At 37.0% G+C, this 144179-nt stretch overlaps 1 protein-coding gene across 5 annotated transcripts; it reads right to left on the bottom strand.

The window, feature by feature from the left end:
* Nucleotides 1-30343: 30343 nt before the first annotated feature.
* Nucleotides 30344-107185, bottom strand: TANK (TRAF family member associated NFKB activator). 5 transcript variants are annotated; one of them, XM_082841271.1, is made up of 8 exons: nucleotides 107113-107185; nucleotides 88762-88909; nucleotides 67714-67825; nucleotides 66483-66601; nucleotides 41449-41525; nucleotides 40688-40803; nucleotides 34627-35207; nucleotides 30344-31188 (listed from the first exon to the last, which is right to left on the bottom strand). In XM_082841271.1, exons 2-8 carry the CDS (start codon nucleotides 88858-88860, stop codon nucleotides 31012-31014), a joined length of 1281 nt encoding a protein of 426 aa, XP_082697397.1. In that variant the 5' UTR covers nucleotides 88861-88909; nucleotides 107113-107185; the 3' UTR covers nucleotides 30344-31011. The 5 variants fall into 5 exon arrangements, with proteins under 5 accessions (XP_082697397.1, XP_082697398.1, XP_082697399.1 ...); XM_082841272.1 differs by having other exon boundaries at nucleotides 67714-67822; XM_082841273.1 differs by lacking the exon at nucleotides 107113-107185 and adding an exon at nucleotides 70939-71043 and having other exon boundaries at nucleotides 88762-88777.
* Nucleotides 107186-144179: the final 36994 nt, after the last annotated feature.

Raw genomic sequence — 144179 nt, 5'->3', positions numbered from 1 at the left:
TTCAATTGAGCCTGAACATATATCAGGTGAAAATAAGATGATCCAGATCTGTCAGTATTGGTGTATATGTAGATGGTTCATTTGTTATAATTTGTGGAATGCTTGCAAGCGCTCTTGGTGAGCATTCTCACATGGAGAGAGATAAGAAAGATACAAGATGGCAAAGGTCAGTCAAGTTGTGCAGTTTCGTGAAGTGATCAAATACAATAAGTTTTAAACAAACAAGGCAAATTGTTGGCTTATTCAAAGGCAAGGTGCTATAGTACAGTATTTGAGTGCAAATTATTTGATATCTTAAAAGCTATTTCTTATTATTTCTTTTCAGTCTAAAGTGACTGACAACACTTCTGAAGTCACTTGCTTCCATTTGAGTGGCATTTCATTAAAAATCCCAAGCTAGGATCCCTCTTATTCCTTTATTAAGTATTGCAGTCTACATCAAAACTGTCTACAACCATGAGTCGTTTGTGTTTACGTCTTTGCATTAACTGCCTTTCGATTATATTGAGAAAATCACTTTTGTTTTTCAATTACTTATTAGATTCCAAAAGAAACAGTTGTCAGAAATAAGTTTACAGTGGCGAATGCTGCATCAATAGGTGTAAAATCAGATTCTGTAATTTTTATTTAAGAAAAGGGACCTGCCACACTATCCACTGTTCCTTTGCTTACCGATTTTTGGTAGTGATGGCATACCTAATTCCAAAGAGAAAGTTTTGTTTTTTAAAAAACAAGATAGTGTACTTTACCGAGCATATCATGAGCTACCTTGACATTTTTCAGGAAATGAGTTTTTTTCAGCCTTCCTTCTTTATATGTCTTAATTTTCTCTCTGAAATGATACGAGCATCTCTTCATCCTACAAGTAAATCTATTTCAGAATCAAAGTGCACAGCGGAGAGCCAATGATTGAACATATTTAGTGTAAAAATGGAGAAATGACAAAGACTGCAGAGAAAACTAAAGGTCCACCAATGCAAGTAGATGTTATGCTAAAATAAAGTTTATAATTTTGGGTTTTTTTCTACCCTTTACATTTCTCTTAAGGTCAACTTCTGCACTTCAAAATCAATGACTAAAGTAGCATAAGCAAGAACAGTAGGTAGATATGTTGTCTGATAGGGTTATGTTGATGCCAATCCTCATTTGCGGTAAAAGAACCACTGCTGATTTGCACATATGAAAACAAGGCCACAGAAGACATTTAGGTTCTTGCTCAAACCCATCAAACCTTGCCATGAAATTGCCACGTGGAAGAGTTTGATGCAAATAATGACTACAGAAGTATAGTGCTTGCAAATACTCAGAAGCTAATTTAAAATTACGAAAGGCAAAGAACGAACGGCCTGGCTTTGAAAACAAAACTGTTGCGTTGAAGTGTAGCCAACTAGGCAAAAACAAATGGTTGCTGGAGACCCCGTCAAGTGGATAAGTTATTTTGGGTGTACCTGAGGAGGGACAAAGATGAGAGAAGCCATTTCAGAGCAGTTCTGCTTTCTGCCTCTTTTGTTCTTGCCAGGGTGCCCATTTTTAAAGTATTCAAACAAAGAACCACAAACCGCCAGTCACACCATAATACCAGCTTGTGTTTACATTTTCAGCTCTCCGGATCGTGATCCTATTCAGTGCACACAGAGCGAGTGCTCGTGTACACGCGCCCATCCGCCATCAGGAGGAATGAAACTGTAAACACAAGCTGGTATTTTGGTGTGATCACGCTAATATGGCGGCTTGCGAGGTCAAGGGGTGGAAGGTGAATTATGGATCCAGAATTTCCTTGCTTTTGTCAGTTTAAGTCAGGCTGCTTACGTAGTAGCTGCTTTTCCAACTTGAATAACTCGGCTCTTTTAAAGAAATGAAGACCTACCTTAAATAATTAGAGGGACTGCACTGGAGAACTGTCTTCCCAGGAAAGTAGTGGAAGTCCCATTCCTCAGAACCTATAAAATTAGACCATGAAAGGCGTGTAACAGTCTAGTTCAGAAAGTAACCGTGTGTTGGTCACGGCAAAAAGTGTTGGGTAAAATATACAATGCCTCCTAGAGAATGGCCTTGAGGACACAGGGAGGGGGAAGGGTAAGCTGGGATGAAGTGAGAGAGCGGCATGGACATACATACACTACCAAATGTAAAATAGGTAGCTAGTGGGAAGCAACCGCATAGCACAGGGAGATCAGCTCGGTGCTCTGTGACCACCTAGAGGGGTGGGATAGGGAGGGTGGGAGGGAGATGCAAGAGGGAGAGGATATGGGGATATATGTATACATATAGCTGATTCACTTTGTTATAAAGCAGAAACTAACACAACATTGTGAAGCAATTATACTCCAATAAAGATGTTTAAAAAAAATAATCCAATGCCTCTGCAGGACTTCATATCTCAAAAGAAAACCATTTAGGTGGCTTATTTTACTGTGAGAAGTTCACTTAACCAAGAAAATTGGGGGGAAAAAAGTCGTTTAATTGTTCAGTCAGTGTACCCTATAGAGAAATGGACCAAGTTTGAGACGTAGCTCAGCATACTTTTCCCACCTTATTCCTGAACAAAAATTTATTTTTGCCATTCAGTTACAGGTAGATAATATATCCTTAACCAAAGTTATGCTAGATGGGATCTTCAAGATTATTTGGACTTTGAAGTACTACAGAAGTATCATCAGTACAAAAAATATCAGAAGGGTTTCCCAACTCACCCCAACAAGGACAAGAAAAAAGATCATTAAGACCAGATTTGTTGGAGCTCAATTCCTATAGAAACATATGCTAGCTAATAAATAAAATTATTTTTATAGTCTCATTAATTTCTTCATACAGGTACAGGGAAATATAATCCTTTCAGTCTGTTACTTTTTTTTAAAGTATAAAATTACTAAAATCATCAATGTTAGAAAGACGAATGGTGGCTTCAATACATGGGATGCATTTATCTTGCTCTTGGCTCTTTTGAGTGAAGGTTACATGAGGACTGGTTACATTTTAGTAAAACAATTTAAAATTTCCATTCCAGCTGACAACAGACATTTCTTTCAATGTGTATTATTTTGATTTGTGTGAAAAACAGTCCTAAAGTAGAATTCAGTTATCAAACTGTGTTTGTCTGTTGTCTATGTCTGTTGTGCATGTTTGTTGTTCTGTGTACAGAAATGGAAAACAAAGAAAATTTTCTTCTTTATATGTGAAGTTATTTCCAGTTCATTAGAAACAAAACTTTGAAAAAAAGCTCAAGGAAGGGAGACTTTTCATCTTAAGGTGAACACGCCAATAATAATAATTGTATATAATAATAATTTTCTATACATTCAATATATATTTTTTAGTTGTTCCATAAGGAACAATCATTCCTGTGACAACACTGCAATTTCTAGAAGTAAAAAGTTCAGGTAGTCCTTTGGTCCATTATAATCTTAGAGCTTTCCATAAGCATGAAATTATCAGCCAACCGTACGTTGAGATATGTGGAGCTCCCTTCTCTTAAAACCCATTTCTGATTAATGCATAACAATTGACCACTTCCTCCTTTCATGTGCATGTGTTCATATGTAATAGTATTTGTAATGGATGTATATAAATAGCTATATAAGAAGCAAACCTATAAAAATAACTAGAATAACTAAATAATCCATACTAGCTTATTTTAAGTAAATTCATTTTGGGCTTATCTTGTCTATCCTGTTACACCATCAACTGTTTCAAAATCTGAACTACATTTAAATGAAAGTTATAGTTCCCACAGTATCACTTATTCTGCTGGCCTTGGTCAGTAATGATTAAAAATGGAGGTGGAAGGAGGTAAGAAAATAGAATGTAAGGAGAGGCCAACGTCCTGAAGGACTGTAAAGATCTCAGTAGGATTTTCCATATTTTTAGAAATCACTAACATATCTCTTATTACCTGGTCTACAACAACGTCTTCAGTTTTCCATTGATTGTAGACAACTGGTTTTTTTTTTCGGCCGTGCCTCACGTCAAGTGGGAACACCAGACAGAGAAGTCCCAACATACAACTCTTTTAGGAGGAGAGGAGAGAGAAGTAGATTTAAAGAATAACGAAAATAAGGGGCTTCCCTGGTGGCGCAGTGGTTGAGAGTCCGCCTGCTGATGCTAGGGGACACGGGTTTGTACCCCGGTCCGGGAAGATCCCACATGCCGCGGAGTGGCTGGGCCCGTGAGCCATGGCCGCTGAGCCTGCGCGTCCGGAGCCTGCGCGTCCGGAGCCTGCGCGTCCGAAGCCTGTGCTCCGCAACGGGAGAGGCTACAGCAGTGAGAGGCCCACATACCGCAAAAAAAAAAAAGAAAATAATATGAATGATGAAAAACAAGCAAAAAGCCACACTATTTCTTGCTGTATTTTCCTGCTTTAAGGGTTTTACCTGCCTCTTTCTTCCTTGGAATGTTTTAATAGAAAAATGTATGAAAGTAGCTTATTTTCTACTTATTTAGTTAAAATTCTTATCTTCTTGATAAAGTGGGTGGCTATTTCTTAATTTGAATAGTTAGAGCAGAAGAGGGTAGCCATCATTAGATTTTGTATCATTTTACTACCCTAATGCCTTTTAATTTGAAAAACAGTGATACGTTTTATGAAATGATTATTTGGCTAGTGGTTCTTCTACTGACTAGATCAGATTCTGTAGAAGCTAAGGGGACAGGTGATGCCTAAATTTGCTTCTTAATAATGTTAGAAGTCAGCTCAAAAGATCATTGAATGAGACAACCTCAGGCCTCAATCATGAAAAAATTTTCATCTTTTCAAGACAGAAATCTGTTCAGATTAAGTTAGGCTTCAGAGAAAATAATGAATGACTTGGTTTAGATATTAGAAGTTTTAAAAAGTGGAGATCAAAGCCTGTAGCTGAAATCTAAGTGAGAGTTTACATACAGCAAGCATAAGTTTAAGCATTTATAACGTTTAAAAAGTTTACCTTCTTTCTAAGGCAATTTCTCATATGTGAGAATTTCTCTTCCTTATTCATTATTTAAAATATTTCTCATATGATAATATAGAAATAGGAAAATAATTTTATAACAAAACATTAGATTGTATACAAGTATATGTAAAAGTAGAGAATAAGAAATGACAAGAGATAAGTAATGCTTTTGTATTTGAATTACAAAGGCATGGACAAGACTTAGTCTCAGCAATAAATACCATGTGTGAGGCAAATAAATAGGAAATAATATATCACAATGGAATATACATTAATAAATATTAATACCTAGTGGGATTAAAGCAAAGTAAGATAGACTTAAAGAAAAATATTAATCTACTCAGATATTAATCAATATAAGACAATCAGATAAAATCCTAACATGAGATGTATCTACTCATTCAAAGAACTATTCTATCTTTAAGTCTTGGTAGAAATGACCAGCTGCATCTCCCTAGAAGTTTACCAGGAGGGACCAACACTCTAGGTTCACGGTAGTCTCAACACCACATGTATGAATAGTATCCATTGGATTAAATAGAAATTTGTTACTTTGCCTCTAAACAAAGAGGGGAACATAATCTGTACAAGGCATTTTCTAGGCATATCTTGATTTATTTCCCTTTTTTATTTTTAAGAGATTGTTCTTTGTTTACTGTTTGTAGCCTTGTAATGGGTGGGATGTGTGAAGAGAGGAATGGCAGAAAAGACAGAGCTGTAGAGAATAATTATAAATACATCATACTTTAACCATTGTTTAAGAAGGAAAAGTTTCTTTCTGTAAAAGAGTATTGTTTAAAAAATCACAGGTTTTATTCAATTATTGAATATACAAGTGCATGCTCATTGTTAAAATTTAAAACAATATACCAATACATTAGAGTAAAAAGTGAAAGCACTTCTCAGCACCTTTAAAACTTACCATTTTATTATCACTATACCTCCCTATCCCAGAGGGAAATAAGATTAAAAGTGTGGTGTCTATCATTTCAGAACATATTCTTATGTATTTGCATCACATAAATTGTTTGGAGAGTTTTACTTGTTTGGTTTTTTAACTCTCAACAATACATCTTGTAGATTTTTCCATGTACTTATATATAGATATACCTCCTTCTTTCAAAACTGCTGCATAGTTTTCCAAAGTAAAGCTGTACCCCAATTTATTTAACCCTGCCAATGATGAACTTTCAGTTTCTTTCAAGTATTTTCTATTGAAAACAATGATTCAGTGAGTAGCCTTGTATACCTATCTTTGTGGGTATGCTTGAGTATTTTATAAGATAGATTCACAGAACTGGAAATGCTGGATCAAATGCATGAGTATTAAATTTTGATAAACACTGCCAATTGTTGACCATAATGAATGAAAATGCCAGCTAAACACTTTTAAATGCTAGCTTTAAAAACAACAAAGTTGTGTAGACGTTCAAAGAACCAAAGGGCCAGTTTTGACTATTATATTACATCGTTAGTTCATCCAAGCAACAACTATGTATTGAGTGCTGCCATACCTCAGGTGCAGGCTAGTGGCGGGACAGTAAGTTACAAGGCAGAATAAACATTATCTTCACCCTTAAGATCACAGTCAGTTCTGACAGTGGAGTCCTATGACGCAATTTTCCCTCTGTCTTACAAAAAAGGAACGAATGTTTGAATAAAATAGAAAATAATATAAAACTAAATTCATTTTTAAAATTGAAGTAGGCATCCTACATTATTTCCAACTTATGCATATACATATGCATTGGCAATTCTATGACCAAGAGAGAAAGGCTATCACTTTTGAACATACTGTCCTCCAAATGGGTTGATCTGTCTATATCGAATGCAGAGAAAACTTTAAGGGATATTCAGAACTAACACAGACATCAACACACTTTGACAGCCTATTAGTTATGCAAATATGAAGTTATCAATAGTTGGAAAAATGCAGTGAAAAACAACATGGAACCCACTGGAAGGCTTTCAAGGTTGTTTAATCAGACAGAGATGAGTAAAGTGGTAAAACATGAAAGCAGGCCTTCACTTGGGCCAGAATAAAATCATGGCAAATAATATCAGTAGTTTGGAAAGAATATTTTTTAAAAATTGAGCAAGATTAACTGACCCATTTATAATATGCAAATACACTGCTTTCTTACACAAAGGTTGCACCACTGAGCTGAGACCTGGGAATAAACTAGTATGCTTTCCACGTACATATACACTTTTCTCAGAATCATTGGCATATGATTAAATGAAAACAAAACAACTTTACTTCATTCTTGCTTTCTACCAAAACACATTTCTTATGATTGGATCTAAATTAATTGACAGGTTTGTGTTATATTTTTGAAAAATGACATTTATTCTTCCTTAAAAATTCTCAACTCATATATATATCACACACACACACACACAAGAAACAGTCAGTGCCTCGTAAGACTAAAAGCAAAGGATGTTTCATCTCCTCCCAATCGCCTTTTTACTGGGAATTTCTTCGGTTTTATATTACATACCCCTTTTTAAATACTTTGAAGATGCCCCCTTTCAAACTTCAGTATTTCAGGACTAGCAAATAACATTTAAGAGGGCATTTTATTTTCAAAACTTGGGTCTTTGGAGGACAACTTTGAATATATGGCTCTAAGCCTCAAAGTGCTGCTTAAAAGTACATTTAAAACCCTGTATTTCTATGTTATAATCAAGAATGAATGGGTATAGTTTTAGCAGCATTTTATTGGATGCTTGTGTATAATAGCCCAAAATGATCCACATAGCATAACTGATGTATTTCTAATATATTCATTGCTATTTATTAAGAGGAAATAAGAGTAAATTAGACAACTGTGCTATTTTGTTTTATGTTCAAAATGTACATAAATGTGTCAGTTTATTGCTATGATGAAACCAATAATAAATATTTGTGTTAATTCATTAATGAATAATACAGATTAAAGTGTTAGGCAACTTGGGACTTACCTGGTGGCCCAGTGGTTGAGACTCCGCGCTTCCAGTGCAGGGGGTACGGGTTCGATTCCTAGACGGGGAACTAAGATCCCACATGCCATGCGGTGTGGCCAAAAAAAAAAAACCTGAAAACAACAACCTCTCAAATGACGTCTTGCTTTAAAAAAAAAATCTTTCTCTTTAAAACAAAAAGAAGTGTTAGGCAACTTGAGATAAATTCATAGGCTCACACTGTCAGAAGAGTTCATTTGGTTTGTCACTGACCTTCAAATGACAGTTTTAACCAGACTGATAATTGCTTATTCTCTTACTTATAAAATAGAATACTTGTCTTTCCAGAAATAGAAATTTTAAAATCTTTCTTGGTATTTATCTGTAGTGTTTCCTTGACCTAAAAAACAATACTTCCTTATAAAAGTCACATAAAACTGTCTGTTTTAATAAACATCTTTTTCTTATTTAGACATGAAGAACCCCTGCTCAGCATCTTTTCTCTGAAAATAAATCTTACAGTTGAATACCAAGCAAGTCACACCTTAGCCTTTTAAGACTGACTAATGGCAATTCCTTAGCTTTCCTGAAGGACCTGAATTAGATCTTCAGCTATTTTTGTTGTTGTTATTCTTTCGACTCTCATAAATTTCCCCACATCCTTTAAAAATGTGATCGAGGGCTTCCCTGGTGGTGCAGTGGTTGAGAGTCCGCCTGCCGATGCAGGGGACATGGGTTCGTGTCCCGGTCCGGGAAGATCCCACATGCCGCGGAGCGGCTGGGCCCGTGAGCCATGGCCGCTGAGCCTGCGCGTCCCGAGCCTGTGCTCCGCAACGGGAGAGGCCACAACAGTGAGAGGCCCGCGTACCACACACACACACACAAAATGTGATCTAAAACAGGAAGTAATTTTCAAACAAAAGTATAACTAATACTTGACAATAGGAGAAACTGTCCCTTGCCTATTTAAGATTATTTAGGAAATCATAAAAATTACGTTTGTTTTATCCCACATTGTTGACTATTTGTACTTTGTCGATTAACATTAAAGTTTTTTCTTCTGTCCTTTTTGCCTAGACACTGTTGTAAATCATATACTGCACTGAACATTTATGGCCATTTGCTTCTTCTGAGCATCATTTGTTATACGATTATTATCCTAAATTCAATTTTATTTTTTCAGGATACTAACCACCACAATTAATTTAATATCATTTGAAAATTTGTGCAGTATAGTTTTGACTTTTTAGAATAAACAGAAAATATGTTGATTACTATGGGTCCCAAGAATAACCCCTCAGCCCTCTCTTGGTAAGGCCTTGAAACAACTTGCTCATCATTCTAAAAGTAGTATGATTGAGAAGATATTTTCCTCAGTTATTAATGAGATGAATATATGTGATGGAATCAAAAGTCTGTTTATTCATTTGGAAAAAAAATGGTAGAGAATAGTCAAAAAAATCCTGTAAAAGAAAGAGTGATGAGATAGGAGCTATTATGCTTTTCCACATATTAAAGTATCTTGCAGAGCTATAGTAAGTATACTGTGAAGAAGCAGATATACATTTTTTGAATTAGCGATTGCCAGGTGCAATGTGTTTGACATTTATCATCTATATCATTGAATCTCCACATTAACCACATTTTAACAGTGAGGAACCAGAGACCTAAAAAACATAACTAGCCCAATCTGGTAGATAGTATCATTTGTTTACAAGTCATCAATTTCCCCCAAGTCCTTGAGCTGTGAAGGCAATATACTTTCCTTTTCTACTCACTTAGAGCTTGGCCAGGTGATTTTTCTCAGACCAATGGAGTGTGGATGGAAAAGAGAATGTGCTGAGTTGAGATTTAAGAAGTGTGGCTAAGTTTTCACCAGCCTTCTTGAACTCCTGCCACTTAATCATGAGAAGAAAATGTTCTAGCGAGCTGTTGTTACTTCAGCTCAAAAAAAGTGGCACGTGAATGTCATAAACCTGACCTGGAGCCAAGCAAAGTCCATTTGTGTCCAGCAGAACCCTGCAATGTCACAGTTGGCCCAGATACCCATGAGAGAGGAATAAATGTTTGTTGTAAGCCATAGAGATTTGGGGGAGTGTTTGTTACACAGCACTATTGCAGCAAAACCTGAACAATATTCTCAGAATCTCACTAATACAGACCATGCTAATACAGATGAATAAAACAGAAGATAAAATCTGGACCTAGATTACAATATATCCAAGAACTTAGTGGAGAAAATGTAGGTTGCTCAAAAATGGTGTGGAGCGCTTCCCTGGTGGCGCAGTGGTTAAGAATCCGCCTGCCAATGCAGGGGACACAGGTTCGAACCCTGGTCCGGGAAGATCCCACATGCCGCGGAGCAACTAAGCCTGTGCATCACAACTACTGAGCCTGCACTCTAGAGCCCATGAGCCACAACTACTGAAGCCCGTGTGCCACAACTACTGAAGCCCGCACGCCTAGAGCCTGTGCTCTGCAACAGGAGAAGCCACCACAATGAGAAGCCTGCGCCCCACAACAAAGAGTAGCCCCTGCTCACTGCAACTAGAGAAAGCCTGCGTGCAGCAGCGAAGACCCAATGCAGCCAAAAATTAAATAAATGAATAAATAAATAAATTTTTAAAAATGAGAGGTAAGAGAAATTATTTAAAAAATGGTGTGGAAATATTAACTAACCATTTGGGAAAAAATATGGTTAGATCTCTACTTACATCATGGAGAAGAAAGTCTAGATAGGTTAAAGATACAAGTGCAAAATATGAAAACATAAATACAGTTAGAGTAAAACACAGGAGAATTTTTTCTTACTAATGTTGTCATAGGAAATGTCTTTGATACCAAAGACATTGAATTCAGTGATACCTTGTAAATTTGATTACTTAAAAAAACTTCGGCAAAAATGACACAAACAGGATAAAAAGACTAAAGACATACTGAAAGAAATACATATCACAAACAAAAGATTAATATTTTCAATCTTTAAGGAACTACTTACAAGTCAAAACAGTGAGATATGGGCTTCCCTGGTGGCGCAGTGGCTGAGAGTCCGCCTGCCGATGCAGGGGACACGGGTTCGTGCCCCGGTCCGGGAAGATCCCACATGCGGTGGAGCGGCTGGGCCCGTGAGCCATGGTTGCTGAGCCTGAGCGTCCGTAGCCTGTGCTCCGTAACGGGAGAGGCCACAACAGTGAGAGGCCTGCGTACCGCAAACAAACAAACAAACAAAAAACAAAAAAATACAGTGAGATATATATACTCCAGAAGAAAAAGAGGAATCAGATAGGATAGTTAATTCACAAATATAGAAATAATAATAGACCACAAAACATATGAAAACATGATAAAACAGACCATAAATGTATGAGAAAATGATAAACCTCATTGCTAATCAAATTCTGGAAATTAAAAGAACAAAGAAATACCATTCCCCAGCTATCAGATTATAAAAGATATTTTAAATAATATTAACACTCAGTATTGGGAAGGCTTGAGATAAAGTCACTATGACTTTCTGGAGGAAACAGAGGCAGTATGAAATCAAAAGTCTTAAAATTATGCATACTCGTTGATCTAGCATTTCTGTTTCTTAAGGAAATAATGTGTCAAATGTAAAAAGATGTTTTAGAATGTTCATTGTAAAATACTGAAAACTAAACGTTGCTCAATAGAGGATTGATCAAATAAATTATGGAACGTCATGAAATAAAATATACATTTCAATGGTAACCACTAAGAATTATGAAGATCTGCATTTATGGACATTAAAAGGCAGCAGTGATTATACATTAAAAGAAAAAAAGAGGCTATAATACAGTAGATATAGTGTGGTCTCATTTATAAATATATGAAATATATATGAATAGAATTAAGTTTTGAAGAGTAGGCAAAATATATATATTTTTTAATTAATGAATTAATTTTTGGCTGCATTGGGTCTTTGTTGCTGCGTGCAGGCTTTCTGTAGTTGCGGCGAGTGGGGGCTACTCTTCGTTGGGGTGCACGGGCTTCTTATTGCAGTGGCCTCTCTTGTTGTGGAGCACAGGCTCTAGAGCACAGCTTCAGTAGTTGTGGCACACAGGCCCAGTTGCTCCGAGGCATGTGGGATCTTCCCGGACCAGGGCTCGAACCCACGTCCCCTGCGTTGGCAGGTGGATTCTTAACCACTGCGCCACCAGGGAAGTCCCTAGGGAAAATATTGACAGTAGTTTTTTTCTGGATGATAGGGTTATGGTTGATCTTCAAAAAAAGAAAGTATTTTTTCTATGATATTTGAATGCTTTTTACAATGAGAATATTAAATATTTATAGTTAGTAATAACGAATAAAATACTGTACTTTTGGAAAGAAAATATATGAAAAATAGCAGTATCTTCTACTACAAATAGGGCAAAAAGTCTACAGGACTCAAAATAGGTCATATCTATAGTTTCTTCCTTGTCTAGGTTCTCATAAATTATTCATAGAAATCCTATCTATACTCTAATAATCATTTTTGTTCATTACTTCTTTGCATTTCTTTTCAGAAAATGACAGGTATTATATTCTGCAGTCGTTTATATTTCAAGGGATTCTTCATAATTGGTATTTTCTCAAGCCATGTTTCTATGACTCAAAAAATCATATAAATGAAAACAATTATATTAAGTAAAATTAGAATATTTCTACCTAAACCAATAATTTTAGCCTGAACTTGAACTGACCCATTACTTTAGGATTATTTTTAAAGTCAAGAAAATTAAAAATCAACCATTTCTTTCATTTAAAGAAAAAACAATTAGAAAATAGTCTTCCATGAGACAAATTAACTTTACAAATAATGGCAATAATGTAATATTATTTATGAAACATATCTTTATATTTCTATATATCAATCAATAGTTATAGATACATAATTTACATATAGTTATAGATATATAACTAATAAACTACAGGGCTTGTGTAGTACCCATCTGAAGAAAATTACAAAACTTTTACTGAGGAACATAAAATTTTTTGAAAAGTGTTCTTATATGGGAAAATGATGATATTATAAGGATGTCCCACTTCATTTATAAATTTAATGTATTATAATTCTGTTTAGAATTTCAGGTAAATTTTTGAATACAAACTGCTTAGAAAAGACTACTTTATAGTAAAAAACAAAAGTTCTGCTTTCCCACAATGTCCATTACCATTCGTCAAAGGTAATCACCGTTAACAATTTTTTTGTCTATTCTTCCAGAAATTTTGTACATATCTATAAGGCATGTACTCACATACACATGAGCATGCAGACACACTTCTATGCTCTTTCTTATTTTTTTTTTAATTCTAGGAGGGATAATACTATATACACTGTTTTACAACTTGCTTTTTTCACTTAATATATCCTGAGCATTTTTCCATAGCAAAACATATGTTCTCAAGTGAATTTTTAAACTTAATAAAGTAATTATGAAGGATATAAAGAATAAACAGGCAAGGATGACAAAGAAAACTTTCAGGAAAAAAAAAAACTACTTAAGAGGGACCTGCAATTCCAGATGTAAAAATGTATAAAATATTATGGGAATTCCCTGGCGGTCCAGTGGTTAAGGATCTGCGCTTTCACTGTCAGAGGCGTGGGTTCCATCCCTGGTTGGGGAACTAAGATCCCACAAGCTGCGCGGCTTGGCTAAAAAAAATAAAGAAAGAAAGAAACATACTATTAAATACATCCACAGCACAATGTGGTCCCTCAGATAAAATAATCAAACAATACATACACACACACACACACATACACAAACAGTATGGTAAATTAAAAAAATAAACAAATAAAATAAAATATTGTGATAAAAGTGGAAGATAATCAGTGGAGCAGAAATTAATCTAAGGATTGGACCCTGGAACATAAAAGTTTTCATCTTGATTCAAAAAGTCTTTTTAAATCAGTAGGAAAGAAGTATTATTCAATAGATATCCAGAGACAATTGCTTAACAACTGGAAAAAATGATCAAATCCTAACTTTACATGATAAACTAAAATAAATTGCAGATTGATTAAAGCATTAAATGCATGAAATGAAAGCAAATAACAAAACATATATAAAACAAAGTAATCAAATGTATCAGAGAAACATATAAGTGAATAATCTTTGTGAGGAATATTATTTAAAGGTAATAAGCAAGGATAGAAATTTTAATAAAAACATTTGAATGAGAATTTTAAAATAAAGTCAGTAACAAAATATGATATTAGCTTAGAAAACTACTTGTAAAATGTATGGAACAGGGTCAGTGTATCCTTATTATATGAAGAACTATCATAAATTAATTTAAAAATATAAACATCCCAAGAGAAAAAAAAATGGGTGAGGTTTAGGAAAAAGCAAGCCCTAATGAAACAATATAAATGGCAAATAAACATATGAAATATATTAAATTTTTCAAGTAACCAAAGTAACAAAAACTAAAAGAACAAAATGTTTTTCAAACATTGAATTAAAGAAGATTAAAAACCTGGTAACATTTAGTGCTGGTGAAGGTATGGATGAGTAGACACTCTCATACATTTCCATTTTGAAGGACACTTTGAACGTAAGTATCAAAACTTGTAAACAAAAACAACAACAACAAACTTTTAGACCCTGAAATTCTTCTTTAGGAAATTTATCTGTAGGAAATAATTATAGATGTATGCAAATATTGTCTACAGAGATGTTCATCATAGCATTGTTTATAATGCAGGAAAATTAGAAACCACCAAGTACAGTGTCTGAGAACTTAGATAAATTATGGTGCACTAGTTAGGCATTCAAAATAACTCTGTTGACAAATATTTAATGACGTGGGAAAATATTTATGATATATTTTAAGTGAAAAGTGTACCTCATGTATCCTAGTTATTTTAAACATATGTTAGTGCATAGGAAAATATGCTGTAAGGATATACTCTAAAAAGTTAACAGTGGTTCTCTCTCTAACTGGCTAAGTTATGGGTGATTTTATTTCATTATATTAATTTTCCATAATTGCCAAAATAAACACTTACTAGTTTTATAATCAGAAGCAATGTTACACAAATAAGATACATTAAACAATTATTGAAGATGTAGACATTGAAATTTATGTTTTTCCTCAAGAGACTGGTGGTTTTGGGTTGCTTTGTGTTGTTTAGGCATGATCTGACGCCAGCTTCTAGGCATTTCATTGAAAAAAAATCAAATAAATCATTATAATAAAATTATATGCTGATTTTGTAAAAAATAGGAATCTTTTTTTTCAGAGGTAAAATATATTTTCAAATTAGTATAATTAAAAGAATTCAATTAGCATTATATGCCTTTAAATAAAGATTAAATGGTTCTCCCTCAAATTATATTATGTAATTCAGCTTCATTTTTTAGCTAGTGGGAACACAAATAAGTATAATTTTATAATTTGACAGTAGCAGATCATTTTTTAAATAAAAAATTTCTAACTATTTTTCCATTACTATCGCTAGAGAACAAGTCACACCATAAAATATGGCAAATAACTTCTAGGAAAAGTCTTCATTTGTTCTTTCTAGAAACTGCTGACAACTGATTTTGTGACAAGCATATGTACATATATTATACTGAAAATAAAATTAATGTAAACTTAATGAAATATTGAAATTATGAAGGGCAAAGCACTTGATAGTTAAAACTTCATAGTTAAAACGACCCATTCTTGCTCATATACCCTTTCATTTTCTACTTATGTTAATAAAACAAACTTTGCACAATCCTCAAATGACAAATTAATATAGACTCCCAAATAGCAAATACTGTGCATGATCTTCTTTTAGGCTCTGATTTTTAGGTATGACTAATTTGGCTGGCAGTACGATAAGCAACAACCTGAATGACAGGTAAATAGGAGGGGGTAAATTCCAAGCACTGTCTGAATGAGAAGTGCAACTCATTTTCCATAACCCAGACGCCTTTTTAACACATCAATGCATTCTCCATCTGAAAACTGGTGTTGGTCCCAAAGGAGAAAACACTGCCCTCCAGTGGTCTTCACTGGAAAAATGGAAATAGTTTCAGGTACCATGACTGCAGCATGTATGTAAAACATTGTGAATATTTATCCAGTCTCATCTCTGGCTATATTTCTTAAGCTGAAGCCTATGTCTACAACCGAGCATAAGGACAAAACCTCCAAAGTAAATTCTAATATATAGGTAGTTACTCTAGTTAAATAGAAATATTAACTAGGATGAATGATTGTGGCATATGATCGCCAAAGCTGACCATTTATTTGACTATCACAATTGGATTCTGTTAGCCACCTATAGCTTCTCACTTCCCAGATAAGGGAGAAGAGATTTCATCTCTATGTTTCCCTTGTTGGCCAATTTTTTAGCTAAAAGACATTTAAAATTGTACAGCAGGCAGAACCCCAGGGGACCGAACAGTGTTCCAACATCCTTAAAGGCTTCCCATCACTTGAAAAACCAAATTCTTCCTCCTGTTTCTTAAACTAACCAAAGTAGGCAAAAGCAATTTTAAAAAGTCTTTGTGTCTAGCATTGGAACTTTCTCATATTTCACACCATTATATAAATGTCACTCTAACCTATATGTATCACAAATGCTACGCTAAATTAGGGCCAAATTTGCAACCTAGTTTAACTGGGTTTCCTCTTTTTGCAAATGCAGTTTTTGTGTCTGCATTTAGCAATGCATACAAAACTGTCCGTGTAGCTAACTGCTTCGAATTGCTAAATTTGAGGATGGATGTGTAGATCGCCTGAGTCTTTATGCATGTGCCAAAGCAATCCTGTTCCTAGTCATATAAAGACTTCCCAATCAGATGGACCTTGACTACACTGCTAAATTCTTGAACTACTTCATTGACTTTCTTTGATTTAGTAAAGGAAAAATGGAATTTTAAGAGGGGAGAGATGGTTTTCTACCCTCCACGCCTCTATCTTTCAGACATCAGAATGGAAGTGCCTTACATGATGAGAGTGCAGACTTGAGGGTTCCACGGTCATAGGGGCTCATCCACTACTAGCTATCTGATTTAAACTTAGCCTCATTTTCCTCATCAGTAAAATAATAATGCTTGTCTCATAAAGTGGTTATTATGATTGAATGAGGAAATGGATGTAAAGTACCTAGCACAGAGAACCAAGAAATTATTATTATTCTATCACCATAATTTCCTAGACTATTAATCCAATGGCCAAGTAGATTACCTAGAGGCATGATTTTCTAAAAATATTATTCTTTTAGCACGTTGAGTAAAGGCTCCTCATTCAGTTTATTATATAGAGTCCTCCAGATAGATTCTTCAAAACAAATACCCTGTGCTGAGATAAAATATTTTAGCATCATAGTGTTCAAATATAGCACCTTTAAATGTGAATCAAGTTTTTCTTCCTTTCACTCCCACAGAAGGTGGTGTCTATTATATATTCACCTGGATTCACAAAGTGCTTTAGAGTTAAAAAAAAAAGTCAAACATAAAACATAATTATTATGAAGGTGGTATAGGAATTAGACATATCTGGGTATATTGTAGTAAATTATAAAGTTTCTGGGCTTGAGAATATAGAATTCCACAACCATGCCCATTCTGGTTATTTAACTCAACTGAGAAAATATACACTTCAGAAAGAAATACTGCTTTCTTTCAGAGATTAATGCACTTTCCTTTAAGATGAAGAAAAACCTACAGACACATTTTAATAAGACTTCTCACTGGCTGTTGTAAAGAGTTTTTACTGAGCCGTGGTCCCACATCTCCATCTCCTCCCACTGTGCACACCTGAAGCATTAGAAAACAGGATTTCTATCTGGAGAAACTAATTGAGTGCTGTCTTCACTGTACATGACATCTCACCAATCATCTCATGATGCTCTGTCAACATAGAATTTTGATTAATAAATATAGCTCTTATAATGCAAATTGTTTATGATTTAAAATAGTAGGATATATTGAATGGAGAATACAGTGACTTAATAAGTATTTTATATTTATCAAACTCAGAAAATTTTGAGATGAAGTTTCGTTTAAAGATGCAGCGAAGTAAGTACAGCTAGATATTGCAATAGTGTATATGTGTTACACTGAAGCCCATATATGAGCTTTATCTGTATATCAATAAATGCAAAGAAAATAAACTTTGGTTAAAACAGTTATAGCTAATCTAAATTAATCTCAAAATTTGACAATGAAACATGAATTTGTGACAAACATCCTGAATTTTTAAAAATCCATCATATTTGTAACAGTATGAAAATAATCTAAAGTCAGAACACTTTTTCTGGGTATAATTATATAATTATTATAATTCTCTACCTTAACAGATGACAATTTTAGAAAACTCTAAGTACAGTTTCTAGTATATGTACTAAAATAAAATGTAACAGATAGACAACTCATCATAGTATAAGTAACACATTCAAATTTAGTAATTTATTTTCCAGGTGGAAACCAGGCTTCTTGGAAGACTTCAAACTATGCCAAATGGTCTGATTTACCATAGAGGTACGCACTAGAGGACTAAATTTACTTCTGTGTAATTTTTGTTAACTACATTTTACATGCAAATGTCTATACAACCATGTTAATGAAGTTATGGAGAAGGAAAGAAAGTTGGCATTCCCATTGTTCTGTTTTATTCAAAAGCAACTTGTCAATTGACTATATATCATTTTAAACTAGTTTTCATTTAGTCATAAGAAAACAGAAAAGTCTAAGAATGCATTCTAATTGGATCACAAGTCAAGAAAAATAATACTTATGAATAGAATTTAGACTTGATAATTTTTCTCCTATACCTTATAATCTTCAGAACACAGGATACTTTTATTGAAATCAGACCAAAAAAGTTCTGTTAACCATAAACATTTAGAAAAGTGCAATCTACCGACCCAGAGGAAAGGAGTTGTGTGCTTTCTTATTAAGGGCTAAAAATTTTCTGTACCCGAAATGGGATTGGTTGTTTAATTGACTGTTATCCAAAAATTGTATCCAAGTAGTATAAACAAACATATTTAAATTCCACATGAGTGAAGTTCCTATTAAAAATTTGATATTCAAACTTCCAAGAGTTAATAATCCAAAACTTGCCTCAGATTATAAAAGAAGTGTTTCCAGGGTGTAAGAAAAAGAGTGTTTTTAAGCTAAAGGCACACTTGATTGGCAGTAAAACTGAAAGTACTAATGCCAGAAGCATAGGTGATAGGAGAAAAAGGCAGAAATAATGGTCGCAATTCTGCATTTATGGTACATGTTACAGCTAGGACTGTATCTCCAACTGAGACATCTTGAAAATAAAGCAAAATAAAACCTACTTCACCCTTACACACTGAAGGGAATCAGGATCCTGACCCAAATTTCAAACTCCCAGAACTTGGAAATATCGGTAAAACCCCCAACACCAACATTTCTGAAACCTGCCACATCCCAGAAAGAGGCAGATCTTCAACCATGGAAATATGACTATTAAGAATTCACAGATTATCTGAAACATTTGCTAATCACCCCACCCCCGTGCTAGAGAGAAAGGCTCAAAGCACTGGGAAAAGCCTGCTGTGAAAACGTCAGGCCCTTCTTGGGGTTTAGGTTGTCAACCTATTCCCAGCCACAGCTATTGTATGACTGTATCAGGGGAAACAGAGTACTTGTGTGTGAGAATTGGGGTGCAGTGGGGGGACCAGAATGTTAAGAAATTTAACAAATTCATACGATTTTTTTTCTTTAAACATTTGAGAGTGTTGTGTTTATACATGCTGGGCAACATAAACCATAAATCTTGCTGGATTTCTGCAAACTGCTGCGTGAAGCCCACAAACGGCATTCCTGTCAATGGGAGGAAGAGACAGACAGAAATCAAGACACAGACAGGCAGCACCCCCAGGATGTGAAGCCTGCTCCTACTGCAAGCTGTAGTGGAAAGGGATGATGACATCCAGAACAAAATGTCTTTTCCACGAGGATGCTAAAGCTCTTGCTTTGTGTTCTCTGTGCAGAGAAAGAATGATCAGTGGAAAGGGCTTCCTTTCCACCCTTTTCTGGAATCACAATATAAGGGGTTTTAGTTATTTTTAAACTTCTTCCTTTAGAGTCTATTGTTATGTTCCATAAAACAGACAAAACTCAGCAAGACAACAAAGACTTGATCTGTAGGAGAAAAAGTAATACAGGGCAAGTCCTCTCCAGAGGGTAATTAAACCTTAGTCATTCATCCTAGAAGTCCCAGTTACAGTTAAGGTTAATGTTCAGGTAGCTTCTTTCCATTTTCTTAAAAAAATTTTTTTAAACATTTTTTTTTTTTTTTTTTTTTGCAGAATGTTATACTATTAATTGCCAATTTGCATATGTGTGCAGCTGCTGTTTTGGCTCTGAACTCAATCCGATAAGCTTGCTGGAGGTATCGCAGAGCACTTGGCAGCTTTCCTATTTGAAAAGAAAGCCTCTCTCCACTACAGAACAGCTGATCGTCTATCAGCGATAGACCCTGATGGCGTGAATTACAATTACACTACTTTTCACACTAAATCTGGGTGATAGCTACTTGGAAAGAAGTTTCATCATTTTTTACCACAAACTGGAAAAAGAATTACATGGTCATGCTGTGCTTTTAAAGGCAGTTTGGTTCACTTTTGTCTATTTAACACCTAATTCCAAGAAGTCCATAGGCATCCAGATATCTGAATGGCGCGTAATGAATTCACTGTTTAGATGGAAGATTTAAAAAATCTACCTCAAATTACATTTATTAACAGGGCGACCAGGAAGTGTTAAAGTTGTTAGACGCTTCATTTATTAAATAATTTGTGGGTATTTTCAGTTGTCATATCTAGAGTCATGGGGTTTGCTTATTTTTTTTTAATTAGCAATCCAAAACAATGCTACTGCAATTTAACAATTCATCACATAATCTTGGGCTCTTCAGTTCTGCTGTCAATGTTAGATAATTCAGATGGTTATTTTGATCTGTTTATAAATGATTTGGGTTGCACTGTGCTGTGAGGGGGCTGCAGCCAGGCAAGTCTTTCTCGTCTTCCTTGCATTGCTCAGGGTAGCTGAGGGGCCTTCTCAAAATGCATTTGGGGAGTTTAGCGTCTAGCAGGAGGAAACCAGGAATGGGGGCAGAGGACACTAAAATAACTGGATTTATTATCATTACTAAACTTCTTTATTAATTTACATTCCCTGTCTGCTTGGAAAACTGAGGAAAGACCTCTTTGCCAAAGTGTGTCTTATCAGATGCAAAGTGCGTGTCTCTCGTTTCCTGGGAGGTTAGAAAGTCCCTTCTTCCCTCTTGCCAGAAGAACCCAATCATCAGAAAATGTAAGAAGCCCCCAAACATCCCTCTTCTTCTCAGTCTCCCCTCAAATCTTTTCCCCTCCCATCTGACATTTAACTCCATTTGTTTAAAGCAAACGCCCGCCCGCCCCCCCAAAAATGGAGTTAAACCCACCTCAAGCAGCAGAAGTGGAACACACTCATCCTGACGTAGTGAACCTAAGAGAAAAATAGATTTTGTTTTCCTTTTTTAGTCGCTAGCTTTATTAGATTTCTCACTCTCACAGATTATCCGAAGACTACCCATTGATTGATCGCCCGTAGAGCTGCATTTGGTGTAAAGAAAAAACTCACAGCTTTATTGGCTCCCAGGAGACAAAACAAACAGAACAAGATATTCATATTAATGCAAACAATGCAACAAATGAGGGGAAGAAACGCCCGGCTGAAGCGAGGCGTCGAGCGGCCGACCGGGCCGGGAAGCGCGGGGCTGGGGGGCCGAGGGTTCCGGGCGCCCCCAGCCGTCGGTGCCCGCGTCGCCCTCGGCCCACAGGGGCCACGGGGCCAGGCGCCCGGCTCCAGGCCTCGCGGGCCCGGGCAGGCCCCGGGCGGCGAGAGAAGGCCTCCAGGCCGGGCCTCCGGAAGGGCCTGCTCGGGCCCTCACCGCTTCCCGGGGCGGGCCTGGAAGGACATAGCGCTCCTGGCTCCTCTCCCTTCCCTTCTTCCCGACGCTTCTAGGGGTCCAATTCCCGAGTCTCAGTTTCCCTTGGCACCTGGGTCAGAGGTTGAAGTGAAGAATTCCCGCTGCGCCTCCTCGCCCACCTGGGCAGCCTGGAAGGAGAGGTTAGCAAGACTCCAGAGAACCCAGGAGTTAGGGAGGAAGCCAAGCAATACGCGCCGTCTCTCCCTTTGAAAAGCTCACATTATGCTGGAGGAGACTAGATCAACACACACGTTTCGACACAACGCAAAACATTGTATAATCAAAAGCGAGGAGAGCAGTGTGTACAGCAAAGCCTGAGAGCTATTTAAGAGGCACCGAGACTCTCCCTGTGGAATGAGAAAGGAAGAAAGAAAATTCCGGGCACAATAGGGGTATTTGCTCTACCCCTAATTCCCTACCCCCAACCATGCACAGAAAAGCGAAAAAGTACGGGAAAATCTGTTAGGTAAGACTTGACTTCACATCTTTTTAGTCAACAAGATATTACAAATAGGGGTGCATAGGGCATACTTACGGTAAAAAAAATTATTTGTTGTTTATCTAAAATTCAGATTTAACTGGGCATCCTGTATTTTTATTTGCTAAACCGGGCAATCTTAACTAAAAATACTTTAGTGAGGAAAACTGTATGAGAAGCAAGGCTCTTTCTCCGATGTATATTAATCAGGATATTCGGGACATTTTTAATGGGACTTTGCCTTGGAGAGGAAATGAGTCATCCCCACAGCACACTTTCCCAAGCACATGGTGGGGTGGAAGAGGATGAAATGACTGAAACACTTGGAAACGTCCTTATTTTTGGAGGAAGTGGCAGAGTTTTTTGACTCTTGTTGACTCTTATCTGGACAATGGACCAGTGTCCTTTCCCTGAGGCTGGCTCCTTTCCAGGCCAGTCCAAGGTACCATAGCATCACCTAGAAGTGGAGTGTCACTTACAATGGCACTCCCATATTGGGATCGTGTATTTTTTTCTAACTCTTACTAGAGAGCCACATTACTCCTTGGTATTAATTGTACTTCGAAAGAAACTAAGTTGGGACTTGACAACTTTAAAGATGCCAGGGTGGAGCAAAATCTGCTTTGAAATTTATCAAGCATTCTAACCTACAAGTAGATCTTATCCAGGCCTTGCCCCGTAGATGCTGAAGGAAAAGACTTTCAAAATGCCAGTGGTAAAACCTCAGGATACTGGAGTGAGTGTGTGTGTGTGTGTGTGTGTGTGTGAGAGAGAGAGAGAGAGAAAGTGTGTGTTTAAGTGTGTCACAAAGCTGCTTAGCAGAGGAAGCCTGCTGCTTGCATTTCTTCCTCAGTCCTGGTTGGAGAGAGCTTTTTCAAGGAAGCTGTATCACCCTTACTGATACTTCGGATTCCTAGTGAGCTTGCCTTCCTTTTAAGCCAGTTGCTTGAAGTTGTATGAATACACCCACACAGGATGCCCCTTTCTTGCTAGCAATTAGTGCTATTTAACAACTGCAAACGGAGAAACTATTTGTCTAATGAGAGCTGTTTTCAGTGTTGATTCACCAACACTCTAGGGAAGACAGTGTAAAGCTGAGACCTCCTGGTGAGTCTCGGGTCCATCAAGACAAGTGAAGGCCACCTCTTGAAGAAAATGAAGTCTCTGCTTTAGAGAATGTTTTAGTTCCAGATTAATAGTTTTAGAAAATATATAGGCTCGCTTCCAGTTCATACTGGTTTACTTTTTTTTTTCTTTCCCATACAAACTATAACCTTTGATTTAGAATTTGGATTATTAAATGGTTAGCATTGTGGTTTGGGTGTCACGGTGAGGTTTTAACCCCATACCTTAGAGGTACAAATCCTTTTTACCTTCTCTCCTACCTCAGATTGTGTCTCACGCTGCAAAATACATTCCAACACTTGCTGTTTGTTCATTGGAGCAGGCATGAGGTATCTCAACACTCAGTTCGCTAAGATGCTTCTTCTCCCAGCAGACACGTTCTGGGGCCCTGCGTTAGGGTGGTGATAAATTGATAATCCCCCTATAGTACACCCCATCCCATTGTCAGGGAACCTACTGTCTCTGTGGTTTAGCATAATGGGTAGTATCTTTGTGTACAAAAGATTCCAGATATAAGGTAATTTAAGCGTCCTATGAAGTCAAGTACAAAGCCAATGAAAAAGTATATCTTTTTTGAGGTAAAGGATTATTATGGGAAAAAGTGGATTGAAATGCAGGAGAGCTTGAGCTGGGTTCTAGCTTTCTGAGTGGGTTTGAAGGACTCATTCATTCTCTCTAGACACAGCTTTGTTTTGCTGTTTTCTGGGTTGGTTTTTTTTCTTTTGGTCCACACAAAAAGAAAGTTGGATTAGGCAATCTATAAGATTTTATTTCTAAAATAATTATTCCTTGAATTAATAAGCAATAACTCATCTTTTGTACACTGTTTCCAAAAGATATAAGCAAGGTATTTTAAAAATTTATTCATGATATAGCCCTAAACAACAAAGAAAGCATGGGCAGACTCCAGGTTATCCGGGCATTCCAGATCCCAAGGGGATATTCAAATGAGGGAGACCAGTTCAACATCAAGGGCTTGCATAATCAGGTGCAAATACTCTAGAAAAGTGTGAGTGACTTAAAGACAAACAACCCTGTACAGACAAGACAAAGGGATAACATGTTTGAGAACTTATACTTCAGTCCTATTTGGGAAGCTTGACCTCAGAAAGAAGAGAACTGCAATAAAGCAAAAGCTAAAGTTATTTAATAAATATACGCAGCATCCTCATTCCAAATATTCTAGTGCTCGCTGCGCTTTAAGTGTATGAATTCACTCTGAGACAGGAGGAAATTAGCAATCTAATTGTAACTGGTTCTAGAAATGACCTACAAGACTAGCTTCCTTATATATTATCAGTGTCATTAGGTGAAGTGTCTTTTAATTTGAGGCCCTCCTTGAACTGTAAGCTCCAACAAGCTTTCGCTAAACAGACTTCATTCACATTCTGAGTCAGGTTTTTGTCTCACACATATTAACTTTTACAAAACAGAAAGAAACAATAGAGCTTATTAGGAAAAACTTGTTTTGAATAGTAAATTAAGCATAATGGAAATAGGCACATGTTTTAGCACGGTTCCCCCCCCTCCCTTTATACCAATTGAACATTTACATCTTTTTCAAAGTGCTGTGATTTTCCCCTTAAGTCTTAAGCTGGCATCACACACTTTCAATAAATGAAACTTAACATCACTTGTATTTACTGAGAGTAATCATTGTAATACTGTGATTCCAAATGCACAGCCTTCCCTAAAAAGAGTTTTAAGTAGTCACCCCTAAACTGTATTAATCAAGTCATTGTGGCATTCTAAGAATACAAAGAACTACCTAATTTCAAAGACAGTGTAAAATCAACTGTCAGTTTTGACTAGATTCAAATGATGCCCTGTTCTTGAGACTGGACACCTGTACATTCAGAGGTACACCTGACTACATGGTTTGTTATTGAGAGATATGTCCCAGGTGGAGGCACTTTCAAAGCCAATATATTTTCTTTATAACTGGTGTCAAATTGATGTATATATTAAAAAATCTTGGAAAATGATCTCAAAAAGGAAGTAACAGCCCAATGAGCCATATGTTCAGGGAACCTAACAGGTTTCCATTGGGACCAAATTTCACTTCACCTTTTTGTCCTTATGTGCAAATAAAAACTTATCTGTAAATACACCATTAAAACAATCATGCAAATTTGTGAAGTCTATAGACTGAGAAGAAATTACACTAAATCCATAATAACCAAGTTGTTGGAAGGTAAAGGATTTGATTATATATTAGAAATATATAACACAACATGGAATTGAACTAAATTTATTTGTACTTTATAGGTTTACCACATCAGAGAGAGACACTTTGCTTACCCAGAATTGGTTAATGGAGAAAAGGCTGATGAATAGTTAATAAATTGCTTAATTTTGATGCTGATGGAGCATCTGAATCTCCAAGTTTACATTAAGAAATGTAAAGTTAATTTTTTTTTCTGTTAGATAGGTTGATATTTTAACAGACTGAGATGCCAGGGAATTTTCCAAATGCCAGCTAATACTCTAGCACTAAAAAGTCTGTGATGTACTAAGCGCAGAGAGGCCTACTTAGTGGTTTTCCCAAGAGTGGAAACCAAAAAGCATTAACATTTATTTACACACAATTCTTTATACAACACTTTTTAAGAATTTTCAGTTTTAAAACTTTTAAACATTCTGTATGATTTCAGTAGATCCTAACAATTTTGCATTCAGCTATTGTATTGGTATGCCTGGGCATATTCTAAAAGGAAAAATTATTCACTCTCTGTGTTTGTGTAGTTTTTCATAGGACTAGGTCAGGGATGAAGATAGAAAATACCAAAATTTACTCAGGTCATTTTATTTTTTGTGTTGTACTTTCGTTATGAAACATTTCAAACAGAGAAGGGTAGAGAAAGTAATATAAATGAAACCGTCATATATATATGACAGTTTTATCAAACTTTCACATTTTATACTGATTTTTTTAAAGAAACAATTGTGTGTGAAGTTATGCAATGGTAAAGGTCAGCAGAACAAAAATTATACTGCATGGATTACCTTTCAACTGCTTTCCTTTTCCATGTCTGGCTTGAGGGAAGGAAGTTTTATTATGTTAATTTAGGCACCTGGTTAACCAAATAGTACGGAACAAGTTAGAAGAAATTACATTCTCCTTCAGTCCAAATTCCTACCAGTTCTCTGTAGCTGTGTTTCACTTAACCTACGTAAGCCATAAGAACGTCAATGTTTCAATGATTTTTATTCTCTAAGGGTAGTTTATGTAAATCTGTAGTAGTAAAAACGTACGAACAAAAGTGTATTTTAAGCAAAAGCTCAACAATCAGCTTTTAAATTCAAAAAGTAGACAGAACCTCAGGTCCTGGGCCTGCCTCAACAGGTATAAAGAGACCTTTTCCAGCAGAGACTCAGGTTCTGGTGGATTATCTGTACAGGGGCAGCCACGGCCCTGCGGTTTTGACCAGCTTTCCCAAGGCAAGAACGCGGAGCGGAACATTCAGGCGGGGAGCTGGGCTGCCAGAGATGCCCCGGCCCGGTCCTGCCTCTGGTCACCGCGGCGGAGGGCGCGGGTGGCCTGTTTCTTAAAGGCTTTCTTTGCCCCGCAACGACTGAATAGTATGATCTCCGGGGGTCCGGAAGCCCCTTAGTCTAGTCTTAGGGTCAGGAGGTCAAGCCTTGGAAGCACAACGAACGCTCAGGCCCTGTATTTGTCTTCCTCTCGGTGCTTACTAAACCGTGTAAGTCCAGTTGGGGCCTGGCTGGCGAGGGGAGGTTGCTGGGGTCTGCGGGGCTCGACCCGGGAGACTCTGCCGGCGGTGACCTCGCCCGCGGCCAGCGACGCTGCTCGGGGCGGCGGCGGCGCTGGGGCTGAGTCGGGGGGCCTGCCGTCGGTCCGGGGGACCTTTTCCGCCTTCCTGGCTCCGACTCTCTTCCCACCCCTCGCCCTTCCTGACTTCGCCTGGCTTCCCACTCGCTGCCCACCGCGTTCAATTCACCAGCTGAAAGCGGTGGGCGCGAGAATGCAGGCTCCCCGGCCTCTCCTCCAAGACCCACTCTCAAGAGGCGCGCGGGGAGCGGGCCGGCCCTCGGAGCACCGCGCGGGGCAGCGCTCCCCAGCGGCTCGCGAGCGGCCCGGACCCCGGAGGGCGCCCGTGGGGGGCAGCGCAGGGGCTCCCGGGCCGTGGTGGACGCGGTGGCCCGGCCCAGGTTCCACTTGCCAGCGGCGGGAAGGACGCGCGGGAAAGAGAGGGAGCAGGAAGCGGGTGGCGGCGGCGGCGGCGGGCCCGCTGGAAAGGAGGGAGCGCCGCAGGCGGGAGGGGGAGCGCGGAGGAGGGAGGCCGGGAGAAAGGAGGGAGCGCGGCAGGCAGGCGGAGGGAGGGCTGATTAGCATGCAGCAGCGCTCGCGCGCCCGGCTCCATTGTTTTAACACCTCCCCTCTCCTCCGCGCCAATCTGTCACCGTTCAGCAGGCGAACGCTGCTGCCTCAAATGCTGCTCTTCTCAAATGAGACGGATAATTAGTTGCCCCGCACGAATGCCGCACTCTTCTCACCCCTGATTGCTATCACCTTCTTGCTCCTGGCAGTTTTGACACCTCGTAATCAGCCTGCTGCTTTTCTCTTTTCTTCCCGACTTCTGCTTCCCTCCCCCCCTTTCCGTCCTAGTTTATTTATTTATTTATTTATTTATTTATTTATTATTTTAAATGCAATCCTGGTTCCTATTTGGACGAGGCCTCTGCCGAGTTAACCTTCTGCGTATACATGTGTGCATATAGATGTATATATAAAATAGTGTGCGTGTGCGTGAGTCGGGGGCGGGCTTGCAGTTTTGCGGGAAACACTGCTTCCACGCGGAGAGAATTCTCTTCCCCTAAAGATATTTTTGGGAAGGGAGGAGTTGGGGAGAGGAGAGGGACGGGGGGGGGAGAGTTAGGGAGACCTCAATTAATGCTTTAAAGATCTCTTAGAAATTAACAAACTGGGGAGTCTCGGAATCTGCTGTCATAAGCGTGTTTCCCCCCTCTCCTCTAACAAGCACTGACAGTCTAATTACTGTAGCTACAAGCAGCTGTCGAGGCAGCAGCCCGGGAGAGAAGGCGCCACCGGCTGAGCGCACCCGGCCTGCCCCTGCGCCCGGCGAAACCACCGAAACCCGGGCCGCCTCCGGGGAGGCTGGAGAGGAGGGCAAGGCCCCGCACCCGAGAGCCCCGCGAGCAGGAGGCGGGCCTGGGAGCCAGCGGACACGCTTATCGTTTCATATTTATAGTCTTTACTTTGAAGGTTAAAAGATGTGAAGAAAAAAGGAGGGGACGTGGGGGAGTGGGAAGAACATCTCCCGAGCTTCCATCCACCCCTTCTCTACCTCCTCGAGCTCTCCCTCCCCCCGTGTTGGTAAAATAACCACGCAACCCGGGGCTGAGGGGGCGGGGTGAGCCAGGCTGGAGAGTAAGAAAGCAGATGTCCCCGCTGGCAGCAGCCTCAGCCTCCGGGGAAAGCTGCACCGGGGGGGCCCTCCCGAGGACATTCACCTCCCACTTCTCAGGCATCCCGCTCACAACTGCCTCGCCTCGGCGGGGGTGGTTTTTTCAGACTCAGCGTTTCGCGTGTGCAGCTTTTTTACCTGGAAACTGTTCTTACCCGGCCACGCGTAGCAGATGCCAAGATGCAGCCCCTACACGACTCGGAACTAAGAGCCAGAGGGAAGACCCAGCGGGTGCCCAACTCCACTTTCCAAGCTGCAGCCAGCACCACCTCTGCAGTGCGGGCCCGGAGCCTGTTCTCCAGGCTGCCTGTCCCTTGGCCCGAGAGGGCCTCTGTCCCTCGGAAGCCGGAGCTTGGGGTAGCACTGGAACCCAATAGAAAACAAGAGTTCCCCGCTTACTAAAAGTGGTGGAGGTGTCAAAAGGGTGGACTGGAGAAGAGGAGTCAGTGATCCACTTCGAGTCACTTTCTGGGCCACAATTTCCTTTGGTTGTCAGCAGGCTAGTAGATGTCAACTGTGTGAGAGGAACTCTTCCTCACCTAGAAAAGAGAAGGAAAAAGAATCCCCTTTCATGAGATAGGTACAGTGGTATATTCTGGCTGGAACACGCTGGGAAGTTTTTATGTTTAATTTTGCGTGTGTGTGGGAGGAGTGAGCGAGAGGGGAGGCTGGCTGGGCGGGAGGTAGGGGGGAAGGGAAGAGACTTGGATAATTGTCTAGGCATTTCCATTCAGCCCCAGCGGCAATGAAAGAAAGATGTACATGCCTCAGAACCCTTCACAGTGAATGCCTAATAATGGCTATGTCACCTTGGTGAGGAAGATGTCAGTGTGATGTGCTTGGCACCCTGAGAAGTCGAAGCACCACTCTCATTCTTCCACAAGTTAAGGCTCTTCACTGTGGCACAGGTGATACCTGAACAAATTGTTCCAATCCCTTACCTGAAACCCTCCAGCTTTCTACAACACTCGTTCCCAAGAAGGCTTAAATTTCTGTTTTGAGAGTTGCAAATCAGTGTTTACTTCATAAAATGGAAGCCATGCCTCGACCATTTTTAAAAATTAAGTGTGGGGTGGGGGAGGGAAGAGAAACCTAAAAGACAAGAATCATAGGGAAGAAAAATGAAAGGGAAGTCTCATTTTAAAATTCTGCAACCCTCTGAATTTGGTATCCTCTTTCTTAAATATCTTCCTCTCGTCATCAGGCAGGATGCTACCAATGAATTAACAAATTTCTCAAGAATGTGAACATTTCTAATATAAATTAATTAATATGGATAATCCTTACAGGGTTTTAGATTTGCTCCCATTAAAGACAAATGTGTTTCTTTAGTAAGTTTAGTTTGAAAAATAATTTTAAAATTCAAAGTGATCTACTAGTTATAATAAAATGTCACCAGATCTGGTATCACCCTTCTATCAGATTACTGGAAAGAAACATGAATTTTATGAATTTCCCCCAAATGTGATTTATTTATTTATTTAAGAACAAAGAACACATTAATTATCACAACATAAGTAACTCTTTTAATATTTAATTTCATCATGTTGCTATACGTATAGTAAAAATTAAAACCATGTCTATTATTTAAAAAAAAATAATAAAGTGTTTAAATAATCCTACCAGTGATCTTATCACTGAGCAACAAATGTCTTAGGTTTGGTATTTACTCAGATGTTTATCTTGTCTGCTATTCTCTATTATTGGTTTATTCAAAAAGAACACCCACAGCATAAATAATCTAAACTTTTAAATGAAAACAAGTGAAAAAAACCCTATAAACATTTGACATCACCAAATTCAATAGATCTAACTAGAAATCCAAGCAATAAGCTTAGACATTTGAAAAAAACATAACTTATTGTTATACAATTCCATAAGTCACATACATAATTTTGAATTATGGCAATAAACACTGTAAACATGAATACAATGAATTACAGTTTTGTACAGAATGATCTTTTAAAAGGTAATAAAAGAAAGTTACAACGTAAGTTTAGAAAAAAATTCAAATAGCTGTGACACTGGATTTTTCAACAAATGATTTTGAGCTAAGTTTGCAATCAAGTACATAATATTACAAACCCAGAATCATCACATAGAACTTGATATGTCTGTTTTCAAATGCGTCTTAAGTCTCCCCATTAAAGTGTGAATTAAGATGCCGGAGGAAATCCCCCCTGGATGTAATGGATGGTGGGAAAACTGCTTGACAGAATTCACATACTCGAGGTATATGCAGTTCTGAGCCTGTGCCACTTAGTACCGATAAGTCACTGTCTTGATTAGGAAAGGGCTTCCAAACGGGCTGCAGGAAACAAATAAAAACATCTTCTGTTATTTGTATTTAAAATCAACTTGCACTGAATTTCAAATTCAAATTTTTTGAACGGGTTATGTGCGTATATATGAAATTCCCTAATATGAAAGCGAATTACCTTTCCTTTAGAATTGGCATGAGGACATGACTCAATTCTCTTTTTCATAAAGGGCATAATTTAACTTCAGGAATCACTTAAAATACACATTCATGCACTTTATCTTCACACATTAAAACATCTTTCAGCTTTAACACCAGCATGTTTTAATACCCGTTATCCCAACGGGTTTTGGAGTTTTGGAACAATAGTCAATAATTGGGACTTTAAAAAAATTAAATTCTATCTCTTCTATTTTATATTGGAACTTTAAGTTATAGGACCTTTATTAATACACAGCATACTAGACATGATGTGTGTGTACATGCATTTTGATCAAGAGCAATGTAATTTCGCTACTATTTATAAGCAAATACACAATGAATAAATCATATAGAAATAAGTGTTCTAATTTTTGAAAATAATTTTTTTAAAGTATGAAACAAATTCTACTGATCAGTTGTTTTTTGAAACCTCAAATATTTAATCGTTCAACAAAGTCCAACATTGGATGCATTCTTTTGACTTCTTATTTTGCTCCTGTTACAAGCGCATACTTTGGCCTTCTTACCCTTTCTTGTGGCTAACTAAAGTGAAGCCTGTCAACAGTTGCCAGTTAAAGGATTATGGGAAGCATAATTCTACAGAGCTACCTCCATTACTATAAGCAACACCTACATACTCTTAACTGTACTTATTAAAAAATATCTAGAAGGGCCAGAAAAAGCATTTAGTTCAAGAGTAGGTGCTCAATATATGTTTGTTGGCTGGAATATCTTATTTTCCTGAAATGTTGTAAACCAAATTACTTCTAAAATTTGCTTTCTTATCTTGACATATCTAAATTCTGGCACTTTGAGGGAAATCACCTCGAAATGCCAACTGAAAGAGACCCCTTTGTATTCCTGTTACTAATATGCTTTTAAAATAACAACCTAGTTCAACTCCTGACATAGTGTTAGTTTTCATTCCCTTAACCAATCTCTTTCATCCTAGTTAACCAATCATTACATAAACAGTATATTACTAATTGAAGCATTTGGGTTTCACTACATCACTGTCTTCTTATAAACATTTTAGTGGACAGCTGTGTACGGTTGATGTAAATATACAAAGTCTGTCTAAGCACCAAGATAACATTCAAATATCAGTACAGAGGGTGTATAATAACACTGACTCAAATACTTTTGTGAGAAGTGGCAATTTTATTACAAAAAACAGTAATATTAAAATACATATTTGAAATCTGGAGTAAAATAATTTCCTCTCTTGCATGATAAAAGAAAAGCAGTAATAATTATGAGTATATGACAGAGTTAACTAGATTTCAATTTTAGTGTTGGCAGTTTAAACAAAAAGTACAATTGATTAATATGCACCACTCTAATGGGAAATTGATACGGATATAAATAAAAGATTGTTATGTTAAAGATACTTTAAATTAAGATCTATAAAATAGTAATAGACTCAGAAGCAATTTAGCTTCTAAATTGGATGAGCCAATCTTCTACTGCCAATTTATTTTCAAAGTCCATACTTATCCTTCTCTATTAGGAGCTATTAGTTCGGATTTGAGCTTTTCATAGAATTCAGTTGGGACCCCAATCACTGACTCAGCAAAAGTAGGAAAAAAAGAAAATCACATAGAGCAAAAATAAGCAGGTATATTTTAGACTTTATTATGATAGCTGAATGTATAAAAAAAGGTGCTAAGTAGTAATGATTGAGATAAAGGTAAAAATTTGAAATATGCAACCAAAATTTCACTTCCCTTTGTTATTACTGACAACTCAAGAATTTTGTATTTCTCATAGCTTTATTAAAACAAATAAAACAACAAAATGTTTTTAAAAACCCATTTTAAGAAATATCCTTTGAATCCTCAACTGTAACATGGCCTTCAAAACAAACAAATTTCTTTGCCTTTCTGCCAAAATATCAATTATCTAACCTTATGCCCCACGTCTTGTGACAGCTCAACACCAATTCTCCTGCATTTTTTAAGCTGAATACTTTTCCATCAAGTTGTAATCACATACCAGCTGTTTCCCTTGCTGTAGCCTAGAAAGCAAATGCACAATGCAGGGTGCCATCTACTGAAACATGAATGCACAGACTAGTAAAAGAACAAGCAAGAGATGTAATGGAGAAAAAAATAACAAGCATTAGAACTGATGCACTTCACAGCTCCACAGGAATTCTACTTGAAATAAATAAAATTGTTTAATCTGTTTCATTAAGTAGTAACTATAACTGTGACTATGATGTGAAATAAGGTACAATGTAGAACATAAGTGAGTTTACAATTAAAGCTTATTGTCAGAGATGCCTAGTTTTCTCCACTACTAAAATATACCACAGCTTGACTACTGCCTTCTTTGTATGCTGATTTAAAAGTCTATAACCTATAAAAGTACTTATAAAGCCAAAGGGTATTAATCAAGTTGTTGGTGTTTTTTGGTTTTTGGTAAATTAAGTATCTCAAGGCAAAGAGAAATCAAACAAATGTCTGCAAGTTATATTAGACACTTTTACCAATCTGCATTTTTATGAGCTTCTGTTTATTGTAACAATTACATATTTTCATTTGCCTTTAGGCATTAAACACCTTTTTTTTTTTTAAACTTAAAGAATCATTTTGTAATAGGACCTGAATAAAAGGGAGGGTAGGAGTGGATTGGGGTGGGGGGCTGTAAGTAGTCTGCAAGCTTTAGAAACATGAAAGTATTTGATTAGAATCATACATATGTAGAGACTGTTTAAAAAATGTATTAGGCTGCAGATTAGAAACCAAAACCAAAACCAAACCCTACAGATCTACGTACTGTATAACTGAGAATGTAATAGAAGTATTATTTGAAAGACAGTTCGCTTATTTTCAGAAATAGAAACATACAATGTGATTATTTACTTATAAAAAAAACATGCATTCTTGTAAAGATAAGTATGATACACACAAACTTTTTGATAAAAAAATGCCACCTGCTTCACAGAATGAAATTTAATAAAGAATCCTAACAATGATCCCGAGTTAAAAGCTTTGAATAAGGGACTAAGTAAGAAAATGACACACACTAGATATGGATAAGGTTTACATGTATTTTAAAATGTGCCATAAATTTTAAGGTACTTTATACTAGAGCTTCACCATATTCATCTTTTAAATTTCATGTCATTTATTACAGGACTTGGATATTTTTATTGAAAGCTTAACTTCGGCTAGTCATTAGTTTAAAAAAGGTGTCTGATAATCTGAAAGCTACATATCTGTGCATGCATGGCAAAATGTGTGTTCACACTTAATATATTTGTTAATGCAAAACAGTTACCTGCTGTGGTCCTCGGATAGCTTTTCCTGGGTAATCGAGTGAAGGAAAAGGTGCATCAGATGGGTCCTGAAGTGGGAATGTATTTACATATAATGCATTATGGTCTCCAGGTGGCAAACACGGAGCTCTATCCAGAGTTGTCCTGATACAAGTATTTACAAGATTTGAGGGTTTTGTTTTGTCAGTTGTTTTAAGGTTTTGTATAGCTGAAGCTATGGGGTCAATTCCCTGAATTTCAAATAAAGTTTCTTCTGTTTTGACAAAGTTTCCCGGGTTGTCTCTGGGCTCCATATTAAATTTATCCTGGCACATAGCCTCACATGAGGCAGGACCAAGGACACTGGGTCTTTCTGGACTGCTATGTAAGAAAGTAGAGTCACTGTCCGTAGGTGGAAACTTGACATTGAATTTAGAAAGTGATTCAAAAGAGGTGTCTTCCTCATCTTGGCCCAATCCTCTTGGTGCGACAGATGTGATGCATGGTGCACCTCTATTTATATCATCTTTTGCCTGAGGCTTAAATAGCACTTCTTGTTTATCTGTTTTATCCGTACACTGTATAGGCACAGAGCACTGTGTCTCTGCAGGGGAAAAAAAACAAAAGGAAAACAGTCGCATTTCAATCCTTCTTAAAAATCTGAACGTTCAATTAGCTTTGGATAGATGAGTATTATTTTTTCTACTGGTTTTTACAGCAACTGAAGACAACTGGGATTTTTTTACATTTGCTACCACCTTACACAGAAATATTAGCAGTCTCCAGTGGGTGAATTGGAACGTAGCTTATTAGTCACAGTTTAACTACTTTGTCTTTTCCTAGGTCCTTGTGCTGTAAGCCTTGCATCTTGTTCACAGTTATACTGCTCTATACTTAAAAAACATTTGCTTGTAGTGTATACATCTAAACATTTTATCAGTAATGGAAGCTGCAACTGTGAGCTTGCTTAGACAAGTAAGTTATTAAAAGGAAAAACCCTTACCAGGCACATATATAGTATACAGGTTATGAATCTATATGAATTAGGTCATTTACTCCCCCTAATATCTCTGTGTGACAAAGTGTATCACCAATCAGCTTAGCCATTGTCTACTCTTAATACTATGTGAGGGTGTGGTGGTGGCGGGTGCTGGGAGAGAGAAGACTGGAGGCAAAAGAAGGATGAAATTTTAGGATGCATGTTCAGAAAGCTCTATGTGAATATATGATTTTCTCATCTTATTAGAAAAAGGCCTCTGTAGATAACAGGTAGATATCAGGTAGATACCAGGACCTCTGTAGCTCATTTATCTAGAAGCCACTTATCCAACAAATTCAGCTCTCTAGGACATAGGCAAAAGCTAGAAAGTAAATAGTGCTTTTCAGGAGTCAGGCTAAGAGCCACAAGGCCCACAGATGAATTTTGCTCTTATTCTCATTTTAGATTTATTCTAACAAGCTTGATGATGTCTCCCTAGTTCATAGCTGGTAACAAGCAACAAACTACAAGGTATGGATATGAATTGTTGAAAGCAGATATAGATATCAGTAAGAGCTGAAAGCACGAGAGGAGACAAGAGAAACAAAAAAGCAGATATAAGAACTCAGAAAACACTACAGTCTAGTGTAGAGCGAACAAGGGCTACATTTTTCAATGCAAAAAAATCAATGATCAAAGCACTCTCCATGTTGATGATACCGAGACATTAGAAAAAGCTAGATTATATTCCACAATGTTACTTCAAGAAGTCAGTGAGGGACTTCCCTGGTGTTGCAGTGGTTAAGAATCCGCCTGCCAATGCAGGGGACATGGGTTCGAGCCCTGGTCCAGGAAGATCCCACATCTGTGGAGCAACTAAGCCCGTGTACCACAACTACTAAGCCTGTGCTCTAGAGCCCTCGAGCCACATCTACTGAGCCCGCGTGCCCTAGAGCCTGTGTGCTGCAACTACTGAAGCCCACGCACTCTAGGGCCCACGTGCCGCAACGACTGAGCCCGCGTGCCACAACTACTGAAGCCCACGTGCCTAGTGCTCTGCAACAAGAGAAGCCACTGTAATAAGAAGCCTGCGCACTGCAACAAAGGGTAGCCCCCTCTCACCGCAACTAGAGAAAGCCTGCAGGCAGCAACGAAGACCCAACACAGCCAAAAAAAAAAGAAAAAAAAAAAGAAGACAGGTAATGTGTATATTTTCATTAAATGGACAAAGGGTAAACATTTTATTTTAAACTAGCACTTTAAAAAAGTAGTCATCAGTGAAGTTATACATTAACCAACGATGCCTATTTGAGCAGACGGGGTATACAGAGCACTGCGCACAGTGTCTGTCCAGATTCGTAGGCACTTAACAAATGTCAGTTCTTTTCCCTTCCTTTGGTCTTTGCAGACTTGTGACACTTTTCTCTCTTTTGCCACAGCACATTTCAACACAGATGTTTTCTGTTTGGACATGATTGTAGTACAATGCTTCTTGGTTCGCCCTGTTATATGCCTACTAACCTCTCTTTAGTATGTACCATCTTCTCTTACTGGATTACAGCAGCCTTTGAACCACTTCCTTGCCTCTAAATTTTTCCCATATCCACTCTATTGTTTACACTGCTTTCCCCAACCCTCTCTTAGTTTTTCTAAAATACAAATCTGGTCATGTTACCTTCTTAATAAAACCTTTTCATGGTTCTCCAAGACCTTCAGCCCTAAAACTCACATAAAGCTGTGCATGATTGGCCCTTTGTCACCTCTCCATGCTGTCACCTTTCACCACATCTGCTCTACTCCGTACTCCAGCTATAATGAACTTTGGTACAGTTGTCCAAACAGCCATGCTCTCTTGTCTTTGGGCCTTTGCACATGCTGTGCAGACTGCCTGAACTTCCCCCTTCCATTACTCTTTGCCTGACTCTTATTTGTGCTTCATGTCTTGGCTTAGGCATTAATTTCTCTGGATGGTTCTCTCTGGTTTCCCAAGACTGGTTTAGTCATGACTCTTGGGTGCTCTGAGGACTATACACTGCATTGTATTTGCAAATATACCTCTTTCTCCCATTGAAGTAGGTTTCTTGAGGTCCTAAACTATGTTTTGTTTCCCACTTATCTCCAGTACGCTGCCCAGTGCCTGCACATAGTATGCCTTCAATAAATGCCTTCTGAATGAATCTGTGTTCTCTTTCCCACAGAGCCTAGCATAATAATGTATATTTACTAGATAATCTGTCTGTAACTAGGAGTGGTACAGTAATTGAGACCAAGCTCAATTGCTGTCATTTTTCCTGGTAGTAGACATAAGAGTGGCAGGAAATTCTAGGAAACAGTATTTTCTTTGTAGATTACAACACCTGAGAAGGAGGAAACACTTATCAAAATGTTCTTCAGTAGAACAGGAGAATAAAGAATCTGCTGCTGCTGATAATGACAACTATTAACATATACAGTACTTCTATGTGCCACACACTTATAACCATTGTTTGTGCATTAATTTAGGGGTTACACAGGGCTACACAGCTAATGAATGAGTGACAGATCTGGAACTGGAACCCAGGCAGCCTAGAGCCTGTGCTCTGAACCATTATGATAAATTGAACATGCTGGTTTCTAAATTATAGAGAAGAGTCTCCAAAATGACAGAAATGTGCTTTGAATTTCTTTTCCAGTAGTAGATATCCCCTTTGTGAACAAAACATGGAAAACCCAAACAGGTGTAATTAAGCATATATTTTCTTTTAGTATAGCTAGCTGGCATACCTCAGCACATTAAAGTAATCTTTTGAATTAATCTGTTCAAGCAATGAGCGTTACTATTCACACACACAAAATTTTTTTTTAAATGTTAAGATTTCTAAGGTTACTAGAAATCCAAGCTTAGAAAACTTAAAAATCAAACAAGGTGCATGAAAGCACTTGTCATTCTGACACTATACTAAGAAACATGATCAGGTGAGCTAATTGTCTTTCTATTTTGTTTTGTTTTGTCAAGACGTGTATTCCTGCAAGGAAAAAAAAGTAAAATGAGAAAATTTTTTCGGTTTCTAAATTTTAAGTATAGGCTGTCCATTTGGATGACTTTTCAGTTTAATTACCTTGTATACTGACAAAAGAAAGAGATCTGAGGGTTGTTTTAACCTCTAGTCCTATATCCTTGACTCCTGATCGCCACTGAAATATGATCCTACTTCATGGACCAAACAGTACTTTTTTTTGAAGCCACAATTACTTAAACATACATTTTACCTTTGTCCTTTCTCAAGGCTACTGTCATGTGGATGAGAAGCAAAAAAATAAAAAGTACAATTCTACTAACTCAGCAATTTATGAATTATATCTGTTTACTTAAAAGTAAAAATCAAATTTTAACAAAAAAATAACACAGGGGCCAATAATGTCAAATAAACTCTTTCCAGCTGTATTATGCAAATCACATTTAAAATAGTTCCTTTCCATTTGTATTCAATGCAGTGTTCACTCTTAAAAAACCTGAATAGGCATCTTTTTCCAAAACATTTCTTTTTCTTTCTTTCCCCCTTTGATCTACTACTGTCAGAAGCATAATATTTGATATTGTGGTTTGTTTGGAGCCAGCAAAACTCCACTGGAGTCTGTAGCACAAAAGACCTAAAACATTTCAAGAATAATGTTGTATTTATTATTTGTGACACAGTTAATATAAAACATAAGAATAATGTTAGGAAGCAGTTTTAGTGGGAAGGAAATTGAAGTTAAACACTCAGTATTCTAGTTGACAAATACATACTCAGATTTAGACTTGTGCAATTTAAAAATGGTCAAAGTATTAAGCCATTGATAACGGGGTAGGTTCTTTGTGTAACAATGAATACGTCACCATTACAATGTTTTGATACTACGCTGATGTTCAAAAAAGCATGATTAATTGTAGGTACTACATCTCTATAGCTAGTAGATTTTAAATAAAGATAATTCTTTTATTGGTACTTCAGAAGTACCTAGTGTCTTCAGTCTGCACAAAAGATCAAATTCTCAAGAAAATGACAAAAATTAAGGTGGAAACATTAGAGTTCCTTTTGGGGAAGCAGAGGGAAGGGAGGGGAAGAAGTAAATTATGTTTGTCTACAAAGATTGTTTTGCTTCTCCAACAGCATACTGTGTACCTTTTCTGAAAATAAAATGGTAGTAGTAAGCAAAAAGTGAATTTACCCTATAAAATGATTTTTTAAATAGCCTAGCTATAAGAGCTGTAAGAAATGGAAAGTGATCTTTAATTAAAGGAGTGTTAGCACTGCTGCAACATCTTTCAGAGTAAAAACTGTAAATCACAGCTCTTGGGAACTGTAGGTAGAATATCTCAAATCACAAGGGTAAAGGAGAATTTATCATTATAAACCATCAGTTTACCTTCCTTTTGTGTACAGGGGTACATGGTAGCCAGATTCAATCCCTGGTATTTTGCTATTCATATCGAACTACTGAGGCAAATACCAGGAAGCCGGTCTGGGGTTTTAGGGAAGGGTGGAGCTTCTAAAAAACATACTGCAATATATCTGTGAAACAGATATTCCTTTTAAGTTATATTTTATACTTAATTTGTACTTTGTACGTCCAACAGAACTGGCCTCATGAAATGTGAAATGTTTATTTCTTCAATCAAATTACAAGAATCTATCCATGGTGTCCAATTAACTTTTAGGCAGAAGTTAAAAACAAACCTAATACTATAATTTTTCTTAGCTCATATGTGATAGTGTAGCTTCAAGGTTGCTTACTAATATATCAATTAATGTTTAATAAGACCCCTAAATAGCAACTGAAGACTTTGAGAGATATACTCTATATTTATTTTTCCAAGGTGGGACTTCTCATTAAGATGATTAGTAATTATGTCATTCAGTTCAATCTACATAGTGCCACATAAAATAGAGAGGGAAAAGGCCAATAATTATATAATGCAATACATTACAGAATTTAAACAGTACTTACCCATTATAAGTGGTGAGAAGCGCAAGTTATAGATCCTCAGCACTTAATAAGGATTTAGAAATATTTTCACAATCAAAAATAAATCAGTTTCAACCAATAAAATTAATATTACTGTACATTACATCAAACCTTACCAGTTACAGTGGCTGGTACATTAAGTTTGCTTAAGTGGTCTTTTTGTGCTTTGGCTAGCATGCATATTCTATGAAATTCTTCTTTCAGATCCCGGAAAGTCTTCTCTATATAACCTCTAAAAATAAATCAACATTTTAAAATGTAAGGCTATATCTTCAAATTTTAAAAATCATGATTGAATTTACATAGTACTTTTTAATGTACCACAAAATAATTACTGAAAGGTTAAAGTTAAAGAAAAATCATTTAAAATTCCTAGAAAATGTTTCCTAAAACAACTTTAATATTTGGAGAGCCAGGTACAAAGTAAGTGATAAATTAAAGTTCTAATACATAAATGTAGCAAAGACTAGCATACCTACTTATTCATATATCACACTTATGCTGGCTGTCTCATTCTTACATTAGAAATTTCAGTGTATTGACTTTTTGTCCTCTGTGAACATCTTAAATAGAAAAAATTAAATATTCCTCACTTTGATAAGGTTAACATTAAGAGCCATCCATATAAAACAATGTGGCCATAGTACTTGTTCTATTGAAATAGGAGAACTTCAGAGAATTCAGTTTTTAGACCCATCTTTGCTATTAACTGTATGACTTATTTAGGTCATTTTAACATGGAGGAGCCTTGAGTTGGTCTCTTCTAGTTTTGAAAGGCTGCTTTTTCTTACAATTGCTAAAAATTTAAAATATGTACATAAAAATATATTTCAATATTTATAATTTGTAGGGTTGGCAAAAAAGGATATAGAACTACCTTTCATGGAATAAGGGAATGCCAAGACTCCTTGGTGAAGTTTCTTTTCTTGGAGAAGAAAACTCTTGTCTTCTTACCTTAAAGATATAAAATGATTACCACTTTAAATTGCTTCTAAACTCAAATGAAAATGGGTTACCAGAAAACACAATAGAAAATTTATCTTCCTCAATGAAAAATAAGTTTTGTTAGCTTACAGATATATATATATATATGGTACAATAGATTTTTTTTTTCCAACGAGAACATTCAGGGAAAAAGGAAAATGAAAGTAGAAAAATAAGATGAAGACATGAAGTATTTCTGGTAACTTCTTCAATTACTATTTCCAGTATTGCTAATTCAAGAAATTTCCTCAAATTCATATCTTGATGAAATTGCTACTCTGATCACCAAGCATCTGACATGACTAGAAACTTTAAGAAAAAATATCCGTGTGAGTTTACTTTTTTTTCCATTGTTGGCCTATACATTTAAATCAATGTCTTTGTATTTTGTTATAGATTCTTTGCTGAGAAATGCGGCTGTATTAGAGGAATAAAGAAAACCAAGCTACAGCTCCTTAGCATTTAACAAACATTTTAAAGATAGTGCATTTATGTATTTAAGCTCCTTTAACACAAGTTCCTGCCACCACCCTGTGGCTTCTACTGGTATTACATTCATCATGACACAAAAGTCAACATTTAGATTTTTAAAAAATCTTCAGTCATACCTAGGGAACTTTGTGTACCTTTTAAAACTACAAATTGATAAATCCAAATATTTGAAGAAGTCCTAATATTATTCAATCATTTATAATTCGGCCAAAACTGTGTAGGGTCTTATTTAAGTTCAAATTCAAACCAGTGTTTTTTATATTAGGTGACGTTTTAGATTTTATTCAGTTAAGGTAATTAAGCTCTTACTAAAATGGATGATTTTACTTCATTGTTTCTTATCATCTGAGTACATCTCCCTTATAATCTTGCTTTTTAAAAGGTTCTTTCAATTTCTTAAGAGTCTTATTTGTTCTTTAGGGAAAAAACCTGATTCTAGTTTGTTTCTCTTAAAATTAGTATCTTCTCCAATTTCTTCAGTTTATTGCTCTATTTTTCAGCTTTTTCTAAATGCTAGTGTTTGCTTACCATTTCTAAAATAGTGTATTACTTTACAGTAATTAGTAAAATATAATCTTAGCAACCCAAACAATTATTTTTATATATTATGTCATTAGACTTAGGTAAAATAAAGATCATTTGCTGCTGCATACTTTCTGTCTGACAAATATTTAAGCCATGTCTTCTTCTGGATTAAAAGAGCTTTATTGAGCTTTATAAAGCAGTCATATCAAAAGACATTTTCACATTCACAGTTTGTTTTTAAAAGTGGTAGACAAGGCTTTTCTTTAGTGTTATGTGCAATTAGAACACTCAATGGATTTTAGTGTGGACTAGGAAAAAAGGCAACATTTTAAAGCTAACCAATCATTCAGGATGCTACAAGTATAAAAACAAACTCTTAAAAGGTTATATTAATCTATAGCAACAAAATCAGAGAAGAAGTAATATTAAGAGAACAGAAACATTTGACAATTTAAGATATTAAATAATAAAACAAGTGATTAATAGAGTAATTAATCTCCTTTTAAAATTTACTATTTGAAATTCTCAACATGAAATAAAAATATTCTATTAGGAGCTAGAAAGAACCAAAAAGAAGTGCTTCTGTAATTTTAGTCTGAAAATGAAGATAGTTACAGAAAACAGTAATGAAGACTACTCCGATTTTCAAAGTACTGATTTTGACATAAAGTAGGAATGATTGCTTCTGAAGTTAAAGAAGCCTAAAAACTAAGGGGTGGGGGGGGGGAAAGAGGTGAAGGAAAAGGCAGGAGAAGAATGATAACTTTTAGCTGGCTCGCCAAATAACGTATTGACTTACTTCTGCGATGTTAAGATTTGATAACCGGTGTGGGTGAATTTATCTGGAAAAGATTTCTTTCTTGTGTTGGCAGGGGGTAAAAGGAGGACTGACTTATTGAGGAATTTCTATGAAGTATCTAAACTAAGGACTTCAAGCTTCTTTGGGGTTAGGAACAGTTCTGCTTACTATCATTTTTGTTATCATTATTGAAGAGACATATTACTGATTGTACTGAGCAATGCATTGCACCTTCTATCATTTGCACCAAATAAGTCTATTGATATATTTCAAATGAAAGTTTTATGTCCCCACAACCTAAGAAAAAATTTCGAAAGAGACCATAACATGTTAGTTCAAGAAAAAGCAAAGCAGTTCTCTGACATTTTGAAGTAGGGTTTATCTAAAATGGGTATAGAATGTTAATATTATTTTCCACTGTAGCAATCGAACACAACTTTCTGAAAAAGATCATTTATTTTTTTCAAAGGATTTAGGATTAGTATAGCTAACAGCAACTCCAACACTTTCCCCAGAAACTCAGACTTTCTTTTAAATGCTAAATGATCTTACCTAATGAAGACTACTCAGTTTGCTGAGCATCCCAGAGAGTAAGTAAACGTTAAAAGAGATAATTTGTATTTTTCTATTTTCAAATATTATCCAGGTGGACCCCGCAATGCAGGAAGTTGAAGTTATTACAACTTCAAATAAGAAAGCAAGAGAATTCTGAACATTATATTTTAGGAGATTTTAACATTAAATCATTCAACAAATGAATTTATTTTGAGGTACTAAAACTTAAAATACTTAACATTATAAACTGTTCCAAGTACTAGTTTGGAAATGGCGAACTTGTGGAATGAATACTGAAATAAGAGTTTTACACGTCGTACTTTTCATTTACACTTCCAGTATGGCACTGGATAAGTCATTCAACTAAATCATTAAGATAAACCCATTTGAAGCAGTTGGAAGACGTTGTGAAATGATTCCTTAAATTTCCTCTTATGTAAATTGGGAGAATTTGTTTTAGTGTAAATCAATTTAAGCTTCTCATAGATGTGTATTATATATAAAAAAGGTTCTGTTCAAGACTTAGTTGAATATGCAATGATATTTAAGAAGGAGAAAAAACAAAAAGTGGCTAATATTTAATTAGTCCAAAACCTTCTTATTCTTAATGCAGCGATAATGGGAAATGTTTTTGTGTTGGAATCCAAGATCTGTTAGATACCAACATTTCTAAGAAAGAAATGTATATTTTCCCCAATGCCTGCCTTTTTAATATTTGGTACTAAAAGTGAAAGTTTTTTTTTTTTTTTATAAATCAATGTGAAAAATACAGAGATGATTCACAATAGCCAAGATATGAATTCAATCTAAGGGTCAGTTGATGATGGATGAGTAGATAAAGAAAACGTGGTATATATACAATAGAATATTGTGTGTGTATACACACACACACACACACACACACACACACATTTTAAGGCCGAACACATCAGCTTTAAAAAAGAAGGAAATCCTGTCGTTCGAGACAATATGGATGAACCTGAAGGACATTATGTTATGTAAAATAAGATAAGGCAGGCACAGAAAAACAAGTATAGCATGATCTCACTTATATGTGGAACCTAAAGAAGTCAAACTCATAGAAGCAAAGTAGAACGGTGGTTGCCAGGGTTTGGGGGGTAGGGCAAGTGGGAAGATGTTGAGTACAAAGTTTCAGTCATGCAGATGGATAAATTCTGGAGATCTAGTGCATAGCATGGCAACTACAGTTAATACTACTGTATTGTATACTTGAAATTTGCTAAGAGTATAAATCTTAAATGTTTTTACCACAATAAAAAAGAAAAATAACCATGTGAAGTGATGGATATGCTAATTAGATTGACTGTGGTAATCATTTCATAATGTATACATACATCAAAACATCATGCTATACATTGTAAATATATAATATTTTTATTTGTCAATTTATAGCTCCAAAAAGCTAGGGGAGAAGAAGAAATGCAATAAAAATTTTTAATCAGAATCATGTTTTTTCTTAAAAATTTTAAGCAACTAAAGTCAGCAAAATTAAATTGAGTTATGGAACTTTTAAAGATGATTCAATTCAAATTCATTAATACCTCTCATATGGAAGGAATCTAAACTTTATTTATTTATTTATTTTGACATTGTACCAATTTATTTGATTGCCTGAAGCCATATACTTCAAAAGGAAATTAAAAACAGAAACGTTCTCTTCTTTATGGTATATAAGATAAAACAACCTCTTAGTTATTTTTTCCATTTTTTTTTTCCGGAATCTAAACTTTAAAAGGCTAATACTGAATAAAGGTGGTAAGTCTTCAATGATACATATTTAACCTATAGCAATGACTATCGCTTTATTCCAGGGTTCATATCAAAGATTCTCTCTAAAATTTAGTTGAGATCCTTTCATGCAAAAGGAATATTTATTTTCAGGTGGCTCAGGCAACTGAGTGTAGCCAATATTTGATTTCATTTCTGAGATTACGCTTTTAAAACAGAAAAGAGCTATGTTCTTACTTGGAACAATGTCAACCAAGAAGTTAGCCCAGGTGAGATGGCATGGATTAGTAAAGGTAATATAAACTGTGGAATAGTTATAAATACTAACTTAATAAAATTTATTACAGAAAAAGAAAAAATGAGTAGTGGAAAAAGAAAGTGAAAATAAGGTATCACTTAGATTTCTGAAACTAAGAATGAAATGTTAAAGGAGAAACTGAGGTTGAATTTACCAGTTTTAGATATATTGAAACAAAATGTTACAGTGAAGTCAAGCATTGAATATGGCTGAATTAGGGAGAAAGTGAAAAAAGGGCTGAGAAAGTGAAGAGCTTAAGGTAGAAAATAGGAACAGAAAAAAGTTACAAGAGATTTGATAAGAATATAAAAGCATATTAAAAAAGAAGTTTGAGGACAAAAGGTAATTTAAAAAAATACACAGAAATTGTATTTATACGAACTTATGGCCATATGAAATCTGTGGTTCTGTCACCCTCAATAATATTACTGAAAATCTAGAAAAGCAAGAGGAACACAAATCCTAGGAGCCTTGTCTGTTCCGCATGACACAGTGTGCTAGGCAAATCCACTGCCAGTGCGGGAACAATTCCAGGGCAAAATGGGATCCATCCCAGAGTTCTGAAGGAAGAGGCAAGAAAATAAACAATATAAAAATAAAATTAAATATCCCAATTACTTCCAAGTTCTTTACAAGGTTTTGGTTTAACGTAAATCCCCCAAAACTTCTATCAATTCAATGTTACAATAAAACATTTAAAAAAAAGTTATCTTTCTGATTGATTTTCTTAATAGGAAGAAGTATCTAATTGTGGGAATGCCTTTTCATGCCAAATAGAGAAATAACGTAAGTGACTAATTTTAAAAAGTAAGGTTTCCCATACTTCCTTCACCCCTTCTCTGAACACTACTTTAAAATGAAATGATTTGGGAAAATCCTCTTCATTAACTACTACTTTTTTGTCATATCACTACCATGGTGAACAGCAAATATCTTCATGAAAATAGTTGTTATTTAAGCAATTTGCACATATTAATTATTTAACTAAATCCACATAATCTTGTGAATTAAGTACTTTAATTTGATTTTAAAGTTCACTATAGTTACTAAGGGTCTGGAGAGATCAAATATTTGTCTACAGTCTAGTAGGTGGAGTAGCTGCCACTGGAACCCAAGCCTTACCGCCTCAGGCTCTTAACCTCTCAGTTTACAGGTCCCGACTGCTAGAGAAGTGAAGTAGTAGGGTTACCTAGCATGGTGAGGAAGATACAGAAGGGTAACATTTACACATTGCACCAATGCAAACTACTTTTAAGACTCTAAAACCTGTCTGTAATACAACAAATATATTTCTCAGTGAGGCATAGTTATAAGCCAAGTTTTGATGTTTAAATACTGCCTGGGGAATGGCCTTTGGTATGGCCCTTTTTGTGCTCAAGAATGTCCAAGAAGAAATTTACACCCCAAAATCACCCTAGATAGACTTACTCAAGTTCTGCCAAACCAGTTTACGTGTTAACAGAGGCAATTTGGCAATAGCTTCTTAACCAGAATTTCACAGTTTAAGTATTTCTCAGACTTGTCATTAAAAGTTAACCATTTGACAAAGCATGACAGTGGAGTACCTTACTGTTAATGCTGTCCTCTCGAAACCTTAATTCTCTTCCTGCCTTCCTAACTACCTCCTAATAGATGACTGGGCATAGTTATAGTAGCTGACTTAAAATCTTTGATAATCTCAATATCTGCATCATCTCAGGGTTGGTATCTGTTCCCTTGAAACTGGGTCATATTTTCTTGACTTGCCATATGTTGAATAATTTTGGACTGTACCCAGAACATTGTGAATATTATGTTGGGGAGATATTCGGTTATATGGTGCCAAAGAGTGTTGATGTTTTTGTTTTTGCAGGAAATTAAGTTGGTTAGACTCAGACTCCAAACTGTCACTCCTCTGAAGAGCAGCAGCTCAGATCTCAGTTCATTCCTTTATGCTTCAGCTGCAAACTGCTTTCAGTTTGCCCACACATCCTTGGTTTTAGGGAGAGCCAGAGACGGGCTGAGTTTAAACACAGAACTTCAGGTTTACTTTCTCTGGCTCTCTCCTTTATGGGGCTCCTTCCTTCTCTGGTGACTGTGGTTATTCTGGGACCATTTTCCTTTCTGCTTCTTCCAGCCAGAATGGTGGTGGGCTTTCAATTGGAATTTTAGCCACTGGAATTGTGGCCACCCTCAGGACAAAACCACAGAAAACTCGGAATCTCCCATTAGTGACAGTACTTCACAGTAGTGAGCAGCTCCTCCTTCTTGATACCTTTTTGGCTACCAGTATAATATTTAGGTTTTCTTTTTGAGTTTTGGTGTTTTCATTGGTCCCTGTTCTTCTTAGACTAAAAATGTAGGCATTCTCTAAGGTTCACACATGGGTACACTGTTCTTCCCTCATTATACACCTTTCTCTTATTGTTCATTCTCGTGTTAAGTCTATTGAGTATTCATTTCCTAAAGTCTGTATCATTAGGCCCACCCTCTCTCTTGATAGCCACTCTCAATTCTCTTTCAATCCAATATATTTTCACTTGTTCTGCTGTCTATTGTAGAGCACCACATTTTAAAATATAACATAATCAGGGGCTTCCCGAGTGGTCCAGTGGTAAAGAATCCGCCTTACAATGCAGGGGAAGTGGGTTTGATCCCTGGTCAGGGAACTAAGATCCCACATGCCGCGGGGCAAATATCCCACGTACCACAACTACTAAGCTCATGCGCCTCAACTAGAGAGCCTGCGTGACGAAAACTATGGAGCCCATGCACCCTGGAGCCTGCGTGCCACAACTACAGGGCCCACGCACCCTGGAACCTGCGCGCCACAACTAGACAGAAGCCCACACACCGCAACAAAGAGCCCGTGCCACAACGAAGACCTGATGCAGCCATAAATAAATAAAAATAAATATTAAAAAAAATTAAAAAAAAACCCAATCACCTTTTCCTCAAATCTGGTTCACACTTCTAATCTTCATTTTCCTTTGTTAATGCAAGGCCATTCTCCTTAAAATAAAAAAATCTTAGGGAAAGATAAAACCTTAAAGAAACTGAGATTAAGCATTCCTAGCATAGCAAAATTCAAAACAAAACTAGGGGTCTGATAAAGGGCTACCAACTTTTTACTTTGCCAAGAAAAAACTTAGTAAAAACAACTAACTATAAAGATCTATTATCTTCTTCATGTAAAAGAGAAATGGACATTTATCAAAAAAGTAGAAGGGAGAGTTTTGTTTTTTTTTTTTTTGCGGTACGCGGGCCTCTCACTGCTGCGGCCTCTCCCGTTGCGGAGCACAGGCTCCGGACGCGCAGGCTCAGCGGCCAGGGCTCACGGGCCCAGCCGCTCCACGGCATGTGGGATCTTCCCGGACCGGGGCACGAACCCGTGTCCCCTGCATTGGCAGGCGGACTCTCAACCACTGCGCCACCAGGGAAGTCCCGAAGGGAGAGTTTTAGATTCAGCTTTATTAAAAAGTTTTCACTCTGTCCTCAGGACAAGATGAGAAACAAGAGCCGGGGACAAGGACAGGGATTCTGTGGCTGCAGCATGGGGAAAGAGGAGGAAGAGAAAATGTTCAAATCAGCAGGAGCAAGAAGGAAAGCAACATTTACTGTGGCCACTGGCCATCCAGCAGGAATACATTCTAGGTGACACTTTCAGGGAATCTGGACAAGTCAGTGACCTCCTGCACATCATTATTTGGATGAAATGTAGAGGGAAACATGCTGCCTTTATGTTAAATAGTTAAGAGCAATTAGAGGTAGTAATAACGGTGGGTAAACCCATCCAATAAGGAATATAAAAATCACACCACTATTGATAAGCATAACAGGAGAGAGAAAACAAAAGATACCCATCTTGGAATTATTTGGTTTTCCAAAAGGGACTTATCAGAGAAGAAAAAAAAATCATAGTTTAATGACTTACAGAATGCCTGGGAACTACCTTACAATAGTTTTATCAGGATTCTAGGATCTATCTATTTATCTTAGAGCCGAGTATCAAGTGTATGGAAAGATGTCTAATTGGCAAAGAAAAAAAATCTTTCAGGTAAAAAAGCTTTCATAACATGGCAAGAGTGCCTTAAGCAAGCAACAAAGACACTGAAAGAACACAGCATATTACGTGCAAATGATAAATTAGGTGTGCCCTCCCCATCTCTCCCCCATCAAATTCTAGCAATATCTTAAAGGGGACTACAAATTCAATAAGAGTTGTTAAAATACAATATTGGGAAAAGTGCTAGCTAGAGATTCTATGGTAAAATGAAGCTAAGTAGTTTTTTTTTTTTTTTTTTTTTTTTTTTTTGGCCACGTTACGTAGCTTGCGGTATCTTAGTTCCCCAACCAGGATTGAACCTGGGCCCTCAGCAGTGAAAGTGTGGAGTCCTAACCACTGGACCACCAGGGAATTCCCGCTAAGTAGTTTTCTTACTGTTGATTTTGGATCCTATAATACATTCTTGTGCCTTTAAAAATTACCACGAAGAATACATACTATGCAACATTTCACAAGTCTAGGGTTCTGTGGAATAGCTCAAGAAATGCATCAGGCACCACACCAGCTTTTAACAGCATAATGCAACCCTTTGCATGCACAGGCATCCATGTGGGTCCACCCTGTGTCCCCCACCATGAGACCAATGCAAATATAATGCTCTAGCTGCTTGCTGTTCTATAAATAACAGAGATCTTTTTTACTCTGATCCAGGAGCCTCATGTCTTCTTCCACCATCCATGAAGTTATATCTTATTAGCTTGTAGGTAGGGTAAAATCAAACCCCAGACCCTGAAACTCATGGGGTCAACAACTGTCACAGTAGTATTAAATATTATTTCCCTTTTTTTTTTTTTTTACTGTGTTGGCATTTATACTGATGATACAAAAGCAATGGTGAGTAAAACTGCTGGTGCCTGAGTATGACCAAGGCCATGTTACCAAACTATACTCATTGTATTCTTCAATGCCGTATACTCGATCAAAAAGGAAGCCAGTTTCACCTAAGAATATCCTTGATGATGACACAGTAAAAACTATTAACTTTATTGAATTTTGATCCCAAGCTAACAAAATGTGAAATATACACAAAGGACTTCTATTTCATACTGAAGTACAGGGGGAAAAACACTTGTGCAAGTGTTCGAGCTGCAAGTTGAACTAGTCACTTTTTTAGTGGAATGCCATTTTCACTTGAAAGCATGATTATCATGCAAGCTATGGTTATTCAGACATTTTCTCAAAAGCAAATGAAGCTAGCTTCCCACTTTAAGGAAAACAACTGAAAAGATTTGTTGTTTACGAAAAAATTTAAGTTTTCAAGTGCAAATTTTGGAAAACTTCTGTTATAATAATCTTGACAGCTGCCCAGTATAAAGACTTTTCTGATGAGATCAGTGATGATGTTAAATGTGAGTTAAAATATTATATCATGAAATAAGTCAATATTTGGAAGTTGTGCATAGCTCCCTGAACTGGTATTTTCCAAATGACCAATTCATGATGCTACAAAATCATACATAAGTAAAAGACGCATTCGAAGTACAAGACAGACCAATGGCTTTTAATGTACCAGAAGAGTTCACTGGTTTCAGCTTTCATACTGCAGCTAACATTAAGAAATTACCACTTGCCAAGTTTTGGTATAGTATCAAAGGAAAATATCTACAATTTCTAAAAAGGTTATTAAAATACTCTTCCCTTTCCCAACTACGTATCTGTGTGAAGCTGGATTTTCTTCATGTAATTCAACCAACCAAACAAACAAAAAAAACCCCCCACAACAAGCCCCCCTCCAAACTACCCACCACAACATATCACAACAGATCAAATGCAAAAAGCATTTCTAACCAAAAAACAAATTTTTTTTTTTTTGGCCATGCCATGCGGCATGTGGGATCTTAGTTTCCTGACCAGGGATCAAAACTTCACCCCCTGCATTGGAAGCGCAGAGTCTTAACCACTGGACCGCCAGGGAAGTATGAAGAAACAAATATCTTTAAAACAGATTTGGAGAACTTTTAGGATGACAGATTATAATATATTAATAAGAGAAACTAGATTGATTTGGAGGGCTAGCCCCAACCTACTGAGGTTGAAAAAACAGCCTTTCAGGCCTTGGTCAAGATAAATCACGGAAGAACAGAATACAGTAACTCTGTTTAGTGGGCTCTGGAGAAGAGTAGAAAAAAGAAAAATAGGAAATGTGAGAAAGGGTACAGAAAGGGGAAATAAGGGGAGAAATACCATATTAGAGCTATTTAAATCTTCTTAGAAGCCAGGGAAGAGGATTTAAAAAGTGATATGCCACTTCTCGTTTTCTTCTCCCCTCAAAAATTATTTCTAGTGTAATAACAAAGCAAAAACTAAAATTATGTATTAAATTAAAAAACAGAGACTCACCAAGATTAACATACAGAAATCTGTTGCATTTCTTTACACTAACAATGAAGTATCAGAAATGGAAAGTAAAAGAACAATCCCTTTTAAAATCCCATCAAGGGGACTTGCCTGGTGGCGCAGTGGTTAAGAATCTGCCTGCCAATGCAGGGGACACGGGTTCAAGCTCTGGTCCAGGAAGATCCCACATGCCATGGAGCAACTAAGCCCGTGTGCCACAATTACTGAGCCTGCACTCTAGAGCCCATGAGCCACAACTACTGAGCCCGCGTGTCACAACTACTGCAGCCCGTGTGCCTAGAGACTGTGCTCTGCAGCAAAGAGAAGCCACTGAAATAAGAAGCCCACACACCGCAACAAAGAGTAGCCCCTGCTCGCCGCAACTAGAGAAAGCCCACACACAGCAACGAAGACCCAACACAGCCAATAAATAAATAAATTTATTTTTAAAAAAACTGCATCCAAAAATAAATAAAATACTTAGAAATAAATCTGAGCAAGGAGGTGAAAAGACTGACAGCTGAGAACTACAAAACACTGATAAAGGACACTGTAGATGATTCAAGGAAATGGAAGGATATTCCATGCTCTTGGATTAGAAAAATTAATATTGTTAAAGTGGCCATACTACTCAAAGCAATCTACAGATTTAATGTGATCCCTATCAAATTATCCACGATATTTTTCACAGAACTAGAACAAACAATCCTAAAATTTATATGGAAACATAAAAGACCCAAAATTGCCAACACTATCCTGAGGAAAAAGACCAAACCTGGAGGTATAACCCTCCCAGACTTCAGACAATACTACAAAGCTACAGTAATTAAAACAGCATGGTATTGGCACAAAAACAGACATATGGAACGGAACAGAGAGCCCATAAATAAACCCACACACTACAGTCAATTTATCTTTGACAAAGGAGGCAAGAATATACAATGGAGAAAAGACAGTTTCTTCAGTAAGTGGTGCTGGGAAAGCTAGATAGAAATCAATGAAGTTAGAACACACCCTCACACCATACACAAAAATAAACTCAAAATGGCTTAAAGACTTAAATATAAGACATGACACCATAAAACTCCTAGAAGAGAACATAGGTAAAACATTCGCCAACATAAATCATACCAATGTTTTCTTAGGTCAGTCTCCCAAGGAAATAGAAATAAGAGCAAAAATAAACAAATGGGGCCTAATCAAACTTATAAGCTTTTGCAAAGCAAAGGAAAGTATAAAATAAATGAAAAGACAACCTACAGACTGGGAGAAAATCTTTGCAAATGATGCAACCAACAAGGGCTTAATTTCCAAAATATACGAATAGCTCATACAACTCAGTAACAGAAAAAAAAAAAAAAAACCCAATCAAAATATGGGCAGAAGACCTAAATAGACATTTAACCAAAGAAGAGGTAAGATGGCCACCAGGCACATGAAAAGATGCTCAACATTGCTAATTATTAGAGAAATGCAATTCAAAACTACAGTGAGGTACCACCTCAAACTGATGAGAATGGCCATCATTAAAAAGTCTACAAGTAACAAATGCTGGAGAGGGTGTGGAGAAAAGGGAACCCTTTTACACTGTTGGTGGGAATGTAAATTGCTGCAGCCACTACGGAAAACAGTATGGAGGTTACTTAAAAAGCTAAAAGAGAGAGAGATGCCATATGATCCAGCAATCCCACTCCTGGGCATATATCCAGAGAGAACCATAATTCAAAAAGATACATGCACCCCAATGTTCACTGTGGCACTATTTACAATAACCAAGACATGGAAGCAACCTAAATGTCCATCAACAGATGAATGCATAAAGAAAATGTGGTATATATACACAATGGAATATTACTCAGCCATAAAAACGAATGAAATAATGTCATTTGCAGGAACATGGATGGACCTAGAGATTATCATACTAAGTGAAGTAAGTCTGAAAGAGAAAGACAAATACCATATAACATTTATATGTGGAATCTAAAATATGACACAAATGAACTTATTTATGAAACAGACTCACAGACATAGCAAACAAACTTATGGTTACCAAAGGGGAGAGGGGGTGGGGGAGGGATAAATTAGGTATTTGGGAATAACAGATACAAATTACTATATAAAAAATAGATAAATAACAAAGTCCTACTGTATAGCACAGGGAACTATATTCAATATCCTGTAATAAACCATAATGGAAAAGAACATGAAAAAGAATATGTATATATACCTGAATCACTTTGCTATGCACCAGAAACTAACACAACATTGTAAATCAACAATACTTCAATAAAAAAAACAAAAACAAAACCAGAGACTCAAAACAGGAAAGAGTTAGGATGAATTAATAATTCAGATTTGGAAACAATTTCTACAACAGAAGCTTCAATGTAAACATTAAAATGATTTAGATATCAATTTTCTTAGAGTTTGTGATATATTTATTATGACACCTTGGGGAAAACTATGAATTTTAATGAATAAACTTGTTGAATAACTTTTTTCCTTCTAATTATTATTCTACCAGAGAGTCTATAAACAAAGACTAATCTCCAGAGAAAAGTAATATAGAAGTGTTACATATAAAAAGAAGGTATATTTGATCCAATCTCTAAAAACAAAACCAGGGGGAATGGGACATTTGCTCTGAACAAGAAGGTAAGTTGCTACATACACACGTTTTCTCCAATCCTCTGTAATCCCCAGGCTAGGCTGTCACGTGCCATTGTATAATGGGCATTTCTATTTAATAAGAGATGATGAAAAGAAAGAATCGAGCCTTAAAGGAATATAGGGATAAATTTTTTTTGTTGTTTTTTACAAAGGTGAGTAATACAAAGGTGAGAACATAAGCAGTCATATTTTTTTTAAAGTTCCTCTCTCAGGAAAGGTACTATGTGTTTTGGTAATGTAAACCATATTTTACCTTGCCAAGGAAATCACTTGATAGTTACATATCTTGACTAATAATATAATTTCTAACTTCTGTTCAAATAATAAAAACATATTTAAAAACAGGTGTTTTTATCATATACCTGTATATGATACTCTATTTTAAAGCATTTACAATGTATATAAAACCAGGTACCTGACAATAAACCTAACCTATAAATAAACATAGTTTAAGAGACTTGCAATAGAGAAAGTATCTAGATGTTGAAAGAAGCTATGGGGGCCTGAAACTCAGATGGAGATCCCTAAGTGGGTGGTGCTCCTGAAGTCCAGAGTATATGAGATATGAACAGTTCAAGGATGGAGATGTCATCCAAGACCTAGATTTGTGAGGCTAGGATTTTATAAGCTACAGAAGGCCAGACAGCAGAACAACTTAAAGTTCATACAGTGTCTGCCAAAACTGTCATATATAATAACTGGAGGAATACACCATGGGCAAATGCCTTTCACTGAAGAACCGTCTACAGAATAAAGAAACAAAAATAAAGAATAAGGAAACAAAAAGAAGCACTCTCTCCTCTGAAGTCATGATTATGTAATTTTAAAAAGTTATAGTAAATGAAATTGCTCTTTCAAAACCCTCAGTTTTATTCTTATTTTTTATTTTTTGCCGTACACGGGCCTCTCACTGTTGTGGCCTCTCCCGTTGCGGAGCACAGGCTCCGGACGCGCAGGCTCAGCGGCCATGGCTCACAGGCCCAGCTGCTCCGTGGCATGTGGGATCTTCCCGGACCAGGGCACGAACCCGTGTCCCCTGCATTGGCAGGCGGACTCTCAACCACTGTGCCACCAGGGAAGCCCCCAAAACCCTCAGTTGTAGCTTTCAGTTTATTTAATGTTCTCCAAAGTAGCCTGGAATAATATGGGTTCTTGCCTAGAGATTATTCTTTTTCTATTAAAATGCTGCACAAAATTTAAGTTTACATATCTATGCACATACTACCACATAAGCAAGTTAAGAATTTGTTTTCTTTCCCCTACTTAAACTAAATGTTGAGTGCCTGATCAAGCCTACCTTCAGCTCACTGGGAATTTTTATTTTTAAATTAAGGTCCTATATGTTTTATCTGTACCATAAAATGATAATTAGGATTTCATTTTGTCATGTAATTAGGACTTCACATTGTCTTTTAATTTGCTTGCTAATTGCTTTGGGTCTCCAAATTTTGTTTCCCCAACCAGATTGTAGCTCCTTAAAGGGGAAAGATCTTACTCTTTTTTTTTTTTTTTTTTTTGTATTCCTATCAAGGACTAGCAAGACTGGGAAAATAGAAGGAGTTCAATAAATACTTCTTGTCCACTCAGCCATAAAAAGAAATGAAATTGAGTAATTTGTAATGAGGTGGATGGACCTAGAGTCTGTCATACAGAGTGAAGCCAGAAAAAGAAAAACAAATACCACATGCTAACACATATATATGGAATCTAAAAAAACAAACAAACAAAAAATGGTTCTGAAGAACCTAGGGGCAGGACAGGAATAAAGACGCAGATGTAGAGAATGGACTTGAGGACACGGGGAGCAGGAAAGGTAAGCTGGGACGAAGTGAGAGAGTGGCATGGACTTATATATACTACCAAATGTAAAATAGATAGCTAGTGGGAAGCAGCCGCATAGCACAGGGAGATCAGTTCGGTGTTTTGTGACCACCTAGAGGGGTGGGACAGGGAGGGTGGGAGGGAGGTGCAAGAGGGAGGGGATATGGGGATATATGTATATGCACAGCTGATTCACTTTGTTATAAAGCAGAAACTAACACACCATTGTAAAGCAGTTATACTCCAATAAAGATGTTAAAAAAAACCCCAAAAACTTCTTGTCTGATTGACAAGTGAATTTTTAGACATCAGCTTTCTTCAAACATATCAGAGCTTCTATGTTTACTTGCAATTGACAGGTACAGCACATCCTACTTCCTTAATGTTAGCACTGATGGCAGCTCCACAGCTCCATTACTGTTTTACTATTCTAAACCTATAAAATCTTTCCTGCTCCTCAAAGCTACCATGTATCTGCTGATCTAATCACAATGATAGCTATATTAGAAATTTGCCAACTGTCTAACTGGCATCTTTCAGTAACAACTGCATTCTTTGTTGTTTTTTTTTTTTTTTTTTGCGGTACGCGAGCCTCTCACTGTTGTGGCCTCTCCCATTGCGGAGCACAGGCTCCGGATGCGCAGGCTCAGCAACCATGGCTCACGGGCTCAGCCGCTCCGCGGCATGTGGGATCTTCCCGGACCAGGGCACGAACCTGTGTCCCCTGCATCGGCAGGCAGACTCTCAACCACTGTGCCACCAGGGAAGCCCCATTCTTTGTACTTTTAAACTTTTGTTTAAAGCGTATAACTCAGATGAAAAAAGATGTATAAAGAATAAATTATATATAGAAAATCAGAAATAAAGCATAAAAACATCTCTATACACATGGTCTCTGAATAATTAAAAGTTCAAATAAACTCATATAATATATACTTTGTATCTCGGATCCTAGAATCTGAAAAAACTTTATAACATTCAATAACGTCTATATTGGTTATTAAATCAGAGGGCAGTTTAGAGTTATTGAATGAATGAGTGAAGAAAATTTACCAACATCACTAAATTCTTTTATGTAGTCTACATTTTTGCTCTCTATATTTTCTTGTGTCAAAACACTCTAGACTTTTGTATAACTTCCACACAAAAAAAGGCATAGAAAGATGACAAAAGCTTTTGTCACACCCTACACACCTAGGGTAGCATTTAGTTTGCAACTGAAGTGGTTCCCAGAGCCGTATTATAAAAAAATCTCATTTCCAAGATCATAAAAATGATCCAGGGGAACTCCCCGGCGTTCCAGTGGTTAGGAGTCTGCGCTTCCACTGCAGGGGGGCCTGGGTTCGATCCCTTCTCAGAATTTGTATTTATATTAAAATATAAAATTTGCTAAATAATAACTGCTATCATGACATATGTTACTATGTCTGACAATGGTGTCCTGCAAACAAGATAGTAGTCTTTGCCAAGAATAAGTGTATGCATTTTTGTGTTATTTGATTTCTTACAATTTTTAACTTTTAAAGTAATAACATGCGACAGTTTCTTGGTGCTCTAAAGCACTGCTCAGCTAATCTCCTCTGGAAAGTCTATATTCATATTAGAATTTTTGAAATTATTCTCAAGATAATAAGCTATGATTATTTCTTTCCTCTGAGATGAATAACAATAGGATTCAGGTGAGTCAAATTCATTATTAAATTCTGCCAGGTTCCTTTAACTCTCATCAATATTTATCATATGGTAAATGATGTACTATGCTGCCCCCACGCACACCCTTGATCTTTTGGTACCCTCTTCTGTATACCACAATCAACAATCCCTGTGATGCTTTTATTTTTATTTTTAAAAATATTTATTTATTTAGGCTGTGCTGGGTCTTAGTTGTGGCATGCGGGCTCTTTTAGTTGTGGCATGTGGGATCTAGTTCCCTGATCAGGGATCAAACCCGGGCCCCCTGCATTGGGAGCACGGAGTCTTAACCACTGGACCACCAGGGAAGTCCCCCTGTGATGCTTTTAAATACAGTAGGTCTACAAAATCTTTGATAATCTTTTTTTTTTTAAAGAAGAACTTATTTTATCTCTGGAGCACTTAGTGACTTGTTTCTAATGAACAGAATAAAGTGGAAGCAGAGGTGTGATTTTAGAGACTAGCTTGTAGAAAGCACTGTGGCTTCCTCCTTGCTCTCTTGGATCTCTTTCTTTGTTACTCTGAGGAAGATAGCTGGCACACTGTGATGAGAGGCCCATGTGGTGAGGTATCTTGCCAACAGCCATCTTGGAGTGAGCCATCTTGGAAGTGGATCCTCCAACCACCGTTAAGCTTTCAGGTGACTGGAAGCCCTTGGCCACATTCTGACTTCAATCACATAAGATCCTGAATTAGAACTACCCAGCTAAGCCACTTCTGAATTTCTGACCCACAAAAAGTGATTAATAAATAGTTGTTGCTATATATTGGGGTAAATTTGGGGTACTTTGTTTTGTTTGTTTTGTTTTTGCAGTATGCAGGCCTCTCACTGTTGTGGCCTCTCCCGTTGCGGAGCACAGGCTCCGGACGCGCAGGCTCAGCGGCCATGGCTCACAGGCCCAGCTGCTCCGTGGCATGTGGGATCTTCCCGGACCAGGGCACGAACCCGTGTCCCCTGCATTGGCAGGCGGACTCTCAACCACTGTGCCACCAGGGAAGCCCCCAAAACCCTCAGTTGTAGCTTTCAGTTTATTTAATGTTCTCCAAAGTAGCCTGGAATAATATGGGTTCTTGCCTAGAGATTATTCTTTTTCTATTAAAATGCTGCACAAAATTTAAGTTTACATATCTATGCACATACTACCACATAAGCAAGTTAAGAATTTGTTTTCTTTCCCCTACTTAAACTAAATGTTGAGTGCCTGATCAAGCCTACCTTCAGCTCACTGGGAATTTTTATTTTTAAATTAAGGTCCTATATGTTTTATCTGTACCATAAAATGATAATTAGGATTTCATTTTGTCATGTAATTAGGACTTCACATTGTCTTTTAATTTGCTTGCTAATTGCTTTGGGTCTCCAAATTTTGTTTCCCCAACCAGATTGTAGCTCCTTAAAGGGGAAAGATCTTACTCTTTTTTTTTTTTTTTTTTTTGTATTCCTATCAAGGACTAGCAAGACTGGGAAAATAGAAGGAGTTCAATAAATACTTCTTGTCCACTCAGCCATAAAAAGAAATGAAATTGAGTAATTTGTAATGAGGTGGATGGACCTAGAGTCTGTCATACAGAGTGAAGCCAGAAAAAGAAAAACAAATACCACATGCTAACACATATATATGGAATCTAAAAAAACAAACAAACAAAAAATGGTTCTGAAGAACCTAGGGGCAGGACAGGAATAAAGACGCAGATGTAGAGAATGGACTTGAGGACACGGGGAGCAGGAAAGGTAAGCTGGGACGAAGTGAGAGAGTGGCATGGACTTATATATACTACCAAATGTAAAATAGATAGCTAGTGGGAAGCAGCCGCATAGCACAGGGAGATCAGTTCGGTGTTTTGTGACCACCTAGAGGGGTGGGACAGGGAGGGTGGGAGGGAGGTGCAAGAGGGAGGGGATATGGGGATATATGTATATGCACAGCTGATTCACTTTGTTATAAAGCAGAAACTAACACACCATTGTAAAGCAGTTATACTCCAATAAAGATGTTAAAAAAAACCCCAAAAACTTCTTGTCTGATTGACAAGTGAATTTTTAGACATCAGCTTTCTTCAAACATATCAGAGCTTCTATGTTTACTTGCAATTGACAGGTACAGCACATCCTACTTCCTTAATGTTAGCACTGATGGCAGCTCCACAGCTCCATTACTGTTTTACTATTCTAAACCTATAAAATCTTTCCTGCTCCTCAAAGCTACCATGTATCTGCTGATCTAATCACAATGATAGCTATATTAGAAATTTGCCAACTGTCTAACTGGCATCTTTCAGTAACAACTGCATTCTTTGTTGTTTTTTTTTTTTTTTTTTGCGGTACGCGAGCCTCTCACTGTTGTGGCCTCTCCCATTGCGGAGCACAGGCTCCGGATGCGCAGGCTCAGCAACCATGGCTCACGGGCTCAGCCGCTCCGCGGCATGTGGGATCTTCCCGGACCAGGGCACGAACCTGTGTCCCCTGCATCGGCAGGCAGACTCTCAACCACTGTGCCACCAGGGAAGCCCCATTCTTTGTACTTTTAAACTTTTGTTTAAAGCGTATAACTCAGATGAAAAAAGATGTATAAAGAATAAATTATATATAGAAAATCAGAAATAAAGCATAAAAACATCTCTATACACATGGTCTCTGAATAATTAAAAGTTCAAATAAACTCATATAATATATACTTTGTATCTCGGATCCTAGAATCTGAAAAAACTTTATAACATTCAATAACGTCTATATTGGTTATTAAATCAGAGGGCAGTTTAGAGTTATTGAATGAATGAGTGAAGAAAATTTACCAACATCACTAAATTCTTTTATGTAGTCTACATTTTTGCTCTCTATATTTTCTTGTGTCAAAACACTCTAGACTTTTGTATAACTTCCACACAAAAAAAGGCATAGAAAGATGACAAAAGCTTTTGTCACACCCTACACACCTAGGGTAGCATTTAGTTTGCAACTGAAGTGGTTCCCAGAGCCGTATTATAAAAAAATCTCATTTCCAAGATCATAAAAATGATCCAGGGGAACTCCCCGGCGTTCCAGTGGTTAGGAGTCTGCGCTTCCACTGCAGGGGGGCCTGGGTTCGATCCCTTCTCAGAATTTGTATTTATATTAAAATATAAAATTTGCTAAATAATAACTGCTATCATGACATATGTTACTATGTCTGACAATGGTGTCCTGCAAACAAGATAGTAGTCTTTGCCAAGAATAAGTGTATGCATTTTTGTGTTATTTGATTTCTTACAATTTTTAACTTTTAAAGTAATAACATGCGACAGTTTCTTGGTGCTCTAAAGCACTGCTCAGCTAATCTCCTCTGGAAAGTCTATATTCATATTAGAATTTTTGAAATTATTCTCAAGATAATAAGCTATGATTATTTCTTTCCTCTGAGATGAATAACAATAGGATTCAGGTGAGTCAAATTCATTATTAAATTCTGCCAGGTTCCTTTAACTCTCATCAATATTTATCATATGGTAAATGATGTACTATGCTGCCCCCACGCACACCCTTGATCTTTTGGTACCCTCTTCTGTATACCACAATCAACAATCCCTGTGATGCTTTTATTTTTATTTTTAAAAATATTTATTTATTTAGGCTGTGCTGGGTCTTAGTTGTGGCATGCGGGCTCTTTTAGTTGTGGCATGTGGGATCTAGTTCCCTGATCAGGGATCAAACCCGGGCCCCCTGCATTGGGAGCACGGAGTCTTAACCACTGGACCACCAGGGAAGTCCCCCTGTGATGCTTTTAAATACAGTAGGTCTACAAAATCTTTGATAATCTTTTTTTTTTTAAAGAAGAACTTATTTTATCTCTGGAGCACTTAGTGACTTGTTTCTAATGAACAGAATAAAGTGGAAGCAGAGGTGTGATTTTAGAGACTAGCTTGTAGAAAGCACTGTGGCTTCCTCCTTGCTCTCTTGGATCTCTTTCTTTGTTACTCTGAGGAAGATAGCTGGCACACTGTGATGAGAGGCCCATGTGGTGAGGTATCTTGCCAACAGCCATCTTGGAGTGAGCCATCTTGGAAGTGGATCCTCCAACCACCGTTAAGCTTTCAGGTGACTGGAAGCCCTTGGCCACATTCTGACTTCAATCACATAAGATCCTGAATTAGAACTACCCAGCTAAGCCACTTCTGAATTTCTGACCCACAAAAAGTGATTAATAAATAGTTGTTGCTATATATTGGGGTAAATTTGGGGTACTTTGTTTTGTTTGTTTTGTTTTTGCAGTATGCAGGCCTCTCACTGTTGTGGCCTCTCCCGTTGCGGAGCACAGGCTCCAGACGCGCAGGCTCAGCAGCCATGGCTCACGGGCCTAGCCGCTCTGCGGCATGTGGGATCTTCCTGGACCGAGGCACGAACCCGTTTCCCCTGCATCGGCAGGCGGACTCTCAGCTACTGCACCACCAGGGAAGCCCGGTACTTTGTTATATGATAGATAATACAATGAATCCTATCTCAACAAGAAATACTGTACAAACTACAGTGGTGTACAAGAGGTGACACTCAAGTTTTCCATTAAACTGAGTACTTCTCCTCTAATGTCACTAAACTATAAGCAGAATACTAAGGGTCATCCAATGACACAGGTTCTGCGACCTTGACTTTTTTATGTCCTTTTAGAAATCAAAGGACTCTTGCATGCTCTTTGTGTAGGATTTCTATGAACAGACTAAACTATACGTTTCATGTTTCTCAAATACAATTTTCTAAAAGGTCCTCTTTTCCCTCAACATATTCCTTTCTCCTCCACTCTATGTGTCTCATTTTCCAAGGCAGCCATAGTTGCCATTTGCCATAATGTCTGGGGGTCTTTTCCTTTTCAAATAACCTATCCAAGTCCCAAACAAGGTAAACAGTCCTCAAACTACCCACCAAATAGGAGGAGGAAAGGACTGTGAGTGGTTAGCAGTAGCCTCCTTCTGTTGTTGGTTCAAAACATTTCTATTAACTCACTAATTCATTACAGAGGCTAGGCCAACTGATTGGGAATGTAATTTCTAAAATCAGTTAAGTTTTTCATGACACAGAGAACTATATTCAGTATGATAAACCATAATGGAAAAGAATATATATATATGTATAACTGAGTCACTTTGCTGTACAGCAGAAATTAACATAATGTTGTAAATTAACTATACTTCAGTAAAAAAAAAATCAATTAGTTTTTGAGAAGGCTAATAAAAGCATATTGAAAAAGAAAATTGTGCCATTATCTTAGCCATTTCTGCATACTACCTTCTAGGTTTTGTCTTGTGTATACATGCATACTTTGGCAAAATTGCAAGCAACCAATATGGAATTTTTTCATTTTGGAAAAACCTTAATGATATCCATGCCAATCAAACTCCTTCAGGAAAGGATTTCAATTGTATTACCTAAAAGTGTATTTAATTATAACTTAATTAGCTCAGATCAACATATATGCCAATGGAAAAGATTTTAATTTCAGTTGGCCAGTATTTTTCTAAATTAGGACTAATTTTTGTAACGCATATATAGCCAGCTCTTAAATACTCAATAAATCCAATTTATCCATTCTTTTAGAATATATTTCTTCTCTTTAATCCTTTATATGTTTAGTGCTCATTAGCACTTTGGCTCTAGATATATAAAGGAAGATTAGAAAACTGAAACATAAAACTGCTAATTTTTATTATAGTACAAAAAGATTGAGTTGATGAGCTATTCAAAGAGTTAAATACGTAGCTGTCAAATAAATCTTTCCCCTGTTAGTAAAGATAATTAAGAGAACTCACTGAATTTAGATTTATTTCCTACTTGGAGCTTTATATTTTTCCCTCTTATGGTCTGTCAACAAATAAGGTTATAATTGATGCAACATTATTAATTTTTTGGAAATAAGCTACCTTTGACATGATTTCTGTTACTTACACTTAATTTCAGCCCAGCTGTTCAGATATATATATATTTGAGACATAAAGACATCTTACAAAATTAAAACAAACATAATTTAAAAAAGAAATCTGTTTGAAGGTTCTCTTTGAACACTAATTGACAAACTCTAAAACTTTCATAATGACAAATTATCCAAATTCAAAATAAACTAAATTATTAATATATCTTAGAGCCTTTCACATTATCCCCTTTGTTCTAATCAAGACTGCTACTTTCAAAAATACTTTCTATGTACTTGAACTGCAGATATTTTATTATTTTCAGAGAAATGTTATAATTGGAATAAATATAAGAATTTTGACTAAAAATTGATGATAAATCATGACATTTAGAAGTCTCTGAAACAGGAAAATGGTCTGCAAATATTATTTACTTAAGCACTATATTTATGTCAGCATTTTATAGTAGTTCAATGATTTTAAAATATACTATAACAGGCTCTATCACAAAATTGTATTCTAAAACTCAGAATCACTGTTTCTGAATTTTGTCTTTTGCAAAATAAACCTGAACATGTTCCAGTGGCACAGTTTCTTGTGTTTACTAGCAGTTTTAGATAAACGGAAATTGGAGTGGGGGTGAAGAGAGCTGAATGATTCAAATAAAAAAACCAATAATGATTCTAAATAAAGAAATATGAACTGGGAGATACTGTAGGGAATTTTTCATTCTAAAATTTTTATTTATAGGGAACTGTCAAACTGGATTTCTCAGATTTGATGTTAAATAAAAACAAGTTAAGATAGTCTTAGTTATGGGATAAGTAACTGAATAACCTTGACACACAAAGTTAAAATCTCCTACCTGATTTAGAAGGGAATAAATAAATAAATATAGCACTCTTGACTTAATTGTCTTGTGGTTGTTAAGTGTCCTCATTTGTTAGGAGATATTATTTCACTCAAGAGCTGTTTCATCTCACTAAAACACAACTCATCTCATTAAAAAAATTCATTTTTAAACATAAAATTCCAATGATATAGAAAAGCATGGAGAATAATACAATATACATCTATATCTCGACCACCTGATTTAACGAGCATTAAGATTCTGCCATATTTTCTTCAGAACTTCTCTTTAAAAACAGAAAAGTTACAGATATACCTGAAGCCCTCTTTATTCCTTTCCCAGAATCAGTCTCTTTTCTCCCCACCTTCATTTTTCTAAAGAATACCCTTCCTGCATACGTTTTTATACTTCTACTACACATTTATATTTTTATAAATGATGTCATAATGTTTTATATTTTTAAAAAATCTAAATAAATTATTCCCATTTTTTCATTTTGAAATTTCCATTTTTTACTCAACATTGCTTTTGAAATCTAGGTATATTAATATATAAATATTTAGTTTAATTTTTCTAAAATGTTTAATTGTAAAGATATACCATTCTGCTACTGACGGATGTTTAGGTTGTTTCTAACCAATGTACCATGAACATCTTTGTACACATCTCTCTGCAGATATGCAATATTCCTTTTTATATTGCTTCAATGAAGACTTTTGCTTAAGCTAGTTAGGCGGATTTTGTTTTTTAATTAAACACAGGCAAATGAAAAAACTAGAATGCTATTTTCTAGCCCAGAATCATCTGTGTCTTACTATCTTATTTCTTTCTATGTAAAATCTTTTATTTCATTGGTAAACACCTGTGAGATAGAAAAGAGAATACTAGGAAATAGGAAATTTAAGTCTTTATTTTACTTGGAAATAGTGCTTCAAATATATTTATTAGGAACATGTAAGTTACTTGTTTGTATATAGAGAACTTCTGTTTAGAATTCCAGTGGTGGATCCATTTCAGGAAAATAAAATGGGGAAGATGTGTTATGTACCACCATTTAAATTTTGATTCTTGCAATAGCAGTGTTAGGGTTGAAAAGAATCTTATCCACTTTCTCCACCATTACTTCCCATCCCGAATGTGACAGAATACTGACTAAATAATTCAAGAAGCCCGATTTCTCATTTATTTCCTTTAGGGAATAAACTGGCAGCGCAGTCTACCTTTGATTCTTTTTCTTTTGGTATTCGTGATTTTACGTTATCATGTGGCTGATCCAGAGTGAAATTATTCCTCCTTGCTTCACTGTCTTCAAGCAGGGGAACACAGCCATAACTGTTATCTGTAAGACAAAAACCTCTTAGACATAAGTGGGAAATCCTTGTTTTTGGTACCACCTGGAAAAGTAAAAAGAATACAAACCCAAATCCTTAATTTTAAAGAGTAGAGATTTTAAACTATGAATTTAAAAAATTCTTTAGATAATAGCTACTTTGACAATTTGCCCATTTAGATTTTGGCATATTTGATTCATATTTTTTTACTTTCATTCCCACTAAACGCACAAAACCCCTACTCTTCCAATATCAGTAGTATATAAAATATGTAGAATTTAGAAAGCTAGAAGTATGTTCTTTGTATCTTATCATCAGCAATGTAATTAAACTTTTATTTAAGTCATATTTTCAGGTATGCATTTCTTGTTTATGATAATTATTTGCATAATACTCTATGCTTATTATTAAAAAATGAGAAAATGCAGACATGCTGAAAAGAATAAAAAAAATAAAAGCTACCCACAGTTTTTATTATCTGTGAATTATTCCTGTTAACATTTTGGTTTATATTTTATCAGAATTTTTCTTTTCCAATACATATAAATTCACAAAAGAATCTTTTTTTTGCATAGATAAAATTACATTTATTTTTTATCTTGCTTTGCTCAGTTTGCCGTATGTCATGAATATGTCTCATGTTTGTAACTGAACACCTATTATCACTTTTCTTGGCTACATAGCTGTTCACTACACAAATGACTGTAATTTAACTGTTGAACATTTATTTCTAGTTTTCCATTATTAGAAATTATACTGTGATGAGCATCCTTGCATATATACCTTGAGTACTTAAAGAAATATCTTCTTATGATATATTCTTAGGACTTGAATTTTTGGTTTAAAAGGCACAGACATTTTAAAAGCTTTTGCTATTTATTGACAAATTGTCTTCTAGGAAGTTTTATCAACTTAAGAGTTCCACCAGATAATATATGTGAATGTCCATTTTCCCATTTCCTGCAACTGTTCATTTCTTAAATAAACGTAACTGTACCACAGTTATTAAAATATCAGAACTACTGTAAAACAATGGAGAAATAAAATAGAAAAACTTAACTTCCATCTTTCTTTTCTCCCAGAGGTTTAAGAAATAAATAAAAATTTAACATGAACATACCTCGACTGGAATTCACAAGAAGTAACTGTGATTTTAGCTTGTCAATAATAGTTTGTTGAAGTGACAGCTGTTCCTGTTGCTCACGTATTCTCTGCTCATAGTTCTCAGTCTGCTGACATAAAAACCAGTTAGCCTGATATTTACTGACAGACATGTACATACATTTACTGCCCCTTAATAATTACATATAGATATGAGTTACCCATATTGCCATTTCCCAGGTACTGGAGCATTTATTTATGAGCTAAAAATAGGATCCAACAATGCATTTATAATCATTACACATAAGTGATTTAAAATGCTTTAAACACTGTAAAATTTTAAAAATCTTCTTAAAGAAATTTCAGTTAGGAGTTCAACGTATAGTTTCTTGGATAAAAATTATAGTTTAGAATTTAATCCTTAATAATAACAAAAAAAGCATGAATGACAAAATGGATATTAAAGTTATTCTATAAAAATACCCACTAACTTTAAAAAGTGAAGATTTCATGTCTTTTAAATAAACACACTTTTGAATTTACTTTTAGAGTACAAAAACACAAAGGAAGTAGCTATAGCTAAAACACTATGAAAATCAAAGGGACATGTACAAATTATAAAATATATTGATCAGAAACTTCTAAGATTAAGTTTTAAGAAGTCAACAGAACACATGGTTAATCTCTAGTGGATATCTTAAATACCACAATTTCCCTTATATTTTTAATCCATTCACCTTACTATTTCATTGCAGTGGCTGTGAGAATTAAGCAATGAAAGAAGAACACGAGTTTGCATTAGAGAATACAAATGTTGCAAACCCGAAATTTGAAAACGTTCCATTACAATTATCAAATTAACACGAAGTCTGAAAAATATATGACCAAAGAATAATAGAGAATTCTTTAACAATATCTATCACTAGAAGAACATATAAATGACTAAACTGTAAATTCCTTGAAATATGAAATGGGGTTCTAATAATCTTGGACTGTCCTTCAATAGATACTAAATATATTATTTTGAATTGATACTTAATCAAAGTTCAAAATTAATGAAGCTCTATTATTTTCAGAGATCTATAAACCTAAAGTTCTTTATATACACAGCTGTTCCTAGATTCCCAAAGTAAATTAGCTTAAGAAATGAAAGCAAAATACCACATTTTCCCAAATAAAAGGTGAAATTTTATAAGTATTACACTTCAAACATGAGTAACTGACAAAGCTGGTAAATAACCCAACTGGTGTGTTGTCTTTGCATGTTGCCTGAGGGTAGTATCATATAACTTGATACTCCCATAGAACTCTGCAAAGTAACTTACACATAGGAGGAATTCAGTACATGCTTATTGAAAAAATAAAATAAAAGAAATAAAGAATCCAATTAAAAGAAAATCCAAGTAAATTTTATTATAATGAATAAAAGAATGAGTCTTTTGAATCTGTCTGAACCATATGTCCTATGACTAGGAGTCTGAGAACAGAACCTTGGATACCAAATTCCAGTTGAGGGCCAGGCTTCCCCAAATAAGACTTCTTATTCCTACATAAACTTACACACATCCAAGCCCCTAGAAAGAGTGGGTAGGTAGACTGTAAGAAGGGTTTAAACCTCTAATCCAAATTCTGTAATACTTTAAATTTACCTGGCTACACAGAGCCACCAGGGCTGAGGAATCAGCAAACACACTGATATTACAGTCTGTACTACCTACTTCTGTGTATTTAGAATTTTCTCTAAAGAACTCAAAGCTTTTCATAAATATCAACGAAAAATTACCCATTCTTTCACTATTCTTTGAGAGCTATATATATTCTACTATCCAGCATTAAGTAACCAGTACAAAAAACTTAGTAAGTTAGAGACGGGCCCAGAATAAATGTATAAGTTATTCAAGCCTCAGTCCATTCTCCATGTACTATATATTTTCCCCCAACCTTAATGAAAAAACAAATGACTTGTATTTTCTTTTGGAACCAACTCAGAAAGCCTCTGCCAGGTAATTTTCATCTTCTAGTTTCTGGCTTAAAAATATACTTTAGCACATCTGCATATAACATATTACAATAAATGAATAATGCTGAAAATGTTTTCATTAGCTGGAAAAAAATCTATAGATCAACAATAATTTCAAGTTGAAGTTTTGAACTATTTCTTAAACAACTTAACAAAGTACTTTATAAACTTAAGCAAATTCTGTAATAATTTAAAAACCAATACTCTGGAAGTATAGCAGGGGAAATAGAACAGCAATGACCCATGTTCTTTTACTGTTCTTTCCACATACTTACATTATATCAATTACAGTAGTCTAGCCTAAATGTTTATATGTATGATTTCCCTTTAGACTATGACCTCCTCAAGGGCAGAGACTATTTTCTCCTGAGTACCCCATCTCCAGAGTACAGCAGAGTACTTAGCACACACTGAGATGCTCAATAAATATTAGTCAAATAAATAAACTAAGTTTTATAAGGAAATATAAGAGAAATAGATATGCCTTCAGAAGTAACCTGAAGGAATGGAGATAAGGTTTTGCTTACATTTCTATAAGGAAAATAGGAAAAATAGAGACAGTAGGTCAGTAGGTAAATAAGACAAAAGGAAATTAAGTTTCAGAAGATGGATGCAAAAAAAATAGGCCATGTCTGAAGATTTTCTTTTTCTGGAAAAAAAGGGAAGCTTATACTATCAGAAAAAAACGTACTAATTTGAGAAGAGAAAATACATATTTAGAAAATAGTATAAAGCTTCTGACCACAAGGCTATGAGAGGGGAAGTCCAGAAGAGGATACTGTATCAAACTGGGAAATAACCAGCAGAATTCAGTTTACTTGCTATGTTTGGAAACTAACAGGAACAAGAAGTTTGGTTTTTTTTTCTTTTTAGTAAATGCTTTTGTTCACTGAACAGATGTTAACAAACTTACTATCTGAAAAGTCTTTTTAAAAGGTCAGATAATTGTTGTACTGTCACAGTATTTTTTTTAAAAAAACAGTACAATTAAAAAGCAAGTACATTCCAGCACTACCAAAGACCCAACAAAACAGAAAAATCACTAACAACCACATTGAAAATGTACAACAGCAATGTCTTGTCAACACTTCTGTACAGAGCACAGACATGACAGCTAAAACAGACAGAAGAGAAGATGCTTTTGACAGCCAGTGTGTGTGAATGATTCTTTGAGTCAGATGGCAGCAACAAGTTACCAACTAGGAGATCTGCATGACAACTAACCATCCATCTGTATCAAACACCATCTGGCCGAGATGACTCTGGCTTCTGTGTATTTGACACTCCTTCCAGTTCCAAAGACTAGCAAAACAAGTGGTCTATCAGCATCTAAAGAGGTAAACAGGTACTTAGGTACTTGGTGCCAGAATGTACTTTGTATTCTTTCTCAGTGTTCAAAAGCAAAACTTAAAACAATGGTGATTAAATACAGTACACATCTTGAATTTACTAAAAATGGTTGTCCATACATACTCTCGACTATCATAAATAAAGCAAAAAGCTTATCTTAAGAAATGTCCCTTTATCCAGGCAAAATTTCAATCCATCTTCAAAACTAAGGCAGCATATTCTCTATAATTTTGGACATACAGCTGCTCAAGTTTTCATGGGTTTCATAAATATTAATATAGAGTTCTATAAATTGAATTTTTTCCTACTGCTGATACTGAAAATTCTCATTTTTCATAGTTTCCAAAGCACGTATTTCCTAAATGGGAAAAAAAGTTCAAGTGTCCTTAAGTCATCCATAATTCTCTAAATAGGTCAAACATTATCTCTTCTCATCCTCAAGAACTAATCCCAATATTCTGAGACATACCATTCTTTTCCTCTAAGTATAGAAAGAATAAAAATTTTAGTAAATATTGAATGGATTAAAAGAAAAAGCCTTGGTTGAAAAACCTTTCAAACTGTTCCAAGATTAACAAAGAGGACAAAAGCTTTATTGAAGGATTTGCTTGGCTACCACAAAAGCTCTCAATAGGGAGCTCCACAGTTCATGAAGGAAGATAATTAAATATTAATTATTCCAATACATAACACTTCAGACACAAACTAATTGTCTTATCTTGAAACTTTGGTAAACTAAAAACCAACTTCAATTTTAGGTTAAAAATAAAGACGGTATAGGATTAAAAACTCGGAGATATGGTTTACACGGCTCATTGCTAAACCATTCTCTGCTATATTCTCCTATAACTAAGAAGTTATAAACCCTGCCCTCTCCCACCTTCCTGATACCAAGACTCACCTGCGACATCTGCAATTTGACAGATCAGATTATCAATCTGATTATCTACTATTAAGTGACAGTGCTGTCACCAATTTCTCTGCATGCCAAATGGTAAACTATTTTTATTTTATAATATTGCATTTTGGTCCTGATTAATTTATTCAGCTTCTTTGAGCCTTGGTTTCTTTCACTTTGAAATGAAAATAATATTTACTTACAGGATTGAAGGAGATTGCTTATTATGGTACATAATAAGCTCTTTGCAAATATTAGTTACTTTCCTGTAATAATGAACAACGTTTCCACATAATATCTATTACTATAGCATGTAATGCATATGTCCATTAACTAAAGCTCTGATTATCACTGTACATAGGCAATTTGTCACCAGACTTACCACACAACCACCCCATTCTCTAAGCCAGTTTCTCAGTCCTTCTAGTTCACTGTAATCTAGGACTCAGAAGCTTCTCTTCAAGAAATCAGTGTGGTATCTCCATTGAATCAAAAACATTCTGTCAAGCAAAAAAACAAACTCTGGTTGTTCAAAGTTTACAAAGAGACAAAATAGGCTCAGAAATGATTAAGAAACAAAATTGTCGTTAAAAACTACAAAAGTAGCACGTTTGTTGAAAACAATGCAAAAAACAACAAAATGTCCACCATTACCACCATAACAAAACCCCAGATACGTACAAAGTAAAAGTGACAGTCTCTTCCTTTACTTTGCTCTCCTTTCCTCCTCAGAGGTAATTACTACTGACACGTGGGCATTTGCCCTTTCAAAACTTCCATGTACATGTGTATGTATCTTTTTTTAAAAATGTGAACTGTTTTGCAACCAAATTTTTCATCAACACATCATCATCATATGATCATTTCACTGACTACTATGCTCTAGAAATTAGAGAGCTTTATTTTCTCTATCTCACTTAATCCTTAAACTAACCTTCTGAGATTATTTCCCACATGTTATAGATGAGAAAACTGAGGCACAAAGAGTTACAAAATAACCTGCTCAAGGTTTCTCAGTAGGTAGTAGAGCTGGGATTTGAATACAGGTTTGCCTGACCACAATGCCCAAGACCCTAAATAAGCACCATGGCTAGACTCATGTGAGTCTATCTAGCTCTACCAAGGTCCTCTTTTTGCTATATATTCTCCCTTCGGGCAATCTCATTCCCTGTGGTTGGTTATTTCGCAGACTTCCAAATTCTCCTTCTAGCAGAACCCTCCTTTGAACTCTATATCTATGTGGTCAAGTGCTCCTGAAAAAGCATTTCAAATTATACTTACTCAAATCTGATGATCTCCTCCCTCCAACTAACAAACCCCTCAAACCCCCCACAACCCCACCAAATCGGTCCTTTTCTAGCATTCCTTCTCTCAATACATGGCACCGCTATTTATCCAGAAAGCTACAACCATCCTTGACATTTACTCGTTCTATTGCCAATCCACCACCAAGTGTCAATTTTAATCTTAAATACTCTCAAATCTATCCACTTGTTCATTTCCAATGTAGACATAACAGTTCAAGCATCCAACATTAATGAACTACTGCAACAGCCTAACTGCTCTTCTTAAATCTATCAGCCAATCCACTCTCTACACTGTAGCCATAGTGTTCTTTGCAAAATGTAAATCTAATCATAAGACCCACTCTTTCCTCCTCCCACCCCTCCCCCCAAAAAACCTTAAATGGCTCCCTACTGATTATAGAATAAAAACCCAAAAATCTTCAATATGGCCTCTAAAACTCTACAAAGTCTTGCCCTTGACTCTTCTCATTGCATTATTTCCCTTATACTTTCAGTTCTTTAGGCCAATGGGGCTTGTACCTGGAAAGCCCCCCAAACTTGTCCTTCCACAATCACTTCATAAAAATTGTCTTCTCTAAATTAGGTCAAATCCCTAACAGACATTTTAAAAGCAGTTTACTTTTCTTCCTAATACTTATCAGAGTTTGAAACTTTACATTCACAGGATTGTTTGACTAGTCGCTGCTTAACTAGTCTGTGCCACCATTTCATGAAGTAGGGAGCATTTCTGCTGCTCATTGTAGACCCAGTAACTTAGAGCAGTTCCTGATACAATACATTGAGTAGGTGCTCAAAATAATCTTTGAATGGGTATCATAATTTAAATATTCCTAATTATTAATGAATCTTCTTGAATATATATCCTAGCATACCTGCCTAAAAGTTTTAACAGGACATATTTCTGAAAATTAAGGCCTGGAACAAAGGATACAAACATTTTAAGTTCTAATAGGTGGAAAACAAGTTTATGGCAAAGTACTCACAATGTACAATAGAAGAAATAAGGCTTCGATCAGAAACAGCCAGAAGCACCTTTATTCTAATACCAGTAGCTTCAGTAGAAAAAAAAAAAGAGTGAACTACTTTATTCCTACCGACACTTTACACCAAGATAAACGTTTTGAGGAGCAAAGAAAGGTAAAAAGGAAGAGTAGTAAATAATAATGAGGCCATTCACATCTTAAGTGAAAGTAAAGGCATTTTAAAATAAAGTAGTACATAAAATAAAGGCATGTTACGCCTTTATGCATTCCTTTAAAACATGTTTTACAAGCTTTTATAGGTAACATAAGCCTTGAGAGTTTACATTTCACATGGGTCAAGACTAGCTCTAGAATAAAGCAATCTGACAGCACAATCCTTATGGCTTTACACTTATTGTCAGAAAAACATTTAGAACTGTAATTTATGATAAAAAGACAGCATAAATTTAGTCTTATTTGAGGTTTTCACCCTATACCCACTGGTTAGTCAATAAGGCTCTTTGCTTAGCACACAGGATGATTTGAAATATTTTATATCCTTCAACTTACTTATCAGTACAAAGAAAAAGCAGTTTATAGCACAGCATCTGAACTATTTTAGAATTAAGAAAATTTCATCCTTTAGATACAAGTTATTGTAGATATTTCTCTTTTAATCAAGAACTGGGCAAGAAGAGACAAATACTTCTTTTCTCAACAAGAAGATATTTTCTGATTACATAATACAAAGGCTCTGGGGACAAGCAGATCAAACGCAGGAAGTTTTCTGTAACTTAATCATTTATGAATATGGTAATCTGACTTTTAAATTGGCAATCAGTTTTTAAATTTTCAGATGTTTTTATTACTTTATTAAGATTCTTCTCTTGGTCAAAGAAACAATAGAGGGTACTTACGTCTTTTAAAAATATATTTGGTTTCTCCCACAGGACAGTGGCAGAAATGAGTGATAAGCAACTTGGTATAATAAAACTGATTTAATATTTAATTCCACACTGTGGAATCTTGTGATATTTGAAACTCCCTAGGCAACTTAACTAGTCAGTCACAAGATATGGCAAAGACTGCTAATTATTACCACATACGCATTCTCATTCTTTCTTTTAGTAATATAGACTTTTTTTGTGTGGCTTCTCCCGTTGCAGAGCACAGGCTACAGACGCACAGGCTCAGCAGCCATGGCTCATGGGCCCAGCCGCTCTGCGGTATGTGGGATCTTCCCGGACTGGGGCACGAACCTGTGTCCCCTGCATCAGCAGGCGGACTCTCAACCACTGTGCCACCAGGGAAGCCCAGTAATATAGACCTTTAAGTGGGCACATGATCATCCAGCTAGAGAATATATTTACTGGCCTTCCCCACTACTAGGTGTGACCATGTAACTAAGTTCTGGCTAACAGGGTATGAACAGAAGTGACCTGTCCAAATTCTGGACTACATCATTAAAAGGAAGTTGTTTGCTCTTCCCCACTTCTCTCTCTTCTTACTGGCAGGGAAATGATAACAAGTAGAGCAGCCACTGTGACTCCAGAGAGGGAAACTGTAATTTAGGGGTGAATGAGCTGCCTAACTAGCCCTGGCTACTCACTTCTGGACTGTTACATGGGAGAGAAATAAACTTCTACCTTATTTAAGCATGGTATTTCCTGATCTCTTTGTAACAATAGCTTATTCTGTCTGCACAAAATTCAGAGGCCAAGCCAACTCTATCACTGCCCTATATAATAATCTCTTCTCTTATCCTTCAAGCACATTAAAAGTTGTTTATGTCAGGGGCTACCGTGATTAAAATATTCCTCTACTTTGCAACAGTCAGAAGACCTTTTAGTCTGGGTATACCTAAGTGCTTATACAAAGCAAGAAACAGAATAAGCCATATTAGACTGTGAATCCTTTAAAAGGTACATTTTATGTTTTATGTATCTTTGAATCCCTAGCATTTATTATGTTCCTGGAACATCATAAATTATTTGTAGGATGAATAAAAGAAATATGAATGGCAAACTTTATACTCTAGGCTCTCTTAGTAAGAGATGTATAAATCACAAAGTAAGGATTTATCCAAGGATAGGGAAGATTATATTTGGTTATTTATAGCAATGGGAAGAAAACGGTTTGAAAACCTGGAATGGGCTGTGATTTAACTAGGTTAGTATAATGAATATGGACTTTTGAGTCAGATAAACTGTTTCAGTATAGATTCTGCCACTTATGTTAAAAAATTAACTTATTTCTGAGAGTGTCAGTTTCTTCATTTGAAAACGGGGCTAACAATGCCAACTTTGTAGGGCTGGGAGTATTTACATATAAAGTATGTGACTCTTGTAAAATATACTCATTCATAAAAAGTTAATTCTCCTTTCTGCTTTCTGAAGTAATATGAATTTAAGGATTGAAGGAGGGAAAAGGATACAATTGGTTCAGTATTTTCTGGCATTACCTGCCATTTTAATATGGTCTAGAATAAAGGCTAAACTGTAAGGAAGAGCTAAAAATAGTCATGTTTTCTTATAGACTAGAGGTTCTAAGACAAACAATTTAATGCCATGGTGGTAGGAGTGCCTAGATGTAACAATGGAAAATTTGGTATAGAGAAGAACACCTCTTAGGGGCCAGGGAAAGTAAATATACTTGACGATCAATAGTAGGATATTAGTAGCCGTATGAAGGATCATCCTTTGAAATTCAACTGAGGTAACTTAGGATAAATAAAAGGCAGTATTATTCCACACGGTACCTTATAAAACTCATTACTCTATTAATATGGTATAGGTGGGAAAAAAATAGTGGATATATAAGTTCAGGTCTGACATTCAGTTTAATGTGCCTTCCAAGTGACAATAAGATATATGAGTCTAGAGCTCAGAGAGTAAATCTGGAGTAGGGAGATAAATTTAAGAGTCACTGTCATAGGTATTTGAAGCCATAGGAGAAGATGAAATAGCTCATACAAGAATATAAAGTAAGATGCAAAGAAGGCCTTGAATAAGTCTAATGTTTAGTGACCTGGTAGTAGAGAATAAACCTACAGAGAAGAATGAGGAAATGCAACCCAAAAAGGAATGAGAAAAATCAAATATGGTATCTGAAGTGTTAAAGAAAAATAGTGCTTTAAGTAAGAGGTAGTACAAGAGAGATGATCAGTTATTAGATGGAATGAGGTAGTTCTGTATGTGTGAACTTGAAAGACTATGGATGATTTTAGGCAAAGAAGTCATAGACATGAAATCTGTGGTCAAGCAATTTTTTTTTTCAAATCATAGTTCTACTACTTATTAGTGATGTGGTTGTGGGCAAGTTATTTCACCCTTTTTGTACTTCAGTTTCCTCATATGAAAGATAATTCTTCCTCATAAGAGCTGTAAAATGATTAAATCAGATGACTGTGAAGCACTTTGGCAAACGTAAGCCTCAATAAATCTTAGTGATGATGATGGTGAAGATAAAGATATTTTAAAAAATTTAAAACCTTTTTCAAATTAGCATAACTCCATTTTTGAAAAAACATGATTCACATATTTTGGAAGGATATACATATATTACTAACAATGATTACCTCTGGGAAGTGAGGGAGAGGACCATCACTTTATATTCTGTGTATCTTGGATTATTTGCATTTTTTTCAATAAGCATGTGCTGCTTTTGTAATTTTGGCCAATAGTATTTTAAAAAAATCACTTACCTGCCTTATTTGTCTTTGTCTCCTTTATTGATTTGGAATACTCAGATGTCTTTGCTTGACAGAATGTTCTTAAATGGATGTAGCACACTGACTTTTCAAAGAGGAGCTTCTGAGTCTTAAACTGCAGTGAACTAGAAGAAATCCCGTGAGAAGAACTGACTTGGAGTATGGACAGCTAAGTGGTAAAAGGCAGGCGAGTCTGTACAAACTGATGAATGACAGGTGAACAGCAATAAAACATAGATAGCAGGAGAATCTAGGCTACACTGATTTTTGTTTTTTGGTAATAGATTTTTTGAAAGTTGTGGTAAAATATATGTAACATAAAATTTGCTATTTTAACCATTTTTACGTGTACAGTTCTGCGGCATTAAGTACACTTACATTGTTGTGCAACCATCACCACCATCCACCTCCAGAACTTTTTCATCTTCCCCAACTGAAAATCTGTCCTTTGAAACACTAATTCCCCACTCCTTTCCCCCAGCCTCTAGGAACCACCCTACTACTTTCTGTCTCTCTGAATCCAACTAGTCTATCCATTGTATGTATATACCACATTTTGTTTATCTATTCATCCATTGAGGGGCACTTGGGTTGCTTCCACCTTTTGGCCACTAAATAAGGCTGCTATGAACATGGGCATACAAATATCTCTTTGAATCCCTGCTTTCAGTTCATTTGGGTATGTACCCAGAAGTGGAATTGCTAGATTATATGGTAATCCTATGTTTTGTTTTGAAGAAACATCATTTATTTTCCACAGTGGATACACTATTTTACATTCCCATCAGCAATGTACAAGAGTTCTAATTTCCCCATATCCTCACCAACACTGATTTTTTTTTTTTTAATTTTTTTTTTGCGGTATGCGGGCCTCTCACTGTTGTGGCCTCTCCCGTTGCGGAGCACAGGCTCCGGACGCACAGGCCCAGCGGCCATGGCTCACGGGCCCAGCCGCTCCGCGGCACACGGGATCCTCCCGGACCGGGGCACAAACCCATGTCCCCTGCATCGGCAGGCGGACTCTCAACCACTGCGCCACCACGGAAGCCCCTTAATTTAATTTTCTGTAATAGCCATCCCAATGGTGGTGTCTTACTGTGGTTTTAACTTGCATTTCCCTAATGATGTCGAGCATCTTTTCATGTGCTTATTGGTCATTTGTGTAACTTCTTTGGAGAATGTCTATTCAAGTCCTTTCCCTATTTTTTTATCAAGTTGTTTTTTGTTGTTGAGAGTAGGAGCTCTTTATATATTCTAAATATCAATCCTTTATCAGATAAATGATTTGCAATTATCTTCGCTCATTCCTTGGGTTGCCTTTCACTCTGTTGATAGCGTCCTTTGATGCACAAAAGTTTTAATTTTGATAAGTCCAACTTACCTAATTTTTCTTTTGTTGTCTGTGTTTTTGGTGTCATATCTAAGAAGTCATTGCCAAACCCAATGTCATGAAGCTCTCCCTCTATGATTTCTTCTAAGAGTTTTATAGTAGCTCTTGCATTTAGGTCTTTGATCAGGTTTAAGTTAATTTGTATATGGTGAAAGGTAAGGGTCCAACCCAAGAACACAGACTTTCCCCCATATGTTTCTTCTTTTAATTTTTTTTTCTTCTGGCTGCTCTGTGCAACTTGCAGGATCTCAGTTCCCCGACCAGGGATTGAACTGGGCCACGGCAGTGAAAGCCTGGAATCCTAACCACTAAGCCACCAGGGAACTCCCTATTCTTTTAATTTCTTTCAGCAACATTTTGTAGTTTTCAGTGTGTAAGTCTGTCGCCTACTTGGTTAAATTTATTGTTAAGTATATTATTCATTTTGATACTATTGTAAATTGAATTTTCTTAATTTCCTTTTCAGTTTGTTTAATGTTAATGATTTCTGAGTGTTGACTTTGTACCCTACAACTTTGCTGAATTTGTTTATTAGTTCTACTAGTTTATTTGATGGAATCTTTCGGGTTTTCTACACACAGGATCAAGTAATCTGGAAACAAATGGAAATAATTTTTCTTCTCCCTTTCCAATTTGGATATTGCTTTTCTTGCCTAATTACTTTGGGTAGGACTTACAGTGCTATGTTGAATAGAAGTAGTGAAAGTGGACATCCTTGTCTTGTTCCTGATCTCAGAGAAAAAGCTTTCAGTCTTTCGCCATGGAGTATTATGTTAGCTGTGGGTTTTTCGTATATGGCCTTTATTATGTTGCAATAGTTTCCTTCTAGTCCTAGTTTGTTGAGCGCTTTTATTAAAAAAAAAGGTGTTATTTTATCAACTCTTCTGCATCAATTGAGATGATCCTGTGGTTTTTGTCCCCCTCTTCATTCTGTTAAAGTGGTGTATTACATTGACTGATTTTTTTTTTTGCGGCACGCGGGCCTCTCACTGCTGTGGCCTCTCCCGTTGTGGAGCACAGGCTCTGGACGTACAGGCTCAGCAGCCATGGCTCACGGGCCCAGCCACTCCACAGCACGTGGGATCCTCCCGGGCCGGGGCACGAACCCATGTCCCCTGCATCGGCAGGAGGACTCTCAACCACTGTGCCACCGGGGAAGCCCACACTGACTAATTTTGATTACACTGATTGACTTGACCATCCTTGCACTGCAGGAATAAATCGCACTTGGTCAAAGTGTATAATCCTTTTAAAATGCTGTTGAATTTCGTTTGCTAGTATTTTGTTGAGGATTTTTGTATTAATATTCATAAGACATATCAGCCTGTAGTTTTCTTGTAGTGCCTTTGTCTGGCTTTGGGATTAGGGTTGCTGGCTTCATAGAACTGAGTTAGGAAAGTGTTCCATCTTGATCAATATTTTGGAAGAGTGTGGGAAGGACTGGTGTTAATTCTTCTTTGAATGTTTGGTAGAAATCACCAGGGAAGACATTAAGTTCTGGGCTTTCTTTGTTGTAAACTTTTTGGTTACTGTTTCAACATCTTTACTAGATATAGGTCTATTCAGATTTTCTATTTCTCCATGTTCCAGTCTTGGTAGGTTGTGTGTTTCTAGGAATTTGTCAATTTTATCTAGGTTATCCAATTTGGTAGTATTGTCCCCTCTTTCATTTCTGATTTTAGTTATTTGAGTCTTCTTTTTCTTAATCAATTTGGCTAAAGATTGGTCAATTTTGTTGATCTTTTAGAAGAACCAATTCTTGGTTTCATTGGCTTTATTAGTTTCTAGTCTCTATTTTGTTTATCATTGCTCAAATCTTTACTATTTCCTTCTTTCTGGTAGCTCTGGGTTTATTTTGTTCTTTTTTTAATTTCTTAAGGTGTAAAGTTAGGTTACTGATTTGTGATCTTTCTTCACCCTTTCAGCACGCTTTCACTGCATCCCATAAGTTTTGGTATGTTGTGCTTTCATTTTCATTTGTCTCCAAGATATTTTCTTATTTCCCTTATGGTTTTTTTTCTGAACCATTGGTTATTTAAGAGTGTGTTATTTAATTTCCACATACTTGTGAATTTCTTAGTTTTCCTTCTGCCATTGATTTCTAGTTTCATTCCACTGTGATTAGAAAAGACACTTTGTATGATTTCAATCTTTTTAAATTTATGGTGCCTTTTTAATGGCTTAAAATATGGTCTTAGAGAATGTTTCATGTAAACTTGAAAAACATGTCAATTCTGCTACTGCTGGGTGGAATATTCTGTATATGTCTGCTATTTCCAATTGGTCCATGATGTTGTTCAAGTCTTCTATTTCCTTATTGATCATCTTTGTCTGGTTGTTCTATCCATTAATGGAAGTGTTGAAAGTGAGATATTGAAGCTGCCTACTGTTACTGTAGAGTCATCTATTTCTTCCCTTAAATACTATAAATGTTTGCTTCGTATATTTTTGAGTTTTGATGTTCAGTGCATATATGTTTATAACTGTTATATCTTCTTGATACCGTCCTTTTATCACTATGTAATGTCCCTCCTTTTTTTTGTAACAATTTTTGACATAAAGTCTACTTTGTCTGATATTAGTATAGCCACACTTGCTCTCTTTTGGTTACTATTTGCACGGAGTCTTTTCCCATCCTTTCATTTTCAATCTATGCATGTTTTAAAATCTAAAGTGAGTCTTATAGACAGCACATAGTGGAATCCAGTTTTTTTATCCATTATGCTAATCTATGTCTTTTGAGTAGGGTGGGACCATTTATACTTAAAGTAATTACCCATAGGGAAGTACTTACTTTTGTCATTTTGTTCTTTATTTTTTGTATGTCTTATAGCATTTTGTTCCTCATTTATTCTGCTACTGCCTTCCTCTGTATTTAGTTGGTTTTTTGTAGTGACACACTTTGATTCCCTTCTCCTTTCCTTTTGTGCATATTTTATATTTTCTTTGTGGTTATCACTGAGATTACATACAATATCCTGAAGTTATGACAATCTATCTCAAATCGACAACAACTTAACTTCAGCTGCATACAAAAACCTTATGCCTTTATAGCTCTGCCCCCCACTTTGCTATTGATGTCACAAATTTCACCTTTATATACTGTGTACCCATTAATATAGACTTAAAATTATTTTTTATACATTTGTCTTTTAAATCCTGTAGAAAATAAAAATCAGAGTTACAAACCAAAATTATAATAATACTGATTTTTATATTTGTCTATGTATTTACCTTTCCCAGAGGACTTTATATTTTTACTTGGCTTCAAGTTACCCTCTAGCACTCTTTCACTTCAACTTGGACACTCCTTAGCAGTTCTTGTAAGTCAGGTCTAGGGGTAATGAACTCCTTCCACTTTTGTGTGTCTGGGAATCTTTTAATTTCTCCCTCATTTCTGAAGGACAGATATAAAATTCTTGGTTAACAGTTTTTTTCTTCAATACTTTAAATACATCATCCCATTGTCTTCTGGTCTGCAAGGTTTTTCCTGAGAAATCCACTGACAGCCTAATTGGGGCTCCCTTGTACATGATGAGTCACTTTCCTCCTGCTGCTTTCCAGATTCTACCTTTGTGTTTCAACAGTTTGATTATAATTTGTCTTGATGTACGACTCTTGGATTTATCCTACATGAAGTGTGTTGAGCTTCCTGGATTTGTATATCCATGTTATTCCTCAAACTTGAGAAGTTTTATTATTTATTCAAATAATCTATTTCTTCAAAAGAATTTCTCTCTTCTCCTTCCCCCTTGATGCATATATTGCTGCACTTGATAGTGTCCTATAAGTCCCTTAGGTTCTGTTAACTTTTCTTTCATTTTTCTTTTTGTACCTCAGGCTCCATTTTTTCAAATGACCTGTCTTTAAGTTCACTGATTATGTACTCTGCCTGTTCAAGTGTATTCTTGAACCCCTCTAGTAAAATTTTTATTTTGTTCATATTATTGCTTTCCCGATTTCCTTTAGTTCTTTGAGTCTGGCTTCATTTAGCTCTTTGAGCATATTTACAACAGTTATTTTAAAGTCTTTGTCTATTAAGTCTGATGCATGTTTTCTTCAGGAGCTGTTTCTGGAAATTTATTTTGTTCTTTTGAAAGGGCCATGTTACTTCCCTGGTGGTCCAGTGGTTAAGAATGTGCATTTCAGCAAGCCTGGCATCTCACATTAAAATGGGAATAATTATGTTGTCTCTTGAGGATACAGATGCCTCTGTAACCCCCTCATATGAAGCTGTCTAGTGTCATATCAAACCACAGGGGTTGGGTGATGGAGTTAGATGTGGGAGAACAAAAAGATAAGTATGATCTTGCTTCATTATTGCCACTTCTGGGCCATTACTCATTTAAACTTAAGCAAAAGACCATTCACAAGGCATTCAATTATACCAGTCTCTCCTCAAAACAGTTATCTTCCAAGATACTAGTCATTTCCTCACATTCAAGAATTTTTGCTCTTCCTTTCACAACAGTCTCTCTAAATGCTCCTAAAACTACCACCATTCTAGGAGAATTGCTCTAGTCTTAAGAGTTTCTTGAATTCCTCAATCTCATTCCAGCTACCCACTTTTATGACTCATTATGAAGACAGAAGATCCTAAACATCAATATTTACTCATTGACAATAACCTATCCTTTGAACTCTCACATTCTTCTACTCCCTCTATATCTGTTCTCTCACTTCATGAACACTTCAGCCATAAACCCTCTTTTTGTTCTTAGTCTGTTATATTCCTCCTAGATTAGCTTCTTTCTGATTTTAGCTTATATCGCAAAGCACATAATTTCAATTGCTTTAGTATGCACTTTCTGGCCACCTAACCAGAAATTCTTCTACTCTTAACTCTACAATCTCTTAATCCTGGATTTGGCCGCCCACTTGTTCTACTTCTATATCAAGAAACTTGATGAAAAAATAACCAGCAAACATGGATTGACACCACCAAAAATTCATGGTGAAGGCTGGATGCAAAATTTTTCTTCTTTCTTTTCTTAACTGAAGCTTTCAAGTCTTTATTACCACTTTCAGAATATTCTAAAATCATTTCACTCAGTAGATGACCTTATCTTGTATTTCACAGGGAAAAAATGGACTCTCATATGATAACCCTACTATTTTTTGTTCATTTGATTTTTTTAAATTGAATGAATTTGACATATAACATTTTGTAAGTTTAAGGTGTACAGTGTGTTACTTTGATACATTTATATATTGTAATAGGATTGTTGTAGTCATATTTATCACATTAAATAATTATAGTACAATATTATTATCTATATTTGTCATACCGTACATTGGATCTCTAGCTTTACTACTTGTTACAAATTTAAACACCGTCAGTCTTATCTGCCCCCCTCCAATTCCTTAGTAACCACCATTTTACTCTGTTTTCTACAGGTTTGACTTTTTTTGGATTCCAGATATAAGTGATTCATGATAACCCTTTTAACTTCCTGCCACCTCCACCTCTTATCTGCAAACTTATTTTCACTTGCAGCTATTTCTCTTCTTGTTCCCTCCAATTCTTAGAGGAATGGGTGTTTCTCCTCTGTTCATAGTAAATGCCTTAACCTATTTCTGAATCTCCAGCAACCAACTGGTTTTCCTTATTTTCTCCCTCTTATCCTCCTGTCCTTCATATATTCCTTCACCCCATACATATAACTCAGAAATGTTATAAACATTCAAGGCTATGATGAAATCTGTTGTTCTACAACCTATATCTAGAATCTCCAATTCAGAACTCTACCTAGGCTTTTAGGTCCATATTTGCAACCATCCATTGGACATTTTCACCTGCATGTCCCATAGGTAACCAAACCTAATAACTAAAATCTAATTATACATCTTATTTCCCAACCCCTTAAATCTGAACCTTCTTCTCCATTCTTGGTTTCAGTTCATCAGCACCACTATTAATCCAGTCTTCTCTTCCAGATACATGGGTATCATCTTAGAATCTATGCCATCACCCTCAGAAGTGGCCTACATTCATATGCCACCTGCTTTTCATTCTATCTCCTAAATAAATCTTAGATTTATTCCCAAATTTATTCCCAATGCTTAATTTAAGTCCTCATTTTGATCGCTTGAAATGATTGCATTCATTCTTTCTTTTGTAAATTGAAGCATATGTACATATGTATTTAATATATGTATATTAATAGAAATATATATATATATTAAAATGCAACTTGATTTGCCACTTATTTTTATATTCCTGGATCTTAGACCATTGCTTAGCATCAATGTATGTTTGTTGAGTGAATTCTCTATCCTATTTATCCCCTATCCCACTGTCAGGAAGATCCTTCTAAAGCATATATTAAATCCTTCAATAAATTTTGAATGAATAAGAATACGTACAAACTACATAATCATAATCATAGAGATAGGGCTCTAATCTACCTTCACAGCTTCTTTTCCTATATTGCCCTATAGTTCCTTTTGGAGCCATAGGATCACCTTATGGTACATAAAACATACCATACATTCCTCACTTCCAAGATTTTATTATATAATATTCTCTCTCTGCTTGCAGGATCCATCTTCCCTAATTTACCCAACTCCTCCTAATCTTAGCTAAAGGCTTGGGCTTTAGCTAAGTAGTGGGCTTATGACCTGATCCTTCCAGACTGAGATAGATGCCTCTTCTCTGTGCTCACATATTATCCTGTACAGATCTCTACTGTAGCACTTAGTATGCTATGGTAATAACTTGATCTTCCTTTTTTACTTATCGAAAATTCCTTAAGGACATAAACTATATTTTATTTCAGTATTCTTAGAACCTCATTAAGGACCCAGTACACAGCAGACACTCAATAATGTTTCTTAAATAAATCAAAATATTTAGAGTTTAACATATAAGAATATATAGTATATATTTTTTCTTCCCCTGTTCTTGAGAAATGTAAAAAAATATTTCCCTTTCCCCTCTTTAAGATAATTGCTGCTGTGAGTGAAGGTTTCTTCCATGGCAGATAAGAGATTAAATTACAAAAGTTTTCAATTGCTTACCACTGGCCAGTGCAGAAATAAGAGGAAACAGAGAAATTCCTGTGTCTGCCTTAACCCAAGAATATCTCAATATTCCTTTTCCCTAATTCTGTGTTTCCTAACTTTCCTAGAGCAAGTACAGTATTGCTGAAGTTTCTTAATGAACCTAATGGGAAAATAAGAAGAATAAAAGCTGGGAGTTTTTGTTTTGTTTTTTAAAAAGTGATTATGCCTTATACATGAACTGGAAAGGAAAAGAAATCCAAACTTCATTTCAATAATTGAGAAAGAGCTTCCCTGGTGGCGCAGTGGTTGAGAGTCTGCCTGCTGATGAAGGTGACACGGGTTCTTGCCCCGGTCTGGGAAGATCCCACATGCCGCGGAGCGGCTAGGCCCGTGAGCCATGGCTGCTGAGCCTGCGCGTCCGGAGCCTGTGCTCCGCAACAGGAGAGGCCACAACAGTGAGAGGCCTGCGTACTGCAAAAAAAAAAAAAAAAATTGAGAAAGTGCCTGTCATTATCCCATCTCTGTTTCTCTTGTGCACCCCTAATGAAGACATCTAGCCCATTAAGTTTACCTATATAACTGTGAGTATTCTTTAGTAAATCAAAAGGAGAATCACAAAGAATAATGATAATTTCTGAGGAATGCAGTGAAGTATGTATAACAGCTAGTTTTATAGTAGATGTATCAAACGGAAAGGAGGAACGGAATTGTGTAGTTCCTATATTTATGGAAGAAACTAAGAACCGCATGGCTAGCATATTTCTTAGACTTCAGAATTTCACAGGCTAGTAAATTTTTTTTTTAATTGAGGGAACCAACATAAGATCCTCCACTTTCAACTGCCCGTGCAGGAATAATTTAACATAGCAGGCCTTAGGCTGTTTATCTTCAGAAAGGCCTATTTGCAAGGCTGGCCCTTGACAGCATCTGGAAACTTGATTTTTGAAAACCTTTAAGTGATAAGATTCTAAATGCTGTGCCAGCCTACTTAGACTGTACCATGAGATTTATGGTGAATAACTACTTTCCTTCTGAGAATCTGAAATTTTGGTTGACAGAGGGTGCCTATGTAACCAGCCCTTAAAAAAAACCCAAGCTCTTGAGTCTCAAATGGAGTTCCCCATGCCAAAACACTGCAAGTGTGTTGAGTGAATTTTTGAAGCTGGAGAGGGTGCACTCTGTGTGACCTCTCACGGGAGGGAAAGAGTGTAGGAAGCCTGCACACAGATTCCTCTAGACTCCACCTGATGTCTTTTTCCATTAGTGATCTGGCTGTGTATCTTTACAATGTCTCTGTAATAAACCTTAGCTCTGAGTATGACAGTATACTAAGTCCTGTGAGTCCTTCTAGAGAATCGCAGAATGTGTGGGTGGCATTGGGGACCCCCAAAACACTAAGTAATGATATTAAACAAGCAAACAAAAAACTCTATGATCATCATTCAATGAATATATATGTTAATAAAATTTTGCTCTTTATTCTGACAGTACAGAAACATGGAAACAATATCAGAATAAAGGACAGAATTTTAAACGGAATAAATTTAGCATTGTAAGAAGTTCATTACATTATTCTCATTTTGCTGTAGACCAGTGAAAACCTTATAATGGACAAATAACAGACATGTGCCTGGTAACTACCAGACCAAGTAATTTTTGCCTGGGTATACCTTTCTTCCAATTTACTTTCTCTTGAAACTGAAAGCACTAAACAGAAGTTTTATGTGTACAGGAGTAATTTTAAAAAGCTGAACATTCTGGTAAGTCACTAAAGATTTCACTGAAATAGTTGATTTTTAACTGTTACATTTAAAGAATGGAAGACTATTATAAATTAATAACAAATTTAGTTCCAGGATATTTTAAGATTTGTACAGTCCTCGCACCAGCCAAATAACCATGTTAAAAAAAAACACAAAAAGGGCTTCCCTGGTGGCGCAGTGGTTGAGAGTCGGCCTGCCGATGCAGGGTACACGAGTTCGTGCCCTGGCCCGGGAAGATCCCACATGCCATGGAGCAGCTGGCTGGGCCTGTGTGCCATGGCTGCTGAGGCTGCGCGTCCGGAGCCTGTGCTCCACAACAGTGAGAGGCCCGCGTATCGGAAAAAAAAACAAAAAAAACACAAAAAAATAAAACTAGCTGAGATAATAATACTTCTGACTTTCAGTTTGTCATTTTATTTAAAAATTATTTATGGAAGATAACATTCTTATCTTTCCTCAATACAATCACCTTAAAATGAATTCTTCCCACAGGTCACAATGTTTTTAAAAAAGATAACAAATAAAAATCTCAAATTTCATCCATTAATATATCACTGTGTTTTAGTTCTTCAAGGCACTTTCTAACAATATAATATTTTCCATTGCACAAGACTCAAATTCCATTTACCAGGGTAAATAACTTTCAAAACCAAAACCACATACCTTTTGCTGTAGTTCTTTTACTGCTGAATCTCTATCCATGCATGCCTGTCGAAAGGCTTCATAAGCTTTATTGAGTTGCTCGCCAATGTTTTTATCCATTCCTCTCTGTCCTGTAGCATCACTATAAATGATGGAGTAAATGACAGGTCTGGAAAATAATTGAAAAATTTAGATAGCTATTAACTTATATAAATCTCACTTTAAAAATGTACCTCAGGGCTTCCCTGGTGGTGCAGTGGTTGGGAGTCCGCCTGCCAATGCAGGGGACACGGGTTCGTGCCCCGGTCCCGGAAGATCCCACATGCCGCAGAGCGGCTGGGCCCGTGAGCCATGGCCGCTGAGCCTGCGTGTCCAGAGCCTGTGCTCCGCAATGGGAGAGGCCACAACAGTGAGAGGCCCGCGTACCGAAAAAAAAAAAAAAAAAAAAGTACCTCAAAGACAGTTCTATATGGTTTATCATGAACATTATAGCACCAAGTACTATCAAGTTTTATAAAGGCAAAAAAGCCTCATTTAAAATCCTGATCAGAAATATTGTGAAACCTTAACTTCTACAATTTTTAAATATTTTTTACTAATGTTTAAGGAGTAATTAGGGTTCCAGTTCATAAAGATCCTACTTTGCACATGGTATTCTACAAATACAAGCTAAAAATGGAAAAATATAAAAGGCCATTTGTTATTACTCTTTATTACAGAAATGCACAACAGGATTAGCAATGTGAGAAGGGACTTCTTTTTACTAAATGGACAGTTATTCCCACTTACAAGGTAAATGCTTGCTACACTGAAATTAGAGCAAAATTAAGTAGATAAATGTTTGTGGATGGAGTTCACACTGTTGTTATCACAGAGCAATTAAAATGTGTGAAAATGCTCTTATTTTAGCACAAAATCTAGGGAGAGCTGCCGTTGGACTCTACATTAAAAAAGAAAAATCACATCCCATCAGTCCTACCCCTATGCTCTATTAGTTTGCCAACTTTTTTGCTATTTCTGAACTACAGGTGATTTACTCAGTGGAGGTAATTTATTTTTATCATCTCAACTTGCATAACATCTCTAACGACATTCCCTGACTCTGAGCAGAGGGTCATCTAATGACTGATTCTTCCTGTCAAGCTGTAAAAACCACACGACAGAGCCTTTCTCTTAATCCTCTGAAAGCCAGAGTAGACAAAGTTCTCTATCAGTCATAGGGGATTTTGGGGGTACCAAATTATTTCACTCCCTTATGATTAGAAATCCTTCATAACCGTCTCTAACCTTTTATAACACCTTTATTTTATTGTCGGGTATACATGCTTTCAAAAACTTTCAGTATTTTACATTAAGATATTCATATAACATAAATTAACCATTCTAAAGTATACACTTCTGTGGTTTTCAGTATATTCACAATGTTGTGTAACCATCACCAATATCTAATCACAGAACATTTTTATCACCTCAGAAAGAAAGCCTGTACCTATTAGCAGTTAGTCCCAATTCACATCTCCCCTCTATCCCCTGACAACCACTAATCTACTTTCTGACTCTATGGATTTGCCTACTTTGGACGTTTGGAGTCATAAAATACATGGCCTTTGTCTCTGGCTTTTTTCATGTAGCATAAAATTTCCAACCTTTATCCATGTTGTAGCATGTAACAGTACTTCATTGCTTTTTATGTCTGAATAATATTTCATTTTATGAATATACTACATTTTGTTTATTCATTTCTCAGTTAATGGACATTTGGGTTGTTTCCACTTTTGGGTTATTTTGAATAAAGCTACAATTTGTGTATACATATCTGTGTGAACATATGTTTTTAATCTCTTAGATATGTGCTTGGGAGCAGAATTCCTGGGTCAGATGACAATTATGTTTAACTTTTTGAGGAACTGCCACAAAAGTTCCAGACGTTTCCACAGAAGCTGTACCATTTTATATTTCCACTAGCAACGTACAAGAGTTCCAATTTCTCCACATCTTCACCAATAATTGTTGTCCATTTTAAAATTATATGCTAGGATCCTAGTGGGTATGAAGTGATACCTCATCACAGTTTTGATGTTGAGCATCTTTACAGTGCTTATTGATCATTTGTATATCTTCTTTGGAGAAATCTCTAGTCAAGTCCTTTGCCCACTTTTCATATATACATACATATATATATAATTTGTAATATTTTCTCCCATTCTATAGATTATCTTTTCATTTCTTTGATAGTGCCCTTTGACAAAGTTTTTAGTTTGATGAAGTCCAATTTATCTTTTTTTGTTCTTGTGCTTTTCATATCATATCTAAGAAACCATTGCCTAACCCAAGATTACATGGATTTTCACCTGCATTTCCTTTTAGAAATTTTATAATTTTAGCTTTTACATTTAGATCTTTGATCCATATTGAATTAATTTGTATAATATGGTATGAGGTAGGGCTCCAGATTCATTCCTCTGCATGTGGCTAGCCAGTTGTCCTGGTATCATTTGTTGAAAAGGCTTTTCTTTTCCCACTGAATGCCCTTGGCAGCCTTGTTGAAAATCAGTTTACCATAAATCACAATGCCCTTTTAAATACCTAGGTAATATTTCAATCCCATCAGCCAGTCTTTCATTTTAAGATACTAAATACACTCCTAAGTTATTTTCTAGGCTTGATAAAAACAATTTCAAGGATTTTATTATGGGGATTACAGTGTCTTTACCTTGTGAAGCAATGAAAGAATGATATATTTTTTAGGCACTCCACTTGAAATTTGTTTTTATTGCTACTTCTGATAGATGGAAAAGATGAAATACTGTTAGGATAATTAACATTGCCAGGATCTCTGACATACCGTAGACACTATGGAAACATGAGTAATTAGCATGAACACAAAGCATCACTTCGAGTATTTATTTAGATATTATCATTCAAAAAATTGATTTAGGGTGGCTTAAAAAAACACAAGATTAAAAATAAGTATATAAGCAGGAAAAGAAAAATAAGGGTAGGTAGCTAAAGGGACTATAGTATACTGTAATATGCTCATGCAGAAATTAGATGATTTAAGTAGCTAAGTGGCTAGGTTGTCTATCACTGTCTTAATAAGCTGCAGATGTCATAACAAATTGTCAATGTAAACCACACCTATATTTATCTGGGACAAACAAGAGGCTTGAATTGGGAACCCATCTAGTTTCTTGTTTTGTTCTATCACTGGCTGACCCTGTGAGCTTAGTTCAGGGCCACTAAATCTTTTGGGACTCAAGTTTCTACCTCTTCAAAACAAAAAGAGATGTCTGGATTCAATTTCTAAGAAACTTCTTTGTTCTACGGTTCTTGAGTCTGTGAATCTAAAAATGCATGTCTGTTCCATCAAGAAGGTGCATTCTTGCTTTTAAAAATGTAAATACAGTACTAAAAACAGCTGCATCATATGCAAGTAAATCATGTGCAGCCTTCATTTCAGTTCCTTGAATTAGATCACACAAATGTCACTAGGAAGAGTTACTGAGTAAATTCCACATGGATGCATCCGATTTCCTGAAATAAGAATGTATGCTGGGGAGATATGATTCAGGTCAATACAACTAAATAAATGATGCATTTAATTCCTTTCTCACAACAAAGAAGAAAATTGGGTGTTAGATCAGTGACACTGACCAGAGAAAAAGGAAACAGTCTCTGGGATGCAGTTAATTAAATTGGACAGATTTCAAATATTAACACTCTGAACTTTAAAGCCACTTGTTCCTCTATTTTTTAAAGCATTTGTTAAGTGTAAAATTAATTTCACAATTTAAGAGGCAGTCACAATTCAATTACATTTCGGTATGCCTTCTGCAAAACTTGCCAGGCTCCAGGGAAATGGTTTTATTTACAATAAACATGCTCAAACTCAAATCAAATGGCCACTCTCATCCCCTAAACCCAGGAGGTCCAAGCTAGAGCCAGCTCTGCCTTGGAAACATTCTTCTAGTTATGGCTTCACTCTTTTAAATGTATTTTAAGGAAAGCCTTCCGTGGTAATTTCTTTATTTCTGGGTTTGGTTTACTAGTTTCCTCATACCACACAAGGAAAAACTTAACTCACTGATGCCCAAGACAGTATAGCCGGGTGGGCAGAATACAAAGCATCCCACCCCCAGGGTAATCCTGGCTTCAGGATAGTCCTATCACACGTACCTCTATTCCTCTGACAGAAGTCCCTTTTTTCCTTTGGTTTGTTCCTGTAAGATGGAAAATGGAGGGTGGCAAGTTCCTATTCTGCCTCCCAGGTCCAGCATGTGCTTGCACAGGAAGAAGTACTAAGAAAATCCCTGGGCATCAGGCTGCTTCCTCTTTCATTGATCCTTGGTTCATAACGAAACTGTTCTAGGATAGGAGAATCAGCCTGCATGAGGGCAATAATTTTATTTTCCCTTGGTAAAATTTCCCAGCTCCAACAAAGCTGTGTCAACTACTAGGGCCAAACTTTGATTTCAATAAAATATAAACCATTATGATTCAATTAAATTGGAAAAACTGAAGTAGTTGTTTGCTTAATACATGTAAGGCACTATGTGGGATGCAGCAAGGGGCTTTAGGGGTAGTGCCACCTTAATGTTGTGTTCCTTTTACAAAGTTTTTCACCAGCTCTTCATTTCCTGTTACTCGTATTCCAATCTGACTGATAAGGCTCAGAGGAGTTAAATGACCTGCATACAGCTACAAAGCTATAAGCAAGTGACTGGGACTAAATCTTTGAAACTCTTAGTTCAAGAATTGTTTATTAAAGCCAGCTGCAAAGTATTCTCCTAAAATGCCATGATGGATATTTCATTCCATAAAACATTTACTGAGTGCCAACAAAAAACAAAGCCTGGGCTGGGCGCCACTGATGTAGTGAAAACAAAACAGACATGAAACCTACCCTGACGACAGCACCATTAGCTGTAACTTAAAGCATATATATGAGTACCTGGAGCTATTTAAAGGCTAGAGTTTGGAAAGGAAAGTGCTCACATCAATTTACAAGGTTTAGGAAAGGCTTTGAGAGGTAGATGGCATTTGACTTGGGTTTTGAATTATGGGTAGGAATGACCTCACCCATTCCTTTTATTTGACTGTCAAATAGCAGTCATCCTTTCTAAAACAGGTTCCTGACAATTATAAAGATTTTTTTTTGTGCTAGATAATATCCATTCTTCACTAAAACAGCCCAGGATTACACACACATTTCTTATGCATTGTTCAGTTTGAATTTCCAGATCAGGACAACTCTGCAAACCTGAGACAATTCTTAAGTATAACAATTATGGTTACTTATAGAAGTGATTAATTAGGCTAGTCCTTGTCCATGATGCTCGAAAAGAAGCAAGGGTAGTAATGGAATACAGGACAAGTCCTATATCTGCTCTGGACCTCGATTTTCCTTGCTTTTAAAGTGAAGGGGTTACAAGACAATCTCCTTCAACTTTATGACTAGACAGCATTTCTAAACAAATACAGAGTATAGAAGCTTTTGCTTGGCAAATATAGTGATTTATTTTTCCTCATAAATGATATCATAGATTTAAAAGTTACAAGCAAGTTGATATGGTAATTCATTTAAAGATAATGAGAAGTATGGAATAAAGTTATATGGGATGTCCTAGAAGAGATATGATATTGTGAAAATATGTGATATGAAAATACATGATGTAACACTGTGAAAATTAATGACTTTCTTTATTTCATAACAATTATATAGTCCCTCCTAACACTTTACTAGGTAGAATGAAAAAAAAGTACAGGCTTTGAATTCAGATCTCAGATCTGCAGTTTTCTAGCCATTTACTTAGCTTCTCTGAGTATTAGTTTTCTTATACATAGTTTGTAGGTTTATTGTGAAGATTGAGATCATATATGAAGCAATATCTGTTAACTGTTCCTCAATATCCATTCTCTCCTCTTCGAGTATTCCTGATTTTTAGCTGATGTGGTCATGTGACTGTGTTCTGGTCATCAGCAAGTAAGTGTAACTTCCAAGACAAGCTCTCTTCTTTTTCCCTTTCCCAGCTGGATGGAATATTGTGGTTAGTCACCCGAAACACTGTGGTGAGGGCAACACTTCCAGGATGGTGGAACAAGGAGATGTGGAACAACAAGAATGAAGAAGCCCAGGTCCTTGACACTGTGGAACTGCCAGATCAGCTCTGGACATCTTATACTTTGAATTGTAATAGAGCTGCCAGATCAGCTCTGGACATCTTATACTTTGAATTGTAATACGTGAGAGAAATAAAATATCTGTCTTATTTGTTTAAGCCAGTGTCTTTGGGGGTCTCTTAAGAGAGGAGCTGAGCTGTATCCTAACTGGTACAATATTCAAGACTGGTTCAGTGCTGAACACACAGTAGGTTCTCCTTTTTCCATGGGAAAGAGACAAACTCATAGTCTTTGCCTTATAAGCTCTCATTAGAGCTTATAATTTAGTAAGGCAGAAACACATGGAAATGATTAACCATATTAACAGATCAATTATAAATGTGTAAAAATGTATAAGCATATCTTGATAGGTATCTGGGAAACACAGGTAGAAGCATTTGTAGGAACTGACCCAAAGGCTCACTCAAGATTTGTACATTTCATTGTATTTAAGTTTTATCTCAAAAGAAGAAGAAAAGAAAGAACTGTTAAATAAAGAGTATAAGCAGGAAAAAGGCTCAACAGAAGGAACAATTAACATGAGAGGAACTGTGGAAGGCTTCACAGAGGATCTGATGCTTATATTGGGACCTGAAATATGAGAAGGATTTCAACAAGTAGAGAATGAGAGGGGAAAGAACATTCACTCTGAAGGAGCTGAGGCTCTGAGAAATCACTAGTATAGTGCATTTAGGGACTGGTGGTGAGTATTGTATTTATGAAAGTAAGGTATATGTACAGACAGGATGGAGAGGTCAGGGTGCTAAGACAGGTGCATAGTCAGGGCCACCATGTGTGATTGTGCTGCACTGAAAGAACCCTACAGGTACCGTTCATGTAGACCATAATTGGAAAGAGTTACACCCTAGAGTTACAGAGTGCACTAACTACATAAACTATACTACACAGCAGATTAGATACGGCCAGATTGCAGTAGACGTTGAATGTCACTCTTAAGAAATTTAGACTTTAACTTGCTAACATTAAGGAATAATGGAGGATTGTCAAGCAGGAGATGGATATGTTTTAGAAAGATTAACTGGATACCAGCTGGGAATATAAACAAATGAGGGAGACGAAGTGAGGATATCCATAAGAAACTACTGCTGTATTCTGAGTGAAAGATGAGGGCTTAAACTAGAGTAGGGAAAATGAAAGATGAATGAATTCAAGAGACATTTTAAGGGTAGAATCAATAGGATTTGTTGGCCAACTGGATCTGTACAACAGACAAGAAGGAAGCGTTCAGGGCCCAGCAATTCTGAATCAGTTGGCCTGGGAAGGAGTCCTATAATCTATATTTTAATAAGTAAAGTAATCAGGTTATTTTGTTAAAGATAGTTCACCAGCCATATTCTTCAAAAATGAGGCAAACAGTGATGCTAGTCAGCCACAGAGAAACAGGAAGAAATACTGAGGGGGAGAGGAGAGGATATTGAATTCAATTTTGAACAAAAGTGCTAACAGAGACATAATTAACAACAGTCAGGAAAAATGTACCAATTGAGTGATAATGAAATCTAAAGGAAGAAATGATGGCTAAGTATGCCTTCCCTCCTGCTTATAGTCTTAAAGTTTTTAATGTCCTCTGATACTGACTGACAGTCAACCACGCCAAAATCTTTTTACCAAAAAAGAAACAAACAAACAAAACCCTTACATTTTTTAAAAGAAAACAGTGGAGGGAGAAAGAAGCAATACTTGTTATTGTACCACTTTGTGTCACAAGATGCACACTTTTTTTCTCCCAAATATAAACCAAAAAAGAGGATAGGCCCACTGGACAACGTCAGAAGGAAAACTAGGATATGCATAAAATAGTAAGGCATTTTAGTATAAGTCTGTTACCTTATATGAAGAGATTATTAGCCAAACAGGTAGGAATGTTATCTAACGTTCTGTTCTGTTAACATTTATACAGTGTTAAATAATAAGAAAAATAACTTTCTGGTAGAGTGAATGTGTTATTTTTCTTAAGTCTCTCTCTTCTACTCTACCAAATTTATGATAATGAAATAGTATTATTAATGATCTTTCACAAGAGTAGAACATTTGTACCTATCTTCTGGTTTTAATTTAAAAAGTGTGAAAAAATATTTTCAGTAATCTTAAAAAGGTCCCGCCAACCAGAAGAGATGACACAGGTTGCACCAGATTCATAAAGGGCAAAGTTGTTTTTGAAAAAGAAGTAGTTAAAATCTCATGAGTTAACAGATTAGGGGCCCTTCCAGCATCTCTGAGTCATTTACTAAATCATAACCACTACGAAAGGAGAGAGCTCTTCTATGAAAAGAGAATGAAACTTCAGGAGACAGAGGACCTTTTCACAAAAAGGTCTATTTTCTCTTAAATCGCAGTTGAAATCGCTGAACAGTCATTTAGCCTTGAGAATATTACCAATGATAAATGGGAACAGGCAAAAGCCTACATAATTATAAGCTGTACTCTGTGCTCTTAATTACCAGCACAGAACTCTACGGCTCTTCATACCGCTGCTTTTAATTTCCCTGAGGACACCTAGAGGCTGCTGGGCAAATGTTTGCAAGTCACAACTTGTCTTATTAGAAGTAACTGAGAGAACTCCAGTGAGAAAATAAATAAGGTTTCAGAGATATCCAGATCTCCATTCCTAGTCATTCCCAAGATGTTTAGGTTGTGACTTTAAATGTATAATATGATAGAAGTTTAAAACCAGATACAGTATTTTTATACCATGCAACACACTTTCTTACTCCTACTGTTGAATACTCCTGAAGACAGGACTAAAAATCCCTGGGTAGCCTGACAAACCAACTTCTCAAACCTGCCTCTGTGCCAAAATTACCCAAATTTCTACTCTTTTCAGGGCCACTCCAGTTTTCCTCAAACGTGAATATTCAGATCTAGTTAAGTCCCAGATCCCAAATGTGAATATTCAGATCTAGTTAAGTCTAGCTTGTTATGCTACCCTACTGTGGAGGAGCAAGAGTTTATTAAAAAATTTGATTCTGTTTCATTTCCTTTTGCATCTGGAAAAAATTAAAAAGATGCTATAAAATAAGATTCCAAATCTTATTTTTAACTGAGACCACATCTTGTGTAAAATGTGTTAATTTCTCTCTTAATACAAGTTAGAGGATCAAAATTAAAAAGTCTAGTCAACCAAAGATAGAATCAGAGTTGAAGTGCAGAAAACATGTCCAGTCTAGATATGCTTGTTGATGGGTGAGAGTAAATAAGCTGTAACCTTTCTGTGGACCTCGGTTCCCTCATCTGTCCCAGTTTAGAATGTCTGGGGTACAGCATGCTGTAGGACATGGGTTCCCAACCTGTCAGTACATTAGAATAATCCAGGGCAGTTTCAAAAAACAGATCAGCCACCCCTGTCCAAGACTTCTTGGATCATAATTTTTTTTGGTGGAGAGGGGGCGGTGAGGGGAGGAAGAGGGAGAAGCAAGTGTGAAAGATTTAGAATCACTGCCATAGGGGATCAAGTCATAACTGGGAAAGCACTGTACTCTGTAAAACACTACACAAATATGCACCAAGGTGGGGAAATAGGCTTTCATAAAGTGTCCTTTTGTTCCACAGTGATCTGCTTTATGAACTGTTCCAAAAGAAGTGTATAGAATTGAGAACCAAAAATAGCAGTTGCTAAGGTAGATGTTCTTAAAAAAAAAAAAAGGGTATTTTGATACTTTGGCAGATGGTCCAGAGCAACAGCACTCTTGTTGATCTTAGTTCCATGAAATTTCCACAGTTCATCAGTCTATGTGACAACTGTTTTCTCTATTAATGGAAGAGACACCATTAATGGCATTTGCACTGAAGTTCATGCTGAAAGAGAAATCTGAGTGTGACCAGAGTTCTCCCACCAAGCAGTCCTTATAACTTGATTCTACCCCTACCAATACTCTAAATCATCTCAATTCTATTTAAATTCTCTAACTATCTACAGATAGTTTAGAAAGGGCACAGATCCCAGTGCCATGCCTTCAATCTGAATAGGCACACAGCTATGAACCAGAAGGACATGGGAAGCTTCCCAACAGTGGTGGTGGTTCCCTATTTCCTCCTGGGAAACCTTAGGGACAGGGGTAGAGACTGACACCTGCTGAGGTAAAAACTGCTTGCTACTTTATATAAACTACCTTATTTTAATGTTCCCTTTCCAGATAAGGAAACTGAGCTTCAAAAGGTTAAATACGTTGCCTGAGTTCAACGAATTAGAAAATGGAAGACCCAGATAAATCCAGGTCTCTTTGATGTGAAAGTCCAACATCCTAGCTCTTTTCACCCTAGTTTAGTTTTTATTTTATTTTTAATCAAAGCATAACACATCTACATTTTAATGAGTAAAATAACTTTATAAGGTTTAAGAAAAACAGTAGTACCTTACTCTCCTCCCTTCCCATTTCCTGCTTCACCTTGGCAACAATTTTCAGCTCTTTTGGTTGATTCCTCTTTTTTTTTTAATATTTTTATTTTATTTTTAATTTTTGGCTGTGTCAGCTCTTCGTTGCTGCACACGGGCTTTCTCTAGTTGCAGCGAGCAGGGGCTACTCTTCGTTGTGGTGAACGGGCTTCTCATTGCAGTGGCTTCTCTTGTTGTGGAGCACGGGCTCTAGGAGTGTGGGCTTCAGTAGTTGTGGCACGTGGGCTTCCATAGTTGTGGCACGTGGGCTCAGTAGTTGTGGCACGCGGGCTCTAGAGTGCAGGCTCAGTAGTTGTGGTGCACGGGCTTAGTTGCTCCGCGGCATGTGGGATCTTCCCTGACCAGGGCTCGAACCCGTGTCCCCTGCATTGGGAGGCGGATTCTTAACCACTGTGCCACCAGTGAAGTCCCTTTTGGTTGATTCTTTTTGGTATTATCTCTGTATCTCTAAATAACATGCTAATATTGCCACTACTGAGTTTTCAGTTTTACTTGTCTTCCCACTATGCAAAATAAGGATTCAGCTCTCTTTAAAATCTCCCCTCCCTTTATATCCTCTCCATTCTCCTCATATAGTTACATCTTATTTTTTGGTTAGATTTGCATTCTACTTTAACTTTCTTATGACTACGTAATGCTATTCACTGCTGAGCCATATAATATACTACGGCTCCTTTTCCTTTCCTGAAAAACATTTTTCCTGAAAAAATTTCTTGTTTGTTTCATTTCTTATTATCATTACTACAACTCCTCAATCCATTGAGACACTTCAATTATTCTATCAATTTCATCTTCCTAGAAGAATCTCTCCTTGAGCTTTCTGACTTGTTCAAGTCTAGATTTGTTGATTTCTATGCTTAGAGGAAAGCCTTCATCTTGAGACCTTCTTTCAACTTGAATTTGATGATTCCCTTTATTCACCTCTCTCTCTAGCTGAATCCCTCATTTTCAGTATCCCAAATCTTCATCCTTCTTGTTTCACTCCCCAGTTTGGTGGAGTAAACCCTCTAGTAGCTTCCTGATAAAGTGCCTGCAAAGTAAATTTTTTGAGACCCTGCATAACGGAAAATATCTTTACCCTCAGATTTAAATGACAGTTTGCCAGGTTAAGAGTTCTAGGTTGGAAGTAATTTTTTCTCAGAATTTTGTAAGTTTTACTATGCTCCCTTTTGTTTTTGTTGAAGTCCAGAGCCATTTTGATTTCTGATCTTGTACTTAACCCACATGGAAGTTCACCCTTCAGTTCTTGCAAATTTTCTTGAATAACTTTTTGAGCAATTTCATTCCTTCTGTGTCCCTTTCTATGACTCCTACTATCTGGATGTTAAATTTTCTGAAGTGGTACTCTAACTCCTCCCACCCTCCTTCTTCTTGTTTGTTTATTTATTTATTTTTAGCTGCATTGGGTCTTCGTTGCTGCGCGCGGGTTTTCTCTAGCTGTGGCGAGCGGGGGCTACTCTTTGTTGAGGTGCACAGGCTTCTCATTGTGGTGGCTTCTCTTGTTGTGGAGCATGGGCTCTAGGTACCCGGGCTTCAGTAGTTGTGGCATGCGGGCTCAGTAGTTGTGGCTCGTGAGCTCTAGAGCACAGGCTCAGTAGTTGTGGCACATGGGCTTAGCTGCTCTGTGGCATGTGGGATTTTCCCGGACCAGGGCTTGAACCCATGTCCCCTGCATTGGCAGGCGGATTCTTAAGCACTGTGCCACCAGGGAAGTCCCCCTCCTTCTTTTTAAACAAACATTTCTTCCCTTATTTTATAGATAAAAATATCTTAAGCCTGTTGTCTTTGACAACCAGCATTATGATACCAAATGATATCTAACCAATCCTGAATAAAAAGTAATAATCAAAGAAAGTAGTGGCGCTTTTGGAGCTCCATTGAGGCTGCAGGTGTATGAGCCAAACAATGGTCTACCACCAATTGCCCAGTTCAACCAGAGCAGCTCAACTGTGATTAGTTATATACATTGGGATTTCAAGTTTGAAAAGAATCACAGGCCTAAAGGTAGATTTCCACCACCTCCACCCCTAAAATGATTTATAAATCTTTAACAAGTCTACTTTTTGTGGACAAGTAGAGACAAGTGTGGGTGATTTAGTAAGTAGAAAAAGGTCCTCTGCTGGGTTTCCCCCACTGCTGAGACTATTCTGCTTCTGGGTAAGTATTCTACCAGGGTTCACACTTGTGGTAAGATGCCAGTTCAAATCTACAGAAGCTTCAGGATGGGGGAAGGATCACATAGAGTAAATATGACGTCTTCCACTCTGCCCTAGAAAAGAAAGTCACCTGCTTTTCCCAACCCCTCGGGCTATGAATAATAATAAGAGTTCATATTCTATCTCAGAAAAGTTGCCATCTTAGCAAACGAAGAGGTGAGTAAGTGAGATACATCCTGTCTTTTCTCTATCTTAGCTCTATGTTTGCCTCCTCACTCACACAAAGCAACAGAAGCAAAAAGCAGAAAAAAAGTCAACAATGTAGTATATACACATAAATAAAATAACATCCTCTGTCTTAGATGGTTAAGGTAAACCTTTAAAGACACTTACAAAGTATGTATGTTTTCCTTGCCTGAAGAGAGGAAATGGAAGAGAACTGTCACTCCTGACATTTACTTACGATCATTTCCCACTTTTAGGAAAGTTCCATAACACAAGCAGCCAATTCCCCAAAATGACAGCTTGCATTTCTGTTCTCACTTTCCAGGTTGTAAACTTCGGTTATGGATATACCCATAGCACACTGCACTACACTGTTACTATGTTCCAATCAGGCAGCTAAAATAATAGAAACTTAAATATAATAGATCCAGTAGTGTCAGAATTTGGATTTTGTATTTTTTTCATAAGCTGGATTGCTAAATGCATCAGGATAAACAAGGTAAGACAATCCCACTGATCAAACCAAAAGCTCCCCAGACCAGGTTCTCCACTTTGCTGGATGTTAAAACTTGGTGAAACTTTTTGTGCTATCTTCTAAGAGTTAAAAGAAGACTTTATAGCCAAAGACCACACCCATGAGTCTCAGCTTTGCCTCATTTCCTTTTTTATCTCCAGTAGGACCTCTCTCAAACTGTTTATCAAATTCTATGGGTTGAAGTGCAAAACTAAATAGTATTAACACCAAAAAGGAAATTAGGCATGTGATGTTCTACCCATCTAAGGTAAACATAAACACTGCATTGCTCAGTTGTGGTTGGTTGAATCCCTGAATGTGGAACTGCCAGTACGGTGGAACCACAGATACGGATGAACCTTAGATACAGAAGGCTGACTGTAAAATATATGCAGATTTTCAACTGAGCAGAGGGTTGGCATGCCTAACCCCTGTGTTGTTCAAGGATCAACTGTAGTTAGAATAGTGAAGTTTTACATCAACAGGCTATCTATTTTTTACCATTTCCTTACAGATAATAGGTATGCTTTTAAAAAACATGCAAGTCTTTATTTATTTAGGGCATGCCCCCCAAATTATGCCAATAATTATCTGTTCTAGATTAATAGATGATAATTTAAGATACTCAAATATCCAAGCATTGACATAATGCCTGTATTCTTCTGTAAATAACACGAGTGTCTTGAAGTCTCCACAGTTCACAGATGTACACTGCTAAACTCCATTATCTAAGGTAATAGTCTTGAAAGTAATCAAAAAATATTTAAAATAATCATTTATAAAAGTTAGTAACTCTACCAAAGATTACATAATACAATACTATCCACATATTAACAGTAAACCATTAGCTGAGTAAAACGGTGGGCTTTGGTTGGATGGTTTGTATTCCTTAGAAGCCAGCCCTGTTCTTACGTGTGTGCAGAGGCCATGTACATGCCTAGACGGTGCTACTGATTTTCACTTCAAATTAAATAAGTAAAAGCATGCTGAGCTTGCATATGTTCTCAACCACTCCTTTTGAAACTCCCCTATGGGATTTGGCTAGAGTAGAATGTCAGCTTGGTTACTACCTCTAAAGCAAGAAATTTCCTGGCAAAATTGGGAAGCTGATGACAACAAAGTGAAACTGATGCTTTCTCAGTTGAGTATCCCTCCTGGTTTCTTTCAGGGCATAGGAGAGCTTGCCCATGTAGAAGCAACACTCTTTCCTTCATAAACTGGAGTAGAGAAGAGAAAAAACAGTAAAACACTTTATTATCAGCCTCAGTCTACCTACAGCATTTTCCCAGAACGGGGGGGGGGGGGGGGGAAAGGTGGGGGACAAAAATAACCAGGATCAGTACAGCAGTTCTTCTTTCTTGACATTATTGGTGTTTCACACCCTTTCTTTTATAAGGATTTACTCTAAGGAGTTTTTGTTTGTTCGCCTTTTAAAGTTCTGGACCTTTTAAAGTTCTGGACCTTTTTGCTGAATATTACTGCTGTTTTTAAGAACAATGTACAATTGACCCTTGAACAACATGGGTTTTAACTGCATGGATACACTTACAGGTGAATTTTTTTCCCACTAAATATATACTACAGTACTATACTATCTGAAGTTGGTTGAATCTGAGGATGCAGAACCTCAGACACGGAGGGCTGACTATAAATTACATGCAGATTTTCAACTGTTGGTAGGCTTGGCACCCCTAACCCCCAAGTGTTATTCAAGGGTCCACTGTACTTTCAGATGGGTTCATGAGTGAATTCTTTCGGACCTTCAAATAGAGAGCTCTTAAGCTGTATTTAAACTACCTCAGAGCAGAGAAAGAAGGAACTCTTCTCAATTCTTTTTAGAAAATCAGCATAGCCTTGCTATCAAACTCTGCCAAAGATAACAGTAAAAAGATAACTACAGATGAAACTCAATTACTGATTTTAAATAAAAATGTGACCGAAAAGAAACCTATATGCTTAAATATTACACAATGACCAAGTGTAAGGTTGGTTCAAAAAGTAGAAATCAAGGGTAAAAATGAACTTATTTACAAAACAGAAGTAGAGTCACAGATGCAGAAAACAAACTTATGGTTACCAAGGGGGAAAGGGGGGGAGGGATAAATTGGGAGATTGGGATTCACATATACACACTACTATATATAAAATACATAACTAATAAGAACTTGCTGTATAGCACAGGGAACTCTACTCAGTACTCTGTAATGGCCCATATGGGAAAAGAATCTAAAAAAAAAAAAAAGTGGATATATGTATAACTGATTCACTTTGCTGCACACCTGAAGCTAACATAACATTGTAAATCAACTATACTCTAATAAAAATTAAAAAACAAACAAACAAAACAACAACAACAACAAAAACCCCAAAAATCTACTAAAACAATTTTCCATTCTAATAGGTCAAGGAAGAAAAGCACATGATAGGCCATGATAGATGCCAAAATGCCGTATGACAAAACTCAACTTCTACTCCTGACAAAAATGTTTAGTAAGTAGTAATGAAAAGACATCATCCTGACAACAAGAAATATACAGACCAAATGAACATTCAATATCTGTTAGTTAAAACTGTTCTCCAAGTGCTAGCCAATGCAAACAGACCAAAAGAAAAAACAAAAACAAAAAAACCCAACTTCAGACACAATCCAAAATCCATTCCCTGCAAAAATCCCAGTAGCTAGAAATATTAAAGACACTTCCTTGATAAATAAAATTATTTGAAATTTACTCTAAAATTCATATTTAATGATGACACAGTAAAAACATCCACAAACTAAGAAATATGATAAGGATGGCCTGAATCAATGTTATTATACACCACTGTTCTGGAGAAGCTAGAAATTTATTAAACCAAAGAAAGAAAGAAGTATAAGGAAGGAGATAAGATTATATTTAGATGACTGTTTTCCTAGAAAATTCAAGAGAAAAAATTTATTACAATAAGTTTAGAAAGTTGGCCAGATATATAAATTATCTACATACCAGTCACAAAATATTACTGGATGGCTAAAATCCCCCCCAGAAGTTATGTTTTAATGAAACATAAACAGTTTATTTTAAATTTTACCTGAGAAGAGAACGCAATCACCAAGGATATTTTGAAAAAGGCAAATGAAGAGGGACTTGCTTTATGAATTACTAAAAAGTGCCTAATCAAAGAGATTGGTATTTGTATAGGAAGAGGCAAATAGAACACAGCAACAGAAGAATCCAAAAAAAAAACACTCATGTACAGGTGGAAATTTACTATATTAAGGTAGTATTTCTAGTCAGTTGGGAAAGAATTGATTTCAGCAAATGATTTCAGGGAAAATGGCTAAACCCTATCTTATACAATGTACAAAAATAATTTTCATATGTTTTAATGAGTAAAGCATACAAAACTATAAAAAGAATTAACAGACAATACAGGAAAATATTTTAATAATTTTTGAGTAAGGACAGCATTCTTAAGCGATACAAAACCTGGGCATTTAAACCAAAGACTGATAGTTCTTGAAAATATTTGCCATATAGTTCACAGAGGATTAATATATCTGTATCCTAATGAAATACAGATAATTTTGTAGAACAAGAGCAAAATATATAGACAGGCAATATCAAGAAATGGTTAACTACATATGGTACATCCAGGCAAAGGAATACCATGCTGACATTAAGATAAAGTAGAGCTACATGTGGTAAGATTTCCACTATATATTTTTCATCTGAAAAACCAGATAATAGAACTGTATGCATACATAATCTCATTTTCATAAGAAAGCGAAACAACATGTTTACATACACATGAGAGATGTGGAAGACGTTGGAGTACCTGTGGTTGGGGAGAGGGCTGTGAAGGAGTTACATTTTCTGCTTTATGCATGACTATCACTTTAGGGTTCTCCTCCCCTCCCTAATTAGAGGGGCAAAATAATTTTTCAGCAGAATACAGAGCTTGCTCCTCTGCTACCTCTCATTTGAAATGTGTATTCCAACCGTGGTAGGGAAGCAGATCACGTTATTTTCCTTCACTTTCATGTCATTTCACTTCCTTTACTACCGTTTCTCTCTTAAGATATAACTTGTCAAATGAATCTGTGAGATAAATGACACTTGACATAGCAAAGGCTGCTCTACTTCTGCTTGTTACAGCATAATAAGAGACACAAAGACTCTTTGGTTTGAGTGTCTTCCCCCTTCTTTCTTCACTTCGTGACAAGCACAGCTTGTGACACCCGTAACTCGTCGCTAGTCAGTTTACGCCGCGCTGGGGATTCCACCTAACGCCCGGTTCCCACTGGGGGCAGGGTTTGCTTCTGCTCTTTCCGCCTCAGCCATCTATTCTCTCCGTGACCCTCGGGGAAGTTACCCAACTTCTCATTGACAAGGCTATGATAACACCCCACAGGAAAGCTGAGAGAGAAACTGTGCAATAATCTTGGGGAAAAAACAACAGAAAGAACCGACGAAGTTTTCGGAAGAGTAACACGATAGTACTAGCTTCTGCAAGGCAGCCCGCGTCCTCAAAGGAGGCTGGGACCTCCAGGCGGGGTCCACTGCTCACCCTGATATCGCAAGGCCTGCCTCCCCGGTGGCTAGCCAAGAAGTCAAGTCACCGAGAGCAGCCGACGCGGAGTCGGGCAGGATCCCTCCCCTGCTGCCGTCGCAGCGGGGTCCGTCGTTGCTGCGCTAACGTCGCGGGCCCGGAAAGCCCCTCCCTGGTCCGCTCAGGGATGGGGACCCAGGTGGTTTCTCTCGCACTAAGTCCCTCCCCACTCTGAGAACTGGTTGTCTCTGCAGCTCCTCGGCTTCTCTCCCTGCGGCGCCCATACGGCCAGCGTCGCTCACACACACAAGTTCTCTGTCGCCGTGCCCGACGGCTTCGGACACACCAACTAGCTCACGAAGTTTCTTACTCACAGTTCAGGGCTTCCGCGCCTCTCTCTCACACCTCGGGTCGCCGGCGCCCGGCGGAGTGACTCCAACCGGAAGTTGTTTTCCGTTCCAGTTCAGAGGGCAGCGCCTGCGCGCGGAGCATTAACCCTTCACCCTCTACCACTCCGGGCCTGGCCTCTCCGGCCCCGCCCCTCCCCGCCCCGCCCACTCTCGCCCCTCATCCAAGCCAAGCCCCGCTCATCCAAGCCCCGCCCAGCGCAGCCCCGCCCCTCCTCGCAGGGAAAACCACAGCCACGGAAAGGCATACAATGTCAAGTTTAAAGGTCACCTGAGTGTGTTGGCTAGCTTTTTTGCCAAACAACAAATAACAGGGTCTAGCATCACCCAGTGTGTGAGCTGAGAATCACCTGAGAATTACGCAAGAATCACCTGAGAGGCTTGTTAAAGACGTAGATTCACCCCTAGAGATTCCCAGAGTTCAGAGCAACTGGGGTGAAGCCCAGGAACCCGAATTTTCAACATATCCCTATATGAATGTGATTAAGGTGATTAAACTCCACACTCTGAGAAAAATTACACACACACACACACATACACACACACACACACACATTTGGTTTTCCCCCAACTAGTAACACCTTTCATTAAAAGTACTTGCTAAAGTTGAATGATTGCTACATGCAAGTAGACCTTTAACATTTCCCATGACTTACGATTCCCCATTATTCCGTTTCCTAACCATGCTTGAATATTCTCCAAGATAGAAAGTTTAGACAGATAACTCAAGAAAAGTTTTAGCTCGAATACCTACTACCTCAGGCAAGTTGCTTAACCTATTGAACATTGATACTCTAAAATCTGACAAATGACAATGATAACCTACATCACTGGATGGATGGTTGCAGAATCAATCCATAATGTAAGCAAAAGTCGTGGTAAAGTTCAGAATGCTCTGTAAATGAAAGGTGTTGTCTGGAATCACTCATGTCATGCTGGCTCCTTCCCACCACCAAGGTCATCCCGAGGACTCCTTTCAGGAAAAGAGCAGTCAAATCCACAGCACATGTGGAAGCTTCCTGAGAGCACTGAAGGCTGGGACTCTCTACATGGACTGGAGCATAACTGTTCTGGGTGAATGCATGTAGCACTTTCAGAAGCTTCCATGGTGATGACCTACTATTTATTTAATTAAACATTATTTTTAAAACTCACTATTTTTGCATATATCTGACAAGGGTTAATGGTGTTTGAAAAAGACTTTATCACCAAGCACAAGCATACTAAGGGTGCTGAAATAGTGATTTCATAGTAAAGATTAAAATGACCATGAGTACTGTATATTGTTGTCAGGCAGAGCCTGCTCTAGAGCATAGCTCTGTATCCATAGACTTGATGAAATTTCCAAAGTTGAGAACACTCCTGAACACTCCTGTAACACTCCTGTCCTAGTGGTCTTGGCTAAGCCATACCTTGACAGGTCTTCAGTCCATCCAAGAATCTTTATTCATCCTGAAAGTTGCAAGGCTAGCCCTGGAATCTTGAGCTCCTTTTTTCTAGTCATGCTGTCCCATATAACTTAGAAGCTACTATCTCCCAGGGGAGTCCAGGATCTTGCTCCTCCTAGGATAGTATCTTTTCTCTGTTAGAGCAGAAGGATGGGGTTCTGACTGCCTCAGTTTCTCCCTACATTTCTGAATCATGGATGTTTATACTTCTTTCCTTAGGCCAGTAAGTCCAAGAATTTAAAAACTTGCCAAATTGCAGTGTATTCTACTTGGTTAACTTGAATATTGGGCTTATTTTTTAAAGTCAAAGCCAAAACATAATTTAAAAACCTTTTTAAAAAAAAACAACAGAAACTTCTTGTGTATAGCATTATGACCAGTTGAACAGTTTTCTTGTAATAAGTAATTGAGTTAAACATGACAGTACAGCACATTTTAAAAAAGAATTTTTAAGAGTAATTTTAAGTTCACGGTAAATGTGAGAGGAAGATACAGAGATTTACCACATACTCCCTACCCTGAAACATGCATAAGACTGTTTCATCATCAACACTTCCCATCAGGGTGATACGTTTGTCACAATTGATGAACCTACATTGACATACTATTATCATTCAAAGTCCATAGTTTCCATTAGGGTTCACTCTTGGTGTTGTACATTTGATGGGTGTGGACAGAAGCATAATGCCATGTATCTATCATTACAGTATTATACTACAGTATACTGGAGGATACTAGTATACTCTATACACTCTGACATGTATCCATCATTATAGTATCATACTATACAAGAATAATTTCATTGCCCTAAAAATCTTCTATGATCCACCTATTCATCTCTCCCTCTCCCTAATCTCTGACAACCACTGGTCTTTTTACTGTCTCCATAGTTTTGCCTTTCCCAGATTGTCATATTGTTGGAATCATACAGTAGATAGCCTTTTCAGATTGGCTTCTTTCACTTAGTAATATGCATTTGAGTTTCTTCCATGCCTTTTCATGGCTTGATAGATCATTTCTTTTTAGCACTGAATAATATTCCATTGTCTGGATGTACCACAGTTTATTTATCCATTTGCCTACTGAAGGACACCTTGGTTGCTTCAACTTTTGGCAAGTTGAATAAAGCTGCTATAAACATTAGTGCACAGGTTTTTGTGTGCACATATTTTCAACTACTTTGGGTAAATACCAAGGAGCGTGATTGTTGGGCTGTAGAGCAAGAGTATATTTAGTTTTGTAACAAGCTGCCAAAGTGTCTTCCAAAGTGGCTGTACCATTTTGCATTCCCACCAGCAATGAATGGGAGTTGCTTTTGCTCCACATCCTCATCAGCATTTGGTGTTGTCAGTGTTCTGGCTTTTGACCATTCAAATAGGAGTGTAGTGGTATCTCATTGTGTTTTAATTTTCATTTCCCTGATGACATATAATGTGGAGCATCTATTCACATGGTTATTTGCAATCTGTATATCTTCTTTTGTGAACTATCTGTTAAGGTATTTGACCTATTTTAAAATTGGGTTGTTTGTTTTCTTATTGTTGAATTTTAAGAGTTCTTTTTATGTTTTGTATAACAGTCCTTTATCAGATGTATCTTTTGAAAATATTTTCTCCCAGTCTGTGGCTTGTCTTTTCATTCTTTTTACAGTGTCTTTTGCAGAGCGGAAAAATTTAATTTTAACAAAGTCTAACTTATCCAGCACTGCTTTTGAGCAAATTGAAGGAGCTACTTTGACTATTTCTAATTTAAATAGTAGAATTTAATAATACACTCAGAATCTAAAACTGAATTCATGAGCATTTTGAAATATGAAAGTGCTAAACACTTTAAATAAGGAAAGAAAAAATTAAACACACATTTCTTAACTATATATTTTTATCTCTTTCCACTCCCATGATGTTGTAGTCATGAAGAGAAGTGGCTGCATACTGCTCCAATGTCTGAAACATGCATAAATGCTGGGGTAAGTGGATGAGTTTGTGCTAAAACAGTGTCAAACATTTTCCTTTTTTTATAATGATGATGAATTTTTTAGAAATGACATATAATATGTTTTATTAAGGTTAGGAATTGAGTTGGGATATTCATTTGAGGAATAATTCTTTAAAACTGACATAATTTCACTCTAATTTTCCTTATATTATTATATACCTCAGGTTAACAAGTAGTACTGGAGGGTAGGGTGGAATGAAAATGAGAACTGCAGCTTTATTAAAACTATTTCAGGACCTGTTTTCAAAACTGCTTAATATTTTATTGAGAGTTCTGAATATAAATCTAGAAACAAGGAAAGCTGCCAGTATAAACACTTACTACAACTAACTTGGAATGCCAGGTATGCATCAATGGTCTTAGTCAAATCTTTGATGTGAAATATCACTATTAATAGAATCTGGTTGACTTCTGATTTACGATGACATCTGGACTAGCTGTTTTTGTCTCAGAGTCTCTGAATTAAATGCCTAATGAAAAATCAGAAAAATATGAGAACTCATAATAGCACCAAAAGGCAGGATTGATGACCAGACCCAGCGCATATGGCTGAGAGGCTGTGCCCTGTACAGGGCACTCGGCTGAAATAGGTGCTCACTCACTTGCCAAGCCTTGCTACCTTGGGCTTGAGTCTTCCAGAGTTGCTATAACCCTGCTGATAAGCATCCTACTGACAGAATTTGACAAGATTTTCCACCACTTGCAAGAACTGTAGGGCTGAAATGGACATGAGCTTTGTTGTTTGAAGGTGAGCAAACCTGTGACCCTGAAGGATAGTAAGAAAGCTATCTGCTTCTGCTTCATGTCACCTACTAGTGAATTGGACAGTAACCCCACTACTATGTGTTACCTTCAAGTACTATTTTACAACTTGTTGCCCCATTATCCCCCATTAGTATGTGTTTTTCTTATCTATTGATATTTTTGAGCTCTGGTTTGGAGTATACCAACATGATCCCAATGGGAGTGGACAGATGTGATACTCTGTATCTAAGGATATGTGAAGCAAATAATGGAAGGGCCTGGGCAGATAGAGCTGTGTGTTTGACTCTCTGGGAGTTTAGTTTTTCATACATGGCTCGTATCAAGGAAAAGACCAATGATTTTTTCCTGATTAACCAGGAATTCTCTTCTTCATATTAAAACAACCAGGCAATAAGGGTGAGGGATCTCTGCCTCAGGCCAGTATTCATAGTGACAAAGTTGGTAAATGTTAGCTTTAGGTCCAAAAGTTAGCTGTGAACTATGCATGTCTTTATGTCTCCCAGCTCAAGATCTGTGCTGAGGAGCTAGTAGAAATCAGGAAGATAATGAGAAGAACCAAATAAAATCCACACTTCTGGTTAGTAAGGGCTACACAAACCTTGGAATGAGTTTAATACAAGATATAATATACTTGTATTAATGAGTGTAATACAAGATAAAGCATCCCTTTGAAAAGACTGTGCTGCATAAAGGAAGAAGAGCAAAGTCCCCCCAAATCCTGAGAAAATGAACACTCTAGAAAATGGTTTGCCAGAAGCATAAGTAAGTGGAAAGAATCCAATTTGTATTTTCTGTGATACAAGAGTTGAAATCTAAGGCATGATATTGAGCTAAGACAAGAAGGGAGAAATAAAAACAAAGTTGGGTAAGTTAAGGCTGTAAGGACACAGAACATGCAACATCAAAATTCAAATATTATTTGAACATAATAAAAAATGGAATCCATACTGCAGAATGTTAAATCAATGATTAGAGAAAAAACTTGAAAAACTCTCTAAAAATGTGAATGGAAAGGAGAAATAGATGAAAACCATTAAATGTAATAGTGGAAAGATAGTGCTCCAACTTCTGAAAAAGAGATCCGAGTAAATGGAACAGAAATAGCAACTAAAGATATATCAGAATATATCCGAAGTAATACTTTGATATAAGACAATCAGAGATGAAAAGAACTCAGTGAGTTTTGAAATGTATTAATGAAAAGAGCCCAACATTTTGACCTATCCTGATAAAGATTGTAATGTTAAATTATGTATCCATTCATTTATTCAGGAACCATTTTGTGAGTGCTTGCTATATGCTAAAAGTTAGGGCTACAAAGATTACCAAGTCACAGTTCTACCTTAAAAGAACTTAGTGTCTATTGTGGATGATATACATACAAGAAACAGGCAATTGCTATACAATGTGGTATTACACCATAACAATAAGGGTAAGAATAGGGTACTCAAAAAACACATTGGAGAGGCCTTAGTCTAGTCATCAGGGGGTGAGAGAAAGCTTTCTGAATCTAAAGTATGGAAAAAATTCAATAAGAATACAGATTAAAAAATGAAACTATTTTCAAAGGAAGAAAAAAAATGAAAAATAAACTTAACTTCAACATTAAACTTCAGAAGCTGAATAGAATAACATGTACAGCAGCCTGAGAAAGATTTGACTTACAAAGTCTATACCCACTCAAATTATCATTTTCATAGGAAAGGAAAACTAAGACATTCTTAGATACCTTATAGTTCAGAGATATTTTATCTATGTCCTGAAATAACTGGACATACACTTCAGTTAGTCAGAAGGGAATCAAAGTGCAAAAACTAAGAAAGGTGAAATTCTGATATAAAAGAAATATCTGTAAATATTTGAAATAATTTAAATATTAGATTAGGTAAAAACTTGTTGCAAATATAATGAGAATATTAAAAGTAATCTTTAAGATATAAGGTCCAAGTATAAATAAATAGTTTAGTAATAATTTGTTCTAAACTTCCTGATTATAGCAACAAAAACTCAAGTGGGTAGAAGAGAGGTGGCCGGAAGGAGAAAGTTCTAATTTACTCATTTTCTTATCTTCTATATGTGAAAACAAGGAAATGATAGGCTCTCATTCTAACAATGATATTATAATTGAACATATATTATTTTAGATATTTTTAAAAAATATAAAGGTAAATAACTACAAGTAGAATTAAAAGCAAGTATACTCCAATAAAGCCATTAAAAATTATATGCTTATTGTTTATGTTTATGTTTTTGGCTGCACCTCATGGCTTGTGGGATCTTAGTTCCCCCACCAGGGATTGAATCCTGGCCCTTGGCAGTGAGAGCGAGGAGTCCTAACCATTGGACCACCATAGAATTCCCCATTTTTTCATGCTCCTCAATAGAGGAGAAAGAAAGGAAAACATTGCTCATGTAATGAAGATGTAAAACTCATCCAACAAGGTAACTCTTGTGAGCACTCCTCTGCAACATTGTTTTTGCATGCATATACTCTGTTCTCATTGTCAACTCTGTCCTCACTGTCACACTCTGACTCTATTGACACCCCTTGTTCAGGCCATCATCAAATTCATATTTACCACACAATCTCCTAACTATTCTCCTAACTTTTTCTCTTGTCAAATTCTAAATTTTATTATGTTCCTTTAGCACCTAAAGTCACTTTCTATTAACCTTAGAATAAAATCCAAACTCTAAACATAGTATGAGGTTTCTTCTTACTTCTCTAGACTCATATCCTGCCTCTTCCTCTGGCTTCTTTCAACACCTCAAATGCTCCGTGTTCTGTCTTTTTCAGGTGTTTGCTAGTGTGTTTTCCTCATACTAGAACATGTTTCCCTCACATTTTGCTTGGTCTATTAAGGCCTCAGCTGAATGGTCTGATTCAAGGCAGGGCCTCACTTGACTTCTCTTCCAGGTTAGAACTATGGGCTCCTATTTCACCCTGTCCTTTCCCCTTTATGACATGCCTCACACTTGAAATTCCAAGACACATATTTGGGTGTTTCTGAAGTTAGGATGGCTATTACAACTAATATTAAAGAAACTTGTAACACAGTCTGAGGCCTAGATGATCATTGCCCTCACAAAGGCAAACTCAAGCTGACATAGGCTAATGCAAGCAGGCTATAAATGAGAGTTCTCATTAAAATTGCCCCAGTCATATGTTGGTATTGTCATTTACTAACCATATGACCAACCCTGAGCTTCAGTTTCTTCTCCTGTCAAGTATAGATTATAATACTGGCCTCAAAAGTTGTGTGTGGGGCTTTCCTGGTGGCGCAGTGGTTGAGAGCCCGCCCGCCGGTGCAGGGGACACGGGTTTGTGCCCCGGTCTGGGAGGGTCCCACATGCCGCGGAGTGGCTGGGCCCGTGAGCCATGGCCGGTGGGCCTGCGCGTCTGGAGCCTGTGCTTCGCAACGGGAGAGGCCACAACAGTGAGAGGCCCGTGTACCACAAAAGAAAAAAAAAGTTTTGTGTGTATGTGTATGTGTACAGTGAGATAATATATGAACAGGGCCTGGATTATAGGAGGAACTCAATAAATATTAGCTAATACAGTTGACATTTGAACAATGAGAGAGTTGGGGCACCAACCCCCCTATGCAGTTGAAAATCCACATATAATGTTACAGTCAGCCCTCCATATCCATGGTTCTGTAACTGCAGATTCAACCAACTGCAGATCGTGTAGTACATGTTTATTGAAAAGAATCCACGTATTAGTGGACCCATGCAGTTCAAACCCATGTTGTATAGATAATATCTGTAACTTAAGTAGGTCGTTCTATATGCAGTTGATTTTTAATTTAAGTAAGTAGTCAGAATTATCATTTAAAGTGTCTTTAAAAGTTCACCCTAAGGAAGTGTAGAGATTGTACTTACTAGGAAAATCTCTTACTTTAAATCAATTGTCTTACATATGCCCAAAAAGCCAAAGGAAACTGTGGACCAAAAAAACCAAAGGAAATCAGAAAATGTTGTATGAACAAGACGACATTATCAATAAAGAGATAGAAATTGTAAAAAGGAACCAAATAGAAATTCTGGAGCTGAATAGTACAATAAGTGAAATGAAAAATTCACTAGAGAGGCAACAGATTTGAGCAGGCAGAAGACGTCAGTGAATGTGATTATAAGACAATTGAAACTATCTAGATAGAGGAAGAGAAAGGGAAAAAGAATAAAGAAAAGTGCATAGAGCCTAAGAGGCCTATGAAACATCATCTTGTAAGCCAAAATATGCATTATGGAAGTTCTGAAGGAGAGGTGAGAGAAAAGGAGCAGAAAATATATTTAAAGAAATAATGGTTGAAAACTTCCCAATTTGATGAAAGACTGAATCTGTACATTCAAGAAGTTCAGTGAACTCAAGTAGGCTAAACTCAGATTCACACTGAGACACATTATAATCAAACTGTTGAAAGCCAAATACAATGAGAGAATCTTGAAAGCAGCGGGAGAGAAGCAACTCTTTATTTACAAGGGATCCTCTGTAAGATTAGCAGCCAATTTCACTTTGGAATCATGGAGGCCAGAAGGCAGTGGGATGACATATTTAAAATGCTGGGGAAAAAAAAGAAATAGGTGCCAACCAAGAATTCTATATCCGGCAAAACCATTCTTCAAAAATGAAGGAGAAATTAAGACATTCTGAATTTATGAAAAACCCACAGCTAACATCATACTCAATGGTGAAAGACTGAAAGATTTTTCCCTAAGATCAGGAACAAGACAAGGGTGCTTTTTTTCACTACTGCTATTCAACATTGTCATGGTAGTTCTAGCAAGAGCAATTAAACAAGAAAAAGAAAAGGCCTCTAAATTAAAAAGGAAGAAGTAAAACTATATCTGCAAATGACATTATCCTACATGTAGAAAATCCCAAACAATCCACAGGAAAGCTACTAGAGCTAATAAATGAATTTAGCAAAGTTGCAGGATACAAGATCAACACTCAGAAATCAGTTGGTTTCAATATGTTATCAATGAACAATTCAAAAAGAAAATTAAGGAAACAACTTAATTTATAATAGCATCCAAAAGAATGAAATATCTAGGAATAAATTTAACCAAAGAGGCAAATGACTTGTACACTGAAAACTACAAAATATTGCTGAAAAAAATGAAAGAAGACCTAAATAAGGGAAGACATCCTGTGTTCATGAATTGGAAGAGTTAAAATTGTTAAAATGGCAATACTCCCCAAATGATCTACAGATTTAATGTAATCTGTATCAAAATTCCAATGACTTTTTTCAGAAATGAAAAAGCCAATCTTCAGTTTCATGTAGAATTGCAAGGAGCCCTAAATAACCAAGGAATATTGAAAAAATTAAAAGAGTTGGAGGACTCACAGTTCCCCATTTCAAAACTCATTACAAAGCTACAGTAATCAAAACAGTGTGATAAGAGCATAAAGATAGACATATAGATCACAGGAATAGAACGGAGAGTCCAGAAATAAACCCTTACATCTATGGCCAATTGATTTTGAGCAGAGTACAAAGACCATTTAATGGAGAAAGAATAGTCTTTTCAACAAATGATGTTGGAGCAACGGATATCCATAATGAAAATAACAAAACTGGACCCCTATCTCACATTATATACAAAAACTAACTCAAAGTGAAAAAGTAATCTAAATACAAGAGCTAAAACTATACAACTTAGAAAAGACGTAAATCATTGTGACCTTGAATTTGGCAATGGATTCTTAGGTATGATACCAAAATCATAAACAAAAAAATACAATCAAGAAAAAAATAAATTGGACTCTAAAAATTTTTGAAAATAAACTTTTGTGCATTGAAAGACATTATCAAAAGGCAATCTGTAGAATGGGAGAAAATGTTTGCAAATTATGTATTTCATAGGAGTCGTGTATCCAGAATATATAAAGAACTCTTTTATTATATTAGCCTAACAACAGAAGGACAACTCAATTAAAAAATGGGTAAAGGACTTGAAGACATTTTTCCAAGGAGACTATACAGTTGGCTAAAAAGCACATGAAAGGACGTTTGACATCATTAGTCATTAGGGTAATGCAAATCAAAACCGCAATGAGGTATCATGTAACATCCATTAGGATGACTATAATAATAATAACTTAAAAAACAGAAAGGGGACTTCCCTGGTTAAGAATCCGCCTGCCAATGCAGGGAACGTGGGTTTGATCCTTGGTCTGGGAAGATCCCACATGCTGTGGAGCAACTAAGCCTGTGCGCCACAACTACTGAGCTTGCGCTCTACAACCTGCGAGCCACAACTACTGAGCCCATGCATTGCAACTACTAAAGCCTGCACGCTCTAGGGCCCACCTGCCACAACTACTGAGCCTGTGTGCTGCAACTACTGAGCCCGCATGCTGCAACTACTGAAGCCCACGCGCCTAGAGCCTGTGCACCGTAGCAAGAGAAGCCACCACAATGAGAAGCCTGTGCACCGCAACGAAGAGTAGCCCCTGCTTGCCACAACTAGAGAAAAGCCTGCACATAGCAATGAAGACCCAACGTAGCCAAAAACAAAAAACAAAAAACAAAACAAAACAAAAACCCCAGAAAATTACAAGTGTTGGCAAGAATGTGGAGAAACTGGAACTTTCATGCATTGCTGGTGGGAATGTAAAATGGTTCAGTCATTGTGGAAAACAATTTGGCAGTTACTTAAAAAGTTAAACATAGGGCTTCCCTGGTGGCGCAGTGGTTGAGAGTCCACCTGCCGATGCAGGGGACATGGGTTCGTGCCCCGGTCTGGGAAGATCCCACATGCCGCGGAGCGGCTAGGCCCGTGAGCCATGGCCACTGAGCCTGCGCATCTGGAGCCTGTGCTCTGCAATGGGAGAGGCCACAACAGTGAGAGGCCCGCGTACCGCAAAAAAAAAAAAAAAAGGAAAGGAAAAAAAAAGTTAAACATAGAATTAGCCCACAATGTGACCCCACAATTCCACTGTGAGGTATATACTTAAAAGAATTAAAAATAGGTAATCATACAATGTAAATGCATGGTCATAGCAGCACTGTTTACAATAGCCAAAAAGTGAAAACAGCCCAACTATCCTGTCCATCAATAGATGAATGGATAAATAAATGGTGTATACATAGACAACAGAATATTACTTGGCCATAAAAGAAATGAAGTACTGACATATGCTACAACATGGATATATCTTGAAAATACTATGCTAAGTGAAAAAAAGCCAGACAGAAAAAGTCACAGGTTATATGATTTCACTTATGTGAAATATCCAGAATAGGTATATTCATATAGACAGGACACAGATTGGTGGTTGCCAGGGATTGAGGAGAGCAGGAAATGCAGAGCAACTGCTTAATGGGTAAAGGGTTTCCTTTTGGGAAAAATGTTTTGAAGCTAGATAGAAGTGGTGGTTGCACAACACTGTGAGTGGACTAAATACCACTAAATTGTTCACTTTATAATGTTTAACTTTGTTATGTGAATTTTACCTCAATTTTTGTAAAAGGAAAAAATAAGGAAATTTGAATAAACTATAAACTGAGTTAATAAAAATGTGTCAATATTGTTCCTCTATTGTCACAAATGTACCATACACTAATACGTTAATTACAGGGGAAACTGTTGGGGAGCAGGGGTGCGGGGGAAGAGGCAGGGTGGTACATGGGAACTCTCTGTAGTGTTTACTCATTTTTTCTCTAAATCTAAAACTGTTCGAAAAAAATAAAGTCTGTTAGGTAAAAAAAAAATCCAAAAAACAAGAAAAACCTTTATTGTTCTAAATAACTCTTGGATCAGAGAGGAAATAAAACTGCAGTTAGAAAAACATAAAATAATAATGAAATAATGTGAAAATGATATAAACGTGTAAGAACAGTTAAAATGGTACTCAGAAAATTCCTAGCCTTAAATACTTTCATTACAAAATAAGAAAGAAAAAAAATAAATGAACCAAGCAACCAAATCTAAAACTGAGGAAGGGAAAAGTAAAATAATCTAAAAGGAAGGAAAGGCAGTAAGAAAATAGTAATAAAGATAAAAGCAAAAACTATTTATTTAAAAAAGAGCTAACCATAAATGAGATACATCCAAGAGATTAACCCTTTGACATGTCCAATCAGGAAAAAAAGAGAGAGAAAACATAACAAAAAGGGCTATCCATATGGTTATGGAGATGGTAAAAATTACAATACCATGTATACCAATACATTTGAAAATTTTGATAAAATTTTATTTATAAACAACAAATAACCTAAACTGTGCGAAAAAATGGCATAAAACCTGAATAGATCAATAACAATAGAAAACGTTGAAAAGCTTTTAAAGAATTACTTCCAAAAGTGCGTGTCAGGGACAGAGTGCTAAGATATGCTCTTTAAACATTTCAAGGAGCCGATAAGTCCCACGAAATTTTTTTAGAACATGGAGAGTTTTGGTATTTTTATCAGAAAATACAAATACAGATGAATTTCACTTATGAATAGGAATGCAAAAATTCTCATTAATTCTTTTTCAGTATGTATTTTCTTAATATAAATCGGTGTAAGATAAATCAATTTGGACACACATTTTGCACACCACTGTTGGTTGTAACTGAATTGTGGTCTGCAGCTAGCAGTGTTAAAATAGGGAGAAAGATTTTTGCACAATGTGTAGGAACAGCTGCTTTGTCTGAGTGTTGGTTGCTCTGCCTTGATAGGGTTCCTTGGCTATGCCACATTGTTTTCATTCTTTTCTGTTAATTTGAGTTGTGAACTGAATTGTGAAGCCAAAATAATAGGGGAGAGGCGTTTAAGCATGTGGATTGAAGAGAAAATGAGGAAATGTGTAGGTTTGGTTTGCTTCGATCAACCAATTTATTATCTTAACCAGGGCAATAACAAAATATACTTCATAATTATAAACCTACTTTTATTACCGAGGGATGATTTTTAACAACATGTAATTTTTTAAAAATACAATTACTCTATTGTGTCACAACAGGGCACTATATAGTTTAAAGTAGAAAAACCATACAGCTGTCTCTGATGATATCAAAAAGACAATGAATATAGTTTACCATGAAGTCTTGATACACTTTTAGCAAACTAAGGTTAGAAGCATATTTGGTAGTTATTTGGTCTTTATGATTAATGTGTTTATCTCAAACCAACAGCCTACGTCATTCTTAATGTTAACCACTAGGGAAATTCCCACTGAGCTGAGAACATGATGAGGTTGGCTGCAATCTCCTCTGTTATTAAACACTGTTCTAGAAGTTCTGGCCAATGTCACCACCAGAAGAAAAAAAGAAGACAAAAAGTAAATTCTTCCTATCTAGGCTTTGCATGTGAATTACCTAAAGTAATTTAGAATAATTTAGAAATAAATAAAATATCAATATAATGACTGGATGCAAGATAAAATTATGTTATCAAGAACTTTCCTAGATGTCAGCAGTAATTAGTTAGAAAATATAGTGGAAATAATACCCCTATCAAGATAGCATCCCTATGACACACATGAAGAAGATAAAATATATTGGAATACATTTTATAATAAACAAACAACCTATGTTTCCTGAGGCCTTAACACATGGAGAGAAAGAATGTTTGCAGACAGTAAGGTTCTCTCCTGTAAGGATAATTATTTTCTTCAAATTAGTGCATAAGTTTCATGAAGTTCCAACCAGCTCTTTTGGGGAGGAATTTAACATATTTATTTTAAATCTTCCAGTTGGCCATCTCTTTCATTGTCATAAGTGTTTAAGAGAAATAATTGGATGTTTCTCTAGTTGGCTGCTAGCAGGAACTTCAGTCAGGTTAGACCTGGTATACAGCCATAGGTCCCCCCTTCTGCATGGAGGCAGACTAATGTGTGCACCTGTGCCCAGGTGGAAGTGAGCCCTGGAGGGAGTGAGGAGATGGGGTGGGCAAGTGAGGACAAGGAAGACCTAGGAATGAATTCTAAGCTTCTATGAATGACTTGGCTTCTCTGTGATCTTGGCCAAGTATTGTCATTTTCCCCCCATCCGTTTGCAGTTTAGATAAGATAACTCAAAATACTTTTTCAGTATTGTAAGAAGGCAGGGCAGTGGTAACAGAGAGCCATGGAAAAAGAAATGATGTGGATTTATGGTTAAGCTCTGGCTCTACCACTTACTAGCTGGGAGATCCTGTGACCATTTCCCTGTAGCAGACACTCAATAATGGCAGCTATTAATATAACAATAGTAATGATCCTTGAGTTTTAATCTTTTTGAACTATCTACTTATTCTTGAGAATATACTATACTATCTTTAATATTCATTTTTTTGTGAAAATAAAGGCCAATTGATAATAGAATAAGACTGGATTGCTATTATTGTGTAAATTTAAATGTTCGAAGGTAGGAAATGCCAAGTTTTCTATAAGGTTAATACTTTACTGTAAAGAAATATTCATAAACATGTGTTTCTTAGAAGATAGAAAAATAGTAAATGTGAGTTAATGTTTGAATGAACACACTGGATCAGGCCAGAATTGACCTTTAAAAATTTAACCAAAAAAAGTATGAATATATACAGTATTTACTTTTCAACCTAGTAAGCGGTATGCAACTTAACTTATGCTAAATATATATCTTTTAAGTCTTATGTTATAAAAACCACTCACTGGAGAAGGCTATATTCCAGATATAAACTTAAAAAAAATCATTTCAAATAAAGACATAAATTCTACCTTAAAAGTTGAGAAGAATGCAAAAAGATCACAGTTTAAAAATTTTTCCTTTAGTCTTGGCTAGGGACCCCATTTTTAAAAGGCTGAATTTCCAACTGTGGCAATGAATAAAAGGCATTACTGAATCATGTCATAAATTACTCACTTAACAGAAGGAATTGTAGAGCAAATCTGCAACACTTCAGTTTAAGACATCCAGGCCAACTTGCTAGCTTGAGAATTGGTAGGAACTACTAAAGTTTTGATTACCTCCTCTCCAGGTTACAAGGCTTCCTTCATAGACTATTGCTTTTAAAGAAGTAGGCAGTTACAGGGTCTGGAAGTTCTGCCTCGAGTCTCTAGCAGTGCCGCCCCAACTGTCCTGAGATCTCCCTTGAGTTAAACTGGGAACTTCCACTGAGAAATCCCCCGCCTTGAAGACTTCCTTTTTTGTAACTTTCAACAGCCAATCATGGCAAGATATTGAAACAAAGCAAAGACTACCAGAAAATGTTCTGTAAACCACCGTGGCTGTAACTTTGACTTCCTTTTGAAGCAAAGATACTTTACTTGAAGAGCTAGGACGTTTTAACAAAAATCCAGAAATTGTAAACCCCAAATTATATTTGGATTAAGCACATTTTCATGTAGCAAAATTTTAAAGTAAGCTTATTTGATAAATGGCTTTTTTTAGGTTTTAAGAAGTCACTTTTTGACCTGAGCAGTATATTTATAAACAGTAGGTGAAGACTAGATTTGAGTATAGTTGTCTTTGCTTCATGGCCTACAGAGGTCACTAGGATGAAGCCTAGTAATATTAAAGTTTATGCTGGATTCCAGAGCCTGACCTCATGTACTTAGAAGAGAGGTGAAACATAAAAGGCTCTTAAGAGCTTTTCTCCCTGGGACCTCAGATTCTCTCTTCATGTGGATAAGCATATATGCCAGCACACTGGGGAAATGCTTTACAAATACATATATTCTTCTCAGGCTACTTGGAGCAAAACATCAAGTTCTACATGCAGATGGAAGGCGGCATATGCACCCCAGACATTTTTCTTTGTTATAAAATTTTAGAGCTGGAAATGTCCTTAGACACCATCTGTTCCATTTCCTTTTTATTACAGATGAGGAAACAGGAGAGGGTAAATGCTCAAAGTCACCAAGAAAGTTAGAGGCAGCACTCAAACTAAAATCTGTCTTTTGAATGAGTGTATTTTTCTCAGTGTAGCAAGTTATTGAACAGGAAAAGGACTATAGCGATTGAGCAGTCTCCTTGTTCAACTCCTGCATTTTATAGATGAAGAGTTTGAGACCTTACCCAAAGGTTCACAGTTAGCAAAAGAACTACAATTTAGAACTTTGGATTCTTGGTCTAGTTTCTTTTCCACTTTAAAACACCACCTCTCTTAAATTAGATGTTAAATAAGCCTGAGTTATTTCTATTCCTGAAGAAATTATTCTATAAAAAGGAAATAATTCTGAATTAATCTAAAGTGATGAATAAGCTTATGATTAAAAACATTCCATTTATTCATCTAACATATCATGAAGTATTAATTTCCTTTAGCACCTTACATTTTATAATTAACTTACTGATATCACACATTAAACTTTTTTGTGTGTAACGGGAAAATAAAACCTATCTAATACTGTGAATACAGCAAATCAAAACAAAAAAGTGAGATAGCCATTGGTGGAAAGAAAAGTTTTTTTGTCAAGAACTTACACTTTTGAATTGGATTTTAAAAACATAGGTTTTTAAAAAAATTTTTAATTTTTATTATTACTTTTTAAAGCAGTGCTGATGTCTTAACTGGGAAATGCCCCTTTGATCTCTTTATTCTGTGCCCCCTCCCTCTTCTATTTACTTTGGCATGTGAGCTTGGCATGAGCCCAAGCCCCAGCAGAACTGGCTAATCCAGGGTAATTGGTCTCAACCTGGCGGGGCACTGTTTGCAAGAAGATCCTGAGGCCAAGACAGAGAAGCTATAGTTAGAAACGCTTGTGGAGGAAATTTTGGCTGCGTGCATGGAATTTAGAAACTCTGTCACGGACTGGTTCTGGCTCTAGGCAAAACATGTGAGGCGGATGGAAGTTTTTATCTTTGTTGTCTCTAGTGGTTCCTTTTCCTATTCCCTCCCCCTCCTTTTTTCCTCTCAGAGTCATAAACCATGTGACTGGAGCAGATAGAAATGCAGAGATTCCTGCAGGGGAGGAAGGAGCAAATTGGTACTGAGGGATTGGCAAGGATTAGGGTCCAATGATTAGAAGAAGGGGGGGGGATTCAGGGGGTGGGGAGCTCCCATCCCAAATGAGACAATGGGAGGCACAAGTCAGGTTCCCATTCAGGCAGAGGTGAATGGCCAAGGGTTTGCTAATCAAAGAATGAAGAAATCACCACCAAGGGACAACAAGGTTCTCTAGGCAGGTCTGGGTGAAAGACGTCCCGAAGGAGAATCCCTGGAAAGCAGAGTCTTCCCTGGGGATAGCGGAGGGCGCAGAAGCCTGTGCTCTTCATTGCTGACTGGGATTCAGAGATAGACTTCCTCCTTCAGGATAGGACCCAGGTGCCTGTAACTCTGGCCAAGAAGTTAGTTAGGCAGCTGGGCTGCATGCGGTAGGTGTTTAATTGGAAAACTTCGTTCAGACTCTTTCAAGGACACCTGCAGTATAAATCTATGTTCCAGGCATGGTATTTGTGGGAGGAACAGACTTTTCTAGCCTCTACTTGCTGGTGAGCTGATGCTACAGGATTTCATTGGCCCATGGCCGCAGCAGGGCTGCGATCTGCAGGGATGATGGATACTCTCTTTTGCTACCACCTCAGTCTCTATAAAGTGCACTGTGGGGAGTAGTTGATATCACTACTTTGCAACTTAACATAAATTTATTCCAAAGTGTTGCTTCAGTGGGGATACTTACATTTTCTCTCTTAGAGACTTGTAGAATTAAAATGTCCTTATTTAACTGAATTTCTGGTCATAGTGAACAGGGGAAGGGGATTTGGTGCAAGTAGGGAGGAGGTAGGGAAGGGGAAATGTCCTTACTTCTTACAATTCCTCTACTTAAGCTGTAACCTAAATTAATGACGGACCTCGTATCAGTAGGTACATACATTTAGCATGCTTACTCAATAAACATGTATTATCTATTATGTGTTAGGTTCCGTGCTGGGTGTAGGAATTATTAAAATGCTTTTTCTTGCCTTTGAGGAGCTCATGATCTTAAGAAAGAGACAGACAGGCAAACAACATTTTCCTCTGCCCATCACCAAAATGAGAGCAGAGATACGTACAAAGTGCCGTGTGGGCAGAGAGGCAGTTCTCAGAGCTAGAGCAGCTCATAAGGAGATGCCTAGACATCCAGGAACTGAGCAAGCAGAAGATCAAGGGTTAAAAACCAATATTGTACCTTTCTGCATATTCTCAGTAAATTCATTCTTTTAGGCTAACCTTGTGGCTTTTTGCTCATTTCCATAGCTTTATAAGTAAACATTTCCTAAAATATTAATTTTTTTTTTTTTTTTTTTTGCGGTACGCGGGCCTCTCACTGCTGTGGCCTCTCCCGTTGCGGAGCGCAGGCTCCGGACGCGCAGGCTCAGCGGCCATGGCTCACGGGCCCAGCCGCTGCGCAGCATGTGGGATCTTCCCGGACCGGGGCACGAACCCGTGTCCCCTGCATCGGCAGGCGGACTCTCAACCACTGCGCCACCAGGGAAGCCCTTAATTTGGTTTTTAACATTCTAGAGGATTATTTACAGTCTTGATGATAGGTAGATACCATTTTAGTGTTTTGGGTAACTCTCGTTACAAAACAAAGCTGCGAAGTACACAGATGGCCTGAGCAGTTAAGTAGTATGTTAGGCCTGTTAGTTTTGAGACTAGGAATAAAAATACGACCCTGGTTTCCACAGTACTCTGTCATCCTCATTGTATGATGGCTACATACTTTTGACTATCAAAAGGAAGAGGACACTTTGTGATGTATGATGAAATGAAGGTTGGTAAAACTAAAATCCAAAAATATCTTGACAAACTCATGTTGTAGGCTGCTGCCACATGAAATATAACAGGAGTAATCACTACTCTCACTTACAGACTACATCACCCTACAACCATCCACCATCCTACAAACAAACAAAAAACACGAAAAAATTGCATAAGGCCAGAAAGGGATGGTGAGATGCAATTTGTAGCAGTCATACAAAAATGACTTAAGAGTTTCATCTGAGGTGGTAATACAGGGATGCTAAAAAAATTCCAAAATGAGTAGGACCTTTGAATTCCCTCTAGAATGAGGGAAGCACTAGTTCTGCTTTCAGACACATCTTTCTATGTACCACGCTTTAAAAAGACCACAGACAAACTATTTATTAAATACTCATCCATATTACATATGTATGATTGCAGGAATGGAAGATATTTAGCTTAAAGAAAATGAGAAGGAAATAACAGTATTTATACCTGAATTAAATTCTTCTATAGAGCTCCAAGGTGAACCTCAGACCAGTAAGTAGGAGCTAAAAGGAAAACAAATTTTGGTTCACTGTAGAAAGATCAACATTACAATAGTAAGAACAATAGTAAGTTACCCTGGGAGACAATGAGTTCCATGTTCTGGGGAAAAATCAAGCATGGGATAAATGACCGCTGCTTGGGAATATTGAAAGGTTATTAAAATCTCAGATGAGATAATAATGAGTAATACCTATATAGCATTTCCTGTGGTCCTGGCACAATTCTAAGTGCTTTACACGTATCACCTCATTTAATCCTTAGAAGTATCCTATGAGGAAGGTGCTCTTTTATAGATACAAAAACTGAGGCATAAAGAAAGTTAACTAATTTATCCAAGTGCATGTAGCTATTAAGTGGAAACCCAGACATCTGTCTCCAAAGTCCATGCTCTTAACAAATTCACTATAGTGCAGCTGGGATGTACATTATAATGCAGTTTATTGAATACAAATTCCTTCATTTACTGAGGGCACAACATTTTAGAGGCAGTGAAAAGAAATTCAGGTGTTTTCTCTGTCACATTTTATTCCTTCTTATGTCCAGTTTTGAAAGCTTCCAGCCTGCCAAGAAGTTAATGAACTGAGCATATGCCACCTCCAATCCCTGCCCAACACCTACCAGTTGGGCCTTAGGATGGGCATGTAAGAATGGTATAATTGGAGACAGCAAGGTGATGGGAAAGGAAAAGGAGGGTGGGGCAGAGGTTGGGCTCCTGTGGAGAAGTGGAGGAGGTATTAGACTTGCTGCCTTTTCTCAAGTGTCAATTTAGAAAAAAAGGGCCACCTTGGAACAGATTCAATGCCATTAGTTAAGGAAGATGACAGTGCACACTTTTGTTTCTGCAGATTTACTTAGCCTTCAATTTTTTTCCTTTCTCATCTGTTATGGATTGCTAAGTAAATCTCATAAAATAAAAATCCATGCTACTTTCTACAGGATACAAGGTGAACTATCTAGGTCTCCATAAAAAAATCTCTATAAATTGACAGAATTTCATCAGGGAATGAAGGTACCTCACCACGGAAAGGTTTGTTTCAGGTATTATACATTCTACTTTCTCTTTTAGTGGCCAAGGTAGCAATAGTTCATTGCCAAATGGCCCTTTCATTTTGATCTATGTACTGGGATTTCTCTTGTCTGAGGTTAATGAGAATCACCAACCAAAAGAATGAGTCTCATAGGCACTTCCTTTCTAAGCTGAGAAACCCAGAAAATGATTTAGCTATTAGAATAGAGAAAATACAAGTTACCTGGATCCTTCACAAAGGTCCAGAATTTATGAATGGTGCTTTTGCATTACCTGAAACATATTTATTTTGGATTTATAAATTTATGAAATTGAAATTGCTGTGAGGTGCTTAAGGTCATCAATAATTTTCTATGCGAGCACACAGTACAGTAATTTAGTCCTGATATAGTTTCTAACATTAGCAGGATTAATAGTTCCAACTTGTAATTCTATATGAATAAGGAGATAAAAAATATGTTAGCCCATCTATAGCCTCTATGACACAACACAGTGAGAGAAGAGAAAAGAGGGAGAGACAGGAAGGATAATCCTTAAACTCTGGGTTTTTCTATGGCTTTAATAAAATTAGTCAGGCTTTCAAAGATCTGACCTTTGAAAACGATTAGCTGGACTCCAAGGGGATGTTGGGAGGATTAACCAGCTGAATCTTGCAGAGAGATTTCAAGATTTCTTGTGTGTTATTTATTCTTTGGTTTACCAGTTACATTCCTTTTTAGTTTGATCATATTTGGAGGGATGCCAGAGGCATGATGAAAGGTTTAATAAACATGGGTTCCAAGTAAAATCACAAGCTATTGTTTGAGGGGGAAAAATTGAGGTAGTGCTAGAAGTGTAGGAGTAATTGTAATTTTGAGGATTGAATGAATGAGTATATCTAAAGCATTTAAAACACTGAGCACATGATGAGACTACGTGAGATTGTTGTTGTTGTTTATTCTTTGTTATATTTGTTTTCACTATCTCTATAAAATCATAATGTGAATTTATACAAGCTTTACAGGAAAAATAGACAAGGGAAATTAAATTATTTAAGCAAGATCTTTTTATTTTTCTATGCAACATCCATATAGCTTTTTCCTTTTCCCCCTTATAGCCTATGTGCAGTTTGGGAAAACACCCCTGATTTCACGGGTAAGCCAGGATTGGCTTAAGCCAGTCAGCACATTACGTTTCTCTGAACTTTGCTATTGGGGTGAGCATGTGACCTAAACCAATCTAATCTGAGTGAATTTCAGGACTCTGCTTTGGAATACATAGCTCACTTTCCCTTTACATCTTGACTTTCCTATTATGTAGTCCCCAAAGCGCTTTTTTGATTGTTTAAGTGAATTTGGGTTGGATTTTCTGTTACTAGCAACTGAAATCTTCTTGCTATAATACTCAATATAATAAAAAAGAAGTCATGAATAACAGCAATAACCACAAAAAATAGACTTTTGGAGAAGTTGCTCTGCGGCAAGCACTGTCCTAGGTACTGATCTTTATAATAACTCCATGAGACAGGTATTATGATTCTCATTCTCTGTGAGTCAAAGAGTGAAACTATGAACACCATGTGCAAAGTATCATGACTGCAGACCTTATACTTCCAGAAGGTCCTGTTTGTGGCATATTTTTGTGCCAATATTTTCACAGAAAACAAATGTAAAAGTCTAATTATTCAGGCATCCTCTTCCTTGATCCCCCAGATAATTTTTTAAACTAAATATAGAAGATAATCATTTGGGCACAGCAATACTGAAACTTGACAATTAAGGCCCTTGTGTATTGAGGTTTGAATTTTTAATTTTGTTTGTTCATTTTGCTTTATTTTATTGCAGGTTTAATATGAAAATCCTTTTTTTCTAAAATTTGAATGTTCACTGCCTTTTTTTCTATCTCATTTATTGTAATCAAGATATTGGGCTCACTTGCAATAGGTTACTCCGACAGAAAGTCAAACTATCTTTCTGGTTCTTTGCATTCTTTGGGTTTTTAAACAAATGCTTTGAAGGTTTATTCCTCAGGAATGAAGATCTTTTCTCCCCTCTATTATATCAATGAGAAGCCAATCAGGAAACAGACACCCTAGAGTAATTTAAACAGGGAAAATTTTATATCAAGAATAATTAACTGTAACAGATGGTGATCTATGAAGGGTAAAGATAACTCAAAAGAATACTCTAGGGCTCAGGAGGGTACCCAAGGAGGGAACAAATGTGGAAAAGATCTCTCTTCCCTAAGGCTGAGATTAAGGAAGGCCACATTGGAAAAGGTGTGGCTGTGGACCCCTGGATTGCAGAGAATTTTGCAATCCAGTTGCCCAGACTAGGACTTATCCATAGATACTGGACAAGCAGGAACCACTCCTCCAAAGTGCAGGTGGGCCAAGGCTGGGAAACTGGCTTCTGGGATACCTGTGAGACTCATTGGGAAGCTGTCAATCAAGACGCTACTGAAACTTGATGAGAAACTGTCTGCACATGTGCCACAGAAACTTGATGAGGGTGAGTGCCACTGGAAGAAATGCAAGCATGAAGCTGGCAGCCATGAGATAGGAACAAGAAGCAAATGGAAGATACCAGAACCAGTAGGAGAAGTCCTGTTCCTCTTGTAGTGTCTCTCCAGTTCTCTTACTGACAAAGTTTAACATCGTGCTCATTGCAAAGAAGAAATATTCCAACATTCCAGCTCCATTTTTTTAGGGCAGACAACAAAGGTGGCTTTGGAACTAGGAAGCAATACAGTTTTAGCTGGAACACTTTTGAAGGTAGGGGATTCGTTTTCATTTTACCCTGTTATGTCAGTATTCAATGGTAGCTTTTATTTAAGTATATCCTCTATATTACTTGAAGGTAGGTAAAACAGGTCTCTTATAAAATGTCTCTTCAGGTCCTCACCAAAGTCTTGAGGCTCCCCAAATCCTCCTTGAATAAGGTCCAAAATAGGTTGACTTTTATTTGTAATATAAGACTTTGACCCCAATTAAAATGTAACTACCTCATGAAAGAAAACTGTTATACTGTTATGGGCCGTTAAACCTTAGGGTGACTGAAGACTCTAATGATAACCATTGATAAGGGAAATGAGAAGTTTTTGAGGAACTAGGATGGGGTGGTCACTGAAGGGGAACATGGGCTAAGAATGAAGAGGCTAGGAGTACAAAAGACAGTTTTGTCCATTTCCCAGTTTTGTCTAAACCGATCACATAGAGAAAAGGCAGGGAATAAGACCCTTAAGGATAAGGGAGATATAGCAGTAAATACAGTTACTGGGAACTTTGTATATGATAGGATGGCTTAGATATTTTTGAAGTGAAATAATGAATAACTAAACAGTAGTAGAAGTCCTCAACTGCATACAGTGGATGAAGGGGAGGGTAGTCTGTGATGTCTAAGATGCCATCTGGCTCCAACACGTCAATAATTTGTCATTCTATTCCTTGGCATGATCGAATTTCTAACACAGAGCTTGTTTATGAGGGGATAGGACACAGGAGGAAATTGAGAAGAAAAGAACGTGGAGTGGAGGTAAAGGTGGGGAGTGAAAGTGTGTGCCAGGATGGTTGCAGGCAGGTGGGCTGCAGAGATGACTTGCCCAGTGTGCAAGCCTGAAGGTGGGGTTCTTGAGAAGAAAAATGAAACTATCCAACTTGGAACAAATATAGTGAATTTAGTATTTGATGGTACATTCATTGTGGACATTCTGTTCTTGAATTAGAAGTCTTCTTTTTTTTTTTTTTTTGACCCTAAGCTGAAACTTTCCCCTATCATTAGGGAAACTTTCCTGTCTCTTCTGAACTTTTCTAAGCAACAAGATTCTGAAACACACAGTTTAGCTATATCTTACATATTCCTTCATTGTTGTAGAATTAGTCCACGTATTTTGAAAGCAGAGGCCATGACTTGCACATAATTTATACTCTCACGGCACCTAGAAGTGCTATGAGGTTAATGATATGTTTAAGTTTTGATATATTATGAGTTAATGATATAATCAAAGGAAGAATTTCCTATTTGGCATTACATGTTAAGAAAAACTTCCTATAGCAACAAGACTCTTATTCACAGAAACAAAAGGCTAAAGGCTTTGGGCATTCACTCTTTTCTTGAATTGAGTCCCACCCAGAAACCTAAGGAAACCACCCAATCGAATACCTTGGTCCTGCCCATTTATAAGAATTATGGTCCAAATAAAACAAAGAAACTTTATGACAGTGCTCAGTACGAGCTAAAGTCATGAGTGGCAGGACTCCAAGCTTTTTTCCAAGATTCTCAAAATAATTCAAGGCGTAAGACGAGAGAGCCAAAAATACATATTAATAAAAAAGATAAAGAAACATATTTATTAAGTAACTTCATTGTGCCAGGTGCCATAGTATCTTAATGACTCATCTCAACCACACTATTAAGTAGATTTTGTTCTCACTCTGCAGATGAGAAAACAGAGGTGGCAGGGTCACACGGTCACTGATGTGGAACCAGGATTTGGATTGAGGCCTGTCGAACTCTGGAGCTCAGGCTCTTTCTACCACATGACAGTCTCTCTTGAGAAGAGAATCTATAATCATCAGAATGAGTGGCAAATTCACTTACTTAGATTAGGTGCATGACCTGGGTCTCCTCTAAAAGCAGAGAACATTTCCTTGAGGATTGGATTTGTAGCTTTGAATGAAATTGGCTAGAATGAAGTGGGGCTTGTCAGGGAAGTGGCCTAGACAAGAACCACAGTTTTAATCCAATTGGTGGCCCAGCAGGGCAGGGGTGTGACGGGGAAGATTTTTTTCCAGCTGCTGAAACGAGGGGGCATGATCTGGAAACAGGTAGTACCTCAGATGGGATAGCTTTGGAGCCTTGTAAATTTTTGAAGCTAAAAGTACCTGAAATATTTATTTGTTGGGATTTCCCATTACACTTTTAAAATTTCTGTCATCTAGAGGAGACAGCTTTTGTGTACACACATTCTCTTTCTGAGGAAAGGGATATTTAATAGCTGAAAGCTCTGAGTAGAATAAATTACTTGTACTAATATATGGGATACAGAGAGGTATAAAACATTATAATCTAATCTAATGAAGAGAAGAGAGATTAGAGGCGGCGAGATCAGTTAGGAATGATTATTAGACTGTACAATTGGCCAAATATGGGGACTGATTAAATGTGGGAAACCAAGGAAAGGCAGTTGTTGAGGATGCTACTGGGTTTCTAAGTGGATGACTGGAAAGTTGGTAATGCCAGTACCTGAGTGCTGAACGCTGTGCCAGACACCATTCCAGATGCTGCATGCAAATATCTCATTTCATTGAATCTTCGTAATCACGCTAGAACCTAGATGAAGGATGTAGAGAGAACAGGACCATGGTGGTGGAGAAGATTTGTTCACTTTTATGGAAATTGATATTCAGGAGGCAATCGAGCATTCACGTGGAGATATCTTAGTCAGGATTTATATTCATTCATAAAGTATTAAGGTGGTAAATCCTACCAAGAGTCTGAGGAGACTGGAATTGAAGTTCTGTAATCTCAATCATTATTCCCCCTTTCCCCACAATTTTACTGAGAAATAATTGATATACACCACTGTTTAAGTTTAAGGTGTATGGCATGATGGTTTGATTTACAAATATTGTGAAATAATTACCATACTAGGTTTAATTAACAGCCATCATTTCTTAAAGATAAAACAAAAATAAAAGGAAAAAAAAAACCTCCTTGTGATGAGAACTCTTAGGATCTACTCTCTTAACTGTCCTATCTATCATGTAGCAGTGTTAACTATAGTCATCATGTTGTACATTATATCCCTCTTACTTATTTATAACTGGAAGTTTGTGTCTTTTGACCACCTTCCTTCAATTCCTCCTTCCCCTCCCCCTCTGCCTCTGGTAACCACAAATCTGATCTCTTTGTCAACGAGTTTGGTGTATTTATTTGTTTGTGTGGATTTTTATTAGATTCTACCTATAAGTAAGATCTTATTCCTTCTTTGTCTTACTTATTTCAGTTAGCATAATTCCTTCAAGGTCCATCCATGCTGTCACAAACGGTAGGATTTCCTCGTGTTTTTGTATGGGTGAATAATATAATATGTATATATCTCACAACTTCTGTATCCATTCATCCACTGATGGACACTTAAGTTGCTTTCATGTCTTGGCTATTGTAAATAATGCTGCTATGAACATGGGGAGGCAGGTATCTTTTCGAGTTAGCGTTTTCATTTCCTTTAGATATATTTCCAGAAGTGGAATTGCTGGATCATACAGTAGTTCTACTTTTGATTTTTTGGGGACGCTCCTTACTGTTTTCCATGGTGGCTGTACCAATTTACAGTCTCACTAACAGTGCACAAGTGTTCCCTTTTCTCTACATCCACGCCAGCATTTATCTTTTGTCTCTTTGTTACCATTCCCTTTTGAAACTTCTTGACAAATAATTACTCTCTCTGAACAATTCCTGTCCCCAAACCCCCCAACCCAAACTCCACCCCCTGGGCCAGCTATAATCTTGTCAGGATGCATCACCTTGCCTCTTTTTATTTTTGGGGTTGAGTTTCTGGGTTAGCTTTTTTGGTGACCCCTGAGCAGATGTACAGATAATGTGGGCTCTTAACACTGTTCTCTGCTCTTGGGCTTCAGAGAGGGTACGGAGAAAATGGAACCCTCCTACACTGTTGGTGGGAGTGTAAACTGGTGCAGCCACTATGTAGAACAGTATGGAGGTTTCTTAAGAAACTAAAAATAGAGCTACCATATGATCCAGCAATCCCACTCCTGGGCATATACCCAGAGAAGAACATGGTTTGAAAGGATACATGTACCCCAATGTTCATTGCAGTGCTGTTTACAATAGTCAAGGCATGGAAGCAAGCTAAAAGTCCATCAACAGATGAATGATAGAGAAGATTTGGTACATATATGCAATGCAATGGAATATTACTCAGCCAATAAAAACAATAAAATAATGCCATTTGCAGCAACATGGATGGACATGGAGATTATCATACTAAGTGAAGTAAGTCAGACAAAGACAAGTATCAAGTATGCTATTGCTTATATGCAGAACCTAAAAAAAGTGATACAAGTGAACTTATTTACAAAACAGAAACAGACTCACAGATTTTGGGAACGAAATTTTGGGTACCGGGATTGGGAGTGGGGGAGGGATAGATTGGGAGTTTAGGATTGACGTGTAAAATCCACACTGCTATATTTAAAATAGATAATCAACAAGGACCTACTGTATAGCACAGGGAATGCTGCTCAGTATTCTGTAATAACCTAAATGGGAAAAGAATTTGAAAAAGAATAGATACATGTATATGTATAACTGAATCACATTCTTGTACACTTGAAATGAACACAACATTGTTAATCGACGATGGCTCCAATATAAAATAAAAATTTTAAAAAAACATGAAAAAAAAAAAGAAAATCAGAGGCAACAGGAACAAGTCTACTTATACTGCTACACACATCAGTAATTTTACTATTGAGACAATTTAAACACAAAGTGTAGATTTGGGCTATATCTTTCAACAAGACAATGGCTTAATTTATAGACTTATTTGAAGTACTGCTTCAGTCAATATGGTTGAACCCAGTTTGGTGTGTAGAATTAGCCTCAGAGACTTTCATCACTCTTTCAGGGTGGTTCCCACAGACGGGTAATGAATAGACTGGGCAAATGAGAATAATTTTGTTAGGCTAGAGCCAACAGAGGAGCAGATTTCCAAAACGTCTATTTAAGGTCTTTTAGGCCTTCTTTCCCAGAAAGCCTGAATCGAGGGGCTTCACTTAGTATCCATCTACCTCTGGTCTTTTACATTCCTGATCCTCAAATTATGATGCAATTCTGATCTATTGTGCTCCTAATTTCGGCATGATCAACAGACTCAAACAGCCTGTGGCCTGTGCTACTTCTAAACTTTACTCTTGATTTCAATAATCATATTTCCAATCTTGAAATTACAATCTTGGCCTGATTCCTGCTTCTCCCTTGCTAGAGTTCTGGTTTCCGTGGCCTTGAATTTACTTGAGTATGAATCATCCCATTGTTGTGACTCATCAGGAAAGATCCTGCCACTGCTTTCACAGCTTGCCTGCTAGTAAAGATTTAAGAAGTTAACATATCTCAAATCCCCCAAATCTTTTCTTTGATTTCATCTTTACTGTCATTGAGGTCAGTTTAAGACTGGGAGAAAACATAATTGCTTTGCCTTCTCTTCAAAGCCAACATAACTTCTTAAAAGTAATGACAGAATTAAAACCTGACAGAGACTTGGAGACCTGTTCCTCTTCTAAGTACTTACACTGTGTGGGCTGCCTCATAAATGGGCTCATAAATGCAGCCCACACAGTGTAAAACAGTCTGTGGCAACTTGATAGAAATCAGAGATTCACATTCTGGAATAAATGAAGACTGGAAAAGATTGTTTTGTCTAATAACCTGGCGTTTCCTCAGTAGATAGGAGAGAGGATTGCCATACTTAGACATGATAGAACCTATCAATATGGACAAGCAGGTGAGGGAAAAAAGCTGAGATGGGAAAGATGGATACAGAACTGCCCTTCCAGGGACAGCTGGGTGTCCTCCACGCAGAGCACAACAAGCATGATTTGTACAGGGCTGGTTTTGGCAGGTACTGATTTTCTAGCCTGGTTCAAAAAGAGCCAATTCATTCCCTGAGCAAAGGAAGACCCTAGTCCTTGCTGTTGATGAGGAAAACACTACCTGCTGCCCAGAGTTCAGTTACTTAAGCCTGTAGTACTCAAAGGACAGTATATGGACTGTTGTCTATTATCAGACCACGTGAAATGAGGAGGATAATGTAGTGGTTTTTCCTCTAAAGCTAAATTTAGTCACTTTAAAGAATTGCTTTTTAGTCTGTGATTTGTTCCCTCCTACTTTTTTTTTTTTGGTATTAATATGTGCTTTTAAAAAATAAAACAACAGTGTTAGTGGATGGTCATTATTGGTTTTTATATCTTTGCTTAGCAAATTAAAGATGAACAACCTTATATTAGTCTCCAAAATATTTTTTGAAAATATTACTAGTTCATAAAATCCAAACATTTTGGAAGTTCTGATCTAAGCCACACACTCTCCAGCTATATACCAACTGACAAGGAAACAGGAAACCTAATCAGGGAGAGACCATGTTTTTTGCATGGTAGCAAACGGAGTGTGGAACAAAAGTGGCATCGAATTCCAGACCCAATTCTCTAAGTCAGCAGTAGCAGCTGCTGACCATCCTAAATGTCATCTATGGGTTTTCTATCAACGCTATTTTTTTTTTTTTTTTTTTTTTTGTGGTACACGGGCCTCTCACTTGTGGCCTCTCCCGTTGCGGAGCACAGGCTCCGGACGCGCAGGCTCAGCGGCCATGGCTCACGGGCCCAGCCGCCCCGCGGCATGTGGGATCTTCCCGGACCGGGGAACGAACCCGTGTCCCCTGCATCGGCAGGCGAACTCTCAACCACTGCGCCACCAGGGAAGCCCTATCAAAGCTATTTTTGAGTACCATTTGAAATTATTGTTGTTGTTTGGTTATTATTGATAGTAAATCAGGAAGAGGAAAATCAAGGATTTCATGAGACGTATTGATAAAGCACAAACTATAATTACATAGTTACAGATAAAATGAATATGTAATGTTATCTTAAGTGTGTGACCATTTAAACATACTAGTTTATTATTCACTGTCCGGTTGGTGTCACAAAGAGATGCTGTTCAATTGTCTGGCCAGGCTGAATCAAAATCCACTCCCTTTGGGAAATGCTCCTCTTGGAATTGACTGTTTCTTTGTCTAAACTCTCATCATATCCATGTCAGGGATGCAAATGCTGGACATTGGGTTAGGTTGCTGTGTTGGGAAGGATTCTAAGGCTAAATATGTGCTCAAAGAGAAAGAATGTTATCAATGGTCATTGATATCTTCCGAAGGCTCCAGAGGCAAGGTAGTGGGACATATGTGTGGTGGCTGTGTATTTACCAACTTGGACTGATACCCTCACTTGATATGTAGCATATACTGCTCTAAATTGTAGCTATCAGTTAATTTATACAGAGACACTCTTTCTTGTCACCATGGTGCTTCCTGTGAACTGAATATAAAAGTGGGTTTTCATAAAATGGATTGTGCTTTTCCATAGGAGCAACGCTTTAATTGTGGGATATATTTCTACCCACAGACTCAACATCAAATATACCAGAAATAGGAAACAAAGAATGTCCCACAAAAGAAAAAAGGCCTTGAAACAAGAGCATTGCTTTCTTCCTTAGAATTTAGAGATAAAAAAGACCATCCATGTCCTTGCTACCTACGTGTGGTTGACAGATCGGCAGCATCAGCACCATTAGACTATTAGAAATGCAAAATTTTAGGGCCTTGCCTCTGCCTTTTGACAAGATCCCCAGGTGATTCTTGCTCTGTCAAGGAAACCAGGGCCTGGCAGAGTAGCGAACCGAACAAAGTCTATCATGACCACAGGATGAGGGCATTCTTAGCACAAGTTTAAAAGAGGAGCCCAGGGCAGCGGGGACACAGGACCGGGCCAAGTCATCAGGAGAGCTGAAAGGAAGAGCTGCGTCATAGGAAATGCTGCTGGGCTGTGCCTGGAAAGTCACTGCAAACTCACCGGGCTCCTTCCTGGGAAGAGATGATGTGGCTCTTCTAAAATCCCAACGAGTGCCTTGGCTGGAGTTGGGACTCAGAGATTAATCAGTGGGGAGAGGTATAATAAACAAAAGGGGAGAGAACTAGTCATGTCTTTTCCATCCTACTTCGCTCAGGCGGCTCATTAAAATCATCTGGGGAACCTTAGAAACCCTCTAGCGCCTGGGTACCACCCCAAGAGATTCTGACTTAATTGGTCTCAGGTCTGTCCCAAGTGTCAGTATTTTAAAAATTTCCCCAATTGATTGTTTTGTATGAACAGCATTGCAAAGTCTGTGATATTTTATTTCTTTAAAGACCTTTAAAATAAAGACCTTCAGGGGAAAAAAATAATAAGTGTTTACACTCCGTAAAAAAGCAGCTCTCCTATAACATAAATACATGCTCACATAAATTAATAAAAAATTAGATAAGCATTTAATTAGAAATATCTTTTTATTGTGTTAGAACCTAGAAGGATGGGGGTAGGGGCATGAATTTGAAGAGCTAAATATTTTTCCAAAACTACAAATAAAGTCTGTACTTTAAATTTCCTGTCGCAAACAGATACTCAGAAGTTTAAATTGGGATTAAGAATCGGGAGGCCGGGATCTGATATGTGACCTCCTGCCGGTGATTAACCATGTTGACACTGATGAAAGCGTGGGTGAAGGTGAAGAGTGGCTGTTAATTAGACTGCCTTGAAGTGGAGCAGCTCCACAAAAGGCTAATCCTGGAAATGCAGAGATTCTTTTTATTACCTTAACACCTAGTTGGAAAATTCCTATGAAGGAAAGCAGCAAGAAGCTCATGTTTATTGGGAGCCTATTCTGTGCTGGGCTAGGCTTTCTCATTGCATTTTCACAACTACCTTGTGAATTAGATACTTTTCAGAGGATGAAGTAGGCCCCCAGAGACTAAGTAACTTGAACATAGTAAATGGCATATCAGGATTTGAATTCAGGTATGTCTGTCTCTAGGGCCTGTGGTCTTTGTATAGCACACATGCTGTGTTCCCCCGAGGGCAGAAGGGCCTGTTAGATCGTGTTTTTTTGATATCCGTAAAGATATTTCCCACACACGATAGATGGCTGACAAGTATTTCTTTAAGAGTCCACAGCCAAGTGGCATGTGAAACGCATATTAAGTAGATGTGTCCAGCCGTGTTTTACGTTGTGGTAATGGACTGTGGTCTGGCTCCTCTCACTTCCCATCACATCCCATTATTCTCTTTCTGGTAAATCTTCAACTATTCCCATCCTATGGTACACTCCTTCTCTCCCTGTGGAGCTGAAGAGCCGAATGCTGGACTAACTCCCAGACTCTCTATAAATCCTATAACTGATGATTCTGGCCTGACAGTCTTTGCCAGTTTAGGTGGAGGGTCAGATTGGACCAAGCCTGGAGACACCCAAGAGAATTCAACGAGTTGCATGGTGCTTGAGCCCTGATTTGACTTCGATCCAGGTGGAACTGGGATAGAATCATAACTTCAAATACTCTAATTCAGAGATTCGTTCAGGCTTAACACTCAATAGTTAACATTATGGTTTCCTAAGATGATATTTCTGAATTATGGATGGAACTGAATAAAACTATTGTCAAAGGTAATTCTGGAGCTGGCTCTTCTGTATAATTTGATGTACTCAAGACTGCTCGAATCACTAGGGTGAGCTCATGGGAAAAGTTTTTTGATAGCAACTCTGCAAAATGGACACTAAATATTAAACACCTAACATAAAAGCTGTAGTTTTCATTAGATTTGAATGAGAGAAAGTGTTAAAAATAAGCAATTCTATAAAAAAAAGTACCGGTGGTTAAAGAATTGGTAACAGTTGTAAGATTGGTTTGGCAGCAGAAGCAGTCTTGTGGTGGTTTGGGACAGCTGTAAGGGCACATGACTGTCACAAGTTATGGTTTCAATCCTAAGCATGGTGTGAACATTCATTAATCTGGGTAAGAGTTAGCTAAGTGGAAAATACAGTTTTGGGACTAGTCTGAAACTTACCCAGTGCATTACTTTGGGATCTCCCCACCTCCAACTTAGTGTTTGACTGATTTCCTCTTTACTCAAAGTTTAGATGAGAGAGACGACAATGATGAGAATATTTGTGATTCACCAGGTACACAATGGTTCTAGGTTTTGTGTTAGGCACTTGTATGCACACATTAGCTCTGAAGTTAAAGCTCATAAATAGAAAGGACTCATTTCTTTATTTAAAAAGTTTTCTTCCAGTTTTATTCAGATATAATTGACATACAGCACTGTATAAGTTTAAGGTATACAGCATAATGATTTAATTTACCTACATCATGAAGTGATTACCATAATAAATTTAGTGAACGTTCACCAACTCACATAGGTACAAACTTAAAGAGATACAAAAAAACATTTTTTTTCTCGTGATGAGAACTCAGGATTTACTCTTAAAAACGTTCACATATAACATACAGCAGCGTTAATTACATTTGTCATGTTGTACATTACATCCCAAGTACTTGTTTATCTTATAACTGGAAGTTTGTATCTTTTGATAGAAAGGAGTAGATACAGAGTTCCAGCTTCCATCTTGTTCTCCATATTCGGAAGGAGCTATAGCATCTTCAGGGACACTAGCAACATTATTATTGAGCTCTCCTGGAACTGTGCTTGGGTGGGACAGATGCTAGAGTTAAGTCAGGGAAACAGAAGTCATGCTCTGTTCAGGAGTCTGTATTGCCTGAAGAAACTGAATATCAGGAGTAGTCTTGGCAGGGTCTGATCCAGTTCCTTTGTTTCCCAGTATAGTTAAAAGTACAGGGGAAAAAAAGCATGAAGAAAGGGAACAAGTCTGTATTCACAGGTTGTCTGCTATATTGAAGACTTTCTTGGGCAGGCTTTTTTTTTTTTTTTTGCGGTAGGCGGGCCTCTCACTGCTGTGGCCTCTCCCGTTGCGGAGCACAGGCTCCGGACGCGCAGGCTTAGTGGCCATGGCTCACGGGCCTAGCCGCTCCACGGCACGTGGGATCTTCCCGGACCGGGGCACGAACCCGTGTCCCCTGCATCAGCAGGCGGACTCTCAACCACTGCACCACCAGTGAAGCCCCTGGGCAGGCATTTTTGATGCAGTGAAAATCATGCAATCAAGGAGCTTTAAAAATAGACAACCATAGCAGACTTCTCCCAGTGGAGAATGTACACTCCCTTCCAGGTGTTACATCAACAAAAGAACAGACGTAGTGAGCAGAGTTCTGACTCGATGTTGGCCGCCACTTAATGTCTTGCCTGAGCTCTTGTGTAGTGTACCTCCTGAATAACCATTCATGGCATCCCTGACACAAGATTTTATTTTATTTATATTAGTTTACTGCTTATAAGATAAGGGGATGGTTGAAGAGAAGTATTTCATCTTCAGAGTCTCAGTATCGTATGTTTTCAACTTGTATGTAGTGGGAAAAATTTCTCCCCTCCTAAGTTGAAACTCTAAGAAGAACAAAACAACGAAAAACCCAAATATGTCCAATTTTCATAGGTCAGTCAGTGGCTTTTGTACTGCAGAGCAAAATTTTGTGGATTCTACTGTGGGTTTCCAGAGAGGGGAAATGTAGGTACTTTCTGGAGGGTGGATCTTGGTGCTACCCCTTGAGAGACAGTGAACAGATGTAGGAACTTGAAGCCATTCAGGGAGGGAGGAGAAGAAGGAGAGTATTGGGTTTCTAGTTGGAGAAGTGAGTTAAAAGTCCTGATGATAAGTGTTTGGATATTAGTGGGAAGATTATGGGAATGAAAAGACCCCGTAATATGTTCATGTGAAATCTAGCCCCCATCAGAAATCAAGGTTAACAGAATTAGTCACTTTCACTTATTCTCGTGTCATAATACTTACAAAATAGCATTGTTAATCTACTTGATAGAATTGTCAGAGGCTGCAGTTTGGATTCCCAAACTCTATCACAATCTTCTTTAGCTTAAATTGTAGAAAAAATGCATTAAATATATTTTTGAAAAAAAATGGAGTGGTGTATTCATCTGTAATCTTATAACTCTGACCTTTTCTCTCTTAGACTTCCCTAAACACATACATATATTTAGTTGTAGTAATTATGTACATGCAGTTTTGTGCTCTACATTTTGATGTATTTTCTCATAGATATTTTTATATTGCTTAATAGTTTTCATAATGATCATTTGTAACAACTGCAAAATATTCCATTGAGTGGATGTACTATAGTTAACTCTTTTCCTGTGATTGGATATTTAATCCTTTTAGACTCTTTGCTTTTTAATAAAGGTAATCAGGCTATTTACACATACTATATATATATCTATATATACACATAAAATTGAGATATACTTGGTCTTTAGAAATCGTTCTATTTAATTAAAAAACATTGCTTGTCTCTTGCTTGACCTATGCTCCTGTCTTGTATTCTGTAATTTAGAAGATGAATGTAATTACTAGAATTCTATTGGTGATTATTTTAAAGGATTGGTTCTCAAACTTTAGTGACTGTCAGAATCACTTGTGGGACTTATTAAAAAGCACATTTCTGGCTCTATCCTTAGATGTATTGATTAACTAGATCTAGAGTGTTGACCTAGACTTTCTTGTGTAGGGGTTATAGAGCACATTTGATAAGTAAACACTGTTTTCAGGAAAATTTAGGACATCTTTTAACACAATTGCTGTTAGAATTAACCATGGAATGCTTAGGTTCTATATTTGAGCTTAAGTAAACTTTTAAATATAGTCTGTATAACCCAGTGATTCTTATACCTATAAGCATAAAATCTAGTTTTGACTTTATGCCATCACTCACCAGGCAGTAGAGAGGAAGTGAGACTGAGGGAATGAGGAGGAGATCGGTTACCCCTGAGCTGGAAGACAGACAGGAAGGCAGTCCTGCCCACTGTGCATGTGACATGTTGTGGGGTGTGGGGAAGATGTTGTAAGGAGGACCCAGGGATCCCTGAGCTACCAAGTGATGTGATAAAGAGACAGCACACCTATTGGATTTCTTAAGAAATCTAAACAGTGCTTGAAATAAAAACAGAATATTTAAATACATGTAATCAGCTTTACAGTTTGATGAGATTAATGGCTTAAATTCATGTTCAGCATTAAAAAATTAATATGTCCATGTTCTCAGAATGAAATATCTATATGTTTGTCATACTTCCTTCAGAGGCATCAGAGAATAAAATCGTGATTAGAACCCAGTATGTTTTTATATGGTGTTCTTCTATGCTAGTGTGTCCATCATGAAACTCAACACATTTGTCAGACTATTCTTTTTCCTTTATTTCTCAAAATAAGCAGTGAGTGGGCAGATAGCTTTCCTACTTTATAATCACAGGAAGAGAAGCACTGGAAAATGAAATTTTTTGCTTCAAATCCCATACCAGCTAATTGATCTCTCTTCCTGGATTATCTGAGGGTTGAGGCCTTTATAAATGCTACAGTAGACTTAGCACTGTTTTCTGTGTGTCTCTCACGTTTCTGCATGAGCAGAGACACAGACTGCCCTTTGCTATGGAAAGTCTTTTCAAGAAGGTTTATACAGCAAATAGCCTTTGAAGACAGAGAGAGTGTTTCCCACCAGAACAAAGGACAGGCATGCTTGCTGTCCAGTATAAAAGATCTAAGTTTCCTAAGTTCAAAGATCCTTTTCTGAAATGCAACCCACTGCATGTGCCGGCACCCATCTGGACCCATCTGCGTTGTCTCCTTGGGATTTGAAGACAAGGAAGAACTGACAGAAATATGCTATCCATGCTGCTTGCTGCTGTGCCGTGAGTAATAAGTCCTACATCTCTGACCCAAGAATCTCATGTCATCAGCCAACATTCATGAAACTATGGCAGGCTAACTTGTTATCTAATCAATAGGATACAATCTCACAGCCTTCACAATTCTTGACAACCACAAAATGGCATTCAGTTAAAGACTGTGGAATAGAATCAAGGCCCAGATAATAGACTCTGGGTCTTCTGATTATAAATTC

Source organism: Leucopleurus acutus, assembly GCF_964270905.1.
Source record: "Leucopleurus acutus genome assembly, chromosome: 6".
NCBI lineage: Eukaryota > Metazoa > Chordata > Mammalia > Artiodactyla > Delphinidae > Leucopleurus > Leucopleurus acutus.
This window is presented reverse-complemented; position numbering and strand designations above follow the sequence as displayed.

Bases quoted from the DNA above. Each gene is read 5' to 3' on its own strand.
- TANK (XM_082841271.1), bottom strand. From the start codon at position 88,860: ATGGATAAAAACATTGGCGAGCAACTCAATAAAGCTTATGAAGCCTTT. The intron at 41,526-66,482 runs GTAGACTGCGCT...TATATCTTTAAG, and splicing joins CAAAAGAAAAAGAATCAAAG to GTAAGAAGACAAGAGTTTTC. The intron at 40,804-41,448 runs GTAGTTCTATAT...ATTTATTTTTAG, and splicing joins ATTCCCTTATTCCATGAAAG to AGGTTATATAGAGAAGACTT.